This window comes from Mytilus trossulus, chromosome 12, assembly GCF_036588685.1.
Source record: "Mytilus trossulus isolate FHL-02 chromosome 12, PNRI_Mtr1.1.1.hap1, whole genome shotgun sequence".
NCBI lineage: Eukaryota > Metazoa > Mollusca > Bivalvia > Mytilida > Mytilidae > Mytilus > Mytilus trossulus.
Window position 1 is genome coordinate 56846714 of NC_086384.1, and position 144179 is coordinate 56990892.

The 144179-nt window shown below is 33.2% G+C and overlaps 3 protein-coding genes, 1 long non-coding RNA gene and 1 pseudogene across 4 annotated transcripts; 3 read left to right on the plus strand and 2 right to left on the minus strand.

Annotated features, from left to right (window-relative positions):
* Positions 1–3231: 3231 nt before the first annotated feature.
* Positions 3232–60169, minus strand: LOC134692913 (uncharacterized). Its single transcript, XM_063553547.1, has 8 exons — positions 60043–60169; positions 29669–29863; positions 27137–27331; positions 24612–24806; positions 21480–21674; positions 18137–18331; positions 15289–15333; positions 3232–6000 (listed from the first exon to the last, which is right to left on the minus strand). The coding sequence occupies exons 2-8, from the start codon at positions 29769–29771 to the stop codon at positions 5171–5173; spliced, it is 1758 nt and encodes a 585-aa protein (XP_063409617.1). The 5' UTR covers positions 29772–29863; positions 60043–60169; the 3' UTR covers positions 3232–5170.
* A 9171-nt stretch (positions 60170–69340) lies between these two features.
* LOC134692615 (uncharacterized) lies at positions 69341–70240 on the plus strand. The gene has a single exon (XM_063553076.1). The coding sequence runs from the start codon at positions 69341–69343 to the stop codon at positions 70238–70240; it is 900 nt and encodes a 299-aa protein (XP_063409146.1).
* Positions 70241–79816: 9576 nt separating this feature from the next.
* On the plus strand, positions 79817–103522 carry LOC134692616 (uncharacterized). Its single transcript, XM_063553077.1, has 10 exons — positions 79817–79893; positions 87633–87722; positions 89031–89392; positions 95968–96076; positions 98072–98215; positions 98720–98881; positions 99986–100071; positions 101622–101742; positions 102324–102469; positions 103519–103522. The coding sequence occupies exons 3-10, from the start codon at positions 89046–89048 to the stop codon at positions 103520–103522; spliced, it is 1119 nt and encodes a 372-aa protein (XP_063409147.1). The 5' UTR covers positions 79817–79893; positions 87633–87722; positions 89031–89045.
* Positions 103523–105766: 2244 nt separating this feature from the next.
* On the plus strand, positions 105767–119217 carry LOC134692925 (uncharacterized). Its single transcript, XR_010102294.1, has 2 exons — positions 105767–105828; positions 119034–119217. It is a non-coding gene; the product is annotated as an uncharacterized LOC134692925 (long non-coding RNA).
* Positions 119218–125399: 6182 nt separating this feature from the next.
* On the minus strand, positions 125400–142266 carry LOC134692617 (aplysianin-A-like; annotated as a pseudogene).
* Positions 142267–144179: the final 1913 nt, after the last annotated feature.

A 144179-nucleotide genomic window follows, 5' to 3' on the forward strand; every position in this document is an offset into this window, starting at 1 on the left:
AAACGTACTTAACGTAATTATTTCCTATTATCCAATACCCTACACAGTAAAAGGAAGGCCAGCAAGTAATTTTAATCATATCTTAATAATGCTTTTATGTATTATTATAACTTTATAAAGAAGTACCGTTACCCGGAAGTGACCATTCGTTAGAATGGCAACTTCCAATATACGTAAAGAAGCAATAGCCACGATGGAATTTAAGGGAAAACTACCCAAAAGATATGTCAAATAACACTGAGACTGAATGAATAGGTAACGACAAACATGTTTTATAAACCCATTATCCCCTAAAAGTGTGAATTTAATGTAGACCCGTGAAAATCGTGATCGAAGTGCCTGTTCACTGACAGTTGAATTTTACTTGATAAGTTGATAGACTTTATGTTAAATGTTATGTTATCTGATAAAATTGATACTAATTATAAAAATATGCAATTTGATCTCACCAAATTGAGTGTGCCAAAGTTGTCTTAGTGTATGAAAATCATCTAAGACCGTTATTTTTCAGGTTTTCAGATATTGATCCCAATAAAATTTAGAAATATAAATGTTTTGTTCCTTTGAGATTATTATCAATACCCATTTATAACAATATTATACTAAAGCTCCGTCTCCTGTTCGTTCCCCAGTACAGACGAACTTCCGCAATACACCATCAAATCCATCCCCGCAGAATTTATCTCAGAATTCATCTGATACAAGGTCGTGGGGTATGGGGTTGATACGAAGTAACACCAGCTGCGTTTAGTCCAGGATATCAACAACTCTCCTCAAACAACCGATTTGCAACACTTTACGACGAATAAGAAATGGAAATTAAAAGTGTTGTGACCCACAAAGGGTTAACGAAATGCATTCGTCCTTCCAATACCATTCAAATTGAATTGCCAACGTCTTAAAGTATGTAAAATTAACTAGTATTGCAGAGCTTTACACGAACTATTTTTAAATTATGGGACATCCTATTAGTTACATAGTGTGTTAGTGACCTAATATGATATATACCATGTATACAGGGTAAGTAAATTCCATATGGGGTGAGAGCGAAGCACACTATGTAACGAATTTATCTTACCGACTATCTTTATTTGTTGAATTTAGACTACAATTGTCTTGCTATCATGACACATCTTCTTATTTCTGTATTAAAGTGTTCAAGTGTTCAATTTTAAGAACATTCTTCAAATGGTCTGCACTCAACAACAAACATTAACGAACATATTTATTATCAACAACCTTGATATCAACAATATTAAACAGAACTTTAAAAGTTTTAGATAACCAAACAGTGCCCAAGTCGTAAATTCAAATCTAACCATGTATTGAAATAAGCCCCGCCTCCCTACTAACCTAATATTGAATATACACGGTCTCCACGAGGTCGCTTTTAACCAATCATATTCCTAGAAATGTATAGGAGTTAAGATAACAATAAATACTTTCTATGCTTTAATAGAGAGAAATGTACAAATGGTGCACAAATTTGTTTTTGCATCTAAAGACATAATGGACAAGACATCACCAAATATTGTTAGTATATCTCTTCATCATTTGAAACGAATAGAAGATAGGATACGACAAAGGTGGGAGGCCAAGAGGGGTGTTGACCATATCAATACCTAGCCTATCATCTCCCATTACAAGGGGGAACAATCTGAATATATCTCAGCTTAGGACAATATACTGATAATGATATTATCAAATAGTTATCAAAAGTACCAGGATTATAATTTTATACGCCAGACGCGTGTTTCGTCTACTTAAGACTCATCAGTGACGCTCAGATCAGTTAAAATAGTTAAAAAGCCAAATAAATACAAAGTTGAAGAGAAAAATACAGGAATATTTGATCGACAATACATTTAATGAGTTTGGAGGATTGATATGTTAACAGACAGGCGGTATTCTAATCGGTAATTTAATTTAACTTTCAGATAAATTGATGATGGCCTAATCATTTCATAACCTTATAATTACATCTCATATATCCAAGTGAACTTTAAATTAAGGATTCTACTGATACTAGAAGGACTGCTTCAAACCTTGATATTTCCCTCAATTTTGACACAGACCACACTACAATCTATGACAAACGGGGCGCTATATCAACAGGCCAAGTATGACAAATTTTAGGAGCCTGTGGATATTTAAGGTCTTGGATCCTGATTTCAGTAGAAGTTTTAAAATGATCGTCTTTTATGTAGTTTTCAGTGAAGGAATAGGAGCTAATTTTAAGAAATGTTTTGTCTCTTATAAACACATATTCCTGATCTTTTGATAATTAAGTAATCTATTTAGTAGTAACTTTAAGGATTTTTTTTTAATTATATAACATCCAATACTAAGAGTAACGGTACCAGATCATAGTCATGATGCGTAGTAAATTGAGAATCTACCACTACCCTTGGATACACTTTAGGAAGACCACAGGACCAAAATTTTGAAAATAACGTAGACAATAAGTTCGATCCATCTGTATAGATGGTTGAAAAATCTGAATAGTTTGCCTTGTTTTCAGCATAAAATTTAATCAAAATAATTTTTTTTCAGTTTTATTGTATTTACGGAGTTCATAAATACCATTTAAACTTCACCTAACCTTAACATAAACATTTTCCCTTTTCATTACGTTAACAATAAACACAACTTTAACCCTGCAACACTAACACTACACTCAGGGGTTAATGTGATATCTGTAAATGCAGACGGCAGACGATGTTTCTGGTCGATATTTCGTTTGTCAACTTTGTAATAATTATGCATTATTCGTTGGGTTTTTTGTGTCTTATGATAAGTTATTACTTAGTTTGAAAATAAAACTTTTTTGCTTCAAAGACAAAATTGAAATAATCCGGCCAAAAAAAACGCGATGATACGGGTAACTGTGTAAACTAATATCGGTAGCTGTAAAAAATGTTAATAGTGTTGAATAACCATCGACAGCGTCAATAAGTTTACTGTACTTATTGTTTGTGTAAAGTAGCTCAATAAAACGGGTAAATATTGGTCTATTGATATAATTCAAAATCGTGAACATCATCAAAAACAAAATTCTTAGACATCCCAAATTGACAAAAGAAAATCACCATAGATAAATGTTGTTTATTCACATGACAAAGAATTGCATCAGGGTCTGGATTTGTTTTGAGAGGACTGTTCAATACTTTCATCTATTTGTATTCATGTATCAATTTTCACTTAATTTTCTTTTTATATTTTAGAGGCATTTGTCCCCTACATTCTTTATTTTTGTCCAGTATTCTGTAAACCCCAGGCATTAAGTGCGAGAAATTAATTCTTAATAAACCACCAGTGATTGTGATACATGGCTGTGTACATTCTGTATATTTAATTCGTTTAAACATCAAACTAACAATGTAAGATCTGTTCATCCGAAGTTTTTTTTTAAATTTTGTTTAAGTATCCTTTTATATGATATAATACTTTTATTTGCACAACACACACATATGGATAAAGCAAACACAAATTTAAATAAACATAAAACAGAAAGTAAAGAACTACAAGTTGCAACATAAATAAACATAGATATAAATGGGAATACAACTTTCGCAATTTAAGTCAACAACTTCTGCGGGTCGGGTGAAAACATTTTTTTTTCGAATTTCAGCTTCTCTATTGTGACCTTTTTATTTTTAAACCAATAAATCCAAATGGTGAACTTGTAATTATCAATTCGTAAATATTACGGACGCCATCACGAGTTGGTTGACCATTATGGAATATACGTTTTAAAGATGATGTCGGATATGTTTCTTGTGTCTTAACTACAATCCCCTTCCCTTTTCATAAGTGTGACCTACAAACTTAGACTATTCACCGGCTTTGTAACAGTATGAGCAATAAGACGGGTGCCACATGTGAAGCAGGATTTGTTTCTACTTCCGGGGCACCCTGAAATCCCCCCTAATTATTGATGGGATTCGTGTTGTTTTTGTACCCCTATTTGTGACATTTTGTTCACGCATCATTGTCAATACTATGGAAATTGATACGACTGTCGTAAAAGTGAGAGGTTTAGAGCTATAAATAAAGGTAAAATCCACCATTTGAAAATACTTGTACCAAGTAAGGAATATGACAGTAGTTGTTCATTCGTGTGGTGTGATTTATCATTTAATTTTGCCATTTTATTATGAAATTTCCGTTTCGAATTTTCGTCTGAGTTCAGTATTTGTTTGGTTTTACTCTTTTCTCTCAAAAGCTCAAATTCAGGATTTTAAAGTTATTTTAGCTGTGAAAGGGTTTGATAATTTGTATCATCAGAGTAAAAACTATTAATCTTTGAAAAGAAGCATTTGTTTATTAAGTTGGGTTTAATTTACAATTGAGAAAAAAATGGTATTCACCATCTCCCGAATGTGATATCTGTTTGCTTTATCTTAAAGGAATACTTAAATTTATTGTAAAGTTTATCATAATTTTCAAGATCTTCAGCATAACATTCGGTCTCTTTCAATATATTTGAAGGAGATGTATAACCATCATTATGCAGTGACATATTTAATTGAAAAGCCTCTTTAACAAACTAATATCAAATACTGTTCTTGCCATATAAATGAAAAACATGATCTGAGACAAACATATATATACAAAAATAGGATTAATATCATTGGTATATAATTTAAAAACATTTATATAGCTTAATGAATAAAGCCATAGAAATCTACCAAATTCTGTTCTCGCTTACATATAACATGCAGTTTTCCTTAGCCTTAGTACAGATCTTTAGTATTTATTATGAATCATTTCACATGTTTCATAGCAAGTAAAAAGTATCACAAACAAAACATTTAAGACAGTTTAACCAATTTAGTTTTTAATCCATATTGAATCCTTGAAATTTTTTAGCCTAAACCGACCTCTAAACGATCCATGACTCCGTAATAAAGAATGATTTATCTGTTGATATATAGTGTGAACGTTTTGTGAATTTTTAAACAAATATACCTATCTGAAAGATGTGCATAATGTCAAATAAAATAAAGGAAAAACGTTTTAGTCCAGAAGAAAACATGCAAGAATAATGATGCTCTTTCTGTTAAAAAGATGCAATTTGGGTACTCCGTGCAAATTTGGTAATGTTACATTAATTTCACAATTATATCAGAGTCTGAATTAACTCATTGTCTGAGAGTAATATTTTTGTCTATTTATCTTTTACATCAAAAAGATTCACAAGTCCGAATTTAGCACTACAAACAACAAGAATATTTTCTTCTTTGTCAAAAAAGATTCCATAGGGCTTGTAGATTCCATCTGATAAATTTAGAAGTTTTCTTTGCTGTTGGCCTTTGTCATATATGATTTCTACAGTGTGGGTATCAGTATTAGTCGCATATACATTCCCTTTGTTATCTGTTGTCACACGACGGAAATTTTCAGTGTTATCATCCTTTGCAGTAACCCAAATTCGTTCACCATCTAACGAGTAGCAGTATATTGATCTAATGTCTGTATAAACCAACCTGTCTCTGTCTACTGTAATGTCGAAGATACCGCGTGAAGGTACCGATATAGTACGTATTACTTCATCTGTCAGGTTCATCACCTGTATTGTTCTCTTACCAATACCAAAGTACAGGTTATTCTCATGATATGATATTCCCTGGAAGACAGTACGGGTGTAGATTGTACGAATGACAGAACGTGTAGATATATTTATTATCGGTATGGTCCAGTTATATCTATAGGATACTGCTACAGTATTACTATCTATCATTGTCATATAATATGGTTTATAGGGCAGAGGAATGTGATGGATATCAGTACCGTCTACATTACAAATAATAAGTCGGTTATTATCAGTGTCGGTAAACACTAATGTATTGCCTGTTTTGATACAGCTAGTAATGAACAACAGATTTTTATATTTCGACATTCTCAAATTTATCCTTTGACGTAAACTGACAGAAACAGGAAGGTTGTATTTGACAGGTGTTTGAGCCTGGGAAAATGATTCTTCTGTGGTTGTGTTTTCTGAAAGAGAAAAAAAACACAAAACATACCTGAAAACAATGGATTGAATGTTGTAAGATTATATTTGATGCGAAAGTCATACAAGTGGGAGGTTTAGCTAGCTTTAACATCAGGTTTACTTCACCATTATCTACACAAGAGAGTGCCTGTACCAAGTCAAGAATATGACAAATACAAATGTGACAGAGTATATTTTTACGTATTTCATTTATTAGTATTTTACATTTTATCATATGCCAGATATTAGACTTGATTACTTCACTTTGATTATTTGATCTTTTGGTTTATAGTCTATTATCTCTTTACACTTTAAAGTGTATGGAAGTTCTAGTCAGACATACTTCATTGAGCATAGTTGTAATAGTATCTACCTGTCCAACCCATTAGTGAATTAATTGTCATACCTTTATGGTCAGTTCTTATTGGTCATTTTGGACACACCAGAGATTTTGGAAAAGAAGTAATGGTGGTCAACTCTTGAAAATTGGAGACATACATATTTAATATATACTTCTCATTGAAACTGTATATAGTGATGAAACTTATATAGAGACATTATATTTAGTGCTCGTTATTACTCACTGAAGTTTCCATACTTTGGAACAACTGTAGCTATTGGAAATTATATTCTTTATATCTTCATATATAGGTTATGATGTCCCTGTAACATACTGGTTGTACTGTAGATGTTAGATTTATAACCTGGTTCCACAGATTGGGTTATTTATTCCTATGTTAACTTAATAAAGTGATGTCAAAGAACCCTAGACTTGTTGCTTTATGGATACCCCGTAAAACACGACTATCATAGTAAGATACTGGATAGACAAAGTCAGTAGTAAGATGAAACCCAGAAAGCAAGATGTACCGTCGTTACCATTCCACAACATGCTGTATAATAATTTTGACAAGTTGAAGACCAAGCGTGGAATATTATACAGAACAACTACTGACAACGACACTACTTAATATCAACTTGTATTACAACCTGTCAGATCTCAACAGTACTCAGATCAATGCATAACAATATGGGACAACAGGGGAGAGACAGGACAACAACATTAGTCAAAGATCGTTTCTTTTGGTATGGTATGCCTAGAGATATTGAGCAGTGGATCCAGAGATGTACAAGATGTATATGGCGTAAGACTCCAACCAACGACAGAGCTCCATTGACAAGTATCAGAACTACTCAACCCATGGAGATAGTCTGTATGGACTTTCTGAAGTTAGAAGTTTCAAGGGGCGGATACCAGTACGTATTGGTGATCACAGATCATTTTACTCGATACGCACAGGCCATTCCAACGAAGAACATGAGAGCCCGAACTACTGCTGAAGCTTTCTTCAAGAACTACGTAGTACATTATGGACTTCCAGATAGAATACACAGCGACCAAGGTCCTAATTTTGAGAGTCGTCTTGTCAAAGATTTATGCGATATCACTGGCATCAAGAAGTCTCGTACAACGCCATGCATACCATCCACAAGGCAACGGACAATGCGAGATATTCAACAGGACACTCATAAACATGCTTGGAACTCTAGAGAAAGACAAGAAAGCAGACTGGAAGTCTTACATTGGTCATATTGTCCATGCCTACAACTCGAACAAGCATGACACAACAGGCTTAACACCGTTCCAGCTGATGTTTGGTCGACAGCCGAAGCTACCAGTAGATTTAGGTTTTGGGATTGACAGTGATAGAGAACTGAAAAGCATGACGAAGTATGTTGAAGATCTGAGACAGAAGTTAAAGAAATCTTATGAGCTTGCATCATCAGCTGCAGTAAAATCACAGGGTAAACAGAAGCAAGCTTATGACATCAGAGTTAAAGGCGCGATTTTACATAAAGACGATCGAGTACTTGTGAAGATTCTTGCCTTCGATGGAACCCACAAGTTACAGGATAAATGGGAAGAAGAACCATATGTAATTTTCAATCAACCTTATACAGAACTACCTGTCTATGTAGTTAGGAACTACCTGTCTATGTAGTTAGGAAAGAGAATGGTCATGGAAGAAAGCGAACGCTTCACAGAAACCATCTATTACCCATTGGAAGCATCAACAAGGAATTTGTGGACGAGAACACAACTCACCAGATACCAGTTCCGTTGCCAAGAAGAAGTAAAAGAAAACCAGCATCACCAAAGAATAAAGCTGCTCCAGTAGAAGTTTCAACAGACTCCAACACAGAGAGTGAAGATGAATCAATGGTGTATGTCGTAGTTGAAGAGCCTCAACAAGAAGTTCAACAAGATATTCAGCCGGATGACGTTATCCAAGCAGATGATGAAACAGCATCGGTTGATGAGGATGCTACTGTTCTCGGTAACGCTGATGACGAGGAACATTCTAAATTAGAGGAGGACGCTTCTTTGCCTGAAGAATCAGGAGGTTCAGAGCACGAAACATCACTAGATTATCAAGTATACGATTTGACAACATATGCTTTACATGATGAGAACATTGATGATGACGAGGAAGATGAGAATATTGATGATGACGAGGAAGATGAGAATATTGATGATGACGAGGAAGATGATGATAAAACACCGGAACCACAACAAAGACGATCTACTAGAACTAAGACATCAACAGCTACAACCAAGTACAAGAATTTTGTTGTACCACCAGTTTTCAAGAGTGCACAACTGTGATGTATGGTTCGAGCTGACTACCTTAGGACTGCATCATCCTCTGGAATGTTTATCAACAAGGCTGATGAAGTTTCTAGAGCGATGTTGAAGCTGATCACTAAGCCAGATGATAAGATGATATTTCATTTCAGTTTTGTCAAGTATTTGACGAGAACGTCTTTTCCTCACACAGGGGGAAGATCATTGTTATATATTTTTGTTTATTGTCACCATGATTCGACTAATGTCTTGGAAGACATTCTCGCAGCAGGGGGAGAGTGTGACAGAGTATATTTTTACGTATTTCATTTATTAGTATTTTATATTTTATCATATGCCAGATATTAGACTTGATTACTTCTCTTTGATTATTTGATCTTTTGGTTTATAGTCTATTATATCTCTACACGTTAAAATGTATGGAAGTTCTAGTCAGTCATAATTCATTGAGCATATTTGTAATAGTATCTACCTGTCCAACCCATTAGTGAATTAATTGTCACACCTTATTTACCTTTATGGTCAGTTCTTATTGGTCATTTTGGACACACCTCAGATTTTGGAAAAGAAGTAATGGTGGTCATCTCTTGAAAATTGGAGACATACATATTTAATATATACTTCTCATTGAAACCGTATATAGTGATGAAACTTATATAGATACATTACATTGTATATTTAGTGCTCGTTATTACTCACTGAAGTTTCCTTCATGTTTACTTAATAAAGTGATGTCAAAGAACCCTAGACTTGTCGCTTTATGGATACCCCATAAAACACGACTATCACACAAATACAAATAATTTTATTTGACCATTGCAAAGGAGCAGAAATATAAATTCCAATATACAAGGACAAATAATACAATTACAATATTCAATATGGATTGGTACAATACTGATAAAGTTATTGATATTGATGTAAAATAGCATAGGGAAGGAAACATCCAAACAGGTGCATAAAACAATGAAATATATGTATATATATAAGCAGTAAAGTGATTCAATTCAAGTATTCAACAATTTGAACTTGTTTTTTCTTTGCGTATATCTATTCGTTTGCTGTGTTTAAGCTTTTGATTTTGAATTTTCCTCGGAGTTCAATATTTTTGTAGTTTTACCTTTTTGAAACGTATCTCTTCGTTAAGTACAGTATGCAAATGTTAACTGGGAAGGGGCATGGGACTGATTTTTTGTGGATTGATTTCATTTTCATCGGTTACTTCTTATTTTTAAGCTTTATTTTCACTTTTGCACATTATCCTGGACTTTGTGTTACAGAATATTCTTTTAAACCGGTTTAAGGAATAGTTATTTATTTTCAGCTCTTACCAGACTAAGATTTTCATTTTAAAATCCTCTTGTCCCACACTACAGAATCTGTGCCGAATTCAAGGAAGGTGTTAATGAAAGAGTTTGAAAACAAAAGATAATTGTGTTGAGTATATTCATGTATAGGACAGACTTATGCAGACGTTATTTGTTTAGTTCTATCTATCTTTGTCACGTTTTCAATGATGTATAGGCTTATTTTGTCCTTCGTATCCTTAACTTTTTTCAGCAAAGTGTTTGGTTTATAGGGTTACTTATAAATTTATCGTCTTTTCTGTTTCTTTTTCTCGGAAATCATAGCATTTACTAATAAAAAAAATTAGATAATGGAAAAACTTAGTCACAATGAATAAAAGTAGAAACAAACAATATATATTGGATAGATTGATGTTTTGATTGCTGGTTGCTTATGGCCAAGTGAAAAATATCTCATGCATGTAAATGACGAAATCAGTAGACAATGAACAAACTAACTAGGTCCTGTGAAAGAGGTCAACCCGGATAAAGTCTGAGGAAAACTGTAGACTGCCATTGGTAAATGAGGGTATACTGGTTAGAGACAGATCATTTGCATTGAAACAGGCCACGTAGGAGCCTTCAAAGAGTTGTTACAAGGGTTCTAAATTTAGACAGCGTGACAATCTTTCTACACAAAGCATCAAATTTAAAGTTCCCATTCTGAACAGACTTGTACATCCCGCACAACCAAACAGACTCTCACGTAGAAAAAAAATGTATTTGAACTAGCAGAAAGTTGTCATTATGAATAAAAATTACAGTACTATGCACATCAGAATAGGAAACATTAGGTTCCGCTCAGATATGACAGGGGGTGTTACGAATTAACCGCAAAACAGAGACACTTACTTTTTGTAAACGTAACGAATAGTAACGTCACATGTTTATTACGTCTTTGTATATCATAACGTCTTCATGCAGTATAGTACATAGCCAAAATATATATATACGTCTTTAATCATTTACACAACAAAGCGAAGTACTATATTTAATCCCAAACAGTGGTGCCGTGACTTATGGAGAAACTCAGAGCAATTCGTGGTGGACACATAAGCGCCGTCACAAAACTAATTAACAGGAGTAAAGAGATAATTGCGGACAATGACATCGAAAATCAAGAACTATTGGCAGCCACATAAACACTGGTAAAGGACCTTACTCGAAAACCTGGATACACAGATTTTATATGGAACAAAAGTCGGAGACATGGAACCGGAAATAGGGACAGTGACTAATTTAATTTACATATGGAAGTGTCTATTCATAAATTCAGGGATATTACATCAAACTCAGACGGTAGCGTTCTTAAACCTACGGTGAGTGATTTTTCAAATCAAGGTCCAGTGTACATATTTCAACACTTCCGACAACTAGCAATGTTAATTACAACACAAATCAGACACAGGATGCTATTCAAATAATATTGAGAATGGAAATGGGAAACGTGCCAAATAGACAACAACCCGACCAAATAAAAAAACAACAGCAGAAGGTCACAAACAGGTCTTCAATGTAGCGAGAAATTCCCGAACCCGGAGGCGTCCTTCAGCTGGCCCCTAAATAAATATATACTAGTTCAGTGAAAATGAACGCCATACTAATTTTCAAATTATACACAAGGAACTAAACTTAAAATAATACAAGACTAACAAATGCCAGAGGCTCCTGACTTGGGACAAGCGCAAAAATTTGGCGGGGTTAAATATGTTTGTGAGATTTTAACCCTACCCCTATATACCTCTAGCCAATGTAGAAAAGTAAACGTATAACAATACGCACATTAAAATTCAGGTCAAGAGAAGTCCGAGTCTGATGTCAGAAGATGTAACCAAAAGAAAATAAACAAAATGACAATAATACATAAATAACTATTCATCATATAAACATCATGCACAATCAGCACTTTTATAAATCACGGAGAAAACTCTACTTATAACCCTTCTCCGAATTTCTATCACAGACTACCAAAGTCAGACTTGCCTTCATTTTCGGGAGATATCTTACATTGACAGACATTTTAGGATTCGTTTGAATTAACCGTACACCACAAACCTGCTCTAACAAATGTTCAGTTATATAAAATCACAAATCCATTACGAAGCAGCAGAGTTTACCACAGGTTTAGTCCTCACCAACGCAAACTATGACCTCAATTTACTCAGGAACTCAATTTACTTAAGGAGCTTTACGGTCAGCAACAGGAAATTATCAACGCACACAAAATTTTCTTGGTGTACCAAGTCCGTCATTTACCCTGAGTAGCACTAAGTCATTTTACGACAGATTAGAAGCCAACATTCGGGGACTTGAATCTTTAGGTCAGACGCAAGACACATATGGATCTCTTCTTGTACCTATAATTTTCGGGAAACTACCCGCAGAAATTAGGAAAAACTTAACGCGGGAACATTGAAAAAACACCTACCGCATCATTCCATATATGAGCAATCCAAAGCTACAGCACTAGCATACAACAATACAGAGAAAATAGAATACTACAAATAAGATAACATTATGTGTTTATTGCCAAGAACCACAATTTGCATCAGAATGCACATACGTAGCTACGAAATATATCAAACAGAAAAATCTTTGTTTAAACTGCGTTGGAAGTCACAAAATATCACAGTGTACGTCTAAATATACGTAAATGCACAGGAAAGCATCACACGCATGAGGACAAACACTACTACGAGACATACAAGTCAACTACATCACATCGCGACAATCAATATATAACAACATTACCATGTACAGAGACTTTGCCTGCGCTACCGAGAACTATAACTTAACTAAAAACAGAACATCGAGAATTATCAGTAGACTTACCAGGGAACCAGAAAAACAGAAATCACACAGAAGCCGATCAAATAAAGACGGATAGACTTAACGTCCGATTGAACAAATATACTAATTGACTTGAAGTTTCTAATGAACATAACGTATATCCAACCAAAGTTCGTCGATCTCATATTTGGGATTTTCATAGAGACTTTTCGGTAAAAATTTCTTTATAATTATATACATGGACTTTAAAGTGATTCCTATTCAGAGTGAATATTTGAAATTTTCGATTTTATTTATTTATTGTGTTTTTTCCTTTTCACTTTCCTGTGCCCAGAGTGTTACGAATTAACCGCAATACAGATATACTTACTTGTTGTTAACGTAACGTATTGTAACGTCACATGTTTATTACATCTTTGTTTATCATAACGTATTCATGCAGTATAGTAAATAGTCAAAGTTTGTATACGTCTTTAATCATTTACACAACAAAGCGAATAACTAATCCGAAACAGGAGGCACGCTTTAAAAGGGAGCATCCAAACCAGGATAAAAAAATCGGCACAGATATTAATATTGCGGTCTGAAAGGGGGATAGGCTCTGTTGAAAGTGGTATCCGATGGATCTGCGGAATGTATAAGTACGCACTAACATACGATTAGAAATGGATGAATGCATTAGATGACTCATATACGACTTTCTCTAGTTTTAAGGATCCTTATGTTGCATATTTTGAAGAAATAATTATATATTATCGTTGATCATCTCAACGAGATTGATTTTCTTGCTTGAGCTGGTACAGCAAAAGTGAGAAAAGCAATCGAGTTGAGATGACCAATGATAATCTGTTTAACGCTATTTTACCTATGACGACGTTGTCAAATTTCATGTCAATTTCGTTAGTAACGCCACGTGGCCTCCTTAGTTTCTAGCGATAATTTTTCCATCTCAAGCGAGAAGCATGATACGAAAATTATCACAAAAAAAGATCAAAGGAAAAATGCACAAAATAGCGATAATAAAGTATCAATGCACAATACCCTCATATTGTAGCTGTCAATTATATTTCAATGTCGATCATTATTCATGGCTGACTATTAAATGTCGTCTTATTTGTGCTCTTTCAGAATATGAACTCATAAGAAATATGGTTTATATGGTATACAATATATTTTTTAAAAATCGTATGTTATTTGGTTACTTATCGATTAAGTTTGTCTATCAATTTTTGAGTTTTGATCATCGGTATACTACTGTTGCCTTTATTGAAGTGCAGCACCACTAGTATATAATGAGCATAAATGCTAATTGGGGTTATAAATATTTGAACTCTTTCGTTTTTGCTTATGTGCTTTATTTTTATGTCATTTGTTTTTTTCCTTGTTGCCATTTAGGTTTTGTTTGTAGTGATTATGACTATAACACAATATTGACTACTGTACCCCTAGTTTAGCTAACCTGACCCAGAGTGCCGAGTGAACTATTCTCATCACTTCCACGTCGTTTTCATTTTGAACTACTTCTAGAAAACAACTGTTTGGATTTGTAACAAACATAACATGAATGTTCTGTATGAAGTGGTGACTTAGTTTTATTACTTGTGTATACGATCGTTAATCCAGATGACCGCAAGCGGAGGACTTAGTTCATCATAGGACCCTATGGGAAATACATACAAATGTCTTCGTTAAGAGAACCACTGTATTAAACCAAACACGACACGCATGTTCCTTATGAGATGCTGACTTAGTGTTGTTACTTTGAAGATGGTCAATCATCCAAAATGACCGCTAGCGGAGGGAACTTATCTTACGACAAATGACGTTCTTAGAGAACCTGTCCACTTAATTAAATGACACCAAACATGGCATACATGTTCCTCATGATGTGCTGATCAAGCGTTGTTACTTTGATGCCGATTCATCATAAAAGATGACCGTCATCAGGGGACTTAGTTAACATAGAACCATAAGGAAATAATGACTTCTTTAAGAGAACCACAGAACGGAATGAAATCATTTGATGAGTGACTAGGATGCATGAGTACGATCATGTACATGTTATAATATAAAGACGTCAAACAAAACAAATTTTAACTAAAGAGCGCATGTCATAGAAGTGATGAACAATGGTACACCGTATAGTCAGCTATAAAGGACCCCGAAATAACAAATGTAAAACAATTCAAACTAACGGCCTGAGTTATATCTGATAAAATAAAAGTAAATCAAATATGATGAATAACAGCAAACGACAGACACATACAGATCGTGAAGGGATTAAACAGATGTGCCGGTGTCAAAACCTATTCCATACCTGGGACCGCTTTGTAACAGTACAATTTGTACGAGAAAAAAAATGTAAAAATCAGTTAAAATGGACGAAATTAGCGCGAATACTAAAGGTATCTGAGAGTACTCGCAATTAAAGAAAGCTAATTCAAAGTCAGTATAAATATAAATAAATCTTTGCTGTTACATGATTTTCTGTCGGCTATCAAACCTACCCTCAGATGTTGGAGAGTTTGCAATTGCGTATGCTCCTTTTGTTTCTGAAATAGAAAGGCTTCGATTATATCATTTCAATTAAAAACCTTTATATGTGTCAATAAGAATATATATATCAATACACAATAGGATGGTTGAATAAGAAGATTTGTGTATGGCTATGTATTGCTGCCTGTGGTTTAACTCTTGCAATACCGCTTTCCGCAGGCCGTAGTCTGCCATTTGACTGCTCAACCTTTGACCACATGTTACATGCTGTCAAAATCTAAACTCCCTCTGTGAGAACATATAGGAAAGAGAATCACACAAATAATAGCTATCAAAATAAACCAGGTTTATAATTTTATACGCCAGACGCGCGTTTTTTTCTGCACAAGACTATAAATCAGTAACGCTTAGTTAAAAAAAATATCAAAAGCCAAAACAAGTACAAAGTTGAAAAGCATTGAGGACCAAAACTTTCAAAAAAGATATGCCCAATACGGCCATGGTTTTGTCTAAAAACAAATCCATGATGGACGCCAATTCAAAATGGCCAACATAAATATATTGGTGTATTTCATCACCTTAGAGTTACAGCTAAACATCTTGCACAGTCCTTGTTATGATGAAAACACATGGATATGAAGACATCTGAAAAAATTAACTTATGGCCGCCACATTCAAAATGGTCGCCAATAATCACGAGGCTAGGTCAAATGTAATGGTGTAATTGGTCCCTTTATAGAAACTTCCTAAAACTTGGCAGTGTTAGTTATGAGCTTTTTAGAAACAATTGAACATAATAGAGCCTTATACAAAGAATAAACCCAAAATGGCGGCAAAATTAAAAATTGCCACCAATAGTCAAAGCTAATTTCATATATTTGTGCAAGTGACCACTTAATACCAAAAGCATGAAACTTTGCATAGCGTTATAATGCTATCTAACTTTTTTTATATTAAGTTATCTATTTAAATCCATAAGAAGCGTCTGTACCACAGCCATTGCTGTCTTTGGTCAGCATGATTCAGTCTGAAAGCAACTTTCGGGATAGTTGAAGTTATCAGTCAAAATTAATAACAGCTCAGCTTGAGTTTAGTTGTAGAAACAATCCAACTGTCACACTGAAGACCACGAATTCCCAGATTGTGCTTATTTGGGAGTGATGATTTACTGTAATACTAGAAAACTACACCATTTTTTAAACTTGTGCTACATGTACATAATTTCTACGACAGAGTATTGGAAATTTCTACTTAAAAAATAATGACGCTTGTTGTCGTTATTTCCACAGGAAGGTATTGGATACATTACATATCTACTTCAAAGTATTTTCTTTTCATCTACTGTAGACATATATTGACCAAAATGCAAGTAGAATAACAGCAACAGATTCATTGCATGGTAACTATATATTTTTATTCAAACATATTTCGTAGGATGTTTAAGGAGGTTTTTTTTTCAAACACTGGACAAATTTGAAGCTCTTTTAAAATGTATTTTTCAAAAGAGTTGAGCGGTTCTTCTGCAAACTGAAATGAAATACAGCGAATGATATATCACATTAGTGGAAGGAAAACTATCAAGTGATATGTCTTTATTCCCAGTTGCGTTTAAAGTGGAAGTCAAATCACTCAACGATGTTGTCGAAAATTCAAGTGTTGAAGTTGAAGATGGAACACACATTTCCTGATCTGCCTAGTTTGCTTCATCGTTACTAGATCGAAGACAACTACCAGCAATCTGCTCTCCTACCTCTATTTCACTATGATGAACCACACCTTATAAAAACCAGCAAAGTCACTCGACTAGTACAATCGAGCACACATTTTACACGAATAGTCTCAACATCGTCTCGACTGTACTTAACTGAACTTAATTGTACTCGATTAGGTCTCGACTGTACTTAACTGAACTTAATTGTACTCGATTAGGTCTCGACTTTACTTAATTAAACTGATTCAGAACTTGATGGTCATGGTGTAGTCTGAGATGTTGTGTAGCTTATGAAGCCAATACATAGCTGGGACTTTCATTGTATTTGGCTCTGCTTGTAAAGCGGTAGCTAAAAGATTATGTTTGTTACAGATGTCGTTTTCTGAAAATGGAGACAGTTGGTATGTAGGTGAATTGGTGATTTTTTTTCAGAACCTCAATGTAAAATTTACGTCAAACAATAATAATATTATTAGCAGCTTTATCGGCCGGGACAAACACAAATTTCTTGGCTAGTTCTTTTTGTTTTTGTTTGATACGAGAAATAGGTTAATTGTGGTTATTGTTAATAGTAAAATGTTCTGTAAAATGTTGAATACTTATATCAACTATCTGCATTACTTAATTAAAAAAAAGAGTCCAAAGATTTTTTGTCAGCTTTTTCCCGTTTTATTAATTTCATAGAGTAAGTATGAAGTGAGTCGTGGATGATATTACGACACTCATACAAATTAATAATTGACGGAAGACGATATTTAGGTCCTTTTCTGAGTTATGATTTTAACTCTCGGTCTTAAACGATGTTAAGATCTCCTATTATAACATGGGACATGGGTTCATAGATATATTTGGAATTAGTACTACTACATGAAGTAGGAGTATTTTCACTGATATTAACATCTTTACACAATGACTATAATTAAACACAAATTTCCGGTAGATTTCTTGTAAATGTAACAATTAAGAGGTAGCTCAGTATTGTCAAAATATCAAGGAATTTGTCCTTTAACAGAATGGTCGTTAAATATACCGGCAATATTTACAAAATCAAAACCAGTATGGAAGAAAATTACTGTGTCTGTTTTTATAAATATCAACAGTTCATTGCGTACTTCCAAATAATGCAAATATACTGATTAACTAGTTACCAAGATCAATAGGCAGGAGTGTTGCAGTAATTTCCTGATTTGTTCCGCTTCCGTTGGAATGCTGTGGGATGGCGTCAGATATTTTTATTGATTGCGCTTCCATTTTATCATCAGTTTCGAGCAGCTGGGCTTCTATGTCACATTCTAAACAAACCTGTCCCTCTATGGATTTTGGTGTCTTCCATTCTTTGTTCTCTGTAAATTTAAAGAAAGAAATACATTTGGCTTATGCAGTCAATTGTATTTGAAACTATTTATGTGACGTCAGCTATTCAGTATGTTGTTTTTGTTCTTAAACTCAGTTCACTAGCAACAAGTTCTACCGTCATATATTTTAGATACCTGCAGAGTATTAAACTTTACCAATATTGTCCTTTTTCCCGATTGTGATATTTTAACTGAATATTGATTTGCATGTCAGATGATACCTGCATAGAGGAAGATGCTTAACTTTATCGGTGCATTGGGATTTCCTCAGTTTTTGTGTGTTACATATATTTATCTCTTCCTAATTGAATGCGCTTTGAAATGAGTTAACTGCTGTTGATTAAGGTAGATTCATGGTATACCGCCATCTTGGATTGTACAATCACAGTACAATATCGGTCTAGTTATTTGCCTAAATCTGCAAATTTGAAGACAGATTTGCAATTTAATGGTTACACTATTTTCACTATTTACAGAAAACTTGTTAATTAATTGTTTTATACAAAATAATCTAACAAATATCTTTTTTTTGGTTTAATTTTTTTTTTCAAATGAGCCATTTAAGGGGAGATTATTCTTGTAGTACCAAATTTATACTAGGCTAATAGGGAAATTTTTATTTTTACTTGTAGCAAAAAAACAAGTTTGGTGACACCCTGTTTTATTTTTATTTTCCTAAATCAAATCATGAAACTTTTCTTTTTACAAGTTATTTCAAAATTCTATCTCATAGAATTGTTTTATGCACACTAATGGTTTTTTTTTTTTATGAACAAACTAACAACATTTTGGCAATTTTCAACGACTCATAGCTTGAAAAATTGCACGGTGACCCATACTTTTTATTAAATCTTTGAAAGAGCATAGTAAAATCTTCATTTGGGCAAATAATAAACAAATTCTGTCTCAAAAAGTATATACTAGTGATCTACATTAAATATAATTATGTTGATGAATATGACTTTTCATGATTAATAAATTATATTTTGATTACAATAGTTATCAAAGGTACTTATTAAAATTTAATACGCCGATGCGTGTTTAGTCTTCATAAGACTCATCAGTGACGCTCAGATAAAAATTGTTATAAAGCCAAACAAGTACAAAGTTGAAGAGCATTGAGTGTCACGATCCAGATGAATTTTATAGAGTTATTCATATATTTATTCAGTCAAACTTGTTTATAGATAACGATTTGTGAAATTGTCATCATGATCAGAGAATTGCACTTGCAGTCTTTGCGCAGGACGCCTTTTTCACAGTTTATTTTATACATAGTTTTAACATTCGCGTTTATGTATACATATACGTTTGGCCTAAGTTCTGTTCACCTGTGTTTAAACGCACACTGATTAGGCTTGGCCTATTTACACACCCGTTGACTATTTCTAAAAAGTGGTCTATCGAGTTCTTTGAACAGGTTTTGCTATTTTTAAACAGTGGTCAGATGAGTTCTTTTGACAAGTTGTCATTTTATTTTTGCTTGGGATTTTCGTGTGGAAGGATGCCACACTCGTTAGAGCATTTCATATTTGATAGCTTAATTTAACGTACAATGGTTCTACTGTATATAGTGAATCAATTCCGAGGTAAGTGTTTTATTCTTACATATATTTATTCCTTTCTGTGTCTCAATTTTGTTTATCAAATTTCCGAAACATTTAGACTCCTGCAGACAATTTTCAATTGTGTAAATTGTTCAATTTATAATGTTTTGTAAACAGATTTCAAGATAAAAAAACAATGTTAAATATTCAGATATTTGCGGTTTTCACTAGTGAACAAGAACAAGATTGGTAATTACGGTTCTTCTTCCGTTAACACCCATATACCACAACCACTGATAATAATTATACTAATAAATAACAAAAAAAGAGTAAAGTGCAATACCACACGACAGAGCCGAGGGCCGGTTTAATAACAACCATTAACTATTTATTGTTTACAAATTTCGAATCAGTACGAAAAGTCATCATTTATATAGATATATATACAACTCGTCTAAACATCAACCAAATTATGTTAGATCTGCAAATTTGCTTCCGCAAATTCTTGTTCTTCCCTCGCCGGGATACGAACCTATGCTACTGAGATATCGTGACACCAAATCGCCCTCACTATAGCCTTCCCACTATATATATATATTATATATATTATAAGTACTAGTATTTCAATACACACAAGCATTTGTGAACAATCGATCTCTTCATGCATCATGATACAAAATATCTAATAGCATGGATGTAAAAATTGACGTGACCTATCGAGTAGACCCTGTTGTGCCGAATGATTAAACCGCCAAATCACACAAACTACTTAACCTCAACGCCACCTATATGGGCAGACAATTCAGAAGAAAATAATTTCATTCTAATTCATAAAATCAACCGACTAAAATTATATGTACAAATTGAATGTACGTGATATTTATGTGTACAAGGTTCCTATTTTCCTTATGTACGTGAAACTATCATGCAAGGTTATGATATTTATTACAGTATGACACATTTTGCTACATATAAAATGTATGTGCGTATTTATCTACGTAAATTAATAGAATATATATGTTCATTTTATGAACGTGAGATTATAGCGTTCATGTTTATGTTGCATGAACGTGTAAGTAAAATGCATATCTAAATTGATAATCGTACTAAAGAGTTTGTACAATTATATTATTACTAGGTTCCAGCTTGCACCAGAATAATACAATGCTGCAGTGTTAAGGAGTGGTCATACAGATTGAACGCAATCATACATCATTCAACAAACAACATATCTATGTATTATAGCGGAACTGTGGTGCAAGACACCATAACCGTCATAACGATACAAAGGGAAGTAATCTAGATATACAAACTACTGAAGCTGTTGGACAATTTATTTGGACTTAAATGATTATAATAATTTGATGTATTTTACTTCTTAATTGTTTTTTTTTTGTTGGTTTATTAAATAATTTATTTATTCTAATCGTTGATTCTTAAGTCAATATTGTAGAATGGTCGTTAAATATACCGGCAATATTTACAAAATCAAAACCAGTATGGAAGAAAATTACTGTGTCTGTTTTTATAAATATCAACAGTTCATTGCGTACTTCCAAATAATGCAAATATACTGATTAACTAGTTACCAAGATCAATAGGCAGGAGTGTTGCAGTAATTTCCTGATTTGTTCCGCTTCCGTTGGAATGCTGTGGGATGGCGTCAGATATTTTTATTGATTGCGCTTCCATTTTATCATCAGTTTCAAGCAGCTGGGCTTCTATATCACATTCTAAACAAACCTGTCCCTCTATGGATTTTGGTGTCTTCCATTCTTTGTTCTCTGTAAATTTAAAGAAAGAAATACATTTGGCTTATGCAGTCAATTGTATTTGAAACTATTTATGTGACGTCAGCTATTCAGTATGTTGTTTTTGTTCTTAAACTCAGTTCACTAGCAACAAGTTCTACCGTCATATATTTTAGATACCTGCAGAGTATTTAACTTTACCAATATTGTCTTTTTTCCCGATTGTGATATTTTAACTGAATATTGATTTGCATGTCAGATGATACCTGCATAGAGGAAGATGCTTAACTTTATCGGTGCATTGGGATTTCCTCAGTTTTTGTGTGTTACATATATTTATCTCTTCCTAATTGAATGCGTTTTGAAATGAGTTAACTGCTGTTGCTTAAGGTATATTCATAGTATACCGCCATTTTGAATTGTACAATCACAGTACAATATCGGTCTAGTTATTTGCCTACATCTGAAAATTTGGAGACAGATTTGCAATTTAAAGGTTACACTTAGTCTATTTTCTCTATTTAAAGAAAACTTGTTAATTAATTGTTTTATACAAAATATTCTAACAAATATTTTTGTTTTTGTTTTAATTTTTTTTCTTCAAATGAGCCATTTAAGGGGAGATAACTCTTTTAGTACAAAATTTAAACTAGGCTAATAGGGAAATTTTTATCTTTAGTTGTAGCAAGAAAACAAGTTTGGTGACACCCTGTTTTCTTTTTATCTTCCTAAATCAAATAATGAAACTTTTCTTTTCACAATAAATATAATTCTAAATATAATTATGTTGATGAATATGACTTTTCATGATTATTAACTAATATTTTGATTACAATAGTTATCAAAGGTACTTATTATAATTTAATACGCCGATACGCGTTTAGTCTTCATAAGACTCATCAGTGACGCTCAGATAAAAATTGTTATAAAGCCAAAGTACAAAGTTGAAGAGCATTGAGTGTCACAATCCAGATGAATTTTATAGAGTTATTCATATATTTATTAAGTCAAACTTGTTTATAGATAACGATTTGTGAAATTGTCATCATGATCAGAGAATTGCACTTGCAGTCTTTGCGCAGGACGCCTTTTTTCACAGTTTAGTTTATACATAGTTTTAACATACGCTTTTATGTATACATGTACGTTTGGCCTAAGTTCGGTTCACCTGTGTTTAAACGCACACTGATTAGGCTTGGCCTCTTACACACCTGTTGAATATTTCTAAATAGTGGTCCATCGAGTTCTTCGAACAGGTTTGGCTATTTTTAAACAGTGGTCAGATGATTTCTTTGGACACGTTGTCATTTTATTTTTGCTTAGGATTTTCGTGTGGAAGGATGCCACACTCGTTAGAGCATTTCATATTTGATAGCTAAATCTAACCTACAATGGTTCTACTGTATATAGTGAATCAATTCCGAGGTAAGTGTTTTATTCTTACATATAATATTCTTTTCTGTGTCTCAATTTTGTTTATCAAATTTCCGAAACATTTAGACTCCTGCAGACAATTTTCCATTGTGTAAATTGTTCAATTTATAATGTTTTGTAAACAGATTTCAAGATAAAAAAACAATGTTAAATATTCAGATATTTGCGGTTTTCACTAGTGAACAAGAACAAGATTGTTAATTACGGTTCTTCTTCCGTTAACACCCATATACCACAACCACTGATAATAATTATACTAATAAATAACAAAAAAGAGTAAAGTGCAATACCACACGACAGAGCCGAGGGCCGGTTTAATAACAACCATTAACTATTTATTGTTTACAAATTTCGAATCAGTACGAAAAGTCATCATTTATATAGATATATATACAACTCGTCTAAACATCAACCAAATTATGTTAGATCTGCAAATTTGCTTCCGCAAATTCTTGTTCTTCCCTCGCCGGGATACGAACCTATGCTACTGAGATATCGTGACACCAAATCGCCCTCACTATAGCCTTCCCACTAGATATATATATATTATATATATTATAAGTACTAGTATTTCAATACACACAAGCATTTGTAAACAATCGATCTCTTAATGCATCATGATACAAAATATCTAATAGCATGGATGTAAAAATTGACGTGACCTATCGAGTAGACCCTGTCGTGCCGAATGATTAAACCGCCAAATCACACAAACCACTTAACCTCAACGCCACCTATATGGGCAGACAATTCAGAAGAAAATAATTTCATTCTAATTCATAAAATCAACCGACTAAAATTATATGTACAAATTGAATGTACGTAATATTTATGTAAACAAGGTTCCTATTTTCCTTATGTACGTGAAACTATCATGCAAGGTTATGATATTTATTACAGTATGACACATTTTGCTACATACAAAATGTATGTGCGTATTTATCTACGTAAATTAATAGAATATATATGTTCATTTTATGAACGTGAGATTATAGCGTTCATGTTTATGTTGCATGAACGTGTAAGTAAAATGCATATCTAAATTGATAATCGTACTAAAGAGTTTGTACAATTATATTATTACTAGGTTCCAGCTTGCACCAGAATAATACAATGCTGCAGTGTTAAGGAGTGGTCATACAGATTGAACGCAATCATACATAATTCATCAAACAACATATCTACGTATTATAGTGGAACTGTGGTGCAAGACACCATAACCGTCATAACGATACAAAGGGAAGTAATCTAGATATACAAACTACTGAAGCTGTTGGACTATTTATTTGGACTTTAATGTTTATAATAATTTGATGTATTTTACTTCTTAATTGTTTTTTTTGTTGGTTTATTAAATAATTTATTTATTCTAATCGTTGATTCCTAAGTCAATATTGTAGAATGGTCGTTAAATATACCGGCAATATTTACAAAATCAAAACCAGTATGGAAGAAAATTACTGTGTCTGTTTTTATAAATATCAACAGTTCATTGCGTACTTCCAAATAATGCAAATATACTGATTAACTAGTTACCAAGATCAATAGGCAGGAGTGTTGCAGTAATTTCCTGATTTGTTCCGCTTCCGTTGGAATGCTGTGGGATGGCGTCAGATATTTTTATTGATTGCGCTTCCATTTTATCATCAGTTTCAAGCAGCTGGGCTTCTATATCACATTCTAAACAAACCTGTCCCTCTATGGATTTTGGTGTCTTCCATTCTTTGTTCTCTGTAAATTTAAAGAAAGAAATACATTTGGCTTATGCAGACAATTGTATTTGAAACTATTTATGTGACGTCAGCTATTCAGTATGTTGTTTTTGTTCTTAAACTTAGTTCACTAGCAACAAGTTCTACCGTCATATATTTTAGATACCTGCAAAGTATTTAACTTTACCAATATTGTCTTTTTTCCCGATTGTGATATTTTAACTGAATATTGATTAGCATGTCAGATGATACCTGCATAGAGGAAGATGCTTAACTTTATCGGTGCATTGGGATTTCCTCAGTTTTTGTGTGTTACATATATTTATCTCTTCCTAATTGAATGCGTTTTGAAATGAGTTAACTGCTGTTGCTTAAGGTAGATTCATAGTATACCGCCATTTTGGATTGTACAATCACAGTACAATATCGGTCTAGTTATTTGCCTACATCTGAAATTTTGGAGACAGATTTGCAATTTAATGGTTACACTATTTTCTCTATTTAAAGAAAACTTGTTAATTAATTGTTTTATACAAAATATTCTAACAAATATTTTTGTTTTTGTTTTAATTTTTTTTCTTCAAATGAGCCATTTAAGGGGAGATAACTCTTTTAGTACAAAATTTATACTAGGCTAATAGGGAAATTTTTATTTTTACTTGTAGCAAGAAAACAAGTTTGGTGACACCCTGTTTTCTTTTTATCTTCCTAAATCAAATAATGAAACTTTTCTTTTCACAATAAATATAATTCTAAATATAATTATGTTGATGAATATGACTTTTCATGATTATTAACTAATATTTTGATTACAATAGTTATCAAAGGTACTTATTATAATTTAATACGCCGATACGCGTTTAGTCTTCATAAGACTCATCAGTGACGCTCAGATAAAAATTGTTATAAAGCCAAAGTACAAAGATGAAGAGCATTGAGTGTCACAATCCAGATGAATTTTATAGAGTTATTCATATATTTATTAAGTCAAACTTGTTTATAGATAACGATTTGTGAAATTGTCATCATGATCAGAGAATTGCACTTGCAGTTTTGCGCAGGACGCCTTTTTTCACAGTTTAGTTTATACATAGTTTTAACATACGCTTTTATGTATACATGTACGTTTGGCCTAAGTTCGGTTCACCTGTGTTTAAACGCACACTGATTAGGCTTGGCCTCTTACACACCTGTTGACTATTTCTAAATAGTGGTCTATCGAGTTCTTCGAACAGGTTTGGCTATTTTTAAACAGTGGTCAGATGATTTCTTTGGACACGTTGTCATTTTATTTTTGCTTAGGATTTTCGTGTGGAAGGATGCCACACTCGTTAGAGCATTTCATATTTGATAGCTAAATCTAACCTACAATGGTTCTACTGTATATAGTGAATCAATTCCGAGGTAAGTGTTTTATTCTTACATATAATATTCTTTTCTGTGTCTCAATTTTGTTTATCAAATTTCCGAAACATTTAGACTCCTGCAGACAATTTTCCATTGTGTAAATTGTTCAATTTATAATGTTTTGTAAACAGATTTAAAGATATAAAACAATGTTTAATATTCAGATATTTGCGGTTTTTACTAGTGAACAAGAACAAGATTGTTAATTACGGGTACAAATTAAATGTACGTGATATTTATGTGTACAAGGTTCCGATTTATCTTATGTACGTGAAACTATCATGCAAATTATGATATTAATTACTGTATGACACATTTTGCTTCATATAAAATGTATGTGTGTATTTATCTACGTAAATTATTAGAATATATATGTTCATTTTATGAACGTGATATTACACCGTTCATGTTTATGTTGCATGAACGTGCAAGTAAAATGCATATCTAAATTGATAATCGTACTAAAGAGTTTGTACACTTATATTATTACTAGGTTCCAGGTTGCACCAGAATAATAGAATGCTGCAGTGTTAAGGAGTGGTCATAAAGATTGAACGCAATCATACATAATTCATCAAACAACATATCTACGTATTATAGTGGAACTGTGGTGCAAGACACCATAACCGTCATAACGATACAAAGGGAAGTAATCTAGATATACAAACTACTGAAGCTGTTGGACTATTTATTTGGACTTTAATGTTTATAATTATTTGATGTATATAACTTCTCAATTGTTTTTATTGTTGGTTTATTAAATAATTTATTTATTCTAATCGTTGATTCTTAAGTCAATATTGTAGAATGGTCGTTAAATATACCGACAATATTTACAAAATCAAAACCAGTATGGAAGAAAATTACTGTGTCTGTTTTTAAAAATATCAACAGTTCATTGCGTACTTCCAAATAATGCAAATATAATGATTAATTAGTTACCAAGATCAATAGGCAGGAGTGTTGCAGTAATTTCCTGATTTGTTCCGCTTCCGTTGGAATGCTGTGGTATTGCGTCAGATATTTTTATTAATTGCGCTTCCATTTTATCATCAGTTTCAAGCAGCTGGGCTTCTATATCACATTCTAAACAAACCAGTCCCTCTATGGATTTTGGTGTCTTCCATTCTTTGTTCTCTGTAAATTTAAAGAAAGAAATACATTTGGCTTATGCAGTCAATTGTATTTGAAACTATTTATGTGACGTCAGCTATTCGGTATGTTGTTTTTGTTCTTAAACTCAGTTCACTAGCAACAAGTTCTACCGTCATATATTTTAGATACCTGCAGAGTATTTAACTTTACTAATATTGTCCTTTTTCCCGATTGTGATATTTTAACTGAATATTGATTTGCATGTCAGATGATACCTGCATAGAGGAAGATGCTTAACTTTATCGGTGCATTGGGATTTCCTCAGTTTTTGTGTGTTACATATATTTATCTCTTCCTAATTGAATGCGTTTTGAAATGAGTTAACTGCTGTTGATTAAGGTAGATTCATGGTATACCGCCATCTTGGATTGTACAATCACAGTACAATATCGGTCTAGTTATTTGCCTACATCTGAAAATTTGGAGACAGATTTGCAATTTAATGGTTACACTTAGTCTATTTTCTCTATTTAAAGAAAACTTGTTAATTAATTGTTTTATACAAAATATTCTAACAAATATCTTTGTTTTTGTTTTAATTTTTTTTCTTCAAATGAGCCATTTAAGGGGAGATAACTCTTTTAGTACAAAATTTATACTAGGTTAATAGGGAAATTTTTATTTTTACTTGTAGCAAGAAAACAAGTTTGGTGACACCCTGTTTTCTTTTTATCTTCCTAAATCAAATCATGAAACTTTTCTTTTCACAATAAATATAATTCTAAATATAATTATGTTGATGAATATGACTTTTTATGATTATTAACTAATATTTTGATTACAATAGTTATCAAAGGTACTTATTATAATTTAATACGCCGATACGCGTTTAGTCTTCATAAGACTCATCAGTGACGCTCAGATAAAAATTGTTATAAAGCCAAAGTACAAAGTTGAAGAGCATTGAGTGTCACAATCCAGATGAATTTTATAGAGTTATTCATATATTTATTAAGTCAAACTTGTTTATAGATAACGATTTGTGAAATTGTCATCATGATCAGAGAATTGCACTTGCAGTCTTTGCGCAGGACGCCTTTTTTCACAGTTTAGTTTATACATAGTTTTAACATACGCTTTTATGTATACATGTACATTTGGCCTAAGTTCGGTTCACCTGTGTTTAAACGCACACTGATTAGGCTTGGCCTCTTACACACCTGTTGACTATTTCTAAATAGTGGTCCATCGAGTTCTCCGAACAGGTTTGGATATTTTTAAACAGTGGTCAGATGATTTCTTTGGACACGTTGTCATTTTATTTTTGCTTGGGATTTTCGTGTGGAAGGATGCCACACTCGCTAGAGCATTTCATATTTGATAGCTAAATCTAACCTACAATGGTTCTACTGTATATAGTGAATCAATTCCGAGGTAAGTGTTTTATTCTTACATATAATATTCTTTTCTGTGTCTCAATTTTGTTTATCAAATTTCCGAAACATTTAGACTCCTGCAGACAATTTTCCATTGTGTAAATTGTTCAATTTATAATGTTTTGTAAACAGATTTAAAGATATAAAAACAATGTTTAATATTCAGATATTTGCGGTTTTTACTAGTGAACAAGAACAAGATTGTTAATTACGGGTACAAATTAAATGTACGTGATATTTATGTGTACAAGGTTCCGATTTATCTTATGTACGTGAAACTTTCATGCAAATTATGATATTAATTACTGTATGACACATTTTGCTTCGTATAAAATGTATGTGTGTATTTATCTACGTAAATTAATAGAATATATATGTTCATTTTATGAACGTGAGATTATACCGTTCATGTTTATGTTGCATGAACGTGCAAGTAAAATGCATATCTAAATTGATAAGCGTACTAAAAAGTTTGTACACTTATATTATTACTAGGTTCCAGGTTGCACCAGAATAATACAATGCTGCAGTGTTAAGGAGTGGTCATACAGATTGAACGCAATCATACATAATTCATCAAACAACATATCTACGTATTATAGTGGAACTGTGGTGCAAGACACCATAACCGTCATAACGATACAAAGGGAAGTAATCTAGATATACAAACTACTGAAGCTGTTGGACTATTTATTTGGACTTTAATGTTTATAATAATTTGATGTATATTACTTCTTAATTGTTTTTTTTGTTTGTTTATAAAAAAATTATTTATTCTAATCGTTGATTCTTAAGTCAATATTGTAGAATGGTCGTTAAATATACCGGCAATATTTACAAAATCAAAACCAGTATGGAAGAAAATTACTGTGTCTGTTTTTTAAAATTTTAACAGTTCATTGCGTACTTCCAAATAATGCAAATATACTGATTAACTAGTTACCAAGATCAATAGGCAGGAGTGTTGCAGTAATTTCCTGATTTGTTCCGCTTCCGTTGGAATGCTGTGGGATGGCGTCAGATATTTTTATTGATTGCGCTTCCATTTTATCATCAGTTTCAAGCAGCTGGGCTTCTATATCACATTCTAAACAAACCTGTCCCTCTATGGATTTTGGTCTCTTCAATTCTTTGTTCTCTGTAAATTTAAAGAAAGAAATATATTTGGCTTATGCAGTCAATTGTATTTGAAACTATTTATGTGACGTCAGCTATTCAGTATGTTGTTTTTGTTCTTAAACTCAGTTCACTAGCAACAAGTTCTACCGTCATATATTTTAGATACCTGCAGAGTATTTAACTTTACTAATATTGTCCTTTTTCCCGATTGTGATATTTTAACTGAATATTGATTTGCATGTCAGATGATACCTGCATAGAGGAAGATGCTTAACTTTATCGGTGCATTGGGATTTCCTCAGTTTTTGTGTGTTACATATATTTATCTCTTCCTAATTTAATGCGTTTTGAAATGAGTTAACTGCTGTTGCTTAAGGTAGATTCATAGTATACCGCCATTTTGGATTGTACAATCACAGTACAATATCGGTCTAGTTATTTGCCTACATCTGAAAATTTGGAGACAGATTTGCAATTTAATGGTTACACTTAGTCTATTTTCTCTATTTAAAGAAAACTTGTTAATTAATTGTTTTATACAAAATATTCTAACAAATATCTTTGTTTTTGTTTTATTTATTTTTTCTTCAAATGAGCCATTTAAGGGGAGATAACTCTTTTAGTACAACATTTATACTAGGCTAATAGGGAAATTTTTATTTTTACATGTAGCAAGAAAACAAGTTTGGTGACACCCTGTTTTCTTTTTATTTTCCTATATCAAATCATGAAACTTTTCTTTTCACAATAAATATAATTCTAAATATAATTATGTTGATGAATATGACTTTTTATGATTATTAACTAATATTTTGATTACAATAGTTATCAAAGGTACTTATTATAATTTAATACGCCGATACGCGTTTAGTCTTCATAAGACTCATCAGTGACGCTCAGATAAAAATTGTTATAAAGCCAAAGTACAAAGTTGAAGAGCATTGAGTGTCACAATCCAGATGAATTTTATAGAGTTATTCATATATTTATTAAGTCAAACTTGTTTATAGATAACGATTTGTGAAATTGTCATCATGATCAGAGAATTGCACTTGCAGTCTTTGCGCAGGACGCCTTTTTTCACAGTTTAGTTTATACATAGTTTTAACATACGCTTTTATGTATACATGTACGTTTGGCCTAAGTTCTGTTCACCTGTGTTTAAACGCACACTGATTAGGCTTGGCCTCTTACACACCTGTTGACTATTTCTAAATAGTGGTCCATCGAGTTCTCCGAACAGGTTTGGCTATTTTTAAACAGTGGTCAGATGATTTCTTTGGACACGTTGTCATTTTATTTTTGCTTGGGATTTTCGTGTGGAAGGATGCCACACTCGTTAGAGCATTTCATATCTGATAGCTAAATCTAACCTACAATGGTTCTACTTTATATAGTGAATCAATTCCGAGGTAAGTGTTTTATTCTTACATATAATATTCTTTTCTGTGTCTCAATTTTGTTATCAAATTTCCGAAACATTTAGACTCCTGCAGACAATTTTCCATTGTGTAAATTGTTCAATTTATAATGTTTTGTAAACAGATTTAAAGATATAAAAACAATGTTTAATATTCAGATATTTGCGGTTTTTACTAGTGAACAAGAACAAGATTGTAAATTACGGGTACAAATTAAATGTACGTGATATTTATGTGTACAAGGTTCCGATTTATCTTATGTACGTGAAATTATCATGCAAAAAAACCGTTATGATATTTATCACAGTATGACACATTTTGCTTCATATAAAATGTATGTGCGTATTTATCTACGTAAATTAATAGAATATATATGTTCATTTTATGAACGTGAGATTTATAGAGTTCATGTTTATGTTGCATGAACGTGCAAGTAAAATGCATATCTAAATTGATAATCGTACTAAACAGTTTGTACAATTATATTATTACTAGGTTTTAGCCTGCTCCAGAATAATACAATGCTGCGGTGTTAAGGACTGGTTATACAGATTGAACGCAGTCATACACAATTCATCAAACAACATATCTACATATTATAGTGGAACTGTCGTGCCCGATACCATAACAGTCATAACGATACAAAGGGAAGTAATCTAGATATACAAACTACTGAAGCTGTTGGACTATTTATTTGGACTGTAATGTTTATAATAATTTGATGTATTTTTCTTCTTAATTGTTCTTTTTGTTTGTTTATAAAAAAAATTATTTATTCTAATCGTTGATTCTTGAGTCAATATTGTAGAATGGTCGTTGAATATACCGGCAATATTTACAAAATCAAAACCAGTATGGAAGAAAATTACTGTGTCTGTTTTTATAAATATCAACAGTTTATTGCGTACTTCCAAATAATGCAAATATACTGATTAACTAGTTACCAAGATCAATAGGCAGGAGTGTTCCTGATTTGTTCCGCTTCCGTGGGAAGCTTTGGGATGGCGTCAGATATTTTTTATTGATTGCGCTTCCATTTTATCATCAGTTTCAAGCAGCTGGGCTTCTATATCAAATTCTAAACAAACCTTTTTATTTTAATCGTTGATTCTTTAGTCAATATTGTGAATTAGCACTGACAGACTTATCCATCCGTCCGTTCGCGACATTGAGGACCAAAACATTCAAAACGTTGTGCCAAATACAGCTAAGGAAATCTATTCCTGGGATAAGTAAATCCATAGTATTTCTAAAAATTGAAAGTTTTGTGACAGGATTTTTGCTGAGTACTGGACTGGTGATACCCTAGCGGACGAAACGTCCACCAGCGGTGGCATCGATCCAGTGATAGAAATAGTTATCATAGGTGTCAGGATTATAATTTAATACGCCGACGCGCGTTTTGTCTTCATAAGACTCGTCAGTGACACTTAGATCAAAATAGTTATAAAGCCAAACACGTACAAAGTAAGACCCAAAATCCTAAAAAGTTGTGCTAAATACAGCTCAGAAATCTATTCCTGGAATAAGAAAATATAAAGTTTTGTATCAGGATTTTTTTGTAAAACGACCATATTATTGATATTCATGTCAACACGGAAGTGATGACTACTGGGCTGGTGATACATGTACCTTCGGGGACAAAACGTCCACTGCAGTGGCATCGACCCAGTAGTGTAAATAGTTATCAAAGGTACCAGGATTATATTTGATACGGAGACGCGCGTCTCGTCTACATAGAGGTAACCGGTGATATCACGAACCGACGAATAATGACGAACGAATGTATTAGGAGCAGTGATTTTCATATTGGGTAAAGTTTATTAAAATCGAATAATCGACTAAAATACCTCTTGACACCTCACAAAGTTCCCTTTATTAGTAAACATAGATACAATACGAGCTTTCAAGTATAAGAATGGATATGTTAGACTATCTATTTTTAATTTATATACCGGAAGTGCCTATGTGCGGATTAAAACGAAACAGTACGTATTAACATATACCTGTGGTGGTCACCTTCAACACTTTTAATAGTCACGTGAAATGATCGCATGACATAATCATGAGGACAATCTATTTATTAACCACGAAAACATATAAAAAATATTGAATATATATTTGTTCAAAATTTACATTTTAACTAGTAGACACCGACCATTCAATTAAAAAAAAAATTATTCGGTGGGACAAATTATTATTATTTTTTTTTAAATCTAACACTATTTTTTGGGGTAAATATCCAAGATAAGATTTTTCTTCCTGAGAATTTCTTGCAAGGAACTGCAAGGAACACTGTCAGCCGTCATTTACAAGAAATTTGCAACCAATAATAATAAAAAAAAATCAGTTAGACACCCCATCCCCATTTCCCCCGTCTTTTTCCTATATAATATTAGTTATCTTGGTGCAATCTTGGTGCAATCAGGGGTGTACGGAATAATATTCTTATGAACAACTATTTTACTCATTTTGAAACCAGGATGTAAAATTGTAAAAATGGTAATGAAAAATTTCCAGCGTAATATTTTTTTCAATTTCCATGTTGCTGCATATTTTCAAATACTTTTTTACTTTATTTTTGAAAAAATTCAGATCTTTTTTGTTCTATTGAGTTACAGAAAAACAAAAAAAAAAAAAATTATTTAAAACAATTTTTTTTTTCATATTTTTTTCTTAATTTTATTTTTTCTCTTTATTTTGGCAAAATTTTATTTTTCATATTTAATTGACAAAATTTCGTTTTTTTTTATTAATCTTGGCAACATTTTATTATCCCCGGGTGAACAGGGGTGGGGTGTTACACCGGGGTAGTCAACCAATTAGATTGTAGTATGTTTGCTGCATAAGAAATAATATTTTATATCGCAGTTAAAGCGGGTATCTATCATCTATCTTTGCGGAGGTTATAATGAGGCAATCATTTTATTCCGAGGGAATGGCCGGGCAGATTTGGTAAGTCAGATTATTTATTTTAAAAAAATAATCAACTGCTACACACAAGATTATGTATTACACATGTATCATCTTACTGTATAATAGTATTTGGAAGCTGGTTTATTTTAAGGGGGAGCCAGCATATTTATTACTATTATTTTCCTGACCAACACATTTATGTACGTGACCTGCCAGCTCCCATCCTAGAATCAAAAGGTCGTCTTGTTGGTTTTATTTAGTATTTCAGTTTTTTCTTTCTAAAGCTTTACATGTATGCTCCCAGGAAGTGGACACTTAGTATATTAAAGTAAATATATACAGACGTTCCCTAGACTTGGTCAGTTTTCAATTTGTCAAAGACATGACTGGGTATGAAATTAAAAGCTTATTATATGACTTGGCCGGTAATTTCAGGCCTAAGAAATAACTAGGCGAAAAATATCAGGCAAATCTATGATTGGAGTAGAAATTTTGAACTAATATACCAGCCATTTAAATTGAACATGGGGCTGAGGGAAGGGCATGTTCAAGGAAGGACATTTTCAATTTTATCGTCAAAAATTATTTTTGTCTCTGCCATTTATAGCCATTTATTATTCGTTCAGTGGTTCTGAAGAGTTTGGTACTGCCTCCAATTAAAGTTGTTACTTGTTTTTAAAAGCTTCAAGTAGTAATAATGAAAAATAAGAGAGCCTATCTTTTTGTCTTTTTATGATTTCCTTATGGCCGGTCCTGCCTTTTTATTTCAGCCCTCCCCCTACAAATCAAACGGTAGTTTCCTACTCTAGGTGCTGGCAAGAATTTTTTTTTTTACCAAAATTAGAATCAACATTTGTTGTTCTAAAATATATACCCCCTACACTCCAGAAAATGCCCCGTTAATGACGGCGACATACAAAATAAAAGAATAAAATAGGCAGTACGCATATCAATCAATTAAAAAATGCACTTATAATCAAAGCGAGATACTCACAAGGCATTCTAACTTGAAATTAATTATCCCGCTTCGTGTCATACGGCAAATTATGTGATACGTTCGTGATTCGTACGTGATTCGTGATCTCACCAGTTACCGTTAGTAGAGCATTTGAATTATTCAAGTATTAGGATACGTGCATGGATCGACGTATACGTATCCAACAGATTTGTTTACCATAATGATTTTACTCCGATCTCAATTAAAATTAAATTCATTATATAATAAATTCATCGAGACCAACTTGACTTAATTTCTCCTTTCCTCATATAATTGGTATACAATACGTCGATACAGATACGCCAGCAAATACGTGAATAATGCAAATGCTCTAATACCAGTTAAAAATTGTTTAACCTATTTGTTTAACGTAACGTACCATCAACTTGATTTAAATTGAACGACTGCAAGCGAATCTATTTGACTGGCATTAAAATAATTTGATATGTGTTGAAATAAATTAAATCTATTAGAGCATTTGCATTATTCACGATTATGGATACGTGCACCGATCGACGTATACGTATCGGGCAGATTTGCATACAATAATGTTTTAGTTCCGACCTCAATTAGAAAACTAAACATGTGTAAATTAGGAACCAAATATTGTTGATATATTGTTAAAACTCTTAATAATAATTGATTTTATTAGACCTGGAACATGCATGCTTCGTATTCAATAGCCGTCTTTGATAAATAAAGGCAACAGTAGTATACCACTGTTCAAAACTCATAAATCCATGGACAAAAAACAAAATCGGGGTTACAAACTAAAACCGAGGGAAACGCATTAAATATAAGAGAAGAACAACGACACAACACCGAAACACAACACATACAGAAACGGACCAAGCATCAGACAAAACACCACGAGAATAACAAATATAACACCAAAACCAAATGCATGAACTTGGGATAGACAAGTACCGTGCCACGTCTTATCTCAATATCTCAAATAAAAGAGAAAACACAAACGACTCAACGTTTAAATGCAACACACACAGAAACAAACAATAATATAACAATGGCCATCTTCCTGACTTGGTACAGGACACTTTTAAAGGGGAATAAAAGTGGTGGGTTACAACCATGAGACCCCATCCCCATTTTCCCCCGTCTTTTTCCTATATATTATTAGTTATCTTGGTGCAATCTTGGTGCAATCAGGGGTGTACGGAATGTTATTTCTTATGAACAAATATTTTACTCATTTTGAAACCAGGATGTAAAATTGTAAAAATGGTAATGAAAAATTTCCAGCGTAATATTTTTTTCAATTTCCATGTTGCTGCATATTTTCAAATACTTTTTTACTTTATTTTTGGAAAAATTCAGATCTTTTTTGTTCTATTGAGTTACAGATATTAGACAAAGAAAAACATGATTAATAGATAGCAAAAAGCATCAGGTTTAAAATTCAATACGCCAAAAGCGACTCACCAGTGAAGCCCAGATATAAAATATATAAATGTATCTTTTTCATATACAAATAAAATCGAGCACACCTTGGTTACAAAAAATTACAGGAACATTTTGTGTAAATAAAAGTGTGTTTATTGCCAGAGGCGAGTTAAGAGGGGGCACAAAGGACCGTCTCCCTTATCTTGGATTTATTGAAAATTTCCATAGAATTATATATGGTCCTGGTTTCATTTTCAAACTGCTCATAATATCGTACAATTAAGCGAGACTGTCCCCAGTATCGATCTCCCATCTAAAAAAAAAATCTGGATCCACCACTGATTGCTATACAAGTATGTTTGTTTTGCTTAACTACCCCAGTTAATAGTTTAATCTGCTCCTGTACTTGTTAATTCTAAATTCCAGCTATTAAAAGTTATTTCGACACAAAGGTATTGATTTGGGTATGTAGGGCGTCATTTGTGTACGCTATATCTTTAAAAAAAATAGTTTTTTAAGGGGGAATTAAGTATGCTTTTACCAAATTCTTTATATTTTTTTCAGTCTCTCAGTTTAAAAAGGAAAAACATATGCTAAACATAATAATGATATTATCTTATTGAGGTCTGGAGGTGGCATATCATTAACTGCTGGTACTCCTTTGTTAATTTATGTGTCACTGTCGTTTTGTTTAGTTACTTTTCTTGCATGTTCTAACGTCGGACTCGGACTTCTTTTCAACTGAGTTTAACGGTGCGTATTTCTGTGTGATTCTTTATTCTAAATTGTCTAGAGGTATAGGGGAGGCTGAAATCTATCTACCGCATTTTTTCGCCTGTCCCAAGTCAGGAGCCTCTTTGTAAGTCTTGTATCAAAGTGCTTTTTTTGTAAATTTAAGTTCCTTTATATGTTAGATGACTTCCAGTTTCACTAAACTAGTAAACACATATATTGAGAGGCCAGCTGAGGACCACCACTGGGTGCTGTCATTTCTTGATGCGTTGAAGACCTATTGGTAGCGTTCGCCAGTTTACTGCCCTAGACAGTCTCCCTTAAAAGAGGGACGAAAGATATCAAAGGGACAGTCAAGCTCATATAACTAAAACAAACTGACAACGCCATGGCTAAAAATGAAAAAGACAAGCAGATACTCAATAGTACACATGACACAACATAGAAAAAAAAGAATAAACAACACGAACCCCTTCAAAAACTAGGGGTGATCTCAGGTGCTCCGGAAGGGTAAGCAGATCCTGCTCCAAATGTGGCACCCTTCGTGTGCTACGTTAAACTATGTCCTTTTTTTAAACAAAGGAAAGAACATAAACCCCAATCACCAAGATTTCAATGTTCGTTCCCCTACCACTATATTGAACAAACATTTCTTGTATACTTTTTTGATATTTAATTCGTGTTGTCAACGGTCCACCGGTTAACCGGTCGAACGACCGAATACCGAATACCAAAAGCGCTAACCGGTTAACCGGACTTTTTTCAATTTTAATAGATTTTACATAAATTTTGTTATGAAATCTTTAAACAGTTTGGTTTTATTTAAAAAATATCGTCGGGGTAATTAATTTGACAGATCAGATGTCCAGTAAATTGATTGCTATTGTTAATCCTTTAAACATAAAATTAATTAGAACTTCTCTCTCAGCTCGGGGCAGGATCTTAAAGAAACATAATTAGTATACTTTTTTTAGCAGTAACTCTAAATTTTACGATTTACTTCATTATTTTGTTTCTGATCTTATATTGTGTAAACCTACATCTAAATGTGCAACCTCCGTCGTACAAGGCATAGTTTTACTTTAAACGAAATGTTAACTAAAAAATTGTGAAATGCAAACCAATGTGAATGTACTCAATGTATACGTGATAGTACGAATAACATACAAAGTAAAAAAAACAGGCCGTACGGTGACCTGTAGTTGTTCATTTCTGTGTCATTTAAATCTCTTGTAGAGAATTGTCTCAGTGGCAATCTTTTTTTTTTTTTTTTTATAAATAATCACTCAAAATGAAACACTCCACATCATTATCGAAGACAACAAGTGAAAAGGAAAGAATAATTAGTTTCATACATATTCAATTCTACGAGATTAAGAATTTTTTTTTCTTTTATTTTTCAATCTGAAGTTGGTACAAACGCTAAATTGCATACGGTGTTGTTGATTATTAAAATTCAAACATCGCCAGAAATCCTCACAGAAGAGCCTGATAATGCCAGAGGACAAACTTTCATTCTAAAAGCGTAAATTCATGACTTGCATGGAAGGTTTTTCAATTGAAACTCATACCACATCCTATATCTATGTTTAGGGTACTATTGATAAGGCTTGCAAGCACCAACTCAAACTACCGGTTAACCGGTTAATCGGTCGAACGATTATCCGAGTAACCGGTTAGGGAAAAGTGTACGATTTGACAACACTATATTTAATGCCAATGTACATTATTCCATGGACTCAGAATCGGAAGAGCCTGAAGAAGAGATTCCAAAGATAGCATGTCGATGTTTATAAAAATACTTCATCATTTTGTGTCTCAAAATTTCATTTTTCCTCATCAATTGTCTAGTGAATATCTTACGGGGTCTTTCAATATTCCTGGTCATGCGTCTTGCCATTCTAAGACACACATCATCGTCTGAGAATTCTTGAAGTTGCTGATCTGGCTGAGCATCTTCACCTACATTCCATAAATGACGGCGAACTCTCTCGTTGATATTTTGCTTAGAGGCTGGAAGTCTGCGAGACGCTGATTGGTGTGGCCTGATGTGATATGTAAAGGACTAAGAGGCGGAGGACTGCTTGCGAGATGTTGGCGGCGGGTTGCGAGATGTTGACTACGGGTTGTGAGGTGTTGACGGTGGGCTATGAGATAATGACGGCAAGTTGCGAGATGTTGATGGCAGGTTGTGAGATGAAGACGGCGGGTTGCGAGATGTTGACGGCGGAATGTTAGATGTTGATGACGGATTGTGAGATGTTGACGACAGGTTGTGAGATGAAGACGACGGGTTGCGAGATGTTGACGGCGGGATGAGAGATGTCGACGGCTGGTTGTGAGATGATGACGACGGGTTGTGTGATGATGACGTGTTCTGAGGAGTCGATGATTTGACAAGAGAAATTAGCGGCGGACTGTCTGAGTTAAAAGACGGCTGGTTTCTAGTAATGGAAGTCTGGTTACCTGTTACTGTTTGAGGAATTTGGCTTGTAGTAAATGGTGGGTTGATATCCGAATTGAGATGTGAAGAAAAAGATTGTATTATAGGCGAATTAGCCAGTGGTGCAGGTAGAGAAGATCTACGAACATGTTCAGAGGCACGAAAAGCCGAAGCGGTTGGCATAGTTAGTGTTGTAAACGGCCTGGCAATGGTAGTTTTAGAGGATACTGGATTAGCGTTGAGTTTCAGTAGGTAGGACTATATTCTGGCAAAGACAATAATGGCCGCCGGTTGACAAGGAGTTGTACAGGGGATACCGATGACATATCATCTGTATTGGCCTGTCCTAATGTTGTGGGTGTTCGCGGAGATGGCGAAGGAGCAGGCGAGATATGCGATTCTCCAGAAGAAACCTGTGAGTCCTGTAAAGACCTGGATCTAAACGGAAGTACCTTGGGTTTAGGTCTTGTGACTTGGAAGGAGAAATGTCTCTTTGGCACTCATACTACATCTTCCTATATCTGTTGATCAATCAGACGAAAATACAACTTAGATAACAATTTCACAATGTCCAAATAATGGGACTAACCGTTTCATTGGTGTACACTGTCACAAATTGCTTGAATAGTTTAATTTTTCTGTTTTCTTCTCATTAATGTTCATCTCTTTTATGTATTTTTCAATCGTTACATTGTTAAAAACAAGAACTACTTTTGTGGATATTCAAGGCTGACGTTGAAGGACCGCGCCCCGCTTTCCCTATCAGAAAGCATTTAATCATTATTTGTTTAGATTTTTTCTCGTTTTATTTTTTTCCTAGTTTTAAAGTTTTATTAAACATGTATACTTCCATGGGCGCGCACCTCTAAATAGCAATCATGCTTCCGCCCCCTGTATGCTATTTCGAAGATCAGGGTTTTTAGAAAAATGCAACTCGCTCCCTTATAAATAAAATGCTCAATTTGTGGAGTCATTTATAATTCTTCGATAATCATAATGAGAGACGCTAGAGACAGAAGAGTTTTTTTTTATCGTGTTTAACAAATTAGAAATAGAAATGAAATACAAATTGCCGGAAAAAGGGGTTGGGGTTGTCCAACTCGAAAACTGAAATGGACTGAGAGTATCAATCAAGTCCAAAACACCTTTACCTCACTTGAAACTGCACCAATTATGGTAAGTACTATTTATTTTGATATCGTTAAGATTAATACATATAACTCATAAAAATCGAAAATAAAGTACAGATAGTACATAAAATACATACGCACATCTTTATTCGACATTTTTCAAGTTGTCTACGTCTGTAAGGTGCACTCGTTGTGACATTTTCTGATACGTATGCTGATACGTGTAAAATGGGCACACGAGGACAGTTTCTAACGTTTGTCAAACACTACCATAAATCCAGGATCTTTTTTTTCGAAAACAAATTGGAGTATATATCGCTAGTAAAAGATATTGTTTTATAAACTCGGATTTATATTACTTCTTCAATATGAATTGATCAACTCAAACACTCACACACAGTTTACATTCAGAGCCTCATATGTCATATTTAAGAATGATGGGTGTACTCGATTCAGAAAAAAAGTATCAAACACTCAATTAAATACCCCATTTTTTTAACAACTGCGAATAAAAACATATTTTGATCAGAGAGATTAACAAATGATTAAGAACATAAAAGCTACATGTGTGTGTTTTATAGACTACTTTATAATTTGTATTTACATTTTCCTCATTGTTTTAGGATCAACGTAGAATAGTTTTTGTTATATTTTGGTTCCTTCTTCATTCTTCCTTTAGAAATGATGCCGGTATGGACTTTGTTATGCAAATCTTTGAAATGCTCCGAAACTTTTCAGCGCCTATTGATGTAGATTTGAAGGAATTGTTTTCGATGATTACCGCTCCACCTGAATGTTCCATGACAAATTCTAGAAATATATTATTTTGGGATGATCCCCCAACTCCACACCGCCAGGGGAGAAATGTGTTTGGATAATTGATTCTACGACGTCGCCAATTTTATTATTCGACAGGATAAACACCAGAATCATTTAAGATATTTATTACTCACTTTATCAAAATATGGTGTCTAATTCCCACCCGGATTGATCACCGAAATCAGTTGTTGATGACATTTATGTGGCTGAAATCATACCCCAATGATGAATCAACTTTCTCTGATCTTTGAATTAAGCATTTCCCAAACATCACGCAACCTGGCAATTACTTGCGGCCCATTTATGCCACACTATTACTTGGCCATGCAACGAGGAATGGTTGGGTATGCGGGGCAGATTGAGACATATTCCCGAGGTCGTAGGTTGTATAAATGGTACCTCGCACGAAATATATCGCCTGAACAACGAAATACAACAGATGTACTACAGTGGTCATCGTCGTTTTCATTTTATCCATATGCAAGTTGTTATTGACAATGAATTGCGAATAAGACATGTAGAGTCTGAATTTTTAGGACAATCGTTTGCTCTAGTGTCGGAGATTTCCGAAAATGGACAGCTCCCTTTTCCGCTAAACTGTTTTTGACTTGGCGACTGCATATATACATCGAGACATCCCCTCATGACACCATTTACTTCAGCTAAAATCAACCGACGTCTGTTTGTCCGTAGACGAAGTTAAAGACATTTTAACCGTGTATTGAGAAAGTATCGTGTATATGTTGAGCATGTTATTCGGTTACTCAAACTTTTTAGAGTTGTTGAAACTTTGTAGACATCATAGGGATACTCTAAGTAGGGTCGTTTGTTTGTGTGCAGCTCTTGCGGCCCGAAGAACCAATTTGTTTATTCAATTTCATCTGGGTTTACTAGTATTATATGTATGTGACTTTTATATATGATTAATTCTTCTTACTATTGTATTTTATGCATTATAAAATATCTTTATCGGGACCAACATGACTCAATTCATTCTTTCCTTCTAAACGTGTTATACGATACGTCGATACGGATACACCAGCAAACACGTGACGTGAATAATGCTAATGCTCTTGTACCAGTTTGAAATAGTTTAACCTATTTGTTTAACGTAACGTACCATCAACTTCATTTAAAGTGAACCACTGCAGGCGAATCTATTTGACTTGCATTAAAATGATTTGATATGTGTTGGAATAGATTAAAAATGATTTTTGATTTTTGACAATCTTTATCAAATGACGATTAATCTCATTTAAACAGCGTTAATGCGTTTTTGTCCGATCAAGTTAAATCCGGGTTACTAGTGTAAACGCCTTTCACTTTATTTGAACTTAAAACAAAACAGCCATTTATGCTTGTAATTTCTCAATTCAACATCAAAGGCAATAGAGCAACGCATTAGTAATTGTATACCTGTCACTCAAAGGCATATGCAGTTCAAATTTTAGGAATGATACTCAAAACAACGAAAAATGTTGACATGTCTTGTTAGTAATCAAGTAACATCACTTTTCTAATCAACAATTGTATTGGTGTCAAATAACAGCCCACATATTGCTACAATAGGGTTTTTTAGCCTTTACCGGACTTTCAGTAGGCATAAAATTTACCTAAACTTTACATTTTCGCATTATCTAAGAATATGAAGTATGTATATTAGAAAATTATAGTAAAATTAAAGCTTTTGTTTAAATAAACAAATGAGTGATGAGTCTCATTTAGACGAAACGCGAATCAAGCGTATCAAATTATAAGCACGGTACCTATCAAAACCTAAAATTTATTAAAAAGTAAAATCACAAAAATACTGAACTTAGAGGAAAATCAATTCGGGAAGTCCATAATCACATGGCAAAATCAATTAACAAAACACATAAAAAACGAATGAACAAGAACTGTCATATTCCTGACGTGGTACAGGCATTTTCAAATGTAGAATACACTATTGTGTTGATGCCACTGCTAGTGGATGTTTCGTCCCAAGAGCAGGCCTGGGGTAATGGTAATTTGTAATTGTAATGCATTGTAATATTACATTTTTTGGATGTAATGCAAAGTAATTTGTAATGCACACTTTCTGCATTACAATTACATGTAATGTAATGATTACCTTAGTTAAAAATCAAAGTAATGCCTCCATTACTGTACATTACTTTTCATTACAAATTGGTAAAATTGAAGAATATTGTATAATAAAATTAAAATAAAAAGTATGAAATAACATTTTTATCACAGTTAATTACTGTATTAAATAAATTACATCAGTCTTTAAAACACAAATTAAGGTAAGAAATATAAAATGGTAAAAATTATCAAGGGTTGATCTTGGTTTCTGATATTTGTATAAAATGATATTGGGAATATTATGGTGTTTGGTGATTTGGTGGTCAATGAAAAATCTTATAAAAAAATTATCCAACAAAACTATATAGATAAATGGAAAAATATCAAGATGAAATTTTCATAATACTATACACACCTTACATGTATTTCATTGAAAGATTTAATTTGTCAAAAAACATTTTAAACCAAACTGTTGGTTGGGTCCTGTCTGTGTTGTTATTTCACCTAATTAATATCAAATGTTTTTATTGCAGTCAAATCTTTAAAACTTATGTTTGTCTTCACAGGGCCCTTAGGCATTTAACAAGATAATCCTTTAATGACACATTCATTATATCCCTTTGAAATCCCTTAATGATGTCTTAATGATTAAGTGATCAATGTTAAAAACAAAATTATATGACAATTTATTTATTTTTTACTACCACCTAAGAAACTTAAAAGTGACTTTTTCAGTTTCATGCCTCCTACTACTCCACTAAAGAGTATAGACACAGTTATGGTGAAGTACATGATGTTGACATCTACTTGTCTGAGCCATGTGAAGAAATTTCAAATAAATGCACTGGAATAATAGTAGTCAAATTCAGTGTGCCTTTCTTCTTTAGCTACTACAACTATCAAGTATTTAGCCATTTCCCACATATCAGCTTCTGTAGAAAGACTGTTTAGTATAGTAGAAAAGGTGTACAGAACTGATTGCTGTTCTCTTAATGGCATCATGTTTGAACCATTTATGATGATAAAGTGCAATGGAGATATTAATTAACCAGAATTTAAAGTCTATGTCACTAACTCTGTATGTATATATGTACATATACCCCTGTAATATTTATCAATTTCTTATAAAAATCTGTTTTTGAAATGTTTTTAGTTGTTATATTGAAAAAGTAATGTGTAATGTAATGCATTACACAGGCAAAGTAATTGTAATGTAATGCATTACATATGAGAAAAAATGTAATTGTAATTGTAATTGCAATGGAAGAATCACAAAGTAATTGTAATGTAATGCATTACATTGCAATGTAATAGCCCCAGGCCTGCCCAAGAGTATCACCAGCCAAGTAGTCAGAACTTTGGTGTTGACATGGATATTAATTATATTGTTATTTTAATAAATTAACTGTTTGAAATGGTGTGAATTATTCGAAAACTAAGGATTTTCTCATCCCAAGTATAGTTTCCACAGGCTTGATGCCACTGCTGATGGACGTTTTGTCTCTGATTGTATCATCAGCCCAGTAGTAAGCACTTCGGTGTTGACATGAATATCACTTTATATATGATCATTTTAATAAATTAACTGTTTGCAAAAGAATAAATTATTCGAAATACTAGAGGCATATATTACCTTAGACGTAGTTGGCACATTTTTTTGGAATTTTGGGTCTTCAATGCTCTTAAACTTTATGATTGGCTTTCGAGTGTCACTGATAAGTCTTGTGTAGACTAACGCAATACTGGCGTATAAAGTTATAAGCCTGGTACCTTTGATAACTATTTACACCACTAGCTTGATGCTACTGCTGGTGGACGTTTAGTCCCTGATGATATCACCAGCCCAGTAGTCAGCACTTCCACTACTGGACGAAAAAACGTCTGTCCATACCAGTAACAGTCGTTCTAAGACTGATAATGTTTGTTAAAGTTGTAACAGTTGTTACTGCTGCTGCAGTTTTTTTGTAACTGTCCCAACTTTAAAAATGTTTGTCTACAACATAAATCGACTGTAACAAGGCAAGAAATAACTGTCACGGTCATTAACGGACTGATACAACTATTTTGAAGTTGTAACAGTTGATTAAACGCCTAAAGGGTTGTCACAGTCGTAATAAAACTGATGCAACCATAAGAAAGTTGTAACAGTCATTGAAGTACTGTCCCAACACGGAAAACGTTGAAAAGAGGGACCAAAGATACCAAAGGAACAGTCAAACTCGTAAATCTAAAACAAACTGACAACGCCATGGCTAAAAATTAAAAAGACAAACAGAAAAACAATAGTATACATGACACAACATAGAAAACTAAAGAATAAACAACACGATCCCCACCAAAAACTAGGGGTGATCTCAGGTGCTCCGGAAGGGTAAGCAGATCCTGCTCCACATGCGGCACCCGTCGTGTTGCTTATGTGATTATTGAAACAGTCATGAATAAACTGTTAAAACGCAGAAAAAGTTGTAACAGATAAAATATGATAGCTACAACCATTGTATAGGCATAGCTAATTTATAAGCGTAGCAACTTCCAAACATTGATCTTCATGTACACTTAAAAGTCACGGATACAAAATGTCTAACAGTCAGGGATATAGGTTGAATTATTTGTAAAACAATTTTACTGTGTGAAATATAAGGTTGTGACAAAGAGAAACAATTATCACTCCCATTTATTACAATAATTTTAGATATATTGATTTAAAAAAAGTATTTTGAAATATTTGTCGCTGAACACATTTTTGTATTCGTCGGTTATTTAGTGAATGTGTTGAATTTATATATTTTTAACACTTCCTCGCCCTTATCTCTTCGAAGAAATAAAATCGGAACCAGCACTAGATACCTGCAATTTCACTAAATAAAAGATAACTACTTACAGAAAAATCGAAAAACGTTACCCAATATATTTGTAACCAAATGTATCTTTATAGCTGAATTAAAAGTTGACAATTTTTAATTTTATCTAAATAACAATTTAATATTTTTTCATTAAATTAGTTAGGTGTAAAATCATTCATGCATACACGGTTGTTTTCAATACCCGTATTTACGAATCACATTACTACATGTATAATAACGCACAATATACATGATATACTCTAAACCTAGCGGTGAACTCCTAATAAACACACTTGTCAATCTTATCCCCATATAAAACAGCTTTTTATTTTCTTGAGGGCTTATTTCACACACTTATTCTGAGCTTTTATTTGGGGCTACATTTTTGTCTTGTAAAATTATAAATATTGCCGTATTAACCATTTTGATTTCTATACATCTAAAAAAAAAAAATTCAGACATTTAACACATCTTTTGCAGCTATAGTAAACAAATCTTAAATCTATCCGAATTTAATTTATTTTATTTTATCGTATTTTATTTTTGAATAGTTCAATATTAACTCGACTTTGTATTGTATTTTGTACGGCATGGTCTATTTGAAGTTCAATTGTAATTGATACATATGCTACACGTGAATAGCACATCAGCATTCATGATTGAAGTAAAAAAAATATTATCACTCGCGAGAAAAAAATCATATTTTCACCAGATTTTTCGCAAACAATTTACCATACATATGTAAATACTAGTAGATGGACGTACTGTACAAGACCCGACATAATAACTAGCGCCAGTGAAAGTTCAAATGTTCAAAACAAGAAAACTCGCATTGTTTCAGACAGGGAAATCAAATCCTCTTTTATTTTTTTCACATCACGGTTTGGAACTTGATGTATTCTTTAGACTCGGGTCTTATTAAATTCTAAAGACTGACATCGGATTCTCTTATGTGGTTTCAGTTGATCAGATGTACTAACGTTTATCCAAAATATTTTCCCATTTCAAATTATTCAATCCTATAAATGCTTGTACAATAATGACATATTATTCAATCAGTAAAGAAAACTAACAATTGTTACTAGATGTACAGACAAAATTTGGGTCCCTTTTATATTTTTTTGTTTGGTGTAAGCCGTGTTCGCTGTTGAAGGGCCAGGGGCGGATCCAGCCATTTTGAAAAGGGGGTGTTTCTAACCCAGGACAAAAGGGGGGGGGGGTCCAATGACATGTACCCATTCAAATGCCTTGATCGCCTAAAAAATGTGTAAGGGTTCCGCGTCAATTGACATATTCCTCTTGATACTATCTTTTGATTGTAAGAAGCTTCTGTTCAAGTTTTGTAAAAATCTAGGATAGTTTATGAATCTAATAAATGTTTAAAAACTTTAACTGGCCGCAGACTGTGTGTAATGCGAACTGGCAGAACAATTAAGTCCATGTTTAAGTAAAATACAGATACAAAGGCATGACAGGTACAAAATATTAACAAAATTTCCTTCTAAATACTAGCTTATGATCATAAACAAGCTTCTGTCTAACATGTCTAAGTTTGGTATAAATTAAAAGAAGCATAAGAAAGTTATTATTTTTCTTTTAAATTTAACCACAGATCGATGTGTTGTTTCCTGGCAGAAAGTCTAAGTCCATTTAAAAGTAAAATACCGAAAAAATGGATTATTTTTTTACAAAATGTACTTCTGTATATTATCTTTTGATCATAAACAAGCTTCTGTCCAAGTTTATTACAAACCCAGGATAGTTTAAGAAAGTTATTAAAATTTTAAAAACTTGAACCAGAGTGTATGTAATGATTCCACGCAGAAAAACTAAATCCATTTATAAGTAAAATATGGAAAAAATGGAATTTTATTTTTACAAAATTTACTTCTTGATACTATTTTATGATCATAAACAAGCTTCTGTTCACGTTTGGAAGTAATCCAGTATAGTTGAAGAAAGTTATTAAAATTTCAAAAACTTTAACCACAGAGTGAATATTTGTGGACGCCGCCGCCGCCGACGACGGAAAGTAGGATCGCTAAGCCTCGCTTTTTCGACACCGCCGACCCCCCCCCCCCCCGCTACTGGATCCGCGCCTGAGGCCGTACATTGACCTAAAATGATTTAGTGTGTTATACATGTATGACTTTGTAGTGCTTATTGTGTTTATAGAAAACAATGGGAAAATGTTGCTTTAAACATCTTGGGATAAATATTATATATATAGAAGGCATTTATTCAAAAGCAGATATATAAATTTGTAGAAAAAACACGAATAAGGGCATTTGATCAACTATTATAGTACAAGTCTTTGGTTACCACAATATATTTGTTATCACTGACGTATCAAAGTTGCTTTTATATACAAGGTATAAAACGTTTAATCCCGCTGCAAATGTTTGCACCTGTCCTAAGTCAGGAATCTGATGTACAGTATTTGTCGTTTGTTTATGTAATATATACGTATTTCTCGTTTCTGGTTTTGTTTATATAGATTAGACCGTTGGTTTTCCCGTTTGAATCGTTTTACACTAGTAATTTTGGGGCCCTTTATAGCTTGTTGTTCGGTGTGAGCCAAGGCTCCGTGTTGAAGGCCGTACTCTAACCTATAATGGTTTACTTTTTAAATTGCTACTTGGATGGAGAGTTGTCTCATTGGCACTCACACCACATCTTCCTATATCTATATAAATATCAAACTTGGGTTTCTCATCTAAACTTGTTTACATAGTGTTACAATATGGCTATGCCTGTTATAGGTTTTTCATTATCACACATATGTGGAACTGATTTTGCTCATTGTTAAAGGATGTACAGTTACTAACAATTACATCACTTTGTTTACGGTTGATGGTTGTCTTATTGAAATTCATACCACATTCCTTATTCTGGTTATCATACAGTATATATGTTGTACCACTGTCCCAGGTTAGGGAAGGGTTCGAATCCCGTTAACATGTTTAACCCCGTTACATTATTTATGTATGTGCCTGTCCCAAGTCAGGAGCCTGTAATTCAGTGGTTGTCATTTGTTTATGCGTTATATATTTGTTTTTCGTTCATTTTTTTTTACATAAATAGGGCCTTTAGTTTTTTGTTTGAATTGTTTTACATTTTCTTATCGGGGCCTTTTATAGCTTACTATGTTGTATGGGCTCTGCTCATTCTTGAAGGCCGTACGGTTACCTATAATTGTTAATGATTGTGTCAGTTTGGTCTTTTGTGGATAGTTGTCTCATTGGCAATCATACCACATTTTCTTTTTTATATGTTATACAAGACTACTATACCAAGTATTATCAAATGAATTATAACAATTGTTAATAGTTGTCAGACTTTTGTTATCAAAAAGCAGCTACATGTGTATAATCAATATGCTGGACATGATCACTGGTTTCAGATGTAAACAAGATTGACTGTGCAAATGCTGAAATGTCATGTGTGCTTTACCTACATGTATGAAGGTTTTACTACATGTACCAGTATCACACAAACTTTCAATTTTCATTAACCTTTGAAAATGAAGTTGCAGTCAAATCTACCATGCCAGACAGATGATGTACACCCTACAAACTGACATTTCATACCCTATAAACATGGTTAAATAGACTTAACATTCTTAACATCCAAATTATGAAACTAACTTATGAATATCCAATAATATGCCAAGAATAGTGATCCTATACATGTCATGCATGTACATGTAGACTAGTTTATACTCTAGCATCTGAGAAACATATGGAAATACATGTAGATCAAACCACAAAAAGTAAGCGTTATTCAATGAACCATGACATTTTCATTGAGGTCAAAGTCTGATGTAAGTCTAGCAATTAGACATATTCACCTTACACCCATTTCATACACCAAATATAATTGACCTACTTTTCCTACTGCCTGTAGTATTTAAAATGTGTGATAAACAAACTTGACAAATTACATGTAACTGAAGTAACCTTAATCACTGATCCATGAAATGAAGTCAGGATCAGGCCAACCCTGCCTGACAGACAATGAGATATGTACATCTTTCAAGATACCATAAACACCTCAATTAATATACATTTAAGACTTAACATGCTTAAAGTGTATTTCACTGTCACGAATTCGGTGTTGATATTCATATGAATTATATGATCATGTTTAAAATTAACTGTTTGCAAAAGTGTGAATTATTAGTCAAACTAAGGATGTTTTTTTTCATTCCGGGCACTGAATTCTACCTTAGTTGTATGTGGCACAATTGTTTAGAATTTTGGGTCCTCAATGCTCTTCATTTTTATAATTGTTTGGCCTTTTAGTTATTTTGATCTGAGCGTCACTGAAGAAACTTCTTCGGAGTATATTGAATTAGGATGTAATCTAAGCCTTGCAACAGGCAAAATACGAACCACACGAAAATGTATTGCAAGGGTTCTGAATAGGAAAAGAGAGTGTTCAAGGTATCGGATTTAACGTCCCCAATTTGACCTATCGTGAATATTTACTTTTACTTGTACAGCCAAACGAACGATCAACGTTGGTTAGGGTTTTACTGCTTGTCGCTAGGAGACAATGGTGACCATATTTCTATTCCTCATTGGTTTAAACATCAAGAACGACAGGTAATGAATCAACAGCAAAGTTATCTTTGGAAAAAAATATTGGATGAAAAAGAAAAGATATGATGCATTTTTTTTATTAATGGAAAATTTACTTGTTTGTTTTTGTTTAATTATCTTACAGTAAACAAATCTATTTCTCAGATTTTGACAATTTTTTACCCTGGGAATCATCGGATTAATGCGATAAATTTATAGAATTTTTTTCTCTGATAATTTCATCAAAAACCAAAAAAAAACAAAAAAAAACAAAAAGAGCGACATTTTTGTCAACATATTGTTGATACAAACAAAAATCTACATGATAAAACCTACTTTCACTAGCTTTTGTATAACAGTAATGGAACTAAAATACAAAGAATTAGTCTGTTTAAAGAATAATAAAAATCAACTACGGAAATTATTGCGTGCAATCATTATGGCGATTTTGTCAATTTAGACTTAAATGCGATTTTAATTTTTACGATTTTGAGAAAAAAACCTGTGTAAGTCATATAATATATTTCAAAATGCGAGTTTAAATTATTGCATTTACAACGCCTTTGCATTTTCACGAAAATAAAAAACCTCGCAATCATTTCTGAATTTACAGTACTGTCTTGTAAACATAAACACAGGTTTACATTTACCTAATCATACGAAACTGAACGACGCATCAAAATTCATATTCCAAATAATAGTCAAAAGAAAACTGCTGAACCATTAAGGTAAAACATTAAGTAAGTTAGAATTTGAAAAATATCATATTTTATCAATGGATGTTTACTTTTGTCAATTATGTTTTTCAACCATCAACTAAAATATTGTTTTAAAAATCTGCTCAACAAAACAAAAACTGCAATTTATGTCCAAAAGATTTGTAAGATAATATAATATTCAAATTACCTTTCAAGTCATTCAAACAAATATTCAAATATTGAGGTTAATTGACATTGGGTATTATTGCAAGATATTACTTATCATACGAAGAAATCTGAGACGATAAGCTGACAAACTTATAAACTATTTTAAGATTTTAATATGTTTAAAGGGAATTCATATTTCAAAAATAGCAAAATAATGTATCCCCAAATAAAAAGGATACAGCACAAATTAAAACCAATGTATTTGGGTTCAAAACAGTGTTAACCTACACCAAAACTAGAGGCTCTAAAGAGCCTGTGTCGCTCACCTTGGTCTATGTGAATATTAAACAAAGGAAGAAGATTGAAAATTGACTACAAAGGTCAATAACTCCTACAGGGGTCAATTGACCATTTCGTTCATGTTGACTTATTTGTAGATCTTACTTTGCTGAACATTATTGCTGTTTACAGTTTACCTATATCTATAATAATATTCAATATAATAACCAAAAACAGCAAAATTTCCTTAAAATTACCAATTTAGGGGCCGCAACCCAAAAACAGGTTGTCCAATTCATCTGAAAATTTCAGGGCAGATAGATCTTCACCTGATTAACAATTTTACCCAATGTCAGATTTTCTCTAAATTATTTGGTTTTTGAGTTATAAGCTAAAAACTGCATTTTACCCTTATGTTCTATTTATAGCCATGGCGGTCATCTTGGTTAGTTGGCGGGGTCACCGGACACAATTTTTAAACTAGATACCCCAATGATGATTGTGGCCAAGTTTCAAATAATTTGGCCCAGCAGTTTCAGAGGAGAAGATTTTTCTAAAAGATAACTAAGATTTACGAAAAATGGTTAAAAATTGACTATAAAGGGCAATAACTCCTAAAGTGGTCAACTGATCATTTTGGTCATGTTGACTTATTTGTAGATCTTACTTTGCTGAACATTATTGCTTTTTACAGTTTATCTCTATCTGAAATAATATTCAAGATAATAACCAAAAACAACAAAATTTCCTTAAAATTACCAATTCAGGGGCAGCAACCTAACAACGGAATGTCAGATTCATCTGAAAATTTCAGGGCAGATAGATCTTAACCTGATTAACAATATTACCCCATGTCAGATTTGCTCTAAATGCTTTGGTTTTTGAGTTATAAGCCAAAAACTGCATTTTACCCCTATGTTCTATTTATAGCCATGGCGGCCATCTTGGTTAGTTGGCGGGGACACCGGACACAATTTTTAAACTAGATACCCCAATGATGATTGTGGCCAAGTTTGGTTAAATTTGGCCCAGTAGTTTCAGAGGAGAAGATTTTTGTAAAAGTTAACGCAGGACGACGACGGACGACGACGACGGACGACGACGACGGACGACGACAGACGCCGGACGCAAAGTGATGAGAAAAGCTCACTTGGCCCTTCGGGCCAGGTGAGCTAAAAAAATCAAACTGGGAAAGTACGTTAAATACGAAATGTGTTGTCTTACTAACTGATGCAGTCGGTCTTTGCTTTTATGTGTTGTTCACTATGATATCACGCGGGACATCACCGAGGGTATCACCAGCCCAGTAGTCAACACTTCGGTGTTGACATGAATATCAATTATATGGTCATTTTTATAAATTTTCTGTTTACAAAACTTTGAATTATTCGAAAAACTAAGGATGTTCTTACCCCAGGAGTAGATTACCTTAGCCGTATTTGGCACAACTTTTTTGGAATTTTGGGTCCTCAATGCTCTTCAACTTTGTATTTGTTTGGCTTTTTAACTATTTTGATCTGAGCGTCACTGATGAGTCTTATGTAGACAAAACGCGCGTCTGGCGTATAAAATTATAATCCTGGTACATTTGATAACTATTTACACCACTGGGTCGATGCCACTGCTGGTGGACGTTTCGTCCCCGAGGGTATCACCAGCCCAGTAGTCAACACTTCGGTGTTGACATGAATATCAATTATATGGTCATTTTTATAAATTTTCTATTTACAAAACTTTGAGTTATTCGAAAAACTAAGGATTTTCTTACCCCAGGAGTAGATTACTTTAGCCGTATTTGGCACAACTTTTTGGAATTTTGGGTCCTCAATGCTCTTCAACTTTGTATTTGTTTGGCTTTTAAACTATTTTGATCTGAACGTCACTGATGAGTCTTATGTAGACGAAACGCGCGTCTGGCGTATAAAATTATAATCCTGGTACATTTGATAACTATTTCAAACTTTTTACATCTGAGCATAGTTTTGTGTTGACGTAGCACGCGTCTGGTGTATGCACATATGTTTTAACCTGTTACCTTTGGATGGCTATTATTCGTTTGTTTCTCTGTTCTATATTTTCTCCCATTTATCTGTTTATTTTTTGTAACCCTGTCGTGTAATGTTGTAATTTTAATGTTATAATTAACAGTGCCATTAAAGCGAGAGGTTTGACATGCCACAACACCAGGTTCAACCCATAATTTTTATCATAAAATGCCATGTACCAAGTCAGGAAAATGGCCACTGTTACATTATACACTAGCAGCACGATTTCGGTCTGAAACGGTTATTTTGGTCTGATCACATCTTGATTGACTGAATTTACCGCTAGAGGAAATCGTCAAGATATTTAAGATCGTTAAGTCGCCGATCAGATCGATAGCATCATCAGGTAAATCAGTTCGTTAGTGCATGTCAAGACGGAAAAGACTGAATCGTCTAGCGGGCTGTTCAGACCCGTTAAGACAGTGTCAGACCAAAATAGACCATGGATACAAAATTACGTTCAAAATTTTCAGACCCTGTTTAGATCCGTTCAGTATATCGATTTGACACCACGAGTTACGCCCCTTCTACTCGATAATGCATTTTAGATTAATATGTATATATGTATTTAAATATTATAATTTGAAGTATATTTTGGTTAATTAAAAATATAAATAAAGATTAAATCTTCTGTTGATTGTTTATTTCTTTTCTAGTTTTGTTGAGGAACTAATAACTTATTTGTCTTAATTCAAGGACGTATATTTTATTGTATACACACCAAAATGTATGCCATAAATTTAACCTTAAAATGTTGTGAACACCGGTGAAATTGTTTTTCGTATTTGAAGATTAAATAGTAACGGAAAATCCTAAACGCTACCTCAAAAAGTTAAGGAAATGTGGGGTAATTGCCAATGAGACAATCCACAGAAATGCAGCGGAGGCAAATTAACACATGCATATTTTTGTTTTATGTATTACAGTTGCTTTAATTCAATATCTCTTGATATATGTCATAGTTTACCGTTGAAGCTGTTGCTTTTTTTTTATGTTTATTTTTTTTCGTGCGAGTTACTCTATTAAACTTGGAAAAAAATATTCTCGACATCCGGAAATTAAAAAAAAGACTGCCCGGATCCCGAAAGCGGCTCATGATACTGCATTCAGTATCTGTCGGGACCGTGTTAAAAATTTTCATTTAAACAATGTTGTATCCTTATAATATTTGTTTTCTAATTCATATAATATGTATATAGTACTTAGGATATATATATGGCGTTAATTTAAAAAAACAATCTGTGTAAGTTAAAATGGTCGAGTGCAATGGCACGTGCTAGTAATCAACCGGGTCAGAGAAATATATACACATATGTGTATATATGTCTCTGACCGGGTCAACAGGTAACAAAATCAATGATCCATAACGTAAGAAATGACATGCCTATTATATTTTACAATTACTCTCATCATCATTCTTAATTAAAAGGTGCTGTAAGGCTAAACGTTAATAAAGAATTAATGAATTTGTGTATATACGTACTAGTGATGTCTGGCCGTCAGTTTTTAATATATTAAGCAAAATAACGAATTTAAAACTTTTATACGTTAAAGGTTCTTACAATATCATATATGTCTAAACACTAAAAGACCATGCAAAATATTTGAGCGGCGCATGGAAAACTATTAAAAAACATGTACTGTTCGGAAGTTTGTTTACTATTCAAATATTTTTTTTTCGCTTTTCTACTTGCATAGTTTAGAGAGTATTCCTTTAAATTGTGTCAGTTATATAAAGTAGTGTGTATAATTGTATTCTATTTAGATGGCTAATTGTATATTTATAATATACATTTTGTATTTTACAACTAAATATACTATAAGTTGTAGTGTGATTGATTGTTGGTTGTTTAAGGTCCAGTGGCAAATACTTCATGCATATTCAGGACCAGCTGTAAGTTTATGACATATATGGAACTCACTGGTGTAGTTTTCACGTGTTGAACAGGTCGGGACCACTAAAATTAGCATATTTATGTTTTCGCACATGTAATTGTTTATTTACATGTGACGCAATTTACTTTTACCTATGTTTTTGACCAATCCACTAAATGAGTCACAATGCATGACGGACTACTACGTGTTTACAATCAACCAAGAACACGGGTTATTAATTGAAATACGACACATTTTTTCGTGCAATGCGGGATTCACAACTTAGCTTACTTTTTCATTTTGTGTATCCTCATTTATAGTTCGTGATATAAAGTACTACTTCCATGCTCAGATTAACGAAGAGTTGTTTATATGCGAAGAAAAAAGGGTTTAAATTGCCCGATATAAAGCCATTCACATGTTTGATGATAGCACATATATTTCATGTATTTGTCCACCAGACAGCAACTAAACAACAGCGCACAAACACAATTACCAATGAGATAAACTTACTAGTTCGTTTCTCTGTGTGTTACGTTTTGGTGTTGTGTCTCAGTTGTGTAGTAGTTCTCTTATATTTGATACGTTTCTCTTCAGTTTTAGTTTGTTACCCGAATTTGTTTTCTTCTCTATAAATTTATGAATTTTGAACAGCGGTATACAACTGTTGCCTTTATTCGACATGACAATATGTATGTGCGTTTACAAATTAATAGGGAGTTCCAAAAGAAAAAAAATTGTGTCGAATTCAGAGAAACATATTTATTGATTGAATTATATAACTAAACTGAAATTTAACAAACTACACAGACATAATGAAGGGGCCATTGCTAATATGAATATGTTTTAGATGATAAAGCATAAAAGAATGACACCACAAATCAATACCGAACTCAAAGACAAATTTAAAAGGAGAAGTCCATTAACAAGCAAAAATCGAACACTATCAATAAACTTCTCTTAATTCGACAAATTGTTAGTATTTCTGTTTTGTCGAACATTTACAAGTGATACGATGAATATGTAGAATCTCTTTCTTTGTAAATTTAAGGTAAAAACTAAATAAAAATTTCCCAATTCAAAATCAAGAACGACAATTTAACCCTCGTATTTTTGATAACAAATCTATTTTAAATATCAATAGATATAGGAAGATGTGGTGTGAGTGCCAATGAGACAACTCACCATCCAAATAACAATTTAAAAATTAAACCATTATAGGTTAAAGTACGGCCTTCAACACGGAGCCTTGGCTCACACCGAACAACAAGCTATAAAGGGCCCCAAAATTACTATTGTAAAACCATTCAAACGGGAAAACCAACGGTCTAATCTATATAAACAAAACGAGAAACGAGAAACACGTATATATTACATAAACAAACGACAAATACGGTACATCAGATTCCTGACTTAGGACAGGTGCAAACATTTGCAGCGGGATTAAACGTTTTAATGGGCCCAAACCTTCTCCCTTTTTCTGAAACAATAGCATAACATCACAACATAGAAAAACATACGATAAAATATCAATTGGCAGACTTAACTCAATCAAAAAACGTATGATTACATTAAAATTTTAAATATCAAACCTATTTACATGTACATCCACCAGATTATGAAAAACAGTAATTAAATTTAAAATCTTTTAAAAACGATGAATTTTAATTTTTTAAAATGATAAATAGACGACAACGGCTTGTACACATAAAAACTGAATAAAGTATCTAAAAATATATTCCTAACAAAAACGCAAATGAAAACTCATCAATTATTAACATTGAGTCAGATTAAATATATAACGATCTAAAATTCCATCAGGAAATATTTTTTTCCAATCATATTCAATCCTAGTTTTAAGTACTGCATTACAAAAAAAACCACAATTGGTTGACAACTATTTTTTAAGATTAAATATTCACATTATCCTTGTTTTTCATATCATTTAAAAGTCTTAAACTCCGACATGGATATCACATAAAAAGAAACGTATCTTGTATTCCTTTATCATTCCTTTTCTATTTAATTTTATGAACATCAATTATTTAGTTGATTTGTAAAATATCAAATCCGGGGATGGGAAAAAAAATTTAAGAAGGAAAAAGACATAAACTTTTGCTCAATGCAACACATTTCAGAACTATTGTCAAACGAATGATTTGTTATTTAATTAGCTGTTATCAATATTAACATGTTGATTAATATAACAGAAAATTTCACTCGTGCAAAAGAATATCTTCAAAATTTCTATTCATCTATGAAAAGAGGAACATATATTTATGTAAAAACAACTTGAGTTCAAATCTGTTGAGAACAACATACAATTTGCAAGAGCTTACATAACGCCGAGTACAACGTATACAGTTAAAAGTCTTTTGGCCCTCTACTAAAATTAATAGTATATGCAGGATATGACTGCAATTTTAATCTATGGATGAATATATCCGTTTAAATTCTGAAGTATGTCTTTCAATTTCTATTTAAGTAATGCTATCCTTTACCAACGAACTATTCTTTTATTTCTCCGACACTTTGACCGTGCGGGGAAATAAAAACAATAAATATTGTTATTGTCACAGTCGTAACATCACTGTTCAAAGACATATTTCTCTCCTTGTTGAAGGTTATATGGTTATCTACAATTACTTATATTTACTCAATTAAAATCTGCTGGATAGTTGTCTTATTTGCAACCAAACCACATTTTCCTTTCTTTATAACGTTCACGGACAATGACAATTTGATTTCAATGACGCATGCGGATGTGTTTTTTCGATGCAAAATTTAAAGGACAGTCGTAACCTGATTGCTTAATTTTACCAACTTATATGATCTATGAAAATATACTCGCCATCATTCCATTAAGAGCCAAAGATTATTTTGTTTTAAATTTAATTTTGTTTTTAATAAACACCTTTCAAAAATTAAGACCATACACAAAATCATGAAAATGTAAAGTCACATTATTTTTTTTTCATCAAAAATGAAATTTTAATGAAACTATTTCTCTGAAAGATAGAGCTTATTTGATTCTGTTTTTTCGTTTTAAATTACAGATTATCAACATCGACATACATGTACGAATTGAGATACCACATTTTAACAAAACATTGACTTTTTAAAATGTTTTATTCAAATGTTTCCTCGTGTTATTGTTAAGATACGACGGAAGTTCATTTGGAAAACCCATTTAGAAAAATTACGAGTCATACTAATAATACATTTATGGTTTGAGAAATATGTACTTAGAAATAATTTTAATATTTAAAATGACGGCTGAACCAACACATTTAGCAGGATCCCAATTTAAACGAATTCAAGTTTTGGCTTATGCAAATGTTTAGGTTCCACTTCCATTTAGTAATATTTTCTTCGGGCCAAGTTATCAACTGAAACCGGCACATTATATTCACTTTTCTAGAAAAGAAGTTTTTAAAATGATAAATGTTTTTTTATTTATATGATACAACAAAAAAGGGAAAACGTAACAAAAACGTAAATACTAATTCCAAATTGTTTAATCCTTTGAGGAAATTGATATCAATCATAAAATAAAGGCAATATAACATACTCAGTTAAAATATAACAGGTATAACATAAAAGTATCGGCCATTCAGTATGGCCGAACTAACCATGAAGAGCCCTATTATATTTATCATAAGTTGATTTAAGTTTTATCTCAAAAAATGTTGAGTACTTACAATTTCCGGATTATCTAAATAGTTATGTTCTAATCTTGATTCTCTGTAAGTTTTGTAAAAATAAGATAAATTATACTGACCTTAAACTTGTTAGATCAGCACCGTGTCTCTACAAGCCTCTGATTGAAATGCATTCAAAGTCCGCCTCTGTTAACTTAAGTGATCATCATTTAAATGGCCCAACCCATTTTGTATGACAATAGACAAAAATAGTGTAGCGTAAACCGATATACAGTATCAATGAGTGTTCCGGTATGGATTTTACTTGCGTGATTTTTAAAGGTAAATATATTTGTCGTATTTAAATAACGAGATATTGTTTATTCTGTTTTTAAAGATGTTTACATGAATTTGGTCAGAATTTACGTATTATGAAATACACATCATTCAAAAAATAACTTAAAGTCGGTTTATAAAGAAAATAACAATATATAACATAGATACACATTTGATGTATTAATGTTATAGGTGTAATATCACCAAATTATGGTACGTCACATCCGGTTGTATACGAAATTAGCTGTAAAAAAATATTCCCTTGAATTTGACAGGTGTAGAAAATAAACTCTGCATTTAAATGCACTTAAATTTTTCTAAGTCATAAAAATGTATGTTAGGTGTCTGAAAGCATCATTCCTTTTTAATTGGATGGTCTTATAAAATATTTTGGAAAGTTAACGTTACATAGTTACAAAGCGGGTAACCAGTAAATACCAGTGTAAAATTTGGGTTGGTTACTTCCGGTAATGGTTACATTCTTATATGCAATGAAATGTAGTATGAGGTTTTCACTGGAGGACTAGAAAGGATTAAACTTTATACATGCAAAGTATTTCTTTGGTTGAAATAAAGGTTAATAATGTAAAAAAACATTTAAATGCAAATTTAACAAGGACTAATAGGGGAAAATACAATGGCGGTTATTACACCTATTTAGGGAAACTGCATGTGCACTCATGACCCTATTGTACTTTCATTTAAAAAAAAATATTACTAAATTAGTTCATATATTGTAAACATGGACTTTTTGGAATAGATTGAGATACAGATTGCACGTTTGATGTAAAATTGCCTTGAAATGGAGGTTTACGGGTGTTTGCTAAGTCAAATGGGTGAACAGACAAGGCTGTATTCAGTTTACTGTGTCAAATTTTATATCACCCTCACAGTTTTATGTATACAACATGTGAACTTTCATTTCAGTGTTGACCATGTTCTGAAGAGCATTCTGTTGAAAATTCTTATATGTGAATTGCTCTGAAGATGACACTTCAGCATTGACATGCATAATTGAGGTATGTATCAACTAATGTCATGCTTTTTGTTTTGTATTTTGTCCGCAAAAGATTACAATTTGCCATTGTGCCGTCTGCATTTTGCACTGACAAAACATCATCTTAACACTTATTTGCCCTGGATTTATACACATGAGAATCAAGTCTCACATACTTAAACTTTATAATTCTTACCATTTTTTTTCTCACCATTCCAAGGGACATTACCCTTTTTAAAACATTATGATATATTATTTTATTACTCTTTCTCCCCATTTTCTGATGTAAAATACAAGAAAGTGGACTTTTTGTGTAAATCTTTTAGAAATATTTGTTATAATTGAATACAAAGACTTTGATACCAGTAACAATAAATGATTGACTGAAAGAGCACTGTTATTTGTCACACTAGGGGAACAAACCTAAAAACTCAAATTACATAAGAAACTTCCGTGGAGACTGCTAACCTTTATAGAGACAGTTTTTACAGCTAAAACACGTTAATTCTTGATTGAACATTACATTTATTTCATTTTTTGGGGGGAAAATAATCACATTTATTTGACAAATGATATCAATTTTTGATGAAAAATAGAAGGACCAAAACAGACCAAAACAGACCTTCAAATGAACTATAAAAGTTGCAATAAAATTGTTTATGATCTTCGAGTTGCCTTTTGTGTCCTATTTTATTGTTTGAATGCATAGATCATAAGTTTATGATCAGATATTAGTCAACACAGCATTTTATACACTGAAATTAGGATTTTTTTAAAGAAAAAAGACTGGAATCGCCGTAGGATATGCCTTACTGTATAGTGATTTTATCTGAAACTATAGCTCTGACTGAGGCAAAACTTGTCAGCTATGCTTGAAATAACTTGCAATTGGAGGGGTAAAAATTACATTTTTTTTTTTTAAATTTAGGTGTTCTTTAGGCAGACTTGAGGTCAATTACATTGGAATGTAATTAATTAAATTACTCATTACATTGCAAAAATGGTCAATTACACTAATTACACATTACACAGTTTTTAAAATGTAATTAATTAAATTACAGTTACTTTACTAAAGTAATTAATTAAATTTCACATTACATTTCATCATGATATTTTTTAACAATATTTTACATGTTTATATAATGCCTGCCTAAAATATTCATGTAAGCATATTTTTAGCGTTGCATTTGATAATAATTTATTATTCTTATGTTTTGTCAATTAGTCTGAATCTTCTGGTCTTAAAACACCATATACGTTACACCTTTGCACTAAACACCTTACACATTACACCATGCACTATTCCCCAATCCCAAATTACCAATAATGCAATTTAATTTTAAATATTAAGACTACTTTATTGTATATGTTTACAATTCAAAAAAATAAATTAAAAGAACTTTGTTTTCAATAGATGTAATGTCGTACACCATTATTCACACCATTCCCGATAGCAAGTTATACAAATACACCATTCCCCAAACACCTTGACACTAATCCCCTTACACCATACACCATACCACCATACACGTTTATGTTTCACGGTGGGTATGGTTGTCCTGCGAGAGAACGTACTGTGCTGGTGATTCGGTCCTGACGGGTGCTGGTGATCAATGAAAAAATGTAAACAAAGACGAAAATGATGATTTTTGACGTTTTCACTCATAAAAAATGGAAGAAAACAGTTGAGATTTTTCAATTTCGTTTCTTAGGGGTTCATACATAAACCATTAAAAAAATGACCCTCTAAACTGTTTCAGTGAGCGTAACACAAAAATGCTCATTTTCAGAAAATCTCGAACTGAAAAATTAAACAAAAATGCTCATAGAGTCCGCTTTCTATACCGCAATCCACACGACAAAACAATTTTGTGAAAAAACATTGCAATTTATTAAAATTTAGCATTTTCTCAATTTATTCATGTCCTGATACTGTGCTGGTGGGTCCTGTCATTGTGCTGGTGGGTCCTGATACGGTGCTGGTGATTTTGGATAAGAAGTTGGTCATATTTGAAACAAATGTTACAAAATCAATAAAATTAGCCAGATAATTGTTGCCAACAGGATCTATGACTCCTATTTTAGCTCTTGTGCATCCATTTGGCTGTTTAATATGTGTTATCAAATGATCTGAACTTGTATTACAAAACAACATAAAAGGGCAACATCTTTCGTCCAATATCAGATAACAATATATAGTATCTAAAATAAGTTAAAAATTCCACAATACTATATAATTCATTTTATGTGTGAATTTGTTCGAAATGAAGAGACTTTTTTTAATGTCATGATTAATTTATATGTCGCTTTCTATATCTATGCTTAGCATTTATTTCAGATGACATGGACTCCTCACCCTGATGACCCTGCTGCCTTTCATAACTTTATCCGTATACATATATTAATAGATAAACAAAAGGCTGCATGCAACGCGTATTTTTGTATTTAAAATGATTCGTTGTAACGAGAATATTTGTGGTGAATGGAAACTGTGAGGGCCACAATCTTAAATTGCTTATAAATGTTGCTGGGGCCAGTTTCGTTATCTGATCTGAATTTTCTGAAATGTGCAAGGTAGATAGACATTTTGATTTTTTTTTACCGTCGGTAATGAACCATTGTGTTGATCCCATGCTAAACATAACAAAAATCTCTGTACAAAGGTCTGTGAATTTTCTACAAAAATAGTGATTTTATTTTCACTAAATTCTCTTTTTCTACTAAATACAATAATGAACTATAAATAATAATGCTTTGCTAGAAGTTTCCCCTTGTTATATGTACAAAATTATATCTCTATTATTTATTGTCTGTGCTGTTTTGATAATATTGCAGTTTGCACATTTCGGAATTGACAGGCCACAGGAGGGGTCATAAACCGTACACGAAAAGATAAAATATTGATATAAGTACTTAATTTGCATCTTTGAACCCCCACCCCGGCTTGTTTTTTTAGGAGCCTGGGGTGTCTAAAAATGGTCAATTACAGACAGCCGAGTTCACATTTTACTTTCCAGGCGTGTTATTGTTGATTGTTAAAGTCCTGAAAACGGATAGAGGGAAACAAAAATGTTTGATATATCTGGCTTTAGATTCAGTTTTTTTTAAATATAAATTAAGGCTTCATTTTAATTTAAGAATTCTATGAATTCAAAATATAAAAAAACGCAGAAAAAAAAATAAATGAAGTGAAATATCTTAGTAAGGAGTCATTACTACAGAGATGGTGTGTTTGACACACAAAACTTAAAAGCTTAGTGATATTACCAATATTAAAATAAAAGTGTATTTTAGTTGGGTATTTTTTCCATTTACTCATTTTCAATTATAATCAAGGCACATTTTTTTTTATTCATGAAAAATATTTATATATAGAAAAGAAGGACTTATTTTTCACTTCCTCCCCCGTAATTCTTTATCAAAAATATTTATTTTGAAATGAAAAAAGCTAAGAAATCTTAATTTTATTAGTGTTCTCTAGGTTATCTCGTCTTCATTCTCTGACATATTCTAGCCTGCCCTTTCATAAAATAGTGATTTTGTTTTAGTGCTCTATCGAACTTTCGAAAAAAAAACCCAACTGATAACTGTTTAGAAAAAAAAAATGTGTTGGTGTTACGATCATCTATTTCATGTAAAATAATTATCACATGTTGATAGATTAGAGATAAAGAATACTTTTACTAATTCATAAATTTGGAACTATAATTAAAGCTTGTCAGCGGCTTGACCGCAAATATTTATGTATCCGGTGTCTTGTTTATTTTAACCACGTGCAATATGAAAATGTCAGGATTTTCCCATAGTTGTATTCTTGCACGTGGTTGCCATGAATTATGTTGTTCAGTTGTGATATTATACTTGAATGGTTAACATCATTAATAAAATGTAGTCTCTTCATTAGTCTGGATTATTTAGGTTCCTAATGGAACCAGAGTTGTCCCCAGTTGTGATAAAAAGGTGCCACGCTACATCTGGTGGAGGTACCCAACTTCGATCTACCAACTGAATGAATTCGAAGTACAATTTACGGAATGCAAGAGGGAATATGGCCGAAAACGCCGACATATCCATTACGGTAGAGGACGAGGCCACCGTCCAAATTAATCAGCAATTCACTAACATTGAATCGGTACTGCGATCCTTAGGGAACAAAATAGAAAATAGTGGAAGTTCGATGACATTTTGTCCCTCATTCTTTAGTGGACTCCCAACAGACGATCCAATATCATGGCTAGAACGTTTCCGTGCTTGGGTAGACTTTAACAACTGGAAAGACCCTAATAAGATATTTAACGCCATGAAGTTACGTTTGGCTGGATCCGCACTTGAGTGGATCAAAAACGTGAGTGCTAACTGTGTTGAAAATCTGGAGACTCTTTTCCAAGCATTTAAGGACCACTTTCAAAATATTCATCCTAAGTGGCTCTTAGAGCAACAATTATATGACCGTAGAATGCGCGATGATGAGAATCTGGAAGACTATGCAAATGACATTGAAAAACGGTGCATTCTTTTGCAAAAAACTGAAAAGGACAAAGTGATGTGTTTCATCCGTGGAATTACGGCAACATTAAGAATGTTCGTAATTCAACGAAACCCTCAAAATTGGCAGGAAGCATTACATACCGCTAGATTAGCCAACGAATCCGTCCACATTTTACCCCAGTTTAACCAGCTGACGACCAAATGCAGATTTCGAGTGTGACGCAGTGCATCAAATCGCAAAATGACACTATCGCAAAATAAAGTGAATCTGTTCAAAAACTAACTGTATCGCAAAATGAACCCGCTGTTTGTGCAGTTTCTAGCGTTACTTGTCAAATGTGTGACAAACAGGGACACATTGCGAAAAATTGCAACCAACTACCAAGATTCACCGGCCAAAAGAAGGAAGAAAGGAGATGTTATAAGTGCGGTACCGTCGGACACATTCAGAGGAACTGTCGAAAAAACTAGAAGTGCCTAGCCGTGTGAGGGCGGCCGCTGGGCGGAACGAACCTTTTACATGCCCCAGCGAAACTAACAATGTAAATATTTTTATGAATGGAATTAATTTGATAAACAATTATATTCAAATTAAGGTAGGACATGTTAATCAGTATGCTCTCATTGACTCAGGGTCAGACATTAATGTTATAAATGAACAAGTTATTAAGACTGTAAATTGTCGGAAGTATAGATCAGATAAGACGAGAATTACTGCTGTTAATAATGAGCATATGTCAATAAGTAGTGTTGTTTATATTCCAATTACAATTGGAAATGATATATTTAGTATAAAATTTTATGTTGTTCAGAGTATAAAGCCAGATATTATTTTGGGCTTAGAATTTTTACAAACAAATAATATTATTATAGATTTTAATAATAATAAGATACGTGTAGACCCTCGACGTCAACTTATTTTAAGCAAAGACACTGTCATACCGCCGATGAGCGAGAAAGTTGTTGTAGCTAGAATAAGAGGTAGTTATCTGCCTGATGAAATAATTGGTTTAACATCAGCATCGCCAAAATTATTGTCTTCTGGGTTAATGACTGCTAAGTCAATTAGTAAAGTAGATAAAAATCAGATTTTGTTTGGTGTGGGTAATTTTACGGATAAACCATTTACTTTATCAAAACAATGTAATTTAGGAAAGTTTGTTTGTTTATCAAAGCATGATAAACTGTATGATTTTGAATCTCTTGATACCGGAAGTAGAGTATGTAAAGTATCAAAATCAAGTGTTGATGTGAAAGATCAAGCTGATAAATCTTTATCAGTAGATCAAATATCTCAGTTACAAGATTTAGTTGACAAATATAATGATGTGTTTGTTGGTAAAGACAGTAAACTAGGTAAATGTTCACTTTTGAAACACAAAATTGAGGTTCCAGAGGGAAACTCGCCTGTTCGTCAACGAGCATACAAGGTAGGCCCACGTCAAAAAGATGTTTTGGAAAACATGATTAAAGACATGCTTGAGCAAGATATTATTGAAGAGTCTATTAGTCCTTGGGGTGCTCCTTGTCTGCTCGTTGCGAAGAAAAATAACAATGGGTATCGTTTTGTTGTTGATTTTCGTTCTCTGAACAAACATATTGTAAATCTAGACGCTTATCCACTCCCTACAACAGATGAAGCGTTAGAAAGCTTAGGGTCGGCTTCACCGACGTACTTTTCATGTTTAGACCTTCAGTCAGGTTTTTATCAGTTAGAAATTGACCCTTCTTCCCGTCCCCTTACAGTATGGCGTTGTCATTTTGGGTTGTTTCAGTTTAAACGATTGCCAATGGGACTGAAGAATAGCCCTCTGACTTTTCAAAGAGTCATGGAAGCAGTGTTGAGAGGACTCAATTGGAAATCATCGCTTGTGTACCTTGATGACGTTATAGTGTTAAGTCGAACTTTTCAAGACCATTTATTACATTTGCAACAAGTTTTCGAAAGACTTCGTAATGCCGGACTTAAACTGCATCCGTCAAAATGCAACTTTGCAAAACGGGAGATACGCTATCTTGGACACATTGTCAATAGCGAAGGAATATCCCCCGATCCCGAAAAAGTGACCGCTATAAGAACATATCCAATACCAACCAATTTAAAACAGTTAAGAGCATTTTTAGGACTTTCAGGATATTACCGCCGTTTTATGAAGAACTATTCAAAACTTGCGTCACCTCTCTATCAATTAACGAGAAAAGATACAAACTTTGTGTGGACTGAACAGTGCCAAACGGCTTTTGACGAATTAAAAGAATCATTAAGTCAACCACCAATTCTAGGATACCCGCAATACGACCAACCCTTTCGTCTCTACACTGATGCTAGTTCGTTTTCTCTTGGAGCTGTGCTATGCCAAGTTCAAAATGGAATTGAACGTGTAATATGTTACGCTGGCAAGTCTTTATCTGCGTCCGAGAAAAATTACGGAATAAGTGAAAAAGAGTGTTTAGCTTTAGTATATGGTATAAAACATTTCGATTGTTATTTAAGACACAATAAATTTGAAGCTTTTGTGGATCATTCTTCTCTAAAATGGCTATTGACGATGAATGAGCCTGTAGGAAAATTCGCACGCTGGAATGCGTTAGTGCAATCATACGATTTTGACATTAAGTACCGCCCAGGCAAAATTCATACTAATGCAGATGGCATATCAAGGCGGACTTATGATGACGAGGTAGATCATTCAGATAATTGGGATGAACTGCCAACTTTTGACTGTATTTCTCAACCAATCAAAGATACACAGAGGCGTGCCGAATTGCCAAATGATGCAGTGAAACTCAAAGGACTGACAATAGTCACGTGTGCTGCTGCCGTAACGGAGAACGACGAAAATGTAGTACTATCTAATGACAGTATCCGTGATTATCAAAGAATTGATGCGTGGTACAAAGATTTAATTATTTATCTTGAAACAGAAACACTTCCAGACGATCCCAAGAGACGTAGAGATATTCTTACCATACACAACTCTTATGTCATAGACAATGGAACTTTATTTCACATTTACACTCAAGATAAACGCAAAGTTAAAAACATTGACATAAACCTACAAATTTGTATACCGAAACGATTAGTGAAACTTGTACTAGAAGAAACACACGACTCTTTATTGAATGGTAATCACTGCGGCATAAATCGTACTTTATTCAAAACGCGCTTACGATATTACTGGCCATCGTTAAACTCCGACGTTATAGAATGGGTAAAATCTTGCGTTATGTGCAGCCAACGTAAGCGACCACAAACATTAACAAAAGCTAAATTAATGTCCATGCCTGTCCCCAGTCAACCATTTGAAGCCGTTAGTACTGATATTTAAGGACCAATGCGTAAGACTGTAACCAATGGAAATAAATATGTACTTGTATTTATTTGTTACTTGACCAAATATGTGGAACTTATACCGGTGAAAGACATTACCGCTGTTACTGTAGCAGACGCCTTTTTAAAGAATGTCATATGCCGCCATGGTATTTGTAAAACTTTGCACTCTGATCGTGGAACGAACTATTTATCGAACATTGTTCGCGAAACTTGTCGTCTTTTAGATGTAAAGAAAACACAGACAACTAGTTTTCATCCACAGTGTAACGGTTAGAGCGAGAGAATGATGTCAACTATAGTTAATTCTATTTCCAAGCGTATTAATGATGACGAAGACAATTGGGATAGATTTATTCCGTTCATTCAATATTCGTACAACAATACCCCTTGTCTTGACAGTACTGAATATACACCATTTTTTCTCACACATGGACGATATCCTAGATCCTTGCTTGATATAAGTTTTGACAATTTCGATTTGCCAGTGACTTGCCGTGATTATATAATTCGTTTATTGGAAAATCTGGACAAATCACGAGAAGTAGCCGTAGAAATTCTCAAGGAACGAAAACAACAAATGGTGACAACAGCAAACAGAAAGACACATGAACTACAGTTTGCTGTCGGTGATATCGTGTACATATATCGGCCAGTTGTAACTCCAGGAAAGCATCGAAAATTCATGCGACCGTGGATTGGACCGTACTATATTACACAAAAACTTTCAGACATTCATGTTAAAATCCGCCGTAAATCAGATGGAAAACTAGTGAAGAACCGTGTTCATGTCAATCGTTTGAAACATGGGTTTTTGTGGCATGATAGGCCACAGGACCCTGAAGCTCCCCCAAATGTAGATGCCACTGAGCCCGCTATTTTAGCTGATGAAGAAATTCCCCCTAATTTTGTAGATAATACTGAAATACCCCAGGGTGTGGATAATGTGTCTCAAAATGGTGACCCTCAGAATGATAGTATTTCTGAAAAATTGTATGAGGTAGAAAAAATTTTAAGAAAGAAATTTGTTGATGGTAAATGGTATTACCGAGTGAAATGGTTAGATTTTGACTCTACGAATAATTCTTGGGTAGAGTACCAAGATTTAAATGAGAAATGTAAAAAATATGTGAATGACATGCATAAGAAAATATTAACTGATCGTAGAAGTAAAAAGAAGAATTAGTTTTTTGTATTACACAAGTTTTGAATTTATATTTGTTTATTTCAAAGACAGAACTTTGTTTACATGTTTGAATCATCGATGATTGGGTTGATAAGTTTGGAAAACCCCTAGGTTATTTTTAGATACATGTGTATTAGCAACTTGCATATTTGTAATCTATACACATTGACTATAGTACGTGTTTAGTAGTTTAATGTGGAAAACTTACCGTACTGTGTATATATTTTATTATTTGGTTTTGTAGTGTTAGTTTTTTACTTGGTATATATTAGAGGTAAGATTTTTTTTCTTCAAGTTAATAGTAAATTTTAAATAAAGATAATTTTTCTCTTGGCTAAGAATATTTTTTTTATCATTTCCGCGGAACTGATCACTCCAATGGTTTTGACAGAAAATGTAATTGATAAAGTACTGATCTTTTGTAATGATAATTTTTAGCTACGATTTAAAATTATACCTTTTGTCATTTCTAATTTAATTTTCACTTTTGATTAATCAGAGAGTGGTACTCTGTTTGAAAACCGGAGGTAATGTTACGATCATCTATTTCATGTAAAATAATTATCACATGTTGATAGAGTAGAGATAAAGAATACTTTTACTAATTCATAAATTTGGAACTATAATTAAAGCTTGTCAGCGGCTTGACCGCAAATATTTATGTATCCGGTGTCTTGTTTATTTTAACCACGTGCAATATGAAAATGTCAGGATTTTCCCATAGTTGTATTCTTGCACGTGGTTGCCATGAATTATGTTGTTCAGTTGTGATATTATACTTGAATGGTTAACATCATTAATAAAATGTAGTCTCTTCATTAGTCTGGATTATTTAGGTTCCTAATGGAACCAGAGTTGTCCCCAGTTGTGATAAAAAGGTGCCACGCTACAGTTGGAAAAATCTTTCAGCAAGTGCATGATTCTTAATAGCTATAAGATACATTTTTCTTTTACAATACAACTTTTAAATCTTACGGGAAACTATTCCAAGCTTTCACTGTAACCTCGCTCTAACTTATCCCCATCCCCCCCCCAAAAAAAATAAAAAAAAACAAAACAAACAAACCCGCAATACTATTGTCATTCGTATAGTCAGCACTCAATTGTTCACAAACAAATGTGTTTTAAGCTGCTAAAGACATGATTGAATCGCTCAGAAAGTCCTTTGTTCTATATTATTGCTCTCCATTTTTATGCAAAACCTTTTACATTTTTATTTTATGGGTTATTGTTGAAGGTCGTACGATGACGTATGGTTGTTAACACATACTTCCTTTGGTTTCTTATGGAAATTTGTCCATTGACAACAAACATACCACATCATCTACTTTATGTAAATATTGAATAAATTACAACGTATTTTGGTGATCTTGCAAAATGATCGTAATTCCGAAAATCGTAAACATATTTTCTTATCTTAAAAGGGGGCAAGAAGGGTTCCATTAACAGGCCAATAAACAAGATTACAGTTAGTTTAAAAAAAATAATTAAAAATAGGGGTATTTTTTTCTCTCATAATAACAGTAAACAGATTCACAACAATGTCAATTTCAAGAAAGCAGACAACAGCTAATAAGTCAATAACAGTACAGCATCACTGATCTTGAATATATGCCACTTTTAACTAAAATATAAAAGCACAGGACCAGGACATAGGAGCACAGAACCAGGACCGTTTTTCTTATCACCAGCACAGCGTCAGGATTATTCCGTTTAACGAACTTGCACGACTTTTGCAATATAATAGTGTTGTAATATACTTTGCATGGTACTTATGACACATCAGAGAAAAATTAAGCAACAAAACAGTCGTTTTATTGTCGTTCTGATACAATGTAAACAAACCCACCAGCACAGAATCAGGACCCACCAGCACCCGTCAGGACCAAATCACCAGCACAGTACGTTCTCTCGCAGGACAACCATACCCACCGTGTGTTTTGAAATTTTATTCCATCCAAGAGCTGTACGTCACATCCGGTTGTATATACGAAAGTAGATCTTAAAAGATATTCCCTTGAATTTGACAGTTGTAGTTTTTTGTGTATTAATTGTGAGCTGCCACTTAATACAGTAAGAATTTAGTTTATTTATAGAGTCCTGTAGACCTACAGAGGTTTCAGATAATACAAAAATGTCATCTGCAAACAAAAGGCAGTTCATTGACCAATTTTGAAGTCACTGGTTTACAGTTTTCATCAAATATTTCATTTATGTACACTTAAACAAGTTTGAACTCATATTATCCCTTTGTTTCACTCCTCTATCAGTAGAGACATATTCAGATATATTTTACTTTGATTTCTCTGAAGCTTCAGTATTCCTATATATTTTTGTTTATCAGATTAGACCTAACCTCCACACTTAATCAAATGCCCTTTGTAGGTCTACAAAACATTTATAAATCTTATTTTTTATGATTGATATATGTATTCAGCAGTCTTTACAAAAAAGGCACCATCTGAAATACTAGTCTACTGTCTTTCTAAAAGCCTCGTTTATGGTGACATATATTATTTTCAAATAAAGTAAGTTCCCTTCAATTTATAACCATATGAAATAATTTACTCAGACAGCTCATCAGATAAATTCCTATGAAGTTTGAAGGATTAAGATGATTCCCACTTTTAAATATAGGAACATGACTACTAATGATTTATTCCAATTTTCAGGATATAGGGAGGTAGATTATATAAGGTTGGAATCAGAGATAAGGTTAGCTATTGCTGTTAACATTGAAGAACTACTATGTTTTATAAAGTCATATCAAATTTTATCTGGTACACAACTTTTTCCACGTTTTAATTTTTGAATCTGTGATTTTTTTTATTTCAAATAAAGTCATTGGTGTATCACTTTCTTTTGAAGTTAGCAACTTCTCTTTTTTACATAATTCTTCAAAAATACTTTTCTCACAATTGTTATAAATCCTTTCAGGATTACCCTGATTTTGAAAATGATCTGCAAACCGATTTAAATCTAGTATATTATTATCATTCTTGTACTTTATTTGTTGTTCTTAATAGTTTTCAAAAATAATTGCTTTCATTTGCTGACATGTTGTATTCAAAACATTGTGTTTCAATTCTCTTTTTTTTAAGTTAAGAAACTTTTTTGAATTATTTTGTAAGTTTTATAGATTGGTCAAATGGAGATAACTTTAATGTTGTGCCAGAAGCGGAAGAAGAGTCAGCTGATGTAGGCCCTTAGGTAATCAGGTGCCTTTATGAATCCAGGGGAATTTTTATCGATTATTTCGCACAAGAATATAGTTCCATATTTGATCAATCTAAATACCAAATTTTAATTTGACATGATTTGTAGAACTTCATAAACGTTGTATTGTTTATGTTATGTATTTTTTTTAAGGTGAACTGATTTTATTGGAGATAAATTAGTTGTATTTTTGGGACTTTTTTGTGACTTCGGAAAACCTAAGATGATCTAGAAATACACTTGATTATGACTACAGAAGATCTTTGCTAAATGGCATAATAAGGGCATACAACTAGAAACCACACCAGCATCGGTTAATTTGTGACAAATATTTGGACTTGAATTCGGGATAAAAGCAGATACTTAGCCAAATATTTATCTTCTTACGCATTAACTTCAAAAAGCAAATCTGGTCGATCGAAGAATAATACGGCGGCCTTCCCTTCCTTTTATACCTTTAAAATACATCAATGTTGTATGTGCAAATAATCCCTTGTCAAACACGATGATTTTCCGCGTTATTTTCAACTATTGTCAGATGCAAACCACTCCACATATAGAATACTTTAAAAATACCTTGATAGATTATGAAGGTCAAGAGTAACTGTATTTTTTCATTAAAAACGATCCGATTCAAGCTCTGTGGCACCGTTAAAGTCCACAATTCCTCTAAAGTCTACAAATACGCTTAAGTCCACAACAATTTCCCGCTTAAGTCCACACCGCCGCTAAAGTCCAGAGTTTTTTCCGCTAAAGTCCACAAAAAACGCCGTTAAAGTTCACAATAACAAGTGTCGATAAAGACCACAAAAAAGCACCGTTAAATTCCATTTCTTTTTTTATTATCAAAAGATCAATTCGCTGGTTTTTTACTCCCAATAGTAAATATATATAATAAAAAGCATGAACCCTTGTTTTTTTCAAAGTATTTCTTACGAAAGCGAACTAGTGACATAGTAAACATAAAATTTGTAATGAAATATTTTTCAAAGTCGAAATTTTTACTTAATCTCGAATTTTCTCAAACGCAAAATTTCGCCTTTACTTCAAACTCCAAAAATGACATTATATAGGACACGTGAGTGATTCTGATAAAAAAAAAAAGCAGACATGCAAGATTTTTTTATATATCGTTTTATTTAGTTTTAAAAAATAATTTCCTTATAAGCAAGAGTTAAATTACCAGAAATACAATGTTCAAAGTTAGCGACGCTCATCAAGATCTTGAAGACCTCACCACGTCCGCTTCTAATCTAATTGGTATCTTTTAAGCTAGGATCGCACATTCACGATTTTTACTGCCGTCTTGACAGGACCCTTCTCGATTGAAATTTATTTAAAATCTGATCAAGATCCTATGCATCGTGGATGGAAATTCAAACTTCAATTGAAATTTATAAAAAAAAAAATTTAAATCACGACAACAATCAGATATTGTTCAGGAAGCGTCGATATTCAACCGTTTCCATGCGAATTTATCCCGATAATACCGTTCTAAATCCGCTTCTTATCCCATTTGTATCTTTCGCCAGGTAAATTTAGACCGAGTCTGTCACGACTGCGTCCCGATTCTACCGAATGTAATCCATCAGCTATCAGATAGTGACAAAACAGTGAACCGACGCTTACGGAAATTGTCCGTTCGAAAACTGTCGGCATACTCGGGATGACAAGGTACTGTCTGAACGTAATCCTATCACGGTCCGCTCTATCGCATTTCAAACGGCTTTGTCTGGTCTCAGTCGTATTGTATTCTGTAATTGTCGGGACTCTGACGTGGTTATCATTGACGAATTTAGAATTAATAACGGGACTGTTTCAGAACGGTTTCGGCAAAAACGGTTCCCAATCGACAAGATCTTGATTCAATCTGGACCCAATCGGCAGAAAACAGCAATGAAAAATTTCTCCAGATCATTCCCGTTCCTCAGGACACCGTCCCGAATACACGGAACATTGTTAGGATTTTGATCCGATACAGCATAATCTGTCACGACTATATTCCGACTAGACAAAATCGGCTGAGTTTCCCCGAATGTTACGGGACGCCCATAATTGTCGGGGTGTTTCGCCGAACTATTCCGACCCTTCCCGACCCGAAGGAATCTGTTACGAACTTATACGACTTTGTTCAGATAATGATAGGACATTCGAGATTGAGAATAGTAATCCGACTTTTTCACTTTTCGTTTCGTATCGCTGTTTGGTCTCAAACGGGAGCAGTAATCAGCAATGTGAGAAACCCGCATAAGGGACATAGTAAGGCCGTTAGTTAAAGGCCCACATAAGGGACATAATAAGGCCGTCTCATTGGCAATATTACCACATCTTCTTTTAATATATAGTAGAAATAAAATTAGCAGTGAACTTCTTTTTTCAAAGTCGAAGTTTTGGCATTTCAAATCTGTAAATTTCGACTTTAACTCGATTTTTTTTCTATTCAAATCTCGAAATTTTGACTTTAACTTAAAACTTTGACATTCTTAAATCTTGAAATTTATTCAAACTAAAAATTTCTGTCAACATGCATGTTCTTTCCGAATGAAACTCCTCAATATGAAATGATTATCCTTATCATATTTTTAGAACCAAACGAATTTCTGAAAATAAATTGCCAAAATGTGTGGATCCTCGGTTACTTTTTAATTTGCGTCCATGTCTTCTCCTCCTTAAATTGTAATACTAGTAGCTGTGTTTGATTACTAACAGCCTATGTTTAAACAGTGAGGAAAGAACGAAATTTTCAGTTTTAAATTTTTTTTGTTTTGAAAAAGCTGATATGTTGAGTTTAATGCCTTGTCCACACGTACATTTGATTCGAATCGAAAGCCAATCGAATTTGCTAATCGTGTTCACACACTCTTCCTTTTTAATTCGAATTGATTTATATTGTCTAATTCGCACTAACCAATTTCGACTTTGAAAAATATTTCATTACAAATTTTATGTTTACTATGTCCCTAATACGCTTTCGTAAGAAATACTTTGAAAAACAAGGGTTCATGCTTTTTATTAGATATATATACTATTGGGAGTAAAAAAAACAGCGAATTGATCTTTTCATGATAAAAAAACATCTTTGGACTTTAACGGTGTTTTTGTGGACTTTGGCGGAACTTGTTATTGTGGACTTTAACGGCGTTTTCTTGTGGACTTTAGCGGAGGTCATTTTGTGGAATTTAGCGGAAAGTGTGTGGATTTTAGCGGCATTGTGGACTTCAGCGGAAAATTGTTGTGGACTTCAGCGGTGTTGTGGACTTAAGAGGAATTGTGGACTTTAACGGTGCCACAAAGCTCAAATATGAAAAATCGACAAAATATGCCGAAAAATGTCATTTTCAGATGGTTTTTGTCAAAAAAAAAGTGGCCGCATCCGTGTTCATCATCAACCTTTATATATGTTATGTATTATCATCAAATACAACTTACGTTTTAATATTAAGGATGAACACGAATGCGGCCACTTTCGTTTTACACGAAAACCGTCTAAAATATAACTAAAATGCTAGAACTGTGAAGATTTCAGTGATTTAGCATGACTTAATGGTATTAGTACCCGATATATGTGCATTGTATTGTCGAAACCAGTCCATATTTATGTAACAGAAGCATTCTACTGTCCAATAAAAACACTAAAAGTTCACTGAGTAACAATTTTGTAAAACTGCTTTATTTTGGGGCCAAAAAAGGGTCTTACCGGACCTACTCCTTTCAGATTTAAAAGGCAAACATCACCGGTATGATATATTCCATTTCACAGTATTATAAACTTTCTACTTGCCTATATTAAAACAGATCGGATTGATGAGTTTCTTCTGTTGTCATTTAAACAGATCTTTCTGTTATCAGGATGAATCATCTAATTTAGGTAAACTATTAACAATCCCATAGGTATTTCTAGCTATAACTCCTGTATATCATGTATCAAAAATTATGGAACATGCTCTAGACCCAAATACTTATCTCTTTAGCAAATAAAATATTTTGTTTCACGGTATACCATAAGCCATAATTCTGATTATAGACGGATTATGTTGAAGGCGTCGAAAATATGTTTCAAGAATCTAACTTTTCTACCCCTAACTGCTTAAAATTTTGAGTAGCATCATCAATAGAAGATAGGTGATGTGTAATAAGTCGGGGTTCTGCAATTTATATAGATATGTTGTTTAGAATATGGATTATATCACTTATTTTTGGCGATGCAAAGTAAAATTGTCTTGTATCTTTTGTCATATTTTTAGATTATTCTCATTGCACATGTTTATTTATTGAATTGGGTCTATGATTTATTTGGAATTCATTTCTTTGTTATAACTTAATGAATAGATTTATTTTTATAAACTATTTAAATAAATCACGAAGATACAAATTAAGCTCTATTTATTGACCTTTTTATCTGGTCTTTCCTCCTCTTGAGAAAATTTCAGACAATTCAGACACATTGATCAATTCCAATAATTCGTCAATTACAAATTTAAGCTTATTTATAGCCCCTTTCAAGCAGCAGAAAATTGGATACCGGCAGTTGTGAAAAGGGTTTCTCTTTCAATTCGTTTAACCGAGGTTCAACATATCAATTGTCCAGTTAATTAATAATTGGAGATCGTTGTCATAGTTCATGGTGCATTTCTGATACATTTATTACATTTTAATGTGACCTTACTGTAAGTTTTAGTCTCAATGGCAATTATGTCTTCAAAGTTCTTTAAGTATTTACAAGTACTTTGTTTTATTCGAGACAATTGTATTACTGCAGATTCAATAAAGAAAATTCTGAAATTTAAGGGAAGTGATGTCAGTGTGGTATCCTTTGGCTATGTTTGCATCGTTTGCCCTAGATCCGGTAACGATTTCATGCTTCAACTCGGTTCCAACAACTTCACAATAACCAAGCATGGACAACCATCTTTCTTGTTTACATCTCCAAAATGAAGTAAAATGCTAGTATTATTGATAATTTTAGTGTTACCTTCTATCTCTCTCCTTCCTCTAGGAGAGTTTTGGTAGAACTTGAAAATTCCTTCAGTGAAGACATGCGGAAGGGTTTTATTGGCATCAAGAACTGGAAGTCCTTATTTGTGAACTGTACAGTAAACGTGAATGGCTTGTGGTACTTCACCCTTCCTTATCTTTAATACCCCTGTTTTAAATTTTACTGACCTATCGGTTATGATAGGGGGTCGATGTTACACTTCTTCAATGTGGCCATTATAACTTCAAGTTTAAGTGTGTGGAACTCTTCTGAACTTTATACCATGTTTTTTTTTCTAAATATATAGAGCAGCAGCATATGAGTTATGCTTTCATAATACTGCTTCCGGAGAGAGGAAATATTTTGGTAAACTTTCCTTCGTGACTTTTGTTTTCGCGATTAGAGTGCTGTAACAAATGAACTTCTTTAAGTGCGGTGACAGAAGTGTAAAAAGGCGTATAGATTGCGAGTTCAATCTCCTTAAATAACACACGGCTAAAAATGATCTTAACTTAAAAGACAAATATATCTTTTTTTAATTTTTGCCCTGTCGTCAGACTTTCGTATGGTCACATTTTTCTAAAAAGTCTTTTATTAAAGACTAGTAGTATATTAGAGAGTTTCAACCCCCCTTTTTAAAAATGAAAATTATATGTTGTATGTTTGCTTTCATTTAAATGAAATGTTATTCTACAGACGCTATTTTCACATGTCAAATTATTCTATTCAGTATTTTATTTTCTTCTAATATATAAATTTCTTAAGTTTGGACTGTTTAAAATTGAGGTAATCTTAATTGCAAAGTCTAACACAATTTTTTGTTCCTTTTACGTAGTGCTGTAGCAATAAAAAATATCGGATAATTTTTTAAGCATATTATAGTCTTTCATAAAACTAGTTGCTGATAAAAATTTCGGAACCTAAATATGAAAAGAGGCTAAGAAATTAATGGAAAAGGAATAGAGTAAAAAACATCAGTTTTAACACGGAGCTTGATCACTTCTCTTCGGTCACATTTTGTTTATTAGTCAATAATTTGCTCTTAAGGGAAAACGGTAGTATTTAATTTTCCCAGCATTAGGTTGGCCTTTTGTGTACCCGGTACACAAAAGGCCAACCTAATGCTGGGAAAATGTAATACTACCGTTTTCCCTTAACTGATATACCTTTTCGCCATTCGCCATTATATACACATATATTTTTAATTAAAATGCACTCATATATGGCACATACTTTGCATACGTTTATATTCTATGTTTTTTTTGTGTTATAGAACATCATTGTACAGCTAGGTAGGTATGAGGTATTCGAAACACCAGGGCTGTGAATTAAAAAAAACCGGAATGGTATACCCGTAATTGGTTCTTAATATTAGACAACATATCTTTTTAGAATTATTTCCCTTTGGCTGATGCAAAATAACATCAATAATCAGTAATCAGTTACTAGGGCGTTTATCTGGGTATGTATAATCAACACTTGTTGTTAAAGGTTAAACACATGTACAAAATCAGCATGATCATACTCGAAAATTGCGAGATTAATCGGTCACTCTTAGTATAATGTTGATAGCAGCCCCAGAGGCTATATCACAGGGGCTTGTTGAGTATTGTTGTATGTATAGCACTCTCAGCTATGATTATAAGTAATTTTAAACTTTTGACCATTTTAATTTTTGTAAATACATGTATATGCTATATGCAGTTGTTGGTTTTTAACATTTTCCTACACCCTAGCACATATAAATTATTATATATTTTTAAAAAAACTTTATGATGACAATCCTATGAATTAATTATGATATCTATTATTTAGTGATCATTATAACCAAATTCAGTCATCTGTATATAATATAACTAATTGTTTCCCTATGTTTTAAGGTGTAAATAGTTGCTCAAACTATACCCTTTGGGTAGTGCTCCACATTTAATGGAGGAATATACAAGAAACTGAACTGAACTGAACTGTTGAGTGAGACCCACTAAACAAGCCCCTGTGGCTATATATATACATTTGATAGAGAGGATGGTCGGGGTCCTGATCCTGAAATCCTGAGCTTAAGAACATGAAATCCCTAAGTACCGAATTAAATGAAATTTAAATCCCGACATCCCGAAATTCGAAAAAAAGTTCAAGGATCCTGAAAGAATCAATCACAAAATTCTGAGCTTTAAATCACTTGACTTGGGAGTCCCAAGATCCCCCCTCCATGTATACATCTACATCATAGACGATCCATCAGCACATTGATGACTATACGTCGGCGCATCGCAAACAGACACTTAATAAAATATAATAACTAATGAGTGCAATATAATTCAATACTAATTTTTTGAAAAAACAAAACAAAAATAAACACATTTACATTATTTACAAACAGGCTAGATATCTAAATATACTGAACCTGGAACAGTATTTAATAAAATGTAACTAAGAGACAATCAAAGTGTACTGGTATACATACTTTAATATAACGCTAGAGCTAAAGTAATCTACACTCTACACAAATACATATTGCAATACGATGCACCGTTATACTGTTATATTATCTGCTACATTTTGTATGTCTATCATGAATGTCTATCAACACAATGGGCCATTCCAGTTAATTTCTGACAGGTGGGGATGGATGGGGAGATTTTTGTTCATACCTATCAGAAAAAAAAACATCATGAAAAACTACCTATCAGATCTATAAATTAAGACCTATCAGATGAAGAGTTTCTGTTCATATTTGGTGGATGGTCTTTCATGGGAAAAATTACCTATCAGCATTTTTACTGCGAGGATTGTACCCATCAGAATTTAAAATCCAATACCAGGTAATGCATAATACGAAACTCTCTGAGCTACATGCCAAAGCACCCCTAAGATATGAAATAGGTATTTTTTGTAACCCCTAAGATGTAATTATATTTAATTATTTACTGTTGCAAGACCCCTCAGAAATTGTTGCGTAAAAGTGTACCTGTCAGATGAAAAAAAACAAAATTTCACCCCTAAGATGTTTAAATTTTACACCCCTCAGAAAGGACCATCCATCCCCCATTATCAGATATTAACTGGAATGGACATTATGTTTGAGTGAACTCTGAACTACATAAATATTTATGGATGAATGCAATTAACAATAATTCAAAGGTTTCAAATGCTTCTTTGGTCATTTTGTTGTTCCAGGGTCTCATTGGGGTTTAAGCGTGATGCAGGATTGCCGATTTTTCGTAAGCGTGATATGTGAAAGTCAAATTATTGTGTTGTGAAAACGTGAAATGAGGTCTAGCGGGACACGGGAAATTACAAAAAATGAGAATTGCTTACATACATACAGTCAGGGGTACTACTTGTACAAGTGTATTTTATTTACTTGAAGAAGTAAAAAAAAATATACACATATAAGTAAATAAATAATGTTTGAATTATCTCCCCTTAATTTTCGAAAAAATTTACTTGTATAAGTAAATTTTTCTTACAATCCCACAAAAATCCTCAAGTTTTGAGATGTAAAATCATGCCTTTAATGATTTTTTCCAGGTTTGCTCAAATTTTTTCATTAAAGTTCAATGTTTCATCTCATTAATTCATCAAAGAAACTGATTGAGCAAAGATCTTGTATATTTGTGCAAGACAATCAAAAATTGCTCCTGTGGGGCTTGTAAATGAGCAGTGTTATGAAGATAACAGACAAATGGGATTTTCATTGTCCATGAAATTACACTTAAATGATTAGTAAAGACATCTGTAAAGGGTACACAATTTAAAATTCTATTAGAGCAAAGAAATCTTAAGAATTCAAGAAAAGAAGAAAGGATGATTTTTTTACTTATACAAGTAAAAAAATCTGAATGCCTAAGGGACATGACTAATAAGCCAATTTTTTTTTTACCTATACAAGTAAATAAAATTCACTTGTATAGGTATATATCCTACAAATTTACTTATATGTGTATATTTTTTTTTACTTCTTCAAGTAAATAAAATACACTTGTACAAGTAGTACCCCTGACTGACATAGTATATAATTAGCGGGTTATAGGAAACTGATAAAACACTGTAAGCAGGATCTGGGATCAGAACCCCCAATGATCGATGATACCTCCTTTAATTTGTTGGTCTTTTGAATTTATTTTTGAATGAAATCGGCATCACTGTGGACCACAAGTTGACCCAATATCATGAATATTGAACTGTGATTTAAATTTTAAAATTGAACATCATTTCTGTATTCTTTATTTTTTTAGCTCATATTTTTCTATAGATTCTTTATACTTTTTGTCCATTTATGCATTATCATGATTATCATGATTATTCTCCTTTCTTTGTTTATATTTTAGCACCTCATTATTCTTTCTTAATCATGTTTATCATGTTTATATATTTGTCTATATTTGTCTATTCTTTATACTTTTTATGCCCCCTGTAGCAACAGGAGCACAAGTCTAACCCTTGTCCTTCTGTCTGTCCCACCAACATTAGTTCCCAAAATTGGTTTCTGTTCTCTAATTTCAGTTTGCTGCAACGAAATGTATGAATCTTTTACAAAATGCTGTTTCCACAAAAAACAGATCAATCATGAATTTGGGTAGCGTCACTTTTACTATTCTTGAGTCAGTCAGTGGTACTACTTATACAAGTTATTTTTATTTACTTGTAGAAGTAAAACAAAATATACACATTTAAGTAAATAAAAATGTTTGAATAATCCCCCATTAATTTTCTTAAAAATGTACTTGCATAAGTAAATTTATCTTACTATCCCACAAAAATTCTCTAGTTTTGAAATGTAAAATCATGCCTTTAATGATTTTTCCCAGGTTTGTTCAATTGCTTTTATTAGAGTTCAATTGTTTTATCTCATTAATTCAACAAAGAAACTGATTGCGCAAAGATATTAAGTATTTGCAAAAGGCCATCAAAAATTTCTCCAGGGGGGAGGGGGGGTTGAAAATTAGCAGTGTTCTGGAGATAAAAGAAAAACAGGATTTTCATTGTCCATGTAATTATAACACTTGAATGATCAGTAAAGACATCTGCAAAGGGCAGATAATTTAAAATTCTATTAGAGCATAGAAATCATAAGAATTCAATAAAAGAAGTTGGATTGACTTTTAAGCTTACCTGGCCCGATGGGCCAAGTGAGCTTTTCCCATTACTTGGCGTGCGGCGGCGTCGTCCGTTGTCTGTCGTCGTTAGCTTTTACAAAAATCTTCTCCTCTGAAACCACTTGGCCAAATTGAACCAAACTTGGCTACAATCAGTATTGGGTTATCTTGTTTAAAAAATGTGTGGCGTGACCGGGTCAACCAACCAAGATGGCCGCCACAGCTAAAAATAGAACAAAGGGGTAAAATGCAGTTTTTGGCTTATAACTCAAAAACCAAAGCATTTAGAGCAAATCTGACAAGGGGTATAATTGTAAATCAGGTCAAGATCTATCTGCCCTGAAATTTTCAGATGAATCGGACAACCTGTTGTTGGGTTGCTGCCCCTGAATTGGTAATTTTAAGGAAATTTTGCTGTTTTTGGTTATTATCTTGAATATTATTATAGATAGAGATAAACTGTAAACAGCATTAGTGTTCAGCAAAGTAAGATTTACAAACAAGTCAACATGACCGAAATGGTCAATTGACCCCTTTAGGAGTTATTTCCCTTTATAGTCATTTTTTAATCATTTTTCGTAAGTTTTAGTTATCTTTTACAAAAATCTTCTCCTCTGAAACTACTGGACTGAATTAATCCAAACTCAGCAACAATCATCTTTGGGGTATCTTGTTTTAAAAATGTGTGGCGTGACCTGGTCAACTAACCAAGATGGCCACCACGGCTAAAAATAGAACATAGGGATAAAATGCAGTTTTTGACTTATAACTAAAAAACCAAAGCGTTTAGAGCAAATCTGACAAGGATATAATTGTTTATCAGGTCAAGATCTATCTGCCCTGAAATTTTCAGATGAATCAGACAACCCGTTGTTGGGTTGCTGCCCCTGAATTGGTAATTTTAAGGAAATTTTGCTGTTTTTGGTTATTATCTTGAATATTATTATAGATAGAGATAAACTGTAAACAGCAATTGTGTTCAGCAAAGTAAGATTTACAAATAAGTCAACATGACCGAAATGGTCAATTGACCCCCTAAGGAGTTATTGTCCTTTATAGTCAATTTTTAACAATTTTCATAAATTTTTATTAACATTTCCACTGATACTACTGGGCCAAGTTCATTATAGATAGAGATAATTATAAGCAGCAAGACTGTTTAGTAAAGTAAGATTTACAAACACATCACCATCACCAAAACACAATTTTGTCATGAATCCATCACATATACCAAGGTGAGCGACACAGGCTCTTTAGAGCCTCTAGTTTACTTCTACAAGTAAAAAAATCTGAATGTCTAAGGGACATAACTCAGCCAATATTTATACCCCTGCTTTAAAAAAAGGGGGGGGGGGTATACTGTTTACCTCTGTCTGTCAGTACTAGTCAGTCAGTCCGTCCGTCCCATATAGATTAGACCGTTGGTTTTCCCGTTTGAATGGTTTTACACTAGTAATTTTGGGGCCCTTTATAGCTTGTTGTTCGGTGTGAGCCAAGGCTCCGTGTTGAAGGCCGTACTTTAACCTATAATGGTGTACTTTTTAAATTGTTATTTGGATGGAGAGTTGTCTCATTGGCACTCACACCACATCTTCCTATATCTACTTGTATGATTTTACACATGATAGCCAAGTTGAAAATTTTCGTCACATTTTTCTCAGGAACTACAATACAAGGATTTTTGAAATTTGGTTTCAAGATTTATATAAGTCAGCTATACCGTGTGATGCCTTTTCAGATTTATCACTCGACAACTTTCTGTTTACCAAACACTTGCATATTTTTACACTATTAATATTTTCCACTTGCGGCGTGGGTATTATCAGTGAGCAGTAGCTCGCAGTTTCACTTGTTTTTTTACCTATACAAGTAAATAAAAGTCACTTGTATAAGTATCCTACAAATTTACTTATATAAGTATATTAATATTACTTCTTCAAGTAATTAAAAATAAATTGTACAAGTAGTACCCCTGACTTTGAGTTATGTCCTTTAATCATTTTATTTTAATAACATTAACTGCAACAGGACCAGGCTTTGTCTGTGTCCATGCATTTGGCGACACATCCACAATTAAATTTATTTGCCCATTGTTCTCTATTCCACAGTCTTTAGCTTGAAAATATGTGAAAAGGTCAGGAAAATTTTCCAAAATATATGATAACAATGTAGTTCCATAACTTTTCGACTATCATCTTTCTTAGTGCTCTGGTCTGTTATAAACCAATTTTTCCTTCTGGCAAAATTTGAAATTGGTATTCCACTCTTACATTACACACCACTGATGAAACCCAAACAATATCGGAGAAGGCTATATTTTTACCTACGCAATATATAAAAAGGTTTACATTTTTACGGCTGTCAATTTTGATGGGACGTATTATGGTACATGTATATACACATGTCCTGTGTCTGTCCGTCCGTCTGTCTGTCTGGCGTTAACATGTCGCACCATTACTTGAGAACGACTTATCCAAATTTCATGAAACTTAATATAGTTGTTTCTTATGATGGTCAAATAATCTGTATACTTTTTGGTGAAAATTAGATTTAAACTTTTTGATTTACGACACTTTGCAACTAAAACAGGGGTGTGTTTTTTTCACATGTCGCACTGTATCTCAAAAACGATTCTTGATTATGGCTTTAAACTTTAAACACTTCTTAGTTATATTAATATGAATATCTGTATACTTTTTGATAATGATTCAAAATTTCATTTTTGAGTTATTGAGTATTTTGTAAAAAAGGGGGAGTTTTTTTTTACATGTAGCGCCATATCTCAAAATCGATTTATGATTATTGCTACAAACTTTACACATGTCTTTGTTATATTAATCTTAAGATCTGTATACTTTTTGATGATGATTCAAAATTTCATTTTTGAGTGATTAAGTATTTTGTAAAAAAGGGGGAGAGTTTTTTTACATGTTGTGCTGTATCTCTATAACAATTTATGATTATTGCTTAAAACTTTACACACTTCTTTTTTATATTGATCTAAAGATCTGTATACTTTTTGGTGATGATTCAAAATTTTATTTTTGAGTTATTGAGTATTTTGTTAAACAGGGGAGTTTTTTTTTACATGTCGTGCTGTATCTCAAAAATAATTTATGATTATTGCTTAAAACTTTACACACTTCTTTGTTATATTAATCTAAAGATCTGTATAATTTTTGTTTTGATTCAAAATTTTATTTTAGTGATATTTATTTTTTTGTAAAAAAAAAACCATGGTGGGGGGTTTCCCGTCGTGTCTCAAAAACTATATATGGTTATTGCTTTAAACTTTCTCAGAAACTATTTATGATTATTGCATATAACTTCCACATAAGACTTCGGGCGTATCATGCGCTCATGGCGCAGCTGTTTATTAAAATCTAAATTAAATAAAAAGGGTAGGATAACAGAACCCTAGTGGCACCTTATCAATTAAGTATTGGATTATTTAGTAGATACTCCAATATATATACCACTTTCATAAACTTAAAATTGATTAGTAACAAGATTCAATCAGTTTGTTTGCATAATATGAAAAATTGATAAATTAAATGCCTTTAAATTTGTCAGAGCAATAAACAGTAGACATATATACAATTATAAGTTTGCTTTTTAAAAGGCAAGCATCATGTATATTTGAACTAATTTAAGAGGGTCTAATTGTGAATTAAAATACTGCAGGAAAATGGACTAAAAGAATTAAGTATAGAGAAAAAAGGACCAAAATATAAGAAATATGGAATAATGAGGTTCTAGAGAATAAAGAATAGACTAAAATGGGGAAAATGTATGTAAAGAGTATTAAAAAAATGGCTTGAAAGATTAAAGAATACAGAATTGAAGGAGCCTCTATCCAGACCCTGATTTAAAACATGTGATGTTATTGTTATAGAATTGATTTTTTAGTTCATGGAGCAGCACAATATTCCATTGGGAAAATTTGCTACGAATCATTTAATTCACACGTTATAAAAATTTCTATAGTTCACTGTTTGTGTTCATGAATATTTTAAAGCAAATATCAATATTTTAATTTATGTGTTTTTCTGGAAAATATTATTAAAAATATTAGAATAATTATTTTTTTTATAATTTTCAGGATATTATGTCATGTATGTGGAAAGGTGCAATATATATATAATGAATGAATTTATAGTTCAACAGACAAAACTGAAAACAAGCCTCAACTGTAAGTGATTTTCTTCTTTAGAATTTTTCTCAATATCTCAAAAATTAAAATTATATTTTAGTCTTAACCCTTTCCTAAATGGAATTTTATTTTTTGCATACTTGATTCACATATGATTTTTCAATAAAATGCTGAAAATATACTTTTAAGTATTAATGCATTGCAAAAGACAAATATTTCATCAAATGAATTTAAGTCAGATATTCTTATATTTTTATGAATATCCTTTTCATATTGGATACTAGTTTTAGTAAGTCTGATGCAGACATTTCATAGTCGAAGCATTTTAACTGAAGTACTACACAGGCCTCAAAAGGCGTCATTATGGAGTAAAGGGGGTGTCGTCAAAAGTTATCATTATGGAGGAAAGGGTTGACAGAATAATAAATGGACGCAATAATTTCTGTATTTATAGTATATGAAATGAACATAACAAAGGAGATTACAAAAGTTAATCAATGTGTGTGGTGTATCGAAAATTATCAATGGCGCAGCAACCCAACACATTATTACCGAAATACATTGAGAGGCCTGAACATACAGTCTTAAACAATAGAATGGTAACAAGCTTTATAAATCAACCTAAATCATGTTAATCTTTGGGAAAAAATGTTGTAAATACATTGATATTAAAAATGTTACGATAAATGGCTAACCCGTGTTAAAAGAGAGCCATATCTCTTGCACGTTAAAGACACCCTTGTAGATTTCGAAAAAGAGTAGGCTAATGCCGCTACAAGGCAGCACTCGCACCCGCAAAGTGGAAAGGGATTAATATAAGTTGCAAAACTTGTTTCCCAATCCACTCTAAATAAATAAGTTTAAACTAATCAAAACTGTTTTTCGAAGACAAAAAAATCACTGGTGATCCTTTTGTAAAATCTGCTGGTCCTCATTATTATTTCTATTGCATAGTACCATCAATATGGTAGTCCTTGGCAACATTTCGATTTGGGTGGTCAAAACCGTTGGACTACCACTTTTCAATTTGTCACTTATACTGTGGTTGAGGTACTACTTTTATACCATTATTGTCAAGAAGGGACATCATCTGTGTACCATGGACACATTCTCCATTTATTCTATTTATTTCTGTTTGATAGAGCTTCATTAATTTTCATTTTGAAGTTTGTCAGTAATAAAGTTTTTAATTTTATTTCAGAATTTTATATATATATATTGCTAAAACAACACAAATTTAAACTATTTTAAATGCTAATCATAATAAATAAGAATTCTCTTATTCCCAGAATGAAGAAAATGCTTTTTTAATTCACAGAATGAAGACAATTCTCTTTTAATTCACAGAATGAAGAATAGAAAATGAAAAGACACATATCTAAGGAGCTGCTACAAGCAGAAAGACTGGCTAAACAGATGGAGTCCGAGGAATTGGTCACACCCCTACGCCTCCTACTGGTGCTTATCATTTCTGTTGTCTTGGTTACAGCTGTATCGTTTAGCGCTGCCAATAAATCAGATTATTTACTTTCTGCATCCGATGAAACCATTAATTTGACTTCAGTTCCCTATATTTATGATTACACAAAAGCTGAAAAGACAAGGGAAGAGAATATGGAATTTTATAACCAACCTTTAGATCAGTGGAGTGTAGAAAAGAGGTCAGGCCTGTCCTTAGATGAATTCTGGGATATATATGATGGCAAATGGTAGGATTTTATGTGACTACAATAATGTTGATGTTGTCTTCTCCAAAAAAATTATAACACATTTCATTTAAAAAAATTATTTTTAAGAATTTTTCCTGCTGTAATGAAATTTTCTTGTCTAGAATATTGAACTTACAAGAACTAATTGTTGTTGTTGAAAAAAAATCCAAAAAGGCATGGGAAGGCAACAGCCAATAATTTTTTTTTAAGAATGGCCTTATATTTGATATCTATGATGACAAATGGTATAATTTTGATTGGACCACACATTTAGCATGTCTAGTGTTTGTTATGTATGCATTATTGATTTATTCAAGGTTTATATTTGAAGGTACATTATGTACTAAACATGTTAAATATTTGTACAATTTGTACATGTATAAGAATAATAAGAATAAGAATAATAATAAGAATTTTATTAGTCTAAAATCCAAAAAGATTGAAAGAAAAACAAAAACATAGATTATTAGTATTAATTATAATACTATTTTTGACAGCATGCCTCCTCATGGAAATTATTTATTAAAATATTATGCTTATGTAACAAAAAATATGTTATAATATATATAACATTATAAGTTGAGCCATTAAATACACAGTTCATATATTGACATTATAATTGTTTCTTTCATTATACATTTCACTTATGTAGTTAACAATGATAAGTAAAATATCACATTCTTGGCAGGAAAATATAAAATCAAATATGTTTTCTTCACTCATGGAATTAAAACAGGGGATAATACTAGAAATTTCATCAAACATTTTGATCCTAGTTTTAACATGTATATGATTTAATAACTTTTTGTTTCACACAGTCTTTGATCATTTAAGGCTGGCTATATGCTCTGAAAAAATTTCATGTAGGTTTTCATTAAACCATGTTTTGGGACTTTTTTTTATAGTTTTGATCAGGCAATTATGACAAGGGGTCAACATTGCATAGTTCAGGCCTTTTGCAATGGTGAAACTTTGCAAGTAAGATGCTGTTGAGGATGTTCTTATAATTGTGTGTGCACATTATTATTATTTTTTGTCAATTTTAGTTTTTTATACGACCGCAAATTTTGAAAAAAATTTCGTCGTATATTGCTATCACGTTGGCGTCGTCGTCTGCGTCGTCGTCGTCGTCGTCGTCGTCGTCCGAATACTTTTAGTTTTCGCACTCTAACTTTAGTAAAAGTGAATAGAAATCTATGAAATTTTAACACAAGGTTTATGACCACAAAAGGAAGGTTGGTATTGATTTTGGAAGTTTTGGTCCCAACACTTTAGGAATAAGGGGCCAAAAAGGGCCCAAATAAGCATTTTCTTGGTTTTCGTGCTATAACTTTAGTTTAAGTTAATAGAAATCTATGAAATTTTGACACAAGGTTTATGACCACAAAAGAAAGGTTGGTAGTGATTTTGGGAGTTTAGGTCCCAACAGTTTAGGAATTAGGGGCCAAAAAGGGACCCAAATAAGCATTTTTCTTGGTTTTCGCACCATAACTTCAGTATAAGTAAATAGAAATCTATGAAATTTAAACACAAGGTTTATGACCATAAAAGGAAGGTTGGTATTGATTTTGGGAGTTTTGGTCCTAACAGTTTAGGAAAAACCAAAATTAAACTTTGTTTGATTTCATCAAGAATTGAATAATTGGGGTTCTTTGATATGCGGGATCTAACTGTGTATGTAGATTCTTAATTTTTGGTCCCATTTTCAAATTGGTCTACATTAAGGTCCAAAGGGTCCAAAATTAAACTTACTTTGATTTTGACAAAAAATTAATCGGTTGGGTTCTTTGATATGCTGAATCTAAAAATGTATTTAGATTCTTGATTATTGGCCAAGTTTTCAAGTTGGTCCAAATCGGGGTCCAAAATTAAACATTGTTTGATTTCATTAAAAATTGAATAAATGGGGTTCTTTGATATGCCAAATCTAACTGTGTATGTAGATTCTTCATTTTTTGTCCTGTTTTCAAATTGGTCTACATTAAAGTCCAAAGGGTCCAAAATTAAACTTAGTTTGATTTTAACAAAAATTGAAATCTTGGGGTTCTTTGATATGCTGAATCCAAACATGTACTTAGATTTTTGATTATGGGCCCAGTTTTCAAGTTGGTCCAAATCAGGATCTAAAATTATTATATTAAGTATTGTGCAATAGCAAGTCTTTTCAATTGCACAGTATTGTGCAATGGCAAGAAATATCTAATTTCACAATATTGTGAAATAGCATTTTTTTTTTTAATTAGAGTTATCTTTCTTTGTCCAGAATAGTAAGCAAGAAATATCTAATTGCACAATATTGTGAAATAGCAATATTTTTTTTTAATTGGAGTTATCTTTCTTTGTCCAGAATCAACTGAAATCTTTGTTATATACAATGTATATTCACTTTTTACTACCAACTGATAAATTGAAATAATTTTTACCATTCAGTGATAACAAGCAGTTTTTTTACATCTTAATATTTTATGATGTATTTAAATTAGGGATGGCAACGAGTATTCGAGTACTCGGGTACTCGCTCGGAAGACCGAGTACTCGAGTACAGTTTTAGTACTCGGATACTCGTTTGCCTGTTATACATTTTGAGATATTTCTCTCCACATTTCCACTCATTTTAGTTCTGTTGAAATATACCTTTCGTAATACAAATAAAATTAATTAACAATGTTTATTTTGAGGATACTTTTTGTTATAGTAGTACCAGCAACGTTCTTTCCATCCAATGATATGTTTTCATGTGCACTACATGTAACAAAATAGAAAGTCAAACAGTTTTTTGTCTAAAATCATATAATTTCTTAACAAGAACAAAATCAAATCAAAGTGACCTGCCGTGGGTGTCATCCTGGTTTGCCCACTTTTAATTACATGTATATGTAAACATAGAGGGAATTGTTGTTTTAACAATTATAGTTTATTTCTGAATTATAGTGGACATATTTTTTACCTTTTATTTTACCTGTAAATGTTTAAAAGAACATTATATTCTGTTATTAAATCAAGGAAAGTGTGCAAAACTTTCTAAATTTTATATATTTTTGGCAGGAAAATGTATTTTTATTCATACAAAAAATAGGAAAAAGGTGCACTTAAAATAAACTATTTTTCCAATTTATCAACAAATAGTTTTAATTTTTGGTACATTCTGAAAAAAGGTAAAAAGTAAAAAGAATGAAACTAAAGATTTATTAGAATAAATCTCATTGAATATCTTTAACTTTATTTAACTTTTTTTTTTTAAATTTTAATAAAATACACTGTTCTGAAACTTAATATAAAAAATATCCAATTTATTCTAACAACTAGAATATAAATGCAAGCCAAGCTATAAATATAACACAATTTACACAGTTATCTGCATCCAAGCTAGCATTTTCTTAAAAAAAACAAAATAACAACAATAAAATATTTTTCGATTAATAATCATGATTGCTAACAACACCAGTTAGAACTTCAACCAAAAAGGCTATTTACTGACTATGAAACAGCAACCAACAACGCAGCACGAACAGTGTGGCCAGGGGTTAATGTGAAAGGCTGCTACTTCCACTTCTCCGGTGTATTTGGCAATAGTCACAGAAATATGGACTGCAGTCCTATTATAAAGAAAATGAAGACATAACTCAACTGATAGGGGGAGCTGCAGTACTACCTCTTGTTCCACCCCACCTTGTTGGGGAAGTTTGACAAACACTAAAGAAGAGATTTGAGAAACTGAAAACATACTGGCAACAACTTCATTTACAGAATACATGATAGAGTTCAGGATTGAAAGCTACCGTTTTCTATTAAATCACTATTATCACTATTACACAGAAGGACCCCCACCACAAATCACTTGGAAGGATGGCACAACAAACATAAGAAGAGACTCAAACATGCCCACACAAACATCTACGAGATCATTGAGCTACTGAAAAAGACACAGGCACTATCATAATGCAACATTATCCAAGATGCAGCAGGAGGAGCCCGTCCACCAAAAAGATGACGATACACAGTATAAAAACCAGACTCCAACTACTGAAAGAAAGATTCTAACAAGGACTAATAAGCGTGGTAGATTACTCTGACACAGCCGATGATCGATCCCATCTTTTCCATATGAACTGGACAATGAAGTGAAGATTTGTAAATATCATGTTTTGTGACTTTTGGTGTAAATATAAAAGATTGTATTTATCCTCATTTTACATATTTCCTTATGCAATGCATTTATAAAATTGATTAATTTATTAAATTATGTTTGCAATGAAAGAGATCTTTTATAAATGTATTTTTATCATGAAAATCATTCAGAAACTAATGAATAATGGACACTTTTGTAACTGGATATCTTTTTTTGTTATTTGTTGTGTACATGTATGTTTGTTGAATGAATTTATATTAAAATAATGAGAAAAAATATTTGATTTTTTTAATAATTTTTTTTATACATAAAAACAACCTGAATATGCGAAAACACTTACTTACTATATACCTGACCATACCTAAGTTGGAACAGACTATACAATTGTATGCTCATTAAACCTTTTGTCTTTTTTGTTTTCTTTACTAATAGATAATTGGTAGAATTAAAAGTGGGCAAACCAGGAGTAAACCCCTGCCGTGAACCCTAAGCAACTAATTAGAGAAAATTTAAAGGTGTTTGTATACGGATCAATAATTATCTCATCACAAGCCGTAAATACTTACCTTTGTTTGTTAATCAAGACTTATATGTAAACGTGATTATATATAATTAGTATGAGAGGTACATTTAAATTAACTCAATTACTCTGTATTTGAAACTTAACTATAATTGTTTAATTTACAATTTAAAGATAGGCGAAAGTAAAAGGGGGACATTTAAACCCAAAAGTCTAAAATAAACTGACAATGACATGCCTAAATATAAAGAAAATTTGACAAACGAAAGTGCCAAAAAAAAAAGAAAACACAGAAAAAGTAAGACTGAGCAACACGAAAAAGCACAAATTATTTGAAGTCAAATATTGTTGTTGACAAATTAATGGACAAGTCGTATTATAAAAAATACCAACTCATAAGGAACAGATGATACATGTATTGTCTACTTTATATGCAAATATTGTTCATTTTATTTTAGTTTGGTTCTTGAACACGTACAGAAACAATAATTGCGATTATGATAGGTTATTAGTAAAAACGGCGATCGGTAATTGATTGTTTGATAGACTAAAAAAACTATGATTTTAGTACGTTTGTATTTCGCTTATATGTTTATGAAAGGTAATAACAAAAACACTGCATCCCACCTAAAGTCTATACTTTTCAATTGACGTTTAAGATTCGTCCGAGTACTCGCGAGTACTCGAGTATTATGACCGATTATCCGAGTATTAAATTTCAGATCTTTTGACATCCCTAATTTAAATGAGTAGTTATTGTTGCAAACTCCATTAGAAATTTAATTGAGATTAATTTGGAATAAGGGAAAGGGGGATGTGATTAAAAAAATTGGGTTCAATTTTCTCATTTGAAATGAAATTTCATAAATAAAATGAAAATTTCTTCAAACATTTTTTTGAGAGGATTAATATTCAACAGCATAGTGAATTGCTCTAAGAGAAAACAAAAATTTTAAGTTCATTAGAACACATTCATTCTGTGTCAGAAACCTATGCTGTGTCAACTATTTAATCACAATCCAAATTTAGAGCTGAATCCAGCTTGAATGTTGTGTCCATACTTGCCCCAACCGTTCAGGGTTCAACCTCTGCGGTCGTATAAAGCTACGCCCTGCGGAGCATCTGGTTTAAGGATGTACTTAGCATTGCTAAGGCGAGGTTTTAGAATTCATGTCAAATGTTCGGACGCCTTGGTGTTTTTCCATACAATACCAGGTAAAATATTTTGCCCCATAACACCCATTTATTTTTTGCATGTAAGACTAAATAACTCATTAAAGGTCATTTACCAAAATATTAGAAGATTCTTGATTTTCTTTGTTTTGTTTTGAGATAACACCAATGCAAATATAAGGTAAAAGTCAGCCTTTTCCCACCATATTTTAACAATGTTTAAATCTCAAATATCTCGAAAAGGAGGTCCAATGACCTATCAATATTTTTAGCTTATTTTTATCCTTAACGAATGCACTTGCGGCTTAGAGTATTAATTTTGAATTCTTAATTTCTCAATTTTCACCTAACCTCACCTAAGTACAAAAAATAACATCCTTAATGGAAGTACATTTTGTATAAGTTAGGTGACCCATTTATTTGTATTTGACAACTTGTGTGATATTTGTAGTATAAATACTGATTAAAGGCTTTAAACATAAATTCAATTATGATCTGAGAAGAAGGCAAGACATTTCAGTGTGTCCACTTTGTTATCAGGTTAAAATGTATATAGTTTTTTTTTTTTTCAGATATGTATACAAAAAAATAAGATTTGGCATAACAGCAATGAGACAACTATCCATTAAAGATAAATGATTAAAGCTTAGAACACAATGAAGTTGAAGAATAACAGCTCATCATTTGCCATGATTTTGAAATTGTTAGAATGATGTAACTTTTTTTTATAAATTAAAAATTTATGTTTTGTAGGCCTGTTATAATAACAGACGTTGTTGATAAATGGCCAGCTATTAACTGGACTAAACGTTTCTTTCAACAACATTATGCAGATGAAAAAGTTATGGTAAAAGCTGTTGTGGTGAGTAGGTCTGTTGTGGTGAGCAGGTCTTTTCTCTCTCACATGAGTTGTCTCTCCTTGCAGCTGTTGTGGTGAGTAGGTCTTTTCTCTCTCACATGAGTTGTCTCTCCTTGCAGCTGTTGTGGTGAGTAGGTCTTTTCTCTCACATGAGTTGTCTCTCCTTGGAAGCTGTTGTGGTGAGTAGGTCTTTTCTCTCTCACATGAGTTGTCTCTCCTTGGAAGCTGTTGTGGTGAGTAGGTCTTTTCTCTCTCACATGAGTTGTCTCTCCTTGGAAGCTGTTGTGGTGATGGTGAGTAGGTCTTTTCTCTCTCACATGAGTTGTCTTACCTTGGAAGCTGTTGTGGTGAGTAGGTCTTTTCTCTCTCACATGAGTTGTCTCTCCTTGGAAGCTGTTGTGGTGAGTAGGTCTTTTATCTCTCACATGAGTTGTCTCTCCTTGGAAGCTGTTGTGGTGAGTAGGTCTTTTCTCTCTCACATGCGTTGTCTCTCCTTGGAAGCTGTTGTGGTGAGTAGGTCTTTTCTCTCTCACATGAGTTGTCTCTCCTTGGTAGGTCTTTTCTCTCTCACATGAGTTGTCTCTCCTTGGAAGCTGTTGTGGTGAGTAGGTCTTTTCTCTCTCACATGAGATGTCTCTCCTTGGTAGGTCTTTTCTCTCTCACATGAGTTGTCTCTCCTTGGAAGCTATTGTGGTGAGTAGGTCTTTTCTCTCTCACATGAGTTGTCTCTCCTTGAAGCTGTTGTGGTGAGTAGGTCTTTTCTCTCTCACATGAGTTGTCTCTCCTTGGTAGTTTTTTTCTCTCTCACATGAGTTATCTCTCCTTGGAAGCTGTTGTGTTAAGTAGGTCTTTTCTCTCTCACATGAGTTTTCTCTCCTTGAAGCTGTTGTGGTGAGTAGGTCTTTTCTCTCTGACATGAGTTGTCTCACCTTGAAGCTGTTGTGGTGAGTAGGTCTTTTCTCTCTCACATGAGTTGTCTCTCCTTGGAAACTGTTGTGGTGAGTAGGTCTTTTCTCTCTCACATGAGTTGTCTCTCCTTGAAGCTGTTGTGGTGAGAAGGTTTTTTCTCTCTCACATGAGTTGTCTCTCCTTGGATACAAATAAAATATTTGATCGATTATTGTGTTATGATAAATTAAATGACTGGTGAATAAAAGACATGGTACAATGTTTATATATAAAATTGAGAATGGAAATGGGGAATGTGTCAAAGAGACAACAACCCAACCAAAGAAAAAAACACAACAGCGGAAGGTCACCAACAGGTCTTCAATGAAGCGAGAAATTCCTGTTCCCAGAGGCGTCCTTCCGCTGGCCCCTAAACAAATATATACTAGTTCAGTTATAATGAACGCCTTACTTATTTCCAAATTGTACACAAGAAATGTATACATCCACAAGGCATCAATTGAACAACACAAAAAACCACAACACATGCATGCATCTTCAATATTCAGGGTTGTATGTATATAGTCCACAATTTTTCACTCCAAAATAAATATTGTCAGACAGAGGCACCAATATTAGAGTACTTTTTAAAGTAATACGATTAAAACAGCCCTTATACTATCAAAACAGCAGATGACATTGTCCTGATCATATAAATCACGTCATCTATATTGCTTTTTCGGACCAGTCCAATATTTCAATATGGACTGGCAATGAACCCTAAAAAACATGTAAACATATATTGTCCATGTACTTCAGGATTCATAAATTGCCAGTCCGTATTTGAAATATTGGCCCTATATTCACATCATTGCCAGGCAGTATTGGAAATATAGTACGATTGCCTTGATATATATAACTTATTGTCTCTACTTTAAACACGCTATGACATACTTTGCCATGTGCAACATTTTTCAATTGCTTTTTAACAGTAGTTCTTTTAAAGTGCTTCTTCTGAGAAGTCCAGTTTATCAAAGTTTGTTTCTAACTCATGTTAAAATAGCTGAAAAGAAATGCAACAAATTGATGATTTATGTTTTTCTCCATCAGAATAGAAAACCTGCAGCATTAGCAGTTGACATGGACACTTTTATAAGTGAGCTGGACACTTCTGGACCAAATGGGTGGACCTATCTTGAGGATGAACTATTTATAGTCACCAGACCTGAACTGAAGAAAGATATTGGTCCTAATGTATGTAATGTACAGTAATACTGCCATTTTAACTGTAGAAAAAACTAAAATTATAGTCAGATTAAACTGTCATCAAATCAAACTCATAGATTGAAAATAAACTGACAACGCCATGACTAAAAATAAAAATACAAACAGACAAATGATAGTACAGAAGACACAACATTGAAAACCTAAAGACTAAGCAACGCGAACCTCACCAATTTTAACTGTGATAAGTCTCATATAAATTTGATACAGTAAACTAGAGATAAGTGATTAATGCTTATTTGACAATGAATTGAATATATAAAAACACCAACTTTGATTTGATTTTATAATTAAATTTGTTTATTTTATAATTACAACAACAGGTGGTATGTTTGAAATACTACAGCATAATTATTGATCTCTATCATTATTACATGTTTAATCATGCTCATCCCAAAAAATCTAAACCAAAAACAAGTGCAATTCTTAACATTGTTAGCTTTGTGAATCACATTATTCTGTGTTTAATTACAGGTGTATGCAGAAGAAAATTTCTTTAATCTGTTCCCAGATGAAGTAAGACCATGGGACTGTTTGATGTTGTGGGGTTCACAATTTTCTAGGTCCAGTTTACATATGGACCCTTACAACTGGACTGCTACAAATGCTGTTTTGTATGGTCAAAAGTCATGGATGGTAAGATATATTGACAAAAATCATGGATGGTAAGATACATGGACATTCATTTATATAAATTTCCATCACAATGGTTATTTGAGTCTAGCTACCCTGCCTACTGGCCATTCTTAAACTTTACATCAGTTCAAAAACACCATTTTGATAGTACATTTAGTGCTAATCTAGAAAGCAGAAACACAGTAATATAGTAAATGATGAAGTATTACAGAATACCTAGGCTATACTTACTTAGACTTAAATTGTTACTGATATACAATCAACAAGTTAAAGCAGTACGTCTTTTTTAAATAAATGAATCGATATTTACAACAACAGGTGGTATGTTTGAAATACTTTTAAGGTGGCACCCAACACTTTCTCTAAAATCAATTTGGCTCGTTTAATTTTCATAAAATTTTGACAAAGTATTTAATTTGATCCTTTGACAAAAATATAAAATTTCAAAAGTTTTGAACCAACCATTTTATTAGAAAAATTACACTGGTTATATAGCAGTTTGACATACACCAATTTTGATCACTGAGAAGCTTCATGTTCCCTTTACAACACAATGTAATTAAAACGTTTAGATGACTTTACAGAGTTATCTTCCTATAGTGTTAGGTACCACCTTAATCATAAGCATTGATCTTTATCACTATTCCATGTTTAATCATTCTCACGCCCCCAAAATCTAAACCAAAGAACAAGTGCAATTCTTAACATTGTTAGCTTTTTGAGTCACATTACTCTGCCATTTATCAAAGCTTAATTTGAAATATCACTTGATTCGCGCAAATAGTTTTCCTTTAGCATGGTGAAACATATGAAAATAAAAAGATTTGGTATATCCACAAAATACCAAATGACAAAAAAAATAATAACTGCAGGTCACTATACAATCTTCAAAAATGAGCAAAACCCACACTGTATAGTCAGCTTAGAAGCCAGAAACGACAAATTTAAACAATTTAAGTGAGAAAATTATATTCTTATTTAGGATAATTTTCTTTTCATCAGGACTATTCAGTATTTAAATGTTAGTTTTTATCAAGAAATAGTCTAATGTGTAAACTGTTGAAATAAATAAAGGAGAATTATTTTTATATTTTTGTTTACAAGCTTTTTCCACCAGGACAGGATGAGTTATTATATATATATCCAAAGAGGAAATGTCATTTTCCTCTTGATTGTGTCAGATATGATAGGTATAAATACACATATTGTTGTTGTATACATTTACAGATACATTAGTGGTGCAACGTTTTGTTACGAGTAAAACATTGTAATTCTATACACTTGTGGTTGTGGTATGAGTACTCCAGACACATTAGTGGTGTAACGATTCACTGGGGATAGAAATTTAAAATTCCAAAATTAATATAAGTCTTATACATGAACAATTGGACACTTGCATAAGGTCAATTTCTAAATGAATCGGCTCAGATGTACTCTTTAGTTGGGTTGTTGTCTCTCTGGCATATTACCCCATTTCTATTTTCAATTTTATGTATAAAATCTTTCCTGAAATATTGCAAAAGAACATACTTAATTGTGTGTAATCTTACACCTCTAACACACTCTTTAAAGATGTTCTTGGTGTTTGTATTTAATCACTGCTTTCAGGCCTGTAGCCAGGAATATTCAAGGGGGTATTTGGGTTATTTGGAATCATGAACTTGACTTTTACAGTCACAATTCAAACAGAACGTTGACTTTAACAGTGCTTATTTGTTTTCAAGGGGGGTTCATCCAAACCTCCAGAACCCCCTGGCTATGGGTATGGCTTTAGAGCTTGTATTTGTTTACTATCGTAATAGAATTTTATTTTGTTTGTATCCATTTTTGTTTCCATTTGTGTGTAATTGTTACAGTAAAATTTGTATTTTGTTGAGTTGTCTTGACATATTTAGTTTACTTTTAAAAATAATTTATTGTTTGTACCTTTTAAATAATTATTTACCATATATCATAGAGAAATGTAGATTCATGGACATGAAAACCCAACTTTGTTGAAATATTTAAAATTTTAATGACTTTCTTAAAGTATCTTGGATTAGTACCAAACTTGGACAGAAGCTTCTAACAATCAATTTTATTTTTTGTTTGTATAAGTTTTCCATTTTCAATGATTTTTGTGTTATTTAGTGTATAATTTGTATTTTTCTGAGTTGTCTTAACACATGCATTTAGTTTATACTTTTTAAAATTATCTATCTTTTGCAACTTTTAAATTATTATTAAACTTTACAACTTTTAAATTATTATTAACATTACATTATAGAATACTAGATTCATGAACTATACACAACCTTATTGAATTATTATTATTTTTTCTTGGATTTGTACCTAATTAGAACAGAAGCTTCTTACCATCAAAAGATAGTATGTGGAGGAAAATATTTGACATGGTACTTCACCTGCATCAGGAACTATCATCAGTAATCCATATAAAAATACTGAAATCTTCACAATTTTAGTATCTCTGCTAACTTTAGACGTTTCCTGGCTCAAATAGAAGTGGCCACACTTGTGTTTAGTCTTAATATTTTGGAAAACACTATGAACATGATAAAATTGATTTAATTTTTCAATGGTAGAAAATTGTTATGCAGAAAACAAATGATTTTACAGTAAACATTTAGCTGTTCATAATGATGCCTTCTGAACAAGATTTGTTTGCTTTTGCAGATTTTCATAAAACTTTAATTTGTCATATTAATATCCTTAGCTAAAATTCACTGTTTTCTATTTTCAGCCCAATTGATGCTTTTGTGCCTGATTCAACCAAGTACCCACATTTTGATAAAGCTCAGTATCTAGAGGTTACAGTTACTGCCGGAGAAATGTTAATTATCCCAACTGGATGGTACCATCAGGTAATGAGAAGTAGAATTTGGAGAATGAATTGATTTTTCCCCCAAAGGGCCATGTGAGCTTTTCTCATCACTTGGCGTGCGTCGTCAGTTGTTAGATTTTACAAAAATCTTCTACTCTGAAACTACTAAGCCAAATTTAACCATACTTGGCCACAATTATCATTAGGGTATCTTGTTTAAAATAATGTGTGGCGTGACCTGGCCAATCAACCAAGATGGCCTCCATTGCTAAAGATAGAACATAGGGGTAAAATGTATATTTTGGCTTATAACTATGAAACCAAAGCATTTAGAGCAAATCTGACATGGGGTTAATTAGTTTATCAAGTCAAGATCTATCTACCCTGAAATTTTCAGATGAATTGTTGGGATTCATACTTGACCTCATTTTTATGGTTCAGTTCATGGATCAATGTTTTAAGGTTTCATGATGAGGTCTGTTTCTTATATTATTGTTAATAGGGCAACTTTGTTCTGTGTAATATAAACAACTGCATATAGAATTATTATTTTGTTGATTTTCTTTTTATTTCATATTTGTTCCATGTACTACTACAACATATATATTTCCATGATTACAGGCTTTTAATGAAGAGGAGACTCTAGCTATTTCTAGTCAGATCATGAACAGAAATAATTACCTGGCTGTGTTAGAGGAAATCATTAAAGGAGGGAATATCAGTAGAAAGAAATTACCTGCTTATTTCAATACACTGCTACCCCCTGATCAGGTAAGAACAGAAATAATTACCTGGCTGTGTTAGAGGAGATCATTGAGGGAGGGAATATCAGTAGAAATAAATTACCTGCTTATTACAATACACTGCTACCACCTGATCAGGTAAGAAATAATTACCTGGCTGTGTTAGAGGAAATCATCAAGGGAGAGAATATCAGTAGAAAGAAATTACCTGCTTATTTCAATACACTGTTACTACCTGATCAGGTAAGAACTAATTACCTGGCTGTGTTAGAGGAAATCATTAAAGGAGGGAATATCAGTAGAAAGAAATTACCTGCTTATTTCAATACACTGCTACCACCTGATCAGGTAAGAAATAATTACCTGGCTGTGTTGGAGGAAATCATTAAGGGAGGGAATATCAGTAGAAAGAAATTACCTGCTTATTTCAATACACTGCTACCACCTGACCAGGTAAGAAATAATTACCTGGCTGTGTTAGAGGAAATCATTAAGGGAGGAAAAATCAGTAGAAAGAATTTACCTGCTTATTTCAATACACTGCTACCACCTGATCAGGTAAGACATAATTACCTGGCTGTGTTAGAGGAAATCATTAAGGGAGGGAATATCAGTAGAAAGAAATTACCTGCTTATTTCAATACACTGCTACCACCTGATCAGGTAAGACATAATTACCTGGCTGTGTTAGAGGAAATCATTAAGGGAGGGAATATCAGTAGAAAGAAATTACCTGCTTATTTCAATACACTTCTACCACCTGATCAGGTAAAAAATAATTACCTGGCCTTGTTAGAGGAAATCATTAAGGGAGGAAAAATCAGTAGAAAGAATTTACCTGCTTATTTCAATACACTGCTACCACCTGACCAGGCAAGAAATAATTACCTGGCTGTGTTAGAGGAGATCATTAAGGGAGGGAATATCAGTAGAAAGGAATTACCTGCTTATTTCAATACACTGCTACCACCTGACCAGGTAAGAAATATTACCTGGCTGTGTTAGAGGGGATCATAAAGGGAGGGAGAAAGAAATTACCTGTTTAATTCAATACACTGTTACCACCTGATCAGGTAAGAAATAATTACCTGGCCTTGTTAGAGGAAATCATTAAGGGAGGGAATATCAGTAGAAAGAAATTACCTGCTTATTTCAATACACTGCCACCACCTGATCAGGTAAGAAATAATTACCTGACTGTGTTAGAGGAGATCATTAAGGGAGGGAATATTAGTAGAAAGAAATTACCTGCTTATTTCAATACACTGCCACCACCTGATCAGGTAAGAAATAATTACCTGACTGTGTTAGAGGAGATCATTAAGGGAGGGAATATTAGTAGAAAGAAATTACCTGCTTATTTCAATACACTACTACCACCTGATCAGGTAAGAAATAATTACCTGGCCTTGTTAGAGGAAATCATTAAGGGAGGGAATATCAGTAGAAAGAAATTACCTGCTTATATCAATACACTTCTACCACCTGACCAGGTAAGAAATAATTACCTGGCTGTGTTAGAGGAAATCATTAAGGGAGGGAATATCAATAGAAAGAAATTACCTGCTTATTTCAATACACTACTACCACCTGACCAGGTAAGAAATAATTACCTGGTTGTGTTAGAGGAAATCATTAAGGGAGGGAATATCAGTAGAAAGAAATTACCTGTTTATTTCAATACACTGCTACCACCTGACCAGGTAAGAAATAATTACCTGGCTGTGTTAGAGGAGATCATTAAGGGAGGGAATATCAGTAGAAAGAAATTACCTGCTTATTTCAATACACTGCTACCACCTGATCAGGTAAGAAATAATTACCTGGCTGTGTTAGAGGAAATCATTAAGGGAGGGAATATCAGTAGAAAGAAATTACCTTCTTATTTAAATACACTTCTACCACCTGATCAGGTAAGAAATAATTACCTGGCTGTGTTAGAGGAGATCATACAGGGAGGGAATATCAGTAGAAAGAAATTACCTGCTTATTTAAATACACTTCTACCACCTGATCAGGTAAGAAATAATTACCTGGCTGTGTTAGAGGAAATCATTAAGGGAGGGAATATCAGTAGAAAGAAATTACCTGCTTATTTCAATACACTTCTACCACCTGATCAGGTAAGAAATAATTACATGGCTATGTTAGAGGAAATCATTAAGGGAGGGAATATCAGTAGAAAGAAATTACCTGCTTATTTCAATACACAGCTAGCACCTGATCAGGTAAGAAATAATTACCTGGCTGTGTTAGAGGAGATCATTAAGGGAGGGAATATCAGTAGAAAGAAATTACCTGCTTATTTCAATACACTGCTACCACCTGACCAGGTAAGAAATAATTACCTGGCTGTGTTGGAGGAGATTATTAAGGGAGGGAATATCAGTAGAAAGAAATTACCTGCTTATTTCAATACACTGCTACCACCTGATCAGGTGAGAAATAATTACCTGGCTGTGTTAGAGGAGATCATTAAGGGAGGGAATATCAGTAGAAATAAATTACCTGCTTATTTCAATACACAGCTAGCACCTGATCAGGTAAGTAATAATTACCTGGCTGTGTTAGAGGAGATCATGAGGGGAGGGAATATCAGTAGAAATAAATTACCTGCTTATTTCAATACACAGCTAGCACCTGATCAGGTAAGTAATAATTACCTGGCTGTGTTAGAGGAGATCATGAGGGGAGGGAATATCAGTAGAAATAAATTACCTGCTTATTTCAATACACTGCTACCACCTGATCAGGTAAGAAATAATTACCTGGCTGTGTTGGAGGAGATCATTAAGGGAGGGAATTTCAGTAGAAAGAAATTACCTGCTTATTTCAACACACTGCTACCACCTGACCAGGTAAGAAATAATTACCTGGCTGTGTTGGAGGAGATCATTACGGGAGGGAATATCAGTAGAAAGAAATTACCTGCTTATTTCAATACACTGCTACCACCTGACCAGGTAAGAAATAATTACCTGGCTGTTTTAGAGGAAATTAATAAGGGAGGGAATATCAGTAGAAAGAAATTACCTGCTTATTTCAATACACTGCTACCACCTGACCAGGTAAGAAATAATTACCTGGCTGTGTTGGAGGAGATCATTACGGGAGGGAATATCAGTAGAAAAAAATTACCTGCTTATTTCAATACACTGCTACCACCTGACCAGGTAAGAAATAATTACCTGGCTGTTTTAGAGGAAATTAATAAGGGAGGGAATATCAGTAGAAAGAAATTACCTGCTTATTTCAATGCACTGCTACCACCTGACCAAGTAAGAAATAATTACCTGGCTGTTTTAGAGGAAATTAATAAGGGAGGGAATATCAGTAGAAAGAAATTACCTGCTTATTTCAATACACTGCTACCACCTGATCAGGTGAGAAATAATTACCTGGCCTTGTTAGAGGAAATCATTAAAGGAGGGAATATCAGTAGAAAGAAATTACCTGCTTATTTCAATACACTGCTACCACCTGATCAGGTAAGAAATAATTACCTGGCTGTGTTAGAGGAAATCATTAAAGGAGGGAATATCAGTAGAAAGAAATTACCTGCTTATTTCAATACACTGCTACCACCTGATCAGGTAAGAAATAATTACCTGGCTGTGTTAGAGGAGATCATTAAGGGAGGGAATATCAGTAGAAAGAAATTACCTGCTTATTTCAATACACTGCTACCACCTGATCAGGTAAGAAATAATTACATGGCTGTGTTAGAGGAAATCATTAAGGGAGGGAATATCAGTAGAAATAAATTACCTGCTTATTTCAATACACAGCTACCACCTGATCAGGTAAGTAATAATTACCTGGCTGTGTTAGAGGAGATCATGAGGGGAGGGAATATCAGTAGAAATAAATTACCTGCTTATTTCAATACACTGCTACCACCTGATCAGGTAAGAAATAATTACCTGGCTGTGTTGGAGGAGATCATTAAGGGAGGGAATTTCAGTAGAAAGAAATTACCTGCTTATTTCAATACACTGCTACCACCTGACCAGGTAAGAAATAATTACCTGGCTGTGTTGGAGGAGATCATTACGGGAGGGAATATCAGTAGAAAGAAATTACCTGCTTATTTCAATACACTGCTACCACCTGACCAGGTAAGAAATAATTACCTGGCTGTGGTAGAGGAGATCATTAAGGGAGGGAATATCAGTAGAAAGAAATTACCTGCTTATTTCAATACACTGCTACCACCTGATCAGGTAAGAAATAATTACCTGGCTGTGTTAGAGGAAATCATTAAGGGAGGGAATATCAGTAGAAAGAAATTACCTGCTTATTTAAATACACTTCTACCACCTGATCAGGTAAGAAATAATTACCTGGCTGTGTTAGAGGAGATCATACAGGGAGGGAATATCAGTAGAAAGAAATTACCTGCTTATTTAAATACACTTCTACCACCTGATCAGGTAAGAAATAATTACCTGGCTGTGTTAGAGGAAATCATTAAGGGAGGGAATATCAGTAGAAAGAAATTACCTGCTTATTTCAATACACTTCTACCACCTGATCAGGTAAGAAATAATTACCTGGCTGTGTTAGAGGAAATCATTAAGGGAGGGAATATCAGTAGAAAGAAATTACCTGCTTATTTCAATACACTGCTACCACCTGATCAGGTAAGAAATAATTACCTGGCTGTGTTAGAGGAAATCATTAAGGGAGGGAATATCAGTAGAAAGAAATTACCTGCTTATATCAATACACTGTTACCACCTGACCAGGTAAGAAATAATTACCTGGCTGTGTTAGAGGAAATCATTAAGGGAGGGAATATCAGTAGAAAGAAATTACCTGCTTATTTCAATACACTGCTACCACCTGATCAGGTAAGAAATAATTACCTGGCTGTGTTAGAGGAAATCATTAAGGGAGGGAATATCAGTAGAAAGAAATTACCTGCTTATTTCAATACACTGCTACCACCTGATCAGGTAAGAAATAATTACCTGGCTGTGTTGGAGGAAATCATTAAGGGAGGGAATATCAGTAGAAAGAAATTACCTGCTTATATCAATACACTGCTACCTCCTGACCAGGTAAGAAATAATTACCTGGCTGTGTTAGATGAGATCATTAAGGGAGGGAATATCAGTAGAAAGAAATTACCTGCTTATTTCAATACACTGCTACCACCTGATAAGGTAAAAAATAATTACCTGGCTGTGTTAGATGAGATCATTAAGGGAGGGAATATCAGTAGAAAGAAATTACCTGCTTATTTCAATACACTGCTACCACCTGATAAGGTAAAAAATAATTACCTGGCCTTGTTAGAGGAGATCATTAAGGGAGGGAATATCAGTAGAAAGAAATTACCTGCCTATTTGAATACACTGTTACTACGAGATCAGGGAAGAAATAATTACCTGGCTGTGTTAGAGGAAATCATTAAGGGAGGGAATATCAGTAGAAAGAAATTACCTGCTTATTTCAATACACTGCTACCACCTGACCAGGTAAGAAATAATTACCTGGCCTTGTTAGAGGAGATCATTAAGGGAGGGAATATCAGTAGAAAGAAATTACCTGCTTATTTCAATACACTGCTACCACCTGATCAGGTAAGAAATAATTACCTGGCTGTGTTAGAGGAGATCATTAAAGGGAAACTTCGCAAAAAAATCAAAAATTGATATAATGTCCATTCTGTATAAAAATGCTCAAATTTATAAATATCAAAGTTTTATTCCGCTAGATAAGAGATCACCATCGATTTTAAATTTTGAGTATCAGTTCTTTGCTTTCCGCCATTTTGTTATCTTGTCCAAATAAAAATCCCGATATGTCTATAAACCACAAAGAAACAAAACTACAGTAACCGATGTAGTCTTTATTACGTGTCGATATCTTGTCAATCTTACGGTTGTTTTATTTGACTAACTAACTTGATACGGAAAATGTTCTTATTTTTTTAATAACCATATAGTCTGTTATTTTCAAACTGTTAATATTGGAATTAGTTAAAAAAGTGTTCCGTGAAAATTGTTTTCGAAAATCTAATTCGTTCATAATTCTTTAAAGTAATATACTTTATTCAAATAAATTAGGATCTTCGCTCCACTGGTCACCCGCATGGCTTAAGGTATTACTCCCAAAGGTATTGTGAGGGGTGTAAGGTGACACGTCCAGGTATTCAGGCGATTTCCTGTCGGGCTTGCAAGTTCATGCATCGTTTCACTTCTGTAGGTATTGATCAGTGTACACGGCCGATAACTTATAACTTTCCATTTTGAACTATCAGGTGCATTTATAATATACATCTCTGTCTTGCGTGTCCGAAAGTGATATAATATACTAGTCATTACTTAACTCATACGCTTGTTTATAAATAAAATTTCTGGTGTAAAGAATATTATTTATAAAAAAAAAAATGATACAAGAAAAAAATAAAAAAAATATTTGTATTATATGTCTCTGGGAAAATGTAATATTTACTCGTTGTCAATAGTAATGGACATAGTTGGATCATTCCAGAAATGTTGATAAAAAAAATGTGCGCACTTGTCGACGATTCGTTTATACGCCCGGATAGAAAGTTACGGAATTACAGCGCAATTTAAAATATATACATGTATACATTGAAAGAAACATAAATTTTGTGCAAATTGGGGTAAAAGTTTTGTAAATATTAGACTAGTCCACGTATACCAACAGTATGTAATCATCCAATTCGATAGACTATCATATACCAAAAGAAGAAGAAGAAGAGGACCAATTTGATTTAAAGACAGGTCGATCTATAACTTGCTTTGGTTCATCGAAGTTATGAACATAGTAAAATCACAGATTTATATATCAATTAGATTGTTCTCGAATAAAGAAAGAAATTCGTCATCACCATAATTGTTCCGACATATGCAACTGGACGTACACTAATAATCCCCGAGGGATGTGAATATTTTCTAGGAAAGCTATTGAGTATTAAAGTTTCAAATCATTTTCGGGATTTATTTTCTTTCTTGATATTCAATGACAGCAAATTTAAAGAATAAACTGCTTGTCAGATATTTGTCCGCTTTAGGGGTATTCTTGCCAGTTGAACAGACTTATAATTACATTCAAAAATAGGGAAAGATGACATTAAATTCGTTGTCTTTTGTTTTTAAACATCTTTGGTCAAATAGTTATTAAGTATTATACGTTGTGAGACGAAGACTATTTTAATAAGGACGTCCCCGATTATGATTAAATTTGGTTGACCTTTTTCACACTTGATAAAAAATATCTATTCGTAATTTTTCGATTCCTTTCCAAGAAGACCGTAAATTTGCTGTCAAATTTTTAAAACTTCTCAAGTAGAAAAAATATTTTTTCTTTATTCGTTCATATTATATTCCGCTTCGGTAGAGTTATCTTCAGTTCCAGTTATTAATTTATACGTGGCTTTTAAAAAGTCTAAATCTAAGTGTTCTCATTCATTTATTTGCCTAATAAAGACAAATAAAAATACTTTGGTAAAGCTATTTATAATTTCTAAGTACTCCTTTTTATTAGACATCAATCAAGGACAAAAGGTGTAAATCATTTCAATCGGACATATGATTTAAGTTTCCCGTCTTTAACCGAAAATTGTGTATTTCTTAGTAAATTAACTTATTTAAATTCAAATAAATAATAGCACAAAACATAATTAAATAATTCCACGGCGATCAATTTTTATTTGTCACCAACTTGAATATATATTTTAAATATGTATATTGAATGCTCCCTTGTCTTATAATTCACTGATCCGAATAGACAGTCACACCTGGCAAAGTGTGCCCGAGAGGCGTGGTTAAATACCGAAGTGCAAATAACAATTTACCTTTCAACAAGCCATCTACGAGTATTGCCACAGAACCGTGAATACACACATCGTATCAAGTCATAGCAGAGATAGTAAAAGGTTAATAAGAGTACACCAACATATTGTCTTTACAGATTATTGTTCTTTACTTTGTTCACCCTGGGAACAGTATATCTAAATATATGTTCCTGGTTCACCTTATCAGTCCGAAAATATATTAATTAAAAATAATTTTATAAATTTTTGTGTTGTCTACAAAAAGAATTCGAATATATACGTTTAACATAGAAAATTTATCTCATGAATATGTACAATTGAACGTCTGTGCGTTTTATCTTCTTATTATCGGATGGTTATTTAGATAAAGCATAAGTCATCGGCGCGCTTACGATTACGTTAAAATATGATTAAAAACCAAGACTTTTAATGATTGTATTTTAAAACCCGGCATGCAAAAACCAGGAGAAAACGTCACGACCTACAGGAAGTAGTTAATATTTTTTCATTAAATATTGAATTTCTCCTTTATTACTGCACATATAGCGATAAAACTTTGTGAATATATATATTATGTCATAATGAACATATTTAAACCATAAGTAAAAAATCGTGAATTTTCCCTTTAAGGGAGGGAATGTCAGTAGAAAGAAATTACCTGCTTATTTCAATACACTGCTACCACCTGACCAGGTAAGAAATAATTACCTGGCCTTGTTAGAGGAGATCATTAAGGGAGGGAATATCAGTAGAAAGAAATTACCTGCTTATATCAATACACTGCTACCCCCTGACCAGGTAAGAAATAATTACCTGGCTGTGTTAGATGAGATCATTAAGGGAGGGAATATCAGTAGAAAGAAATTACCTGCTTATATCAATACACTGCTACCCCCTGACCAGGTAAGAAATAATTACCTGGCTGTGTTAGATGAGATCATTAAGGGAGAGAACATCAGTAGAAAGAAATTACCTGCTTATTTCAATACACTGCTACCACCTGACCAGGTAAGAAATAATTACCTGGCTGTGTTAGAGGAAATCATTAAGGGAGGGAATATCAGTAGAAAGAAATTACCTGCTTATTTCAATACACTGCTACCACCTGACCAGGTAAGAAATAATTACCTGGCTGTGTTAGAGGAAATCATTAAGGGAGGGAATATCAGTAGAAAGAAATTACCTGCTTATTTCAATACACTTCTACCACCTGATCAGGTAAGAAATAATTACCTGGCTGTGTTAGAGGAGATCATTAAGGGAGGGAATATCAGTAGAAAGAAATTACCTGCTTATTTCAATACACTGCTACCACCTGATCAGGTAAGAAATAATTACCTGGCTGTGTTGGAGGAAATCATTAAGGGAGGGAATATCAGTAGATAGAAATTACCTGCTTATTTCAATACACTGCTACCACCTGACCAGGTAAGAAATAATTACCTGGCTTTGTTAGAGGAAATCATTAAGGGAGGGAATATCAGTAGAAAGAAATTACCTGCTTATTTCAATACACTGCTAACACCTGACCAGGTAAGAAATAATTACCTGGCTGTGTTAGAGGAAATCATTAAGGGAGGGAATATCAGTAGAAAGAAATTACCTGCTTATATCAATACACTGCTACCCCCTGACCAGGTAAGAAATAATTACCTGGCTGTGTTAGAGGAAATCATTAAGGGAGGGAATATCAGTAGAAAGAAATTACCTGCTGATTTCAATACACTGTTACCACCTGACCAGGTAAGAAATAATTACCTGGCTGTGTTAGAGGAAATCATTAAGGGAGGGAATATCAGTAGAAAGAAATTACCTGCTTATTTCAATACACTGCTACCACCTGATCAGGTAAGAAATAATTACCTGGCTGTGTTAGAGGAAATCATTAAGGGAGGGAATATCAGTAGAAAGAAATTACCTGCTTATATCAATACACTGCTACCCCCTGACCAGGTAAGAAATAATTACCTGGCTGTGTTAGATGAGATCATTAAGGGAGGGAATATCAGTAGAAAGAAATTACCTGCTTATTTCAATACACTGCTACCACCTGATAAGGTAAAAAATAATTACCTGGCTGTGTTAGATGAGATCATTAAGGGAGGGAATATCAGTAGAAAGAAATTACCTGCTTATTTCAATACACTGCTACCACCTGATAAGGTAAATAATAATTACCTGGCCTTGTTAGAGGAAATCATTAAGGAAGGGAATATCAGTAGAAAGAAATTACCTGCTTATTTCAATACACTGCTACCACCTGATAAGGTAAAAAATAATTACCTGGCCTTGTTAGAGGAAATCATTAAGGGAGGGAATATCAGTAGAAAGAAATTACCTGCTTATTTCAATACACTGTTACCACCTGATCAGGTAAAAAATAATTACCTGGCTATGTTAGAGGAGATCATTAAGGAAGGGAATATCAGTAGAAAGAAATTACCTGCTTATTTCAATACACTGTTACCACCTGATCAGGTAAGAAATAATTACCTGGCCTTGTTGGAGGAAATCATTAAGGGAGGGAATATCAGTAGAAAGAAATTACCTGCTTATATCAATACACTGCTACCCCCTGACCAGGTAAGAAATAATTACCTGGCTATGTTAGAGGAGATCACTAAGGGAGGGAATATCAGTAGAAAGAAATTACCTGCTTATATCAATACACTGCTACCCCCTGACCAGGTAAGAAATAATTACCTGGCTGTGTTAGATGAGATCATTAAGGGAGAGAATATCAGTAGAAAGAAATTACCTGCTTATTTCAATACACTGCTACCACCTGACCAGGTAAGAAATAATTACCTGGCTGTGTTAGAGGAAATCATTAAGGGAGGGAATATCAGTAGAAAGAAATTACCTGCTTATTTCAATACACTGCTACCACCTGACCAGGTAAGAAATAATTACCTGGCTGTGTTAGAGGAAATCATTAAGGGAGGGAATATCAGTAGAAAGAAATTACCTGCTTATTTCAATACACTTCTACCACCTGATCAGGTAAGAAATAATTACCTGGCTGTGTTAGAGGAGATCATTAAGGGAGGGAATATCAGTAGAAAGAAATTACCTGCTTATTTCAATACACTGCTACCACCTGATCAGGTAAGAAATAATTACCTGGCTGTGTTGGAGGAAATCATTAAGGGAGGGAATATCAGTAGATAGAAATTACCTGCTTATTTCAATACACTGCTACCACCTGACCAGGTAAGAAATAATTACCTGGCTGTGTTAGAGGAAATCATTAAGGGAGGGAATATCAGTAGAAAGAAATTACCTGCTTATTTCAATACACTGCTAACACCTGACCAGGTAAGAAATAATTACCTGGCTGTGTTAGAGGAAATCATTAAGGGAGGGAATATCAGTAGAAAGAAATTACCTGCTTATATCAATACACTGCTACCCCCTGACCAGGTAAGAAATAATTACCTGGCTGTGTTAGAGGAAATCATTAAGGGAGGGAATATCAGTAGAAAGAAATTACCTGCTGATTTCAATACACTGTTACCACCTGACCAGGTAAGAAATAATTACCTGGCTGTGTTAGAGGAAATCATTAAGGGAGGGAATATCAGTAGAAAGAAATTACCTGCTTATTTCAATACACTGCTACCACCTGATCAGGTAAGAAATAATTACCTGGCTGTGTTAGAGGAAATCATTAAGGGAGGGAATATCAGTAGAAAGAAATTACCTGCTTATTTCAATACACTGCTACCCCCTGACCAGGTAAGAAATAATTACCTGGCTGTGTTAGATGAGATCATTAAGGGAGGGAATATCAGTAGAAAGAAATTACCTGCTTATTTCAATACACTGCTACCACCTGATAAGGTAAAAAATAATTACCTGGCTGTGTTAGATGAGATCATTAAGGGAGGGAATATCAGTAGAAAGAAATTACCTGCTTATTTCAATACACTGCTACCACCTGATAAGGTAAAAAATAATTACCTGGCCTTGTTAGAGGAAATCATTAAGGAAGGGAATATCAGTAGAAAGAAATTACCTGCTTATTTCAATACACTGCTACCACCTGATAAGGTAAAAAATAATTACCTGGCCTTGTTAGAGGAAATCATTAAGGGAGGGAATATCAGTAGAAAGAAATTACCTGCTTATTTCAATACACTGTTACCACCTGATCAGGTAAAAAATAATTACCTGGCTATGTTAGAGGAGATCATTAAGGAAGGGAATATCAGTAGAAAGAAATTACCTGCTTATTTCAATACACTGTTACCACCTGATCAGGTAAGAAATAATTACCTGGCCTTGTTGGAGGAAATCATTAAGGGAGGGAATATCAGTAGAAAGAAATTACCTGCCTATTTCAATACACTGTTACTACGAGATCAGGTAAGAAATAATTACCTGGCTGTGTTAGAGGAAATCATCAAGGGAGGGAATATCAGTAGAAAGAAATTACCTGCTTATTTCAATACACTGCTACCACCTGACCAGGTAAGAAATAATTACCTGGCTGTGTTAGAGGAAATCATTAAGAGAGGGAATATCAGTAGAAAGAAATTACCTGCTTATTTCAATACACTGTTACTACCTGATCAGGTAAGAAATAATTACCTGGCTGTGTTAGAGGAAATCATTAAGGGAGGGAATGTCAGTAGAAAGAAATTACCTGCTTATTTCAATACACTGCTACCACCTGACCAGGTAAGAAATAATTACCTGGCTGTGTTAGAGGAAATCATCAAGGGAGGGAATATCAGTAGAAAGAAATTACCTGCTTATTTCAATACACTGTTACTACCTGATCAGGTAAGAAATAATTACCTGGCTGTGTTAGAGGAAATCATTAAGGGAGGGAATGTCAGTAGAAAGAAATTACCTGCTTATTTCAATACACTGCTACCACCTGACCAGGTAAGAAATAATTACCTGGCTATGTTAGAGGAGATCATTAAGGGAGGGAATGTCAGTAGAAAGAAATTACCTGCTTATTTCAATACACTGCTACCACCTGACCAGGTAAGAAATAATTACCTGGCTGTGTTAGAGAAGATCATTATGGGAGGGAATATCAGTAGAAAGAAATTACCTGCTTATTTCAATACACTGCTACCACCTGATCAGGTAAGAAATAATTACCTGGTTGTGTTAGAGGAAATCATTAAGGGAGGGAATATCAGTAGAAAGAAATTAACTGCTTATTTCAATACACTGCTACCCCCTGATCAGGTAAGAAATAATTACCTGGCTGTGTTAGAGGAAATCATTAAGGGAGGGAATATCAGTAGAAAGAAATTACCTGCTTATTTCAATACACTGCTAACACCTGATCAGGTAAGAAATAATTACCTGGCTATGTTAGAGGAAATCAATAAGGGAGGGAATATCAGTAGAAAGAAATTACCTGCTTATTTCAATACACTGTTACCGCCTGATCAGGTAAGAAATAATTACCTGGCTGTGTTAGATGAGATCATTAAGAGAGGGAATATCAGTAGAAAGAAATACCTGCTTATTTCAATACACTGTTACCACCTGATCAGGTAAGAAATAATTACCTGGCTGTGTTAGAGGAAATCATTAAAGGAGGGAATATCAGTAGAAAGAAATTACCTGCTTATTTCAATACACTGCTACCACCTGACCAGGTAAGAAATAATTACCTGGCTGTGTTAGAGGAAATCATTAAGGGAGGGAATATCAGTAGAAAGAAATTACCTGCTTATTTCAATACACTGTTACCACCTGATCAGGTAAGAAATAATTACCTGGCTGTGTTAGAGGAAATCATTAAGGGAGGGAATATCAGTAGAAAGAAATTACCTGCTTATATCAATACACTGCTACCACCTGATTAGGTAAGAAATAATTACCTGGCTATGTTAGAGGAGATCATTAAGGGAGGGAATGTCAGTAGAAAGAAATTACCTGCTTATTTCAATACACTGTTACCACCTGATCAGGTAAGAAATAATTACCTGGCTGTGTTAGAGGAAATCATTAAGGGAGGGAATATCAGTAGAAAGAAATTACCTGCTTATATCAATACACTGCTACCACCTGATTAGGTAAGAAATAATTACCTGGCTATGTTAGAGGAGATCATTAAGGGAGGGAATGTCAGTAGAAAGAAATTACCTGCTTATTTCAATACACTTCTACCACCTGATTAGGTAAGAAATAATTACCTGGCCTTGTTAGAGGAAATCATTAAGGAAGGGAATATCAGTAGAAAGAAATTACCTGCTTATTTCAATACACTGCTACCACCTGACCAGGTAAGAAATAATTACCTGGCTGTGTTAGAGGAAATCATTAAGGGAGGGAATATCAGAAGAAAGAAATTACCTGCTTATTTCAATACACTGCTACCACCTGATCAGGTAAGAAATAATTACCTGGCTATGTTAGAGGAGATCATTAAGGGAGGGAATATCAGTAGAAAGAAATTACCTGCTTATTTCAATACACTGCTACCACCTGACCAGGTAAGAAATAATTACCTGGCTGTGTTAGAGGAAATCATTAAGGGAGGGAATATCAGAAGAAAGAAATTACCTGCTTATTTCAATACACTGCTACCACCTGACCAGGTAAGAAATAATTACCTGGCTGTGTTAGAGGAAATCATTAAGGGAGGGAATATCAGAAGAAAGAAATTACCTGCTTATTTCAATACACTGCTACCACCTGATCAGGTAAGAAATAATTACCTGGCTATGTTAGAGGAGATCATTAAGGGAGGGAATATCAGAAGAAAGAAATTACCTGCTTATTTCAATACACTGCTACCACCTGATCAGGTAAGAAATAATTACCTGGCTGTGTTAGATGAGATCATTAAGGGAGGGAATATCAGTAGAAAGAAATTACCTGCTTATTTCAATACACTGCTACCACCTGACCAGGTAAGAAATAATTACCTGGCTGTGTTAGAGGAGATAATTAAGGGAGGGAATATCAGTAGAAAGAAATTACCTGCTTATTTTAATACACTGCTACCACCTGATCAGGTAAGAAATAATTACCTGGATATGTTAGAGGAAATCATTAAGGGAGGGAATATCAGTAGAAAGAAATTATCTGCTTATATCAATACACTGCTACCACCTGACCAGGTAAGAAATAATTACCTGGCTGTGTTAGAGGAGATCATTAAGGGAGGGAATATCAGTAGAAAGAAATTATCTGCTTATTTCAATACACTGCTAACACCTGATCAGGTAAGAAATAATTACCTGGCTGTGTTAGAGGAAATCATTAAGGGAGGGAATGTCAGTAGAAAGAAATTACCTGCTTATTTCAATACACTTCTACCACCTGATTAGGTAAGAAATAATTACCTGGCCTTGTTAGAGGAAATCATTAAGGAAGGGAATATCAGTAGAAAGAAATTACCTGCTTATTTCAATACACTGCTACCACCTGACCAGGTAAGAAATAATTACCTGGCTGTGTTAGAGGAAATCATTAAGGGAGGGAATATCAGAAGAAAGAAATTACCTGCTTATTTCAATACACTGCTACCACCTGATCAGGTAAGAAATAATTACCTGGCTATGTTAGAGGAGATCATTAAGGGAGGGAATATCAGTAGAAAGAAATTACCTGCTTATTTTAATACACTGCTACCACCTGATCAGGTAAGAAATAATTACCTGGCTGTGTTAGAGGAGATCATTAAGGGAGGGAATATCAGTAGAAAGAAATTACCTGCTTATTTCAATACACTGCTACCACCTGACCAGGTAAGAAATAATTACCTGGCTGTGTTAGAGGAGATAATTAAGGGAGGGAATATCAGTAGAAAGAAATTACCTGCTTATTTTAATACACTGCTACCACCTGATCAGGTAAGAAATAATTACCTGGATATGTTAGAGGAAATCATTAAGGGAGGGAATATCAGTAGAAAGAAATTATCTGCTTATATCAATACACTGCTACCACCTGACCAGGTAAGAAATAATTACCTGGCTGTGTTAGAGGAGATCATTAAGGGAGGGAATATCAGTAGAAAGAAATTATCTGCTTATTTCAATACACTGCTAACACCTGATCAGGTAAGAAATAATTACCTGGCTGTGTTAGAGGAAATCATTAAGGGAGGGAATATCAGTAGAAAGAAATTACCTGCTTATTTCAATACACTGCTACTACCTGACCAGGTACGAAATAATTACCTGACTGTGTTGGAGGAAATCATTAAGGGAGGGAATATCAGTAGAAAGAAATTACCTGCTTATTTCAATACACTGCTACCACCTGATCAGGTAAGAAAAGAAAATAACAAAGTAGAAAATCAAGACTAATGATAAGGAGGTTTCACAAATGATATTAAATATGTTTCTGATGTCTTAATTACAATCCGCATCCCTTTTCATGAATTTGACCTACCAAATTAGGGTATTTACCAAATTTGTAATACCACGAGCAACACAATGGGTGCCATTAGTTAAGCAGGATTTGTTCACCCTTCCAGAGAACCTGATATCATCTTCAATTTTTGGTGGGGTTAGTGTTTCTAAGTCCTTACTTTTCTATGTTGCGTATTGTTATTTGTATATTTGTCTTTTCCATTTTTAGCCATGGCGTTGTCAGTTTATTTTCAATTCATGAATTTGACTGTTGATCTTACATCTTTCACCCTTCTTTTACATTAATTGCAAAAAGCAATTAATCACAATTTTCACAATTTATAACCTTATATTATATAGTTTGTTTCCCATTTTTCAGGTGAAGCTGTTCTTATCTCTCCTTCATAAGAAGATTTTAGAAAGATTTCTTCCTATTTTTCAGGTGAAGCTGTTTTTATCTCTCCTTCATAAGAAGATTTTAACGAAAGGTAAAGAGGTGACAGAGGGTGTATTGAACGACATGCATCAGAAGAAAGTGTTGAACATTTGATGGATTTTGTATTCAAACATGTAAAATGACCATACTTTTTAGACATTTATAGTTTTCTAATTAAAAGTTAGTAATTTCTAATTAGTTATTGATGTCATACCCCTTACTTCAGTGCTTGTTGTGGGTTTGCTGTCTGTCATATAAAAAAGACGAAGTGGTATGAATGCTGATGAGTCAACTCTTCACAAAAGACCAAACGATGCATATTTCTTTTATTATATAAAAAAGAAGATTTGGTATGATTGCCAATGAGACAACTATCCACAAAAGACCAAAATGACACAGACATTAACAACTATAGGTCACCGTATGGCCTTCAACAATAAGCAAAACCCAAACCGCATAGTCAGCTATAAAAGGCACCAATGAGACAATGTAAAACAATTCAAACGAGAAAACTAACTGCTTATTTATGTAAAAAAAAGAAAGAAAAACAAATATGTAACACATTAACATACAACAACAACTGATTTACAGCCGGCTCCTTTAAAGTGCGAGGTTTGGCATGCCTTAAAACCAGGTTCAACCCACCACTTTTATTCCCCTTTAAAAGTGTCCTGTACCAAGTCAGGAAGATGGTCATTGTTATAATATTGTTCGTTTCTGTGTGTGTGTTGCATTTTAACGTTGAGTCGTTTCTGTTTTCTCTTATTTTTGAGATAAGACGTGGCACGGTACTTGTCTATCCCATATTTATGTATTTGGTTTTGATGTTATATTTGTTATTCTCGTGGTGTATTGTCTGTTGCTTGGTCCGTTTCTGTGTGCTGTTGTGTTTCGGTGTTGTGTCGTTGTTCTCCTCTTATATTTAATGCGTTTCCCTCGGTTTTGGTTTGTTGCCCCGATTTTGTTTTTTGTCCATGGATTTATGAGTTTTGAACAGCGGTATACTACTGTTGCCTTTATTTTGGACAGGCACATACATAAATAATGTGGCAGGGTTAAACATGTTTGCAGCACCCCAACCCTCCCCTAACCTTGGACAGTGGTATAACAGTACAACATAAGAACAAACTATAAAAATCAGTTGAAAAAGGCTTAAGTCATCAGATGGACAAGTGGATAATAATCAATACATGTATTGCTTCAACAGAACTCCTGACATATTTGAGAATTAAAAGATTGTTGCAATAGCAGGAACAACAGGAACAACCCGATGAAGTTTCCGTTCATGATAAAATTGAGAATGGAAATGGGGAATCTGTCAAAGAGACAACAACCCGACCAAATAAAAAAACCAACAGCAGAAGGTCACCAACAGGTCTTCAATGTAGCGAGAAATTCCCGCACCCGGAGGCGTCCTTCAGCTGGACCCTAAACAAATATATACTAGTTCAGTGATAATGAACACCATACTAATTGCCAAATTGTAAACTAAACTGAAATTAAAATAATACAAGATCAACAAAGGCCAGAAGCTCCTGACTTGGGACAGGCGCAAAAATGCGGCGGAGTTAAACATGTTTGTGAGATCTCAACCCTCCCCCTATACCTCTAACCAATGTAGTAAAGTAAACGCATAACAATACGCACATTAAAATTCAGTTCAAGAGAAGTCCGAGTCTGATGTCAGAAGATGTAACCAAAGAAAATAAACAAAATGACAATAATACATAAATAACAACAGACTACTAGCAGTTAACTGACATGCCAGCTCCAGACTTCAATTAAACTGACTGAAAGATTATGATTTCATCATATGAACATCAGACACAATCCTTTCCGTTAGGGGTTTAGTATCATACCATCATAACATATATGAGAAGACCATAACCCGTGTCATGCCAACAACTGTTTTAAGAATAAATGTGTTTAGTTCCGACGCAAAGACCTTATCAGTGACTCAATATTAACGCCAAAATATGCAATCTTTAATGACTTGACAACAGTATCGTAATTATATCCCTTCTAAATAAGTCTATTCAAAGGTTTGCAAGCCTGTTGCAAGTATTCAAGCAAGCAAGTATTCAAACCTGTTGCAAGGCAATTTTTGTCCTCTATCCAATCCACCATTATTTTGCAATGGCAGTCCTTATTTCATCTATTACATGGCCTTTATCCCGTTAAAATAAAATGTACCTGTTGGTGTAATTGTTGAAATTTTTTCTCGTCCTGAAAATGAATGAAATATTTTCCACTGGAAATTAAACAAGCACCTATCAATGAACTTCTTGACATTTTTTGTGTGACATTTGTCTTACTTATGGAATGTTGGTTGTTACAATTAACTAGACAAAAAATGTAAAAAACATATTCATTCATACACAGAAAACCGGCAAAAGATACCAAAGGGACAAATATAGGTCACTGTACGACCTACAACAATGAGCAAAGACCATACCGTATATTCAGACAATGTCATTATGGTTAAAACAAAAAGACCAACAGACAACAACAGCACTTAAAAAACAGCTAAACAGTTAAAAAAAAAGACCATCATATAAACAACAGAACATAAAAAACCCTAAAGACTTAGCAACACAAGTCCAACAAAAATCTGGGTCAAAATCAGGTGCTCCGAAGATCCTGCTCCACAATGTTATAAACATATAATAGTGCTGCTATTAACAAACTGATGGTTATTCAATGTTAGAAAAAGGTAACATAAACCAATATAATTGCATTACTTTTATGACGGGGTAAAACGAATCCCTGGAGGTATCATTTGTCAATAAATCAGTATATATTGATTGCACATGACACAATTTGCTACCGAATTCTTCGTGTGATTTTTTCTTTTAGCTACCAACGCTTTCTATGATGTAAATTTTTATATCCCTTATTTAGCTCACCTGAAATATCACCGTCGTCCGTAAACTTTTACAAAAATATTCTGCTCTGAAACTACTGGGCCAAATCTAACCAAACATGGTCAAAATCATTATTGAGGAGTCTTATTTAAAATCTTTGTCCGGTGACCCGAACAACCAACCCAAGGGGTTAACATGCAGTTTTTAATTAAAAAAACTTAAAGAAAGCTTATAATTAAAAAACCAAAACATTTACAGCAAATCTGACAGGGTTAAGTTGTTTATTTCGATCTTCTCTCTTTAAAGCCAATTCCTACCCCATTAACACATCTAGTGTAATGAACTGGCAAAAGTCCACTGCTATAAAATGCATGACAAATCCTGTGATTGACCAAGAACTCATCATTCGGAAGGTAAGATAATGACGACCATACATAGGAATGTGATTTCTCCTTGGTACACATCAGTCTTACAGATGCTACATGTCCTTTCATAGTTCTTTTAAATACTTTTAGCTTTCCATTACACATACTGGTATGTGCCTCAAAGAGTTCTCCATATGTTTCCAAAGATTTTTCTGCAGTTACAAATAATCCTTGGTCTACATCCTGGCTTCTTGTTTGGAAATAGGTGGATGGAAATGAATGAAGTTCTTTCGAATTGTCACTTCCAAGTTGTTGTTTAATCCAAAAGTCTAAAAGTTTCTCTATAATTAAACTATTGTTAACTGGCTTATTCAAAGTTGAAGTCAAATAACCCTTTACTTTTTGACGTTTTTCCAAAATTCTACTTTTGACAGTTTCGTCACCAGGAATTTCTCTTCTAAAATTGGGTGGACGTTTTCGTGAAGAATCTTGTTTTTCAGTAGCCATGACTGACCATGAAAGAAACTGAAGGAATGAGCAGATATTGGATATGAAATTATTAGGAGATTATGTTTCATGATATTCAGTATCAACTTAAAAAAATGTGTCTGAAGGTTTTATAATAATTGATTTTTGTATAAATAAAAGTGATCTATGCAAAATTCTTCGATCTTTACATGGCTTTTTCAATATAGGTCAGTATAAATATTTTGTTTGTGTGCTTTCTAAATAATCCTAAAAATGAGTGATAAGAAAGTTACTATGGAATTAAGTGATCTTCAATTAGAAACTATAAAACATTTATGTGGGCATAATGATTGGGAAATTAAAATTCTTGATGACTCTACTGTTGCTATTGAAAATGGCGGGAATGCACACAATCTACAGATGACCACAGAACAGAGTACTCAAACAGACATAAATGATGAAGATGAAGATGATGAAGACAATGACCAACCAGCATTTGTTATACAGCAAGACCCGTACAAAGGAGAATGCAGATATTGATTTTGTAAGCCATGCATTACTGATGATCAATATAGACAAATGTGGTGGCATGGTCAGTCAGAAGTAGCCCATCAAAGACACTCAAATTTGAGAAAGGAACACAACAAAAGATTTTGGACTATGCTTCTCTATCGTAGTGCCTGGAATGGTGATAGATATATGCTTATGAAAGCAGATGCCATGACCATGGACCACAGAAGCCAAATATTTGAATGGCACAAGAAAGACATTATGCCAAAATGTGTTGTGACACTTGAGCGTTGTTGGTTTCCTAATCCTGGTGGGTTTTCATATATGGGAAACATGTGGGAATAGTTTTTTTGTATTCTCCTGCAGGATGTTTTATTAATTATATCGAAATCCTTTGTTCTGTATATAACACAGTTTTGGAGGGAAAATGATTGTGACTGGATAAAATTCAATATTATGACTGTAATTGCATTTTTGGGCAAATTAGCTGCATATTTATTTGGTTCTTTGAATTATGAAAGAAATATAAAATGGATATGAGGATTAAATAGGAATGGAATGAATTTATCACAACAGTTAAGGTCTTTGTTGATATTGTGCATGGAAGCATGGCTGCATGCATGGCAACATCTACTTCCTGTGTAAACAAAAACAATATGTATCCGCCCAGCTATCAATCAAGGTATATTTCAAATGAAAAGTTCCTCTGCTTCATGATTTGTTTTAGGAATATAACAAAATAGAATTAGTTAATAATTTTTATTTTTCTTGCAACAGATAATATAGTTCAGTTCTTGGCTCTGTGACAATTTTTTTTCTTCAAAAAATCACTCTTTGAACAAGGTTATTCTTTAAAAAAAATATGTCCCTGATATGAATGTGGCAAAGAAATTTCAATTTACCACTATTTCGTTCATTGGCTGCTATTTATACTCTTTTCCTGGCCTTTAACAATACAACGTACTAAAAACGTGTAGCTGATTTTACAGAGTTATTTCCCTGTAGTGTTAGGTACCACCCTAAGGAAATTTTGGAGGTTTTGGTTATTATATTGAATAGTATTAATTGTAACGATAAGCAAATATGTTCAGCAAAGTAGGTTCTACAAATAGATTCGTATGACAAATTTTTTTAATTGACCCCTTAAAGGGTATTTGCCATTTAAGGACAATTTTACACAATTTGTTTATCATATTTTCTAACTTTAAAAAATCTTCTCTAAAACTACTGAACCAATTCAACCCAAATTTGAGCTGAATGGCCCTTGGGTTATCTAGAATTAAGTTTGTGTTTTATTTTCTGTTTCTTTAATAAAACATGGCTGCCATGGCTAAAACATGAGGTAAAATCCAGTTTTTGGCTAAAACCTCAAAAACCAAAGCAAAGCATTTAAAGCAAATCTGACAGGCAACAGTAGCAACATTCCAGCAGCACCTGCATACGGGGTATATATCTCCCAATTGATTCGATATTCCCGTGCTTGCATTTCCTATCACGATTTTCTTGATAGAGGGTTACTGCTCACAAGGAAGCTATTAAACCAAGAGTTCCAAATGGTGAAATTGAAATCATTCCTTCGTAAATTTTACAGACGCCATCACGAGTTGGTTGACTGTTATGGAATAACCGTTTCACAAATGATATCGGATATGTTCCTCATAAACGTGATCAACCGAATTATACTATTTACCGGATTTGTAATCCCATAAGCAACACGACGGGTGCCACATGTGGAGAAGAATCTGCTACCATTCCGGAGCACCTGAGATCACCCTTAGGTTTGGTGGGGTTCGTATTGTTTATTCTTAAGTTTTCTGTGTTGTGTCATGTGCACTATTGTTTTTCTGTTTGTATTTTTTTCATTTTTAGCCATGGCGTTGTCAGTTTGTTTTAGATTTATGAGTTTGACTGTCCCTGTTGGTATCTTTCGTCTTTCTTTTCTCTTTGCTTTAATATATCGTTTAAAAATGAGAATAAAAGAAAATTATGGGTGCAATTTAAGCAGTTATAGATCTTTAAGTGCAAATAATTTAGTTTATATATTTGGTTCATCATTTCAGATTAAAAGAATTCATTACAACACAGTTATGACGAACAGGTTTTATTTCTTAATTGCAAAGTCCTGAAAAGGAAAAAGCACATACTACAAAAATAAAGTAATAGTTTTACTCTCTACATTTTAAACCAAAATATGGCATAACGAGCTCCACTACTTGCAACGCTGAGTTAGAGAACGAAGAGCGAGAACTGAATGCGTTTACAGCTACAAACAAATCATCATTTTTTGACGGTTTTGTCATCTGTTTTTCAACTTCCGGCCATATATATCCTGGCATCCATAGCTGCCACGCCCCACCATATGGATAATTCTGCCAATAACCGAAAATTCCATTTATTGGTGGTGGTATGTCTGAAAGTGGAAGTCGATATATGGCAGACAAATATTTGTTTGTAACTTTGACAATTTCTTTCCCAACGGAGAAAACCACATCCCTATTGTTTATATTACCATGCTCCCTTTGAATAAGTTCGTTCCAGTATGACATCGGTGTACATGGGTAGTAGTATGGACTTTGTAGGATTAGTTTTTGATGTACCGAAATCGTAAGTTTGCTTTAATGGGGTATCTGATATAGCATATTTGGAGTAAACCGGAGAATTTCTCCACCAAGGGAAATTGTAGGCTAGGAAAAGTTTCCCAGCGCTGACATCTTTCACTGATTTGGTTATGTATTCTCTGATATGAGGTTGGTGCAAACCTTTCCAGTTCAGCCTTTCAAGTGATAATCTATTGACTGCAAGGATGATCTTTTTAGCACACTTCTTTATCAAAGGTTTATTCTGAAAACAAAACATTTTTTTGAATGTATTTGCACATTGTTTTATTTGCTTTATGGTGAAAACAAGAATATTTTATGTATAAGCAACCAATGGCAGTGGTTCTGTATCTGCCTTCCGTGTGAAAATCAGTCACGGCTAATACAGGTTCAATCTATTTGAAATTCATAACACCCGGACTTTAGATTATGGTAACATAACATGTGTACTCGCTTAGTACATGTGGTTTCATGAGCAGCTCTGATTGTAAAATGTTGCGTACATTTCACCATATACCTTTCTTTTTATTAAGGGTATGAAATATGCTACATTAATTTAGAGTGCATTCATTGCCAACCTAATTTTTTTTTAACGTTGTGTGGCGTTTGTTATCTAAACGCTACAAATGTAGAAACAAATACATCGTTAAATCACTTTTTACTGACCCTGTTTGAACTTTCAATAACCATGATAACGCATCCACATGTTGTTGGTAAACAGACTTTTTACAATCGTAAAAATAAAAAAAAACGTTCGATCATGGTGAAGTTAGAAACAATGGTAGCATTTGTTCTAACACAAGATGAACAACAAACTGTAGGCGTTGTTTAATTAGGGTGTATTTCTGTCTAACACAAACGTCACAAACGACTAAGTGCGCACATGTGTTGATAATTTGTTTCTAAAATACGTTTGTAAAGTTGACATAGACTTTGACAAACTATGCAAACGCTACAAATGCGCTTTGTTGCTTGTGGTTTGTTTGCTAAAACGTTACATTTGTTTCTAACTTCAAACTAATCAAACGAAGTATTTGTTTCTACGTTTGTAAAAAGTATGATTACCAATAACATGTAAGCAATATATTTTTTCAACTTTTGTAGCGTTAAAAAAGCAAGAACACACGCGACACAACGTTTACAAAACAAGGCAACAGGAGTATACATGTACCGCTTTTTGAAACTCGTAAATAGATGGACCAAAAAAATCGGGGTATAACCAACTAAAATGAGGGAAATGCATCAAATATAAGAGGAGAACAACGACACAATACACAAATGTAACACACACAGAAACATACTATGCATAAGACAAAATTTACACATTTAAATTATAATGAGTTTATGTAAATTAATATTGTTTTATAAGATGCCATTGCTAGTTGACATTTTACCAGCCCAGTAGTCAGCATTTCGGTGTTGACATGAATACCAATTATATGGTCATTTTGATAAATTCCTGTTACAATTTGTTTCCCTTCTATTGATTTTCTTATCCAAGAAATAGATTACTTTAGTCATATTTGGGACATCTTTTTGGAATTTGGGTCCTTAATGCTCTTAAAGTTTTAACTTGCACATGTTTTATGGCTTTAAAACCTTTTTGATATGAGCGTCACTAAGGAATCGTATGTAGAAAAAACGTGCGTCTCGCGTATTAAATTATAATCCTGATACCTTTGAGAACCAATATAGTTTTTATAATATGCATTTAAAAAGTATTATATAGATATTTTATTTAATAAAAAAATCATCAATTACCTTTATAATGCTTGTCCGTCCATTTCTTGTAATCGTACGTTCGAAGTACAAGTTGTAATAACCATTTCTCATTTTCTTAATTGCTTTTAAGTGGTGATTCAGCTTAACATTGTGCCTGTTGTTTAAATATATTACATATATATTTTTAATTTAGTTCAGATGCAATGAATTTTGAGAATTGTTTTTTCCTTGTTGGCTTTTGTCTTATATTTGTTTCGTTTCATGGAACGAAGTTATAAGTTGTTTCATCAATTTAGTAAAATAAAATGAAATATCTGCATTCGCTCAGTTGAACACTTGATCGTTACATTGATATTACAAAAACACATGATCAGTTATCATTGTGCTATTCACTAGATGTTTCACTTAAATTTACGGTATTTTCCAAACACAATGTTTTATCTACAGCTAAACTGACAAATGAAAACGTGTGAGATAATGATGTGTGAAGGAGAAATTTACATTATAAAGTTAATTAACTAATAAGGGTATCGGCCAAGATGTTGCTTATCTCCTGCATAAAAGATTTGAACGAGTGCCATGAGTAAAGCAGGATCTTAACTTATACATATAAGATTTGAACGAGCGCCGTGAGTGAAGCATGATCTTAACTTCTACATATACGACTTGAACGAGTGCTATAAGTAAAGCAGGATCTTAACTTCTACATATACGATTTGAACGAGTGCTATAAGAAAAGCAGGATCTTAACTTCTACATATAAGATTTAAACGAATGCCATGAGTGAAGCATGATCTTAACTTCTACATATAAGATTTGAACAAATGCTATGAGTGAAGCATGATCTTAACTTCTACATATAAGATTTGAACGGGTGCCATGAGTGAAGCATGATCTTAACTTCTACATATAAGATTTGAACGAGTGCTATAAGTGAAGCAGGACCTTAACTTCTACATATAAGATTTGAAAGAGTGCTATGAGTGAAGCATGATCTTAACTTATACATATAAGATTTGAACGAGTGCTATAAGTGAAGCAGGATGTTAACTTCTACATATAAGATTTGAACGAGCGCCGTGAGTGAAGCATGATCTTAACTTCTACATATAAGATTTGAACGAGTGCCATGAGTAAAGCAGGATCTTAACTTCTACATATAATATGTGAACGAGTGCCCTGAGTAAAGCAGGATCTTAACTTCTACATATAAGATTTGAACGAGTGCTATGAGTGAAGCAGGATCTTAACTTCTACATATAAGATTTGAACGAGTGCCATGAGTGAAGCATGATCTTAACTTCTACATATAAGATTTGAACGAATGCTATAAGTGAAGCATGATCAAACTTCTACATTTAAGATTTGAACGAGTGTCATAAGTTAAGCAGGTTCTTAACTTCTACATATAAGATTTGAACGAATGCCATAAGTGAAGCATGCTCTTAACTTCTACATATAAGATTTGAACGAGTGCCATGAGTGAGCAGGTTCTTAACTTCTACATATAAGATTTGAACAAGTGCTATGAGTGAAGCATGATCTTAACTTCTACATATAAGATTTGAATGAGTGCTATAAGTGAAGCAGGATCTTAACTTCTACATATTAGATTTGAACGAGTGTTATGAGTGAAGCATGATCTTAACTTATACATATAAGATTTGAACGAATGCCATGAGTGAAGCATGATCTTATCTTCTACATATAAGATTTGAACAAGTGCCATAAGTGAAGCAGGTTCTTAACTTCTACATATAAGATTTGAACGAGTGCTATAAGTAAAGCAGGATCTTAACTTCTACATATAAGATTTGAATAAGTTTCACGAGTGAAGCATGATCTTAAATTCTACATATAAGATGTGAACGAATGCCATGAGTGAAGCAGGATCTAAACTTCTACATATAAGATTTGAACGAGTGCTATGAGTGAAGCAGGATCTTAGCTTCTACATATAAGATTTGAAAGAGTGCTATGAGTGAAGCATGATCTTTACTTATACATACAAGATTTGAACGAACGCCATGAGTAAAGAGGGATCTTAACTTATACATATAAGATTTGAACGAACGCCATGAGTAAAGAGGGATCTTAACTTCTACATATAAGATTTGAACGAGTGCCATGCGTGAAGCAGTATCTTAACTTCTACATATAAGATTTGAACGAATGCTATGAGTGACGCAGGATCTTAACTTATACATATAAGATTTGAACGAACGCCATGAGTAAAGAGGGATCTTAACTTCTACATTAACAATTTGAGCGAAGGCCATGAGTGAAACATGATCTTAACTTCTACATATAAGATTTGAACGAGTGCCGTGAGTGAAGCATGATCTTAGCTTATACATATAAGATTTGAACGAATGCCATGAGTGAAACATGATCTTAACTTCTACATATAAGATTTGAACGAGTGTTATGAGTGAAGCATGATCTTAACTTCTACATATAAGATTTGAACGAATGCCATGAGTGAAGCATGATCTTAACTTCTACATATAAGATTTGAACGAGTGCCATGAGTGAAGCATGATCTTAACTTCTACATATAAGATTTGAACGAGTGCTATGAGTGAAGCAGAATGTTAACTTCTACATATAAGATTTTAACGAATGCTATCAGTGAAGCATGATCTTAACTTCTACATATAAGATTTGAACGAATGCTATGAGTGAAGCATGAAATAAACTTCTACATATAAGATTTGAACGAGTGCCATAAGTTAAGCAGGTTCTTAACTTCTACATATAAGATTTGAACGAGTGCTATGAGTGAAGCATGATCTTTACTTCTACATATAAGATTTGAACGAGTGCCATGAGTGAAGCATGATCTTAACTTATACATATAAGATTTGATCGAGTGCCATAAGTGAAGCATGATCTTAACTTCTACATATAAGATTTGAACGAGCGCCATAAGTGAAGCATGATCTTAACTTCTACATATAAGATTTGAACGAGCGCCATGAGTGAAGCATGATCTTAACTTCTACATATAAGATTTGAACGAGTGCCATGGGTGAAGCATGATCTTAACTTATACATATAAGATTTGATCGAGTGCCATAAGTGAAGCATGATCTTAACTTCTACATATAAGATTTGAACGAGTGCCATGAGTGAAGCATGATCTTAACTTATACATATAAGATTTGATCGAGTGCCATAAGTGAAGCATGATCTTAACTTCTACATATAAGATTTGAACGAGCGCCATGAGTGAAGCATGATCTTAACTTCTACATATAAGATTTGAACGAGTGCCATGAGTGAAGCATGATCTTAACTTATACATATAAGATTTGATCGAGTGCCATAATTGAAGCAGGATCTTAACTTCTACATATAAGATTTGAACGAGCGCCATGAGTGAAGCATGATCTTAACTTATACATATAAGATTTGATCGAGTGCCATAAGTGAAGCATGATCTTAACTTCTACATATAAGATTTGAACGAGTGCCATGAGTGAAGCAGGATGTTAACTTCTACATATAAGATTTGAACGAATGCCATGAGTAAAGCATGATCTTAACTTCTACATATAAGATTTGAACGAGTGCCATGAGTGAAGCATGATCTTAACTTCTACATATAAGATTTGAACGATCGCCGTGAGTGAAGCATGATCTTAACTTCTACATATAAGATTTGAACGATCGCCGTGAGTGAAGCATGATCTTAACTTCTACATATAAGATTTGAACGAATGCCATGAGTAAAGCATGATCTTAACTTCTACATATAAGATTTGAACGAGTGCCGTGAGTGAAGCCGGATCTTAACTTCTACATATAAGATTTGAACGAGTGCCATGAGTGGAGCATGATCTTAACTTCTACATATAAGATTTGAACGAATGCCATGAGTAAAGCATGATCTTAACTTCTACATATAAGATTTGAACGAGTGCCGTGAGTGAAGCCGGATCTTAACTTCTACATATAAGATTTGAACGAGTGCCGTGAGTGAAGCCGGATCTTAACTTCTACATATAAGATTTGAACGAGTGCCATGAGTGAAGCATGATCTTAACTTCTACATATAAGATTTGAACGAATACCATGAGTGAAGCAAGATATTAACTTATACATATAAGATTTGAACGAGTTCCATGAGTGAAGCATGATCTTAACTTCTACATATAAGATTTGAACGAGTGCCATGAGTGAAGCCGGATCTTAACGTTTACATATAAGATTTGAACGAGTGCTATGAGTGAAGCATGATCTTAACTTCTACATATAAGATTTGAACGAGTGGCGTGAGTGAAGCAGGATGTTAACTTCTACATATAATATTTGAACGAGTGGCGTGAGTGAAGCATGATCTTAACTTCTACATATAAGATTTGAACGAGTGCCATGAGTGAAGCATGAAATTAACTTCTACATATAAGATTTGAACGAGTGCCACAAGTGAAGAATGATCTTAACTTCTACATATAAGATTTGAACGAATGCCGTGAGTGAAGCATGAAATAAACTTCTACATATAAGATTTGAACGAGTGCCATGAGTGAAGCATGACATTAACTTCTACATATAAGATTTGAACGAGTGCTATGGGTGAAGCATTAAATTAACTTCTACATATAAGATTTGAACCAGTGCCATGAGTGAAGCATGCTCTTAACTTCTACATATAAGATTTGAACGAATGCTATAAGTGAAGCATGAAATTAACTTCTGCATATAAGATTTGAACGAATGCTATAAGTGAAGCATTAAATTAACTTCTACATATAAGATTTGAACCAGTGCCATGAGTGAAGCATGCTCTTAACTTCTACATATAAGATTTGAACGAGTGCCATGAGTGAAGCCGGATCTTAACTTCTACATATAAGATTTGAACGAGTGCTATAAGTGAAGCAGGATGTTAACTTCTACATATAAGATTTGAACAAATGCCTTGAGTGAAGCATGATCTTAACTTCTACATATAAGATTTGAACGATTGCTATGAGTGAAGCATGATCTTAACTTCTACATATAAGATTTGAACGAGTGCTATGAGTGAAGAATGAAATTAACTTCTACATATAAGATTTGAACGAATGCTATGAGTGAAGCATGATCTTTACTTCTACATATAAGATTTGAACGAGTGCTATGAGTGAAGCATGAAATTAACTTCTACATATAAGATTTGAACGAATGCTATGAGTGAAGCATGAAATTAACTTCTACATATAAGATTTGAACGAATGCTATGAGTGAAGCATGAAATTAACTTCTACATATAAGATTTGAACGAATGCTATGAGTGAAGCATGAAATTAACTTCTACATATAAGATTTGAACGAGTGCTATGAGGGAAGCATGAAATTAACTTCTACATATAAGATTTGAACGAATGCTATGAGTGAAGCATGAAATTAACTTCTACATATAAGATTTGAACAAATGCCTTGAGTGAAGCATGATCTAAACTTCTACATATAAGATTTGAACGAATGCTATGAGTGAAGCATGAAATTAACTTCTACATATAAGATTTGAACGAGTGCCATGAGTGAAGCAGGATCTTAACTTCTACATATAAGATTTTAATCGAGTTCCATGAGTGGAGCAGGATCTTAACTTCTACATATAAGATTTTAATCGAGTTCCATGAGTGGAGCAGGATCTTAACTTCTACATATAAGATTTGAACGAGTTCCATGAGCGAAGCATGATCTTAACTTCTACATATTAGACTTGAACGAGTGCCCTGAGTAAAGCAGGATCTTAACTTCTACATATAAGATTTGAACGAGTGCCATGAGTGAAGCATGATCTTAACTTCTACATATAAGATTTGAACGAATGCCATAAGTGAAGCATGATCTAACTTCTACATATAAGATTTGAACGAATGCCATGAGTGAAGCAGGATCTTAACTTCTACATATAAGATTTGAACGAATGCCATGAGTGAAGCAGGAACTTAACTTCTACATATAAGATTTGAACGAGTGCCATGGGTGAAGCAGGATCTTAACTTCTACATATAAGATTTGAACGAGTGCCATGGGTGAAGCAGGAACTTAACTTCTACATATAAGATTTGAACGAGTGCCATGGGTGAAGCAGGATCTTAACTTCTACATATAAGATTTGAACGAGTGCCATGGGTGAAGCAGGAACTTAACTTCTACATATAAGATTTGAACGAGTGCCATAAGTGAAGCATGATCTTAACTTCTACATATAAGATTTGAACGAATGCCATGAGTGAAGCAGGATATGTTTGCCACTATAGAGAAACATTATAGTTTACCTTAGAATTTTATTTGTGTTCGTTTTTCTCATTCGCTAGTTTTATGTGTTATGATTTTGGGACAGTTGTCGTTTTATTGTTTTTATATTTGATCATGATTTCTGCGGTTTTACTTTGATGTTGCTATCACCTTTCTCATTTTGAACTCACCTTCGACTCGCCCGAAGGAACTCTTTTCAGGTATAGAACTAAATCCTGATGTCACTGTTAAAACTTCATTCTCTGCATGAGACGGAGGCGATGTATTAACCTTTGCCGATGCACTTAAACCTAAGCTAATGAAGGAAGCTGTGTCTCTGATATAATTCTGTGCTTTTGAGCTAAGGAATTTATGGTACAACAAATTGATACTACAAAAATAGAACACAAATATGAAATGCATTTTAGTAATATTTTCCACTCACGTGTGTTCGACTGTTATTTTCGTTTTAATTCCGGTCCGGGTTTTTCCCCTGACATACTGATATACTTATTAAAGCTTTTAAAATTAATGAGTTTTCCTTTCGTCAAAAACATGTACGATTCTTACATTATAAAGTAAGATTAACAGTTGGAGGATAAAACGTAAAATCACATAAATACCGAAGAAAATTCAAAAAGGAAAGTCTCTATGACAGTTAAATTTCATTTTCTCTTCAATTACAAACAGAATTGAGTATGGAAATGGGGAATGTGTCAAAGAGACAACAACCCGACCAAAGAGTAGATAAAACCTTTTTGGGCAGAAATTAGTTCTTCTTCTCTAATATATTCATCTAAATTAAATGCCGATCATTCCATCTGTCAGTCAATGCAGGGGTTATGACAATTCACATCCCCATCAAATTATTGTTTTAAGACTCAAAAATAAGATCTTTGAGAAATATATTGAAATAGTTATTTATTCTTGGTCCTATGCATTTTTCGCTATGTATTTGCTCTATTAATATATTTTCTAACGGAAGTTGAAATAGGTGTGTATTCTTGGTTCTATACATTTTTCTCTATGTATTTGCTCTATAAATATATTTTCTAACGGAAATTGAAATAGGTATTTATTCTTGGTCCTATACATTTTCTCTCTATGTATTTGCTCTTTTAACATATTTTCTAACGGAAGTGGAAATAGGTGTTTATTAGACCTCATAACACATTAAAACACATTAAAAGAAAAACTTGTCACACTCAAACTCGCCCAAATATTGTTTGTTGATCTTTGTGTACATATGTAGAAACGTCTTGAAATTGATTCTATAGTTTAGCTGCGGTTTGACGGACGTATAAACAATAGATCCTTTTAAGTCGGATCTTTTATATTATTTTTGATCTAACATTCTTAATTCATTAAATTGATGCTTAACTTTCCTTGATTTTGACACTTTTGAACTATTATATTTCAGACATTTTGTTTTATTCACCATCACTCACGCATTAATTTTGAATAATTGATATGAATAAAACAAAATAAGATATTACCTTTGCTTGTACATTTGAAGTCCATCATCATCTTTAATTTGAAATCGTTTAGCATCTTCAGGGACATTAGTCGTTAGTACGTCGGTATAATTCGTTAACATTTCCCTGAAATTTTTACAACAGATTTTGATAAAGAAATAACCAACTATTTTTTATCATCAAAGTTTTATACAAAATATAAAGTATAATTGAATTACATTTATGATGGGGTACTTTGAATATCTGAAGGTATCATTTATTCATAAATTAGTATAATTATTATATTGAATGGGCATGATATAATTTTAAATTAAGATCATCAATCAAGAAATATTACGGTCGTCATCATGAGCTGATTGGCAAATAATGATAAAAGTGTGTCAGAATCAAAATATGATTTTCTTCCGCAGTCTTAATAACTTTCCATCATTACCGAACTGAACAAAGAAGTAACACGATGGGTGCCGTATACGGTACGGGAAATGCTTACCCCTTCCGGAGCACTTGATTTCACTACCTGATTTTAGTGGAGTTCGTGTTGTTTTCTAATTTATGGCATTTCTTTAAGTTTTCTAATTAATGACGTATTTCTGCAAAGGTCGGACAAGTGAACTATTTCAATTGTTCATGATTACATTTGATAGTTAAAACTTATTCAGGGATACAGATCTGATAAATGTAAGCAACAACTTAGGTAAAATGTACCATTGAAGTTGACTAACTGGTTTCTGCTCATTCGGAAGTAGTTTGTAAGGAGTACTGGTACCCCCTAAATCCTTGTATCGAAGATGCGCTCCACGTACGTGTACAGTAGTATCAGCTGATGCTCCACTGCCTAAAACAAATTTTTGGACCGGAAGTCCTAGTTCTCGTATTGTATCATATAGTAATTTGTGTGCTGAAAATATACATATTATATAAAAATATGTAATAAGTAGTAAGATCAGTTTAAATCATATCAATGCATTATTTTGATAACTAAATTTCAATATTTAATTAGATAATGCAATGTTATAGTGATTATTTATTCAAATGTATCAACAGTTTATCCCCCCTTGCAGATCAAAAAAATTCTATTTTATTTTTGTTATTTCCTACTCAATAAACACTTTTCAACGACTAACGAACAATAACAAGGTCAACCATCCTTTTTATTATATAATTGTAAAGAGCAGTGTAAATTTTCATTTTGGCAAAGTATAAGAAAATGTTGCTCGGGAAAACATATACCGATGATCTATAAGAAAAACAATGAATTGTTCTTTCCGAATATAAAGAAGCTGAAATTTAGAATTATAATTTTAGTTGATGATTTTTTTTTTAAATTTGACTCTATACTTTTTTTAATCTTACGTGTTGCAAAGAATCGCATAGCGCCGAGCTCAATATTGATGTCAGGAATATCTGGAAATTTCATCGTGTAACATCTTCCTCCTACTCTGTTAGAGTATTCGTACACAGTTATGTGTTTATTTAGGTTTCTGAGTCTCCATCCAGCGTATGTTCCAGCTATACCGGCTCCTATTATAGCTACATCATCACATGACCTCGCTTTAAAATATACATCAGAAAATACTGAGTTTAGTAAACATTTAAATATGACATCTTTATGTTACCTGATTGCCCCAATATGAAATAAAACCATTAGATTGTGCGTACTAATTCCAGGATACAACTTTCTGTTTGAAGAATAATCATGTAAAACTATGTTATTTTAAGATTATGTTTAAGGTGTCGTGTCCCTGAAAAAACTGACTCTATATAGTATCATTTGTTACTTTTATAATATGGATTGAACGTCATATATCCATGTTTTCTTCAAAGAATTTCGTTATTCTAGGACATTTGTGACTTCTGGTACAAATGAATAAAAAGAAGGCGAAAGTATTGTTTGTCCTTTTTTATATCTTCTTTTGCTTTTCCGACCCTATCCACTCGGTTTCCATTTCTTTTTAGTCCTTTAATTTTACTCCTAGGTTTTCATGAAATATTTATTTTCTCTATCGGTATGTATGGTTTGTATAATTCCTCCTTTCACAAGAAACATACATAAAAGAACATTGAACAAACTTTTGGAAACATATGAAAGTGGCATTGCTGATTAAGTTCAAAATGTTTTTTTTTTAAAGCCGACCAACAATATTATTCATTAAACACTAGTACAACGTTATGACAAATGCAGATATGGTCCTTATAATATACCATATGCAAATTAGCCAGTTGTAGATATAAACAGAAGGAGTGTGGGATTTACATGTCAAACCATTTTTTTAGAAGTACACGTTACGCCGATTTAAATGACATCGCTTGTAAACATGAAAAAATGTCTTACTGGAATAATTATTATGTAACACCTTGTTGAAAAGGAGTGTAGCATGTATAAATTATCAATATATTTCTGTATAATGTATAGTAAAATTTCGTTTAAGTATATACTTTTATTATATAAGTTAAATTTCTTATACCATAAATATTATATCTTTATTTATTTACACAGCTACGTTTGCATAGGCACTATTTCTGTACCAAAAATCAGTAGTACTATAATTCCACTTTTGATATTCAGTATATCAGCGACATAATATTTGAACCGACTTTGATAAGTTTGACCCGAACTTATCAAGTCATCTTCTGGTTGCTGGTTAAAATAAGAAAACACTTTAAAAAGCTTCAAATACTTTTTTTCTACATTTGAAAATGTCTGTACCAAGTCAGGATTATGACAGTTCTTGTCCATACGTTTTTGATGCATTTTGTTTTTTGATTTTGCCATGTGATCATGGACTTTCCGAATTGATTTTCCTCTAAGTTCAGTATTTGTTTGATTTTACTTTTTACTTGATACAAGTGATAGCCGAAAAATCATTGATGGTAGGTAGGGAACATGAGCGACTCGTTCTATGATTTTTCATCAATATCCTTTTCCAAGCAAGTCTGTCGGCCCGAAACCAACCCTCGTTTTTGGACTGGACTTTTACACATTTAGGATTGTTTTAAACATACGAGTTTAATAAAAGGATTGGCGGAGATGTATAAGAATGCAGTATTTATTACTCATTTTTGTAATCATTATCAAACTGCTACTTATTTTGGATGTTAGAATACGCAGTACATGTTGTATCTGCTCTACCCGTGTAAAATTTAAAATATTATACTAGCTTAGATCGGTCAGGGCTGTTTATTTGGACTGTATTACCGCGCAGTTGTAAAATTTTATCTGTGGTCGATTTGGAGTTTTAGAGTGGTACTAGTTCATAAAGCAAATTACTATACACACTTTTGCCTATCTTTGCAGTCTTCTTGTCGTGTTTGGAATTATTGAATTGTATCACCGTCACTTATGTTCTCTTAAACTGGATGTTTTGTTTACATTTCAAGATTGTGATAGTTTTTATAATCAAAATAGATTAACAGGATTCATTTCAAATCGTGATTATGCAGATGAAGCATATCTTTTATCTGAAATATTTTACATTTGTTTGTTTTTTGTTATGTTTTGGTAATGTTACACCCTTTTAGACGTGTGATCAATGTATTTGGTAATCGTCAATTGTAGTGAACATGGTTTATCAAATAGAGAACACCAGTTGTTCGACCTGTTAGTCAAATGCTTTTTGTTACAATATACTTTTGCACTTTTTTGCCTTTTGAAAAATGTTGTTTGTACTGTTTTTAGACCCCTCTACAACGAAATTTGTTTTACACACATACGTATAAAGATGGCGGTTTTTATCAAACGCAATTATAATTTAAGGAATTAATCATATTTACTACACAAGGCTTTTTGATGATATTTACAATTTTATGACAAGCGCAGTTATAGTCTTTATAATATACTATATGGAAAGTAGCCAGTAGTAGATATGTAGGACTCAAATCTATGGCGGGTTCCAAATCTATGGCAGATTCCTAATCTATGGCAAATGTGACGTTACAAACGCCAAACAACTCAAATCTATATATGGCAGATTTTTGTTTTCTCCCAATCTATGGCAGATCTAACATATAACGTCACAATTCAAAAACGCCATATTACATCGTCACCGCCGCAAACGATGACAAAACCCATAGATTTGAACACCATTCTAGATGACAACAATTTGACGATTGTTTACATTAAGATGTGACCCATAAGCCAGAAAAGGGACACAATGTGCTGTAGCAGCGTCTCTTATGTTCTCTTAAACTGAATGTTTGTAGACATTTCAAGATTGTGATAGTTTTTATAATCAAAATAGATTGACATGATTCATTTCAAATCGTGATTATACAGATGAAGAATATCTTTTATCTGTAATATTTTTCATTTGTTCGTTTTTTGTTATGTTTTTGGTAATGTTAAACCCTTTTAGACTTGTGATCAATTTATTTGGCAATCGTCAATTGTAGTGAACATGGTTGTTTAAAAAGAACACCAGTTGTTCGACCTGTTAGTCAAATGCGTTTTGTTACAATATACTTTTGCACTTTATTGCCCTTTGAAAAATGTTGTTTGTGCTGTTTTTAGACCCCTCTACAACGAAATTTGTTTAATACACATACGTATAAAGATGGCGGTTTTTATCAAACGCAATTATAATTTAAAGAATTAATCATATTTACTACACAAGGCTTTTTGATGATATTTACAATTTTATGACAAGTGCAGTTATAGTCTTTATAATATACCGTATGGAAAGTAGCCAGTAGTAGATATGTAGGACTCAAATCTATGGCGGGTTCCAAATCTATGGCAGATTCCTAATCTATGGCATATATGACGTTACAAACGCCAAACAACTCAAATCTATATATGGCAGATTTTTGTTTTCTCGAAATCTATGGCAGGTCTAACATATAACGTCACAATTCAATAACGCCATATTACATCGTCACCGCCGCAAACGATGGCAGAACCCATAGATTTGAACACTATTCTAGATGACAACAATTTGACGATTGTCTACATGAAGATGCGACCCATACGCCAGAAAAGGGACACAATGTGCTGTACCGGTCGAAGTGCGCTATGAACAAAGACATCGCGCTTTTTCACTAGCGGATATTTCAGAAAAGGAGTTATTAAAGTAAACATTTAACTGTCTACGGTTGGCAAAGATTATAAAGTGAAACATGAAATTAACGGATACCAATTTTATTTAGATTGTCATAAAATAAAAAAGAGGCCATAACGATGAATAACATATTATTTGAACGTTCAAACTGTTCATTTTTATTTATCCCCCTTTTTTATTTATTAAAAATCCATCTTCTTGTTTGTTAAGGGACATAAGGTTCATTGACCTTCATTACTATTTGGTTAAATAAATGCACAGATTAGAACATGTTTATTTTTACAAGGCACATCATTTCAATCTTGAAGTCTGTATTTATGTTATGAATTCATCATTTACGTGTTTTTGCCGCCATTATTTTGTTGACTAGTATTTACTGTGTATTTCACAAATGTTTATAGACATGCTTCCGTTGTCGTACATGTTCACTTGTTGCAATTTTTTTTCCATAGACGTGGACACAATAAAATATCGCAAAAGATTAGGAAATTACAAAACTTGACATAGATTTGGATTTTTAAAAATCTGCCATAGAATTGGAATGGCATGACATCTTATTTGGCATCGATTAGGAATATGCCATAGATTTGGAACCCATCATGGATTTGAGTCTTACATATATAAATCGAAGGAGTGACTGTGTGATTAAATGGCAAGTCATTTTTGTCTTAAAGTACGCGTTACGCCGATTTCAATTTTACCGCTTGCTAACATGCAACATGTCTTTCTGGAATAATTATTATGTAACACCTTGTTGAAAAGGAGTGTAACATGTATAAACTATCAATATATTTCTGTATTATGTATTGTGAAATTTCGTATAAGTATATACTTATCTTATATGACATAAAAAGTAACTTCTACCATGAATATTATATCTATGTTTTATACACAGCTATTTTTGCATAGGAGCTATTTCTGTACCAAAAGTTAGTAGTACTGGAATTCTACTTTTGATATTCAGTATATCAGCGAAATAATATTTGAACCGACGTTGATAAGTTTGACCCGAACTTATCAAGTCATCTTTTGGTTGCTGGTTGAAATAAGAAAAAACTCCCAACAGATGCAAATACAGTCAAATAAGTCTTATATCAGGTTATCTGCATATTGGTATTATAAATATTAGCTGTTCGACACAATATGAATGCTTTTGTGTCTCGTTCGCTGCGATCCCTCTACAACACACGTCATTTTGTGACTCACAGCTGATATTAACATCGTCAACATGCTGACAACCTGATAATCGATACTTACAAAAGTTAATATGCCAAAAAGCTTAATAAAAGAAGATATTGTAGGATTGCCTATCGTTCAAATATCGACCAAAGACCGAATGATGTAGATTTAGGCCTTCAATAGTCAGAAAAATTAATTCTGTAAATAGTTAGCGACAACAAGCACCAGCGTGACAAAACGTTAAATCGTTCAAACTAGAACCAAAGGTTTCAAGTGGAAAAACAAAAGCAAAGATGCTATAAACTGCAACCAACGACACACAATACATCACTGCATACAAGTGAGGGATTTAGCTAGCTATAAAACATGTGTTTAAGCTTTTGAGTTTGTCATTTGATTAGGAACTTTCCTTTTTTTTTTTAAATTTTATGCGAAGTTCAGTGCGTTTGTGATTCTACTTTTTACAGGCTCCTTGCTATCATTTTGCGGCTCTCGTTGGTGAATTTTCTTTTAAATGTTATGCATACAAATTGTTATAAAAGAAATGAACCAGTGACTCTCCGTATATGATTTTATCTTTGTAAATAAAATATATATATTTTTTTTAATACTTATGTTTCAATTTGTATTGAAAACTGCAGTTGATATTGAAAACTGAAATAAGATAAGAAATGACTTACAGGAATAACGACGTCTTTTATGGTATCTAGCCTCTATAGCCACAACAAATATCATGAAAATTATACCAACAAATTTCCATGCAGACATATTGTAATACTGGAACATGACTGTATGTTCACATGTAACTCAGGGAAAAACATCAATTTATATTAACATTATATGCTGATCAAGTTTCTTTACGATCACGTGTCAATTTAAAAGATCTCAACTGAAACACATTAACATAACAACTAAAAAAATACAAATGACGTGACTAATTTAATGTATGCAAATGATACACAACATATATTTAAAGAGGCACTTAAATGATTGATTTCATATTTTGAAGAAATAATTTAAGGACAGGTTTGACAGGATGTTTTTAAACAACTGTAATTTTTTTTTGCAGTTATTCAGGTATTGTAATTAAAAAAAGTAAAATAACAAAAATTCCGAACTCCAAGCGGAATTAAAAAACGGAAAGTTCTTTATAAAATTGTAAAATCCATCCTACGAATGGAAAATAATAGTCACAATTCTTACTTGGTACAGGCATTTCGTTAGGCAGAAAATATTGTATTTAACCGTTTATGAATAGAAAAACCTCCCACTTGTGTGCCATTAATTGTAATCATAATCTTATCGTATGTTGAAGGATTTGCAATGAGTATTATCAAATATGCTTGGATTCTTGAAAAAAAATTACAAAATATTTGTTAAACCTTTTGTTTTAAATTGGATGCATTTCCCCTGTTTTAAAGATTAATACAATGTTCAGCCATATATTGTGAGTTTACAAAACGTGCAGTGAGCATTATATATGTACAGTTTATTCTCGTTATTTTAATTGATATCTTGTGCATAAACCCGATTGCTTTTATTCAAATCAATTTTTTGGTAGTTTTCACATTAAATTGAGCCAAAAGATTTAGCAGAAACACACTGAACTCATAGAAATATTCATAACGAAAAGTCCTTGATCAAATGTCAAAATAAAAAGCTCAAACAAAGTTACTGGATTCAAGTGATGGCCGAAAAATCAGTGGTGGTATGGAAAATGAGGGACTTTTCTTAAATGAGCTTTCCCAAGCAAGTCTGTCCACACTTAACGAACTCTAATTTAGTACTGGACTCGTGTTTATACTGATGAAGGATATCTGTTAACCGAAGTATTTTACATTTGTTTGTTTTATTGTTATTTGTTGGTAATATTGTATCCTTTTAAACTTGTGATCAATTTATTTGGCGATTGTCAATGGCAGTCAACATGTTTTTTTTAACGAACACCAGTTGTTTGACCTGTAAGTCAAATGCGTTTTGTTTAAATATACTTTTGCACTTTTGTGGCCATTTGGAAAATGTTGTTTGTGCTGTATTTTGACTCCTCTACAACGACATTTGTTTTTCACGCACACGAATAAAAATTGCGTTTTTTTTTCAAACGCAATCATAAGTTAAATAATTAACAATATTGACTTCACTAGTCTTTTTGATGATATTTGTAACTTTATGATAAATGTAGATATAGGCCTAATTATATACCATACGGAAAGTAGCCAGTAGTAGATAGAAGGATTGTTGGATTAAAATGTCAAGCCTTTCTTTTTAAGGAACACGTTCCACGTTTCAATTTCATCGCTTGTAAACATGCACTGGAATAATTATAATATATAATTATGTAACACCTTGTTGATAAGGAGTGTACAATGTATAAATTATCAATATATTTCTGTATTTTGTATTGTGAAATTTCGTGAAAATATATACTTCTCTTATTTCAGCTTCGTTTGCAGAAGAACTATTTCTGTACCAAAAATCAGTAGTACTGGAAGTCCACTTTTGATATTCAGTATTTCAGCGACATTATACTTGAACCGATATTGATAAACTTTACCCGAATTCATAGAATCATCTCCCGGTTGCTGGTTAAACTAAAAAATCACTCCCCCAAAACTTGCAAGTACAACCTGATAAGTCTTTTGTCCGGTTATCTGTATACTTGTATCATTAAATATTAGCTG

What these genes read in the sequence shown, in the direction of transcription:
- LOC134692913 (XM_063553547.1), bottom strand. Translation starts at nt 29,771, where the DNA reads ATGGAAGCGCAATCAATAAAAATATCTGACGCCATCCCACAGCATTCC. An exon ending in ACTCCTGCCTATTGATCTTG is followed by an intron (nt 21,675 to 24,611) that starts GTAACTAGTTAA and finishes TTAAATTTACAG; the next exon opens with AGAACAAAGAATGGAAGACA. An exon ending in AAACTCTCCAACATCTGAGG is followed by an intron (nt 6,001 to 15,288) that starts GTAGGTTTGATA and finishes TTTCTCTTTCAG; the next exon opens with AAAACACAACCACAGAAGAA.
- LOC134692615 (XM_063553076.1), top strand. Translation starts at nt 69,341, where the DNA reads ATGATGTCAACTATAGTTAATTCTATTTCCAAGCGTATTAATGATGAC.
- LOC134692616 (XM_063553077.1), top strand. Translation starts at nt 89,046, where the DNA reads ATGAAAAGACACATATCTAAGGAGCTGCTACAAGCAGAAAGACTGGCT. An exon ending in ATGGTCAAAAGTCATGGATG is followed by an intron (nt 98,882 to 99,985) that starts GTAAGATATATT and finishes TTTGTTTACAAG; the next exon opens with CTTTTTCCACCAGGACAGGA. An exon ending in GATTGTGTCAGATATGATAG is followed by an intron (nt 100,072 to 101,621) that starts GTATAAATACAC and finishes TTCTATTTTCAG; the next exon opens with CCCAATTGATGCTTTTGTGC.